Source organism: Diadema setosum, chromosome 22 (assembly GCF_964275005.1).
Source record: "Diadema setosum chromosome 22, eeDiaSeto1, whole genome shotgun sequence".
In the NCBI taxonomy this organism is placed as follows: domain Eukaryota; kingdom Metazoa; phylum Echinodermata; class Echinoidea; order Diadematoida; family Diadematidae; genus Diadema; species Diadema setosum.
In genome coordinates this window covers 2,973,215-3,117,393 of record NC_092706.1, presented here as the reverse complement: position 1 = coordinate 3,117,393, position 144,179 = coordinate 2,973,215, and the positions used below count along the sequence as shown (strand labels likewise).

At 38.4% G+C, this 144,179-nt stretch overlaps 5 protein-coding genes across 5 annotated transcripts in view; 2 read left to right on the top strand and 3 right to left on the bottom strand.

The window, feature by feature from the left end:
- LOC140244997 (profilin) overlaps nt 1-3,172 on the bottom strand; it is a 19,983-nt gene extending 16,811 nt beyond the window's left edge. The window contains exon 1 of the mRNA XM_072324589.1: nt 2,847-3,172. Coding sequence (XP_072180690.1) covers nt 2,847-2,987 — 141 coding nt within the window. The 5' untranslated portion in view covers nt 2,988-3,172. The remainder of the gene's footprint in view (nt 1-2,846) is intronic.
- A 14,922-nt stretch (nt 3,173-18,094) lies between these two features.
- On the bottom strand, nt 18,095-26,502 carry LOC140244996 (profilin-like). The gene is made up of 3 exons (XM_072324588.1): nt 26,263-26,502; nt 22,209-22,389; nt 18,095-18,228 (listed from the first exon to the last, which is right to left on the bottom strand). The coding sequence occupies exons 1-3, from the start codon at nt 26,401-26,403 to the stop codon at nt 18,131-18,133; spliced, it is 420 nt and encodes a 139-aa protein (XP_072180689.1). The 5' UTR covers nt 26,404-26,502; the 3' UTR covers nt 18,095-18,130.
- Nucleotides 26,503-31,415: 4,913 nt separating this feature from the next.
- Nucleotides 31,416-43,842, top strand: LOC140245439 (uncharacterized). Its single transcript, XM_072325019.1, has 8 exons — nt 31,416-31,988; nt 32,471-32,876; nt 34,103-34,425; nt 35,147-35,327; nt 37,643-37,808; nt 39,045-39,229; nt 40,275-40,452; nt 42,809-43,842. Exons 1-8 carry the CDS (start codon nt 31,416-31,418, stop codon nt 43,494-43,496), a joined length of 2,700 nt encoding a protein of 899 aa, XP_072181120.1. The 3' UTR covers nt 43,497-43,842.
- Nucleotides 43,843-55,257: 11,415 nt separating this feature from the next.
- On the bottom strand, nt 55,258-64,790 carry LOC140245418 (large ribosomal subunit protein uL10m-like). The gene is made up of 5 exons (XM_072324996.1): nt 64,760-64,790; nt 62,640-62,830; nt 60,585-60,734; nt 59,068-59,227; nt 55,258-55,553 (listed from the first exon to the last, which is right to left on the bottom strand). Exons 1-5 carry the CDS (start codon nt 64,788-64,790, stop codon nt 55,327-55,329), a joined length of 759 nt encoding a protein of 252 aa, XP_072181097.1. The 3' UTR covers nt 55,258-55,326.
- A 203-nt stretch (nt 64,791-64,993) lies between these two features.
- Nucleotides 64,994-143,533, top strand: LOC140245421 (hyccin-like). Its single transcript, XM_072324998.1, has 12 exons — nt 64,994-65,059; nt 67,154-67,221; nt 69,372-69,473; nt 101,071-101,199; nt 105,607-105,651; nt 133,989-134,069; nt 134,583-134,695; nt 138,567-138,662; nt 139,164-139,319; nt 140,608-140,695; nt 141,206-141,359; nt 142,236-143,533. Exons 2-12 carry the CDS (start codon nt 67,159-67,161, stop codon nt 142,781-142,783), a joined length of 1,575 nt encoding a protein of 524 aa, XP_072181099.1. The 5' UTR covers nt 64,994-65,059; nt 67,154-67,158; the 3' UTR covers nt 142,784-143,533.
- The last annotated feature ends 646 nt before the right edge of the window (nt 143,534-144,179 follow it).

The window sequence follows — 144,179 nt, the reverse complement described above, 5'->3', positions numbered from 1 at the left end:
CAAAATTTGAATCTGTACAGTCGATGTTAAGTGTTGTTAAATACACGAAATGTGAACAATAGTTATAATAAAAATGTTTCCAGACTAAACTGTATACAGTTACAGTTTATTGAGAAAAAACGTGATATCTCCTTATATTTTACGTTTTATTGCAAATATTTCATATGGTAGGATGTTTAAATGCAATAGACCTACCGGTACACATATGCATGCATCAAATGTGATATCTTGAACATTTTTGAAATCACTGCTCCCACAGGCAAACTGAACCTTTACGGTAAGTTTAATATTAGTGATCATGGTGATCCCCTGCTTTATAGCAAGTCATATAGAGCACGTTGTCACCCGGTTAAATCCGCGCGCAAAATCGCGTCGCGGTTAATTTTGCTGCACGATAAATTTTATTGGTAACGTACTGTACAACTGTATCTGACATGTTTGACGGTAACGTATGTGCCATTACTGTTCTCACACTATTATCTTCAAAAATACTGTATTAATAATTTTCTCCAAAAATTTCTGTTGTGTGATTAATTATTACCTTAAGTATTCAAAAGTATTCAAAATGTGTCAGACACCACAACTTATATTTAGCCCTTCACATCGTTCTTATGGATCTAGGCCCTAAATATCAATTTTCCTTACTTTTTGATTGAATATTAACCCCAAAATTATGCACCAGATCGTTGAATTCCAGTTCTAAAAATGCAAAAGCTCCCTTTGTGGGAGGGGGACACTCCTTCCCACACGTGCACCCTCCCCTTCTGTCCATCTCCCTAGCTACACGCAGCCGCTGTCGCGAAAGACAGCGGCTGCACCTCTATTCCTTCGCAGACGTCATTTTTCAGTGTGGTTGTGCGACTCCTTCATGAATATCTTTATTAATCGTGGAAAACTAAAATACAAGGAATTATCGTAATCTATGATAATCATTCAATAATCGGTATGCGATTTTTTGTTTAATTACGTCAAAAACTCACCGAAATCTGTGGCTGAAATCAGGTCTGTAAACGTCCTTATTGCTTCACTCCTCATCTGCATGTTATTTGAATGGCATTCACTCTCGTATACTACAACGTACAACGTAGGTAGTCGGAGAGCTAGAGGGCGCCTCTCCGACTACCTACGTTGTAGTATACGAGAGTGAATGCCATTCAAATAACACGCAGATGAGGAGTGAAGCAATAAGGACGTTTACAGACCTGATTTCAGCCACAGATTTCGGTGAGTTTTTGAAGTAATTAAACAAAAAATCGAATACCGATTATTGAATGATTATCATAGATTACGATAATTCCTTGTAGGGTAACATCCCCAGTATTCGGTCACTTAAGCTTTTTTACAATATTTTTCAAACTAAAATAATACATACATACATCATATCTACAGCAATGTATGTGAAATATATCAAATTTCTTTAATCTCAACTTTCATTTTGTTAAATATCTCACAGAATTGCACAAAATCCCGAAATATTTCACCTTGAAAATTCCCCAGTATACGGTCAGCGGCACCAGTATTCGGTCACGCGATGTGCGCGTTCAAAGTCAATGCGTGTTCAAAGCAGCTGAAAAATGCGCGCGCGCGCTACCTTGTTGGCGCAAAATTGCATCGGGGACGTTGCGGCGACTGTTGGTGACCGAATACTGGGGCCTCGGCACTTGCATTCAACCCTTGTACATTGGGACACTGTATCGGCACATACGGAAATTTTGTTTTTCTTTTGCGTTTTTGAGGATACCATTACACTCCAAGCTTGCGATAGGCGAAAAATCCCGCGAGAGAACGGCGTATTTCTCGATTTTTAGCGCTTTTTCGGCGACCCGTACTCTTAAAACTGGGCCTTATCCGCGCGCGCTTTTGGAAAGTAGCGCCGATTCTGCACTTTTGACGGTAAAATTTGGGATTTTGGATGGATTTTTGGAGGGGGCTAAGGGAGTTTCCTGTTGTGAATGAGTGTGCAAGTGTGTGAATTAATGTGATTTGCGTGTGTTGTGACAGTTGAACTTACTGGCTGGTGACTAGTGATAAGTGACCGAATACCGGGGGCTGACCGAATACTGGTGCCCTTACCCTATTTTAGTTTTCCACGATTAATAAAGATATTCATGAAGGAGTCGCACAACCACACTGAAAAATGACAACGTCTGCATGTAGTTATCCATCTCCCCAGCTGACTTAATTTTACAGCTGTAGGCCTATTCTAGATTCTAGATCTAGTATTAGCACACAGAGAATACGCAAGCAGATGGGAAAAAATTGGTGACATGACGACAGACCCCTAAATTTACCCATTCTGATTATCCTTAAATATCTCCCATCTAACTGTTAAAGTTTATATTTCTTGCTTTTTGATTAACAATTTTCCAAATAATTCCCCCCAAAAAGAGCACCAGATTGTTGAATTCAGTTCTAATGTTAAAAATGAACCAAAATATCTGGCTTCGTGTGGCGTGGGCCCAGCCCACAATCTCATCCTGTTCATCTGCTCCCCCGTTTCAGTGTTTTCCATAAATAATTTATCGAACATAATAGGCCCTACTAGAGTCCAAGTACTATAACTGTTAGGTCTAACATTAGATCTAACGTTAGAAATGTCTAGGGTTCTATTAAACTACTAAATATCAATCAAGTAGGCCTAACGTTACATTCGAATGCGCGCGCATGCGCCTTAACCGAGTTACCGTATTTTCTTCGAATAAATTTAACTAGACATATCTTTCATTGCAAAAAAGGTCCAAAAAGTTATGATCACGACCCCTCCCCCCCGAAAAAAATCCTGGATACACCCCTGAAATTATACTAGATTCTAGGGCTAACTACAATGTAAGAATAGAGTTCCCCACCTTCAATGCACATGCATGACCAGCCGTTGTCCAGGGAGCTCCACCATCTAAACCGATAATACACGCCCTGTCGGCATGTGCAGTTCCTGAGGCATCCTTCGTTTGGGCAACTAAATTATCGATGTATGAATCCCACGACATGATTTTGTATGAGATGAGGTACTCAGTTAACTTTAGGAGAACAGTCTAATACGGAAGACACAGTTATAAATTACTGTGGTAAATTGCTGTAGCAGTCCAAATATTCTTCCAAGCTAGCTGGACGAGTGCTAGTGTAGTGTAATGCTGCAGTTACTGATGGTGAACACAATTTCGACTTGCTGTCTTTGGCGGATCATGCGCACCATTCGTTCGCAGCCAAGCTAGCTGCACTGCATGGAAGATTCTGCGCGTGGTAGAAAGTCGTACCGTTATACGCATGTGTTATCGGATGGGATGGTTAGCCCGTACGTGTGCGGCGTTCGTTCAACCGCGTCCATAGGCGTCTTGTCTGTACAACTGTGTCTACGGATGGATGTAGAGCTCCAGTGCGGGCCTTGGCCGCAAGCGCCGTTTTTCTATGTCAGTGGTATGTATCAAACCCGTGTTGTTTGTCATGTTCGCGAGCGCAAGCATGCGCGCGCTCCTGCCTGTCAAACTAACTCGGCCGTCTGGAATGGACAACTCGCCAACGGAATCGTGCCTGTCATTTTTTTTTCTCAATTATTCATCCGGAAAGTGTATTTTCTCTCTTCAAATCCATCTTCTAAAATCTTATCTAATATCTGAATGTGGATGTGATTTCCTTTTCCCCACTCTTATGTATCAAAAATAATGGTTCAGCAAATCAATAAATGTCTCACAATTTACCCAATTACTAGTAATCTTTAGAGTTCCCCAAATTCACAATCGATCACATTTCTACAGTTTTCATATTGTTTTCGCTCGTTAGGAGTCTTCCCGACGTATTAAATATAACAATTGTTCCTCTCATTTCCTGAAAAGGGGAACTGAATAATCCTTGATAAATTTGCATAGTAGTAGCTGCTGATTTGCATGCTTAATTACGTGTAACTGATTGCACCACTCGTGATCGATTATTCAAAATAAATCGATAGCGTCTATATCTTCATCGCAAAAATACATTTCCAAACTATTCGCTGTAAAAACTATACAATCTTCTTTAAGTCGATCTATTGTTGACCTATTTTTTTTTTCCATATTCAGAAATTGTGAATAAATCTGTTTACAACTAATATCATTCAGTTCAATTGCCCCCCTCCAAGATTGAATTTGTGTCATTACGATGTATTTCCTCTTTCATTTTTTTTTCGACGTATCTCTTCTCAAAGCAACTTTAAGTATAGGCCTAATGAACATTTACTCAAAACATGAATAGCTGTATATATTAAAAAAGAAAATCTCGTAGGCCTGCAATTCTTCAACTTCATAACGTGTGTTGAAAATATGAGTCGAATGTAATGTGATAAGGACTCAAACTTTCGTAACGTCAGATAAGTATGTAAGACCTATAGGCCTAAACTTCATTTGAGGCAAGGTCGGCTCTATGTGATTTCCAGAGTTTCATATCAACATGAAAGAAAGAAAATAGAATGATAGAGTTGCTTTTCTGCATAATTTTTTTCATTTCCTTTTGTTTGAGGGAAATGAGTATCAGCATAAGTAACTCTGAAAGGGATATTCAATCCTAATATTCTTTGCTCGTTACGAAAACAGTAGGACTGTAGAATAAGAGAAGTAAATCAGTGAAAAGCTGGGGAAGGGGAAATTGGACACACACACGCACGCACGCACGCGCACACACACACACACACACACACACACACACTCAAACACACACACACGTTATTTTGAATGTTTAAATCTGATGATGACAAACTGGCAACAAGTGTAGGTGTTGCCCAGCTCTGTTTCAGTTCGCAGGCCCGTACACAAAATTCTTTTTTTTTTTCCCTCCCGACAAAGATTTTCTTCAGACTTGTTCTTGGCGTGTACGTTTCTACATGTCTTTCTAGGCGGATGGATTCTGCATGCGCTCAAATATTTGACTATGTGAAAATGTTGTGTGCTAAACATCGAAGAGCTTCTCAATACTTTTGTCAAACATAGTTGCCATTTTTTTTTTACTTCCTAAATTTTAAGTTCATGACTTTGTGTCTGTCTCATTTTCCTCTGAAATGTCTATATAAGTTGAAAATTTTGCGCACAAATGTTTACTATTTTTAGTATCACATGAAAGCGAAAAAAAAAAACCAGCCCTCGAATGATTCGCATCAATTCAATTCAATTCAATTCAATTCAATTCAATCATAGTTTATTTCCAATCAACGAAAATCAAAACATAGTACAAAGTACAAAGTATACATGTCATGAAATAATATTGTTCAAACATTTGCAAAAGATTTATGTAGTATCCGAGATAAATTATATAACAAGATATATATATATATATATATATATATATATATATATATATATATATACAATAATTAGGAAGAACAATGCATATAATATACTTCGTGGGCGTGCGGAAAATAGATTCGTTTATGGAAAATAGTGATCCACTAAAAAGCAAATCTTGTGGGACGTGGATCGCTAGATAAATAATGAGTAAATGATATATTATTCGACAGTTATTTTTATAGCTATTGTATTTGATATAGATTATTTAAGTCATTTGTAAAGATATGTACTTATATTGAGATATGCAGGTCGGGAAAAAAAAAATAGAATATCAATGCTAGTGCCCGGACACTGTTCACTGAACCACGTGTACCGGGAAAATTATGACTGTTCTGTATTATGCCTTCAGCTGAATCACTTTAAAAGGAAGGGCTATAGAGTCCCAAAATTCAATCTGTAATGATTTCAGTACATACAACGGGAATGAAAATGATGGTACTGTTCACCTGATAAGCATATAATGCTTGTGACTGTAACTATAATTGCATCACTATTTCATATATAAACACGTGCAAATGGAAAAGTAATTTTCTATGATCACTATGTCTGGGTGCTGTTCGTTATTCTGAAGGTTCGTTAATCCAAAACACATAAATTCCCTATACCTTTATATAGAGGTTCGTTAATCCGAAAATGAAAAGGGGTTCGTTAATCTGATCATTTGTGGCGAAATTCCGAAGGTTCGTTCCATTCCGAAGATTCGTTAATCCGAAAATGAAAAAGGGTTTGTTATTCCAAAGGTTCATTAATCCGAAAATGAAATAGGGTTCGTTATTCCGAAGGTTCGTTGATCCGAAAATGAAATAGGGTCCCTAACGAATTTTCGGAGTAACGAGCTTTGTTTCATTTTCGGATTAACGAACCTTCGGATAACGAACCTTATTTCATTTTTTATTTCGTGTGGAACTTTTAAGTGCCTTTCACGGCGACGTATAGATTATATCGCCAAGTCAATTCTCAAAAAGAATAACAAAATATAATTATGTCGACATGGCATAATGGATTATCTTGCCAAATCGACTTCAAATAATATGTCGCCATACTGACATATACTTTTTGTGAAGTCGACTTGGTAAGATAATTCATGTGGTCATGTCGACATACACTTTTTGGGAAGTCGACTTATTGGCGTGATTATTATGTCGCCATCTCGACTTATTAAAGTTGATAAGTCGACATGGTAAGTTCACTATCTAATTGATCTGTCAACATAAGTTGACTTGACAAGATGAAGTATTTCGTCATGTCGTCATGTAAAAGGGCACTTAAAGGACAAGTTCACCTTCATTAATATAAGGATTGAGAGAATGTAGCAATATTAGTAGAACACATTGAAAGTTTGAGGAAAATCGGACAATCCGTTCAAAAGTTATGAATTTTTGACGTTTTTGTGCAGTCACCGCTGGATGAGAAGACTACTGCAGTGTGTGATGTCACATGCGTACAACAATATAAGGAAAATATAAAGAGAATTTCACAAAATTTCATCTTTTGAAAAAAGTACACATTCCCTTGACTCGTTACTGACATAATATGTTATGGGTAATATTATTCCCATTGCCTTTAGAAAGAGGCAAGTCAAGTGCTCTTTTATTATGCGAAAAAAAGTGAAAATATGTTGAATTTTCTTTACATTTTCTTTATACTGTTGTACTCATATGACATCACTCGGACTGTAAGACTGCCTACACCCCATCTACGGCGAGTCAACGTCAGTCTGATGAAGCCTACAGACAGTCACTGATCTCCCCTGAGATCAGTGACAGACAGTAGGCGAAAGCTAACGCAAGGTAAATAGTTTTCTTTGGTTGTGTACAAAAGAAATTTCGCCTTAATTAGAGAATCACCAATCAGATGAACCTCTTCCAAAAGCCTTAGTAGTCTCCTCATCCAGCGGTTCCAACACAAAAGTTTTAAAAATTCATAACTTTTGCATCGATTGTCCAATTTTCCTCAAACTTTCACTGATGTATTCTACTAATATTGCTGCATTCTCTTAATCCTTATGTTAATGAAGGTGAACTTGTCCTTTAAAATCTCCCGTAATTACATATTGAAAGAATAAAAAATTTCAAGCCACTTCTGTTCAGATTCCTTGACGCAGACAGGTATGCCAATTTCAACCAAAGCAGGTGATGGGGGTATGGCAGCGGACGCCCCCATTTTGTTTATTTAAAGAGGAAATCTAGTCCAAATGTAAGTTAGTTTGATAAAAAAAGGTAAAATCAACAATAAAGATTTGACTGAAATTGGATGAAAAATAAGGAAGTTATGACATTTTGAAGTTTTGCTAATTTCTGCAAAACAGTTCTTGTACAGTAGATATGAATATGCAAATGAGTGAGCTAACCATGTCATACCCTCACAAGTTTATTTTCTATTGATCGTGTACAAAAAAAAAATTATAAAAATTCAATGTTTTTGTCCTTGAAGTCTGAAACATGATGTTATTCCTAGTTGAACAAATTCAGAATAGTGCCAGGATTGGAGCCTCGGGCATAATTGCGTTTGAATGAAAAACTGGAAATTTGTATATCTTATGTACATATGGCAAGTTGTGATGGAACGACATGCTCACTTTCCATTTGCATATTCATATTGACCGTTCAAGAACTGTTTCCTGAAAAATTAGTGAAACATCAAAATGTCATAACTTCCTTATTTTTCACCCAAATTCGATCAAAATTCTTCCATTGAACTCGTAATATTTTACGCTTTCTTATCAGGCTAACTTATATTTGGACTGAATTTCCCCTTTTAGTCTGATACTTCGTAAGAGTGAGCAATACTTTTATGTATTTCCTCTCACGATCGTTGAAATTCATACTTCAGTAATATGTATACACGAGCTAACACAGTTAAATTAGGTTTTGTTGGACAATATTTTCTGTGCATGGGGCCTACTGTAATACTGTATTTGAATTGAACAATGATCAAATTTGAGTGGATCGGATGAACATAGCCGTCTGTATTACGTTTTCGCTCATAAAGTATTAGGCTTATATTCATTCAAAATATGCGTAGTACAAGCATATGAAACTCCAAATTTGCTAGAGTAAAAAGAAAATGACATAATTCTACCATGAACTGCTGACGGAGCTGACGCAGAATAAGGGAGAGCGGGAAAATTCCTCTTATAGCTATCCACCTCCCTGCTATAGCTCAGTGCACGGACCTCTTAGCAGCCATGTTATCGATTCAAAACTTTTGTGCTGGATCCAACATGATCGATACCATTTTTTTAATCGTTCATTTAAAAGGGCGAATTGTACGAAGGACGAGTTGTCACGGATGCACGTTTACTGTATGCTACGCCCACTTCCTGTGTGCACCGCAGTACTCGGTAGTGGGCAAAGAGTACGTGTACTAACAGCTGCGTGCGCTTCTATCAGGGAGGTAGGTGGAAGACTCTTCCACCTCACTGCTTCTATGCTCTTTGGTGGTGGGCTATGCATGGGGTACTAGTATCTCATACTCTTTGGTATCTATCATTTGAGTATACTATAGAAGCGAAGACCCTGTTCCTACGTAGAAGCTACAAACTATTTGGTGTGGACTGCATGATTAATTAATTGATTGATTGAAAGATATTTCTTGAATATCCCTTGCAGTCCGCAGGCTGAACTGCGGACATTTCATTTCATTTTCATTTCATTTATTTCATTTCCAACAACATTTTGATACACAAAATAACACAATCATCAATGCAATGTATTAACAAAGAAAATACGTGAAGTTGACAATACTACGCATCACAAAAGCAAAGTAAACAATGAAAATTGAATTGAAACTAAAGTTGCAGGAAATGGACATCTTTTAATAAGGATGATCAGCATGAATACATTCAAATAATACAAATATACATTAAAAATTATTAACTATTGCACAATGCAGTTAAACTTTACCATTAACAATACAAAAAACAAATTATACAACAATTATTAACATCTCTGTTCTTATTTTCATAAATAATCTCTATTGTTTGTGCAAATAACCTTACAAAAAGTCAACTTTCTTTATTTTTCAATTTTCTTTTGCAGAGTACAGTTCTGGTCGAGGTGAGGATTTAGCTTTTATCGTTTTGCGAGATATTCAGAAACCACTCTGTGAGATGTCAAAGAGTATGCAGTTTTAAGGGGTATCCAAAGTTTATTCGATGAAAATCGGTTTTGAAATGGCTGAGAATATATCCAAAAACAAGGTGAAACAAAGACATCCTAATAAAGTTGTGGCATGTCGCCTTTTATTATTAACACTTTTTGGGATATATCGCGCGGTCATTTATGAAAACCAATTTTCATCAAATAAACGTTGAATCCTTCTTAAAATTACATGTTCTTTCATATTTCACAAGAGGCTTTTCATTATCTCACTTAGGAATGTTCAAAACATGAATCCCCACCTAAACCAGTACTGTACAGTCCCTTTAACCTCAGTATTATAAGCAAACATCCGTGTAGGATATTTGGTTTTAAAAGCATGAGAGGGTATAAGCAAAGATGATCGCTAGCTGTGCTGCGTCACGTCTAATGCTCTATCATCTTTCGTAAAATCAAGGTAGTACTTAGAAAGATCCGTCTGTCCGGAGGAGTTTTTCATTTTATTATTATTATTTTTTTTTATTTATTTTTTTTTTTTTGACGTTATCGCTCTTCTCCGCAGACAGGAGGGGATCCGTGAAGCCAGATACGGAACATATCCAAGACGACCAGATAATCACAGACCGATCTTTCGGTCAAGGAGGCACACTGCACTGCGCTCGCCAAACGGTGTACCTCATTGGTATACTCAATAGCTCCTTGGTATACTCTAGTAATCATGGACCCAAAGAGCTTATAACGAGAGGAGAAAAATCTCTTAATGCATGGACCTAGCTCGCTCTCACATTCACATTCACGTCATCATCCTTATTCCTGTCTCATGCATATCGAGATCCATTCGTATACACTCTCCGATAATGTTCAGTTCGGAATTTCGCGCTCCTAACTAGAACTGGCAAGCAGTGAATTGCAGTAGAGCGCCTAGTATGGAAGACTACTGCGCTGCCAATTTGAAGATGTTTAAGCAAGTTTAATGATTTAGTAAACCGTGGAAACCATCGGCATCGTACGTTAGTAGAGCGTACCGTCCGCGTACAGTCCAGTGGTACCTTCCCACTTCAGCTGATCATAGCGCATCGTCATAATTAGTCTTTTCTTCGACCCAGAAGTAGTTCATCATAATTACACCGTTTTCGAGATGGAGGGGGGGGGGGGGGGGGCGCAAAACTTGGAGGATACATGTAAACGTGTATAAAGACGGGCCAGGGTCAGAGATACGAACTGAGCGAATGAGCGGGGGGGGGGGGGGGGGTGGGGGTGGGGATGGGGACGTTGTGGGGCAGGATGTGAGAGAGAGGTATCCCCCTCCAACATGACAAAGATAGATTTGGTCAAATATAATAATAATACATATAATACCGGTAATCATCAGAGCTACCAAGTCTCACGCAGCATGGCCGGCGAAACCGTGGGGGCCGTGGGGGCTCGGGTCCTCACATTTTTTGTGCACCATACAACCATACAAAGGAATACATAAGGTGTCATCACTTTGGGCCCCCACACTTTTTTAACTCGGAAGTACGTAGGTGAGGGATAGAGATCTCGAAGTGTGAGCGCGGTAAGGTTATGTTTTTCCGGTGAAAACCTTTTTGTTTGTTTGTTTGTTTGTTTGGTTTTTTTTTTTTTTTTGCTTGTTAGCTCATGAAACCCGGAAGTGGGCCCCCACGCTTTTGAAAACGCTCCGCCGGCCCTGCGCAATGTATACAGAGACTCCAAAACCCCACCTTCTGGGGCATGAAATAAAGACTTGTGATAGACAATCAATCACAAGTTTTTTGTGTGCTGCAATGCAAGTTGCGATTGATTTGGGGACTTGTGATTGATTTGAAGGCTTTATTAGACGGGGCACTGATCGGGAGATTCTCCCGCCTGAAACCCCTAGCAAACGGGAGCTTGTGCGCGAAGCGCACATTACGAGCGCAAAGCGCGAAGCTCCTTGCGGCCGGGGTCTAGGGCCCGCTTAAGGGCCTTGGAAGCTCGGTTCTAGATGCTCTCTCGTGCTATCTAAGGCTTATTTTTCAACATACAATGATATTACAGTACCGGTAAGAAATCAGTTCAAGCGGGAGACACAGGCCAGGGCGGGAGAAATGAAATCTCAAGCGGGAGAACGGGAAATTTTGCAGAAATGGGCTTTCGCATAGATACCAAGTTCAAAATTTTTTATGAGTGAGATTTTCATAGCTCAGCATCTCGGCACGCGCGTATGTGCGTGAGCGAAGGAGCGAAGCAACTGAGCGAGAGGAGAGTGTGGGAAGGGGGTGTCCGCCCTCCCACGGTAGCGAGCTTTTTCAATTTTTAGGTCGTAATGGTGTACTTTAAGCTATGCTCCCAATGCGTGAGAAAAATGAGTGTCATGCGTTAGATCGTGAGACAGACCCTAAATGCTTGAGTCTCACTCACAATGCATGAGACTTGGTAGCTCTGCTTTCGGCGGGAGATCTCCCGTCGAAAACAGGAGAGCTGGAGTCTCTGTGTACAAAATGTATTAGGGGGTATCAGCGTGTGGTCGGTCGGGCGGTCCGTTGCAATTAAATCTTGCGTCGCGAACTCCTTTAGAAGCAATTTTGATGAAACTTGGGTACATGATGACACTGAGGTGTAGGTGTGCAAGACATTTTTTTTTCGTGTTTGTCGGAAAAAGCATTGCAATTGTAACCAAAATTTTCCAAAAAACCTTGTGAAATACCACAGCATTTAAGCAATTTATTTCAAATATGATATGAATGTATGATCTATAGAGGTGTACGTGTAGTTATGTAGGACACACTTTGTGTATGTACCCGAAAAGGCATTGCCATGGTAACGACATATTTTCTTGAAAAACTTTTGAGCCACTTCCACAATTTTGAAGCAATTGCACTCAAATTTGGTGTACATAATGACATTTAGGTGTAGATGTGCAAAACATGATATTTATGTTTGTTGGAGGAAGCGTTGTCATGGTAATCACAATTTTCCCCAAACCTTGAGGAGTGAACTTCTTCCACAGTATTTAAGCAATTTATTTCAAATTTAGTATATGTATAATGATCTATAGATGTAGTCATGCAAGACATACTTTGTGTTTGTACCCGACAAGGCGTTACCATGGTAACGGCATACTTTCTTGAAAATCTTGTGGAGTGAACTACTTCCACAAGTTTGAAGCAATTGAACTCAAATTTGGTGTTCATGTGCAGGACACGATTTTGTGTGTTTGTCGCAGAAAGTGTTGCCTATATAGGGGTAGTTATGCAAGACAATGTGTTTGTACCCGACAAGGTGTTGCCATGGTAACGGCATATTTTCTTGAAAATCTTGTGGAGTGAACTACTTCCTCAATGCTGAAGCAGTCAAACTCACAAGGTACTCACAAGGTACTACATATACACACGCACACACACACACACACACACACACACACACACACACAGACAGACACTTGACCTTCAAACCCTGGTTCAATTCTTGTTTAGAGGTATCTGGGCTGCAGGAGTGGGGGTATCAATCACCTTTAAGTAAGTGATACTGAATATTTTCTAGCACAAGTATTAAGACAAATAGATATTCAGGAAAACGTGAATGACGAAATTGCGGTGTCTCTCTTATTGTTCTGCGTGTGCGTCGTCAGTGTGTACCACATCTATGGAGGTAGACAAGGGGTGGGGGTGGGGGGGGGGGGGAGAGCCGGATTGCCTCACCCCCTCCCCACACAAACACACAACAAAGCTTTTGTCTTTTGGGGGAGGGGTTAGAATTGAAATATAATGATCTAATGTTCATAAAAAGTTGATTTGATAAAAATCATTGCTGGAATGGCAATTGCCATGGTTCATGTAGCGACAAGAATCCAGGAAGTTCCTGATTGGCTGTTGTTGTGGTAAGTTGCCATTTTAGCTGGAAAAGTTGCTACCCAACATCTTTTATAAAATGGCGACCCAATGCACCCCTTTTGTGGAATATTTGGAAAAGCGTCAATCCCCAAATTGTACTGCAGTCTGCGGGGGGGGGGGGGGGGGGGGGGAGGGGGTAACCGAGTTAGAGGAGTGTGTGTGTGTTGGGGGGGGGGGGTTGAGGCATGGAACTATAGGTCCTATTTGGGGGGGGGGGTAGAAACTGTACACCAGATCTGTCATTTAAACTCCAAAAATGAAGGGGTATTTGCATACAGCTGTATTTGAAATTGAAATTCAACAATCTGACCAGTGATCTGACGTTTGGTGACCCATTTTGAAATTTGTCAATCAGAGAAGTGTAGTAAGTCTGCGGAGCTACAGAGACCAAGCAGGGGAAGGATGTGTGTGTGTGTTGGGGGGGGGGGGATGTTTCCCCAACACATCACGAAGCTTTTGCATTTCTAAAAGTGAAATTCAAAGATTTGGTGCACACTTTTGGTGGAACATTTGACCAATTTTAAATCCCCAAGTATAACCATAGGTCTAGTCTATGCATGAAGGGGAACTGTGTGAATTGCAATTAAAATACAAGTGTATCTCATATGTATATTTTTGACCACATATTTGGGAAATCACAGATCAAAAAAAAAAAAACAAAAAACAACACAACTAAATCTATGAAGGGAAACCAAGTGAGGGAGGGTGAATCAGAAGGAGATATCTCCCATCCATATAAAAACCTGTTTCATTTTGGAATTTAAATGACAGATCTGGTGCACAGTTTCTAAGACATAATAGGCATTTTGTCCAAGTCTATGTTGTACTGTACGTGTACTACTCTATGGAAAGGGACCAAGCCTCATTGTGTAGTAATGTATGTACATGTACAGACAATGGTACCTAGTTTAAGTGTATGCATCGAGTATTCTCCAAGGCATTGCTAACGGATGGACGGACGGACGGACCGAAGGACACTCCAATGACACTTCGTGGCAGAGCATCATGCAGGCAGGGACACACCGACAGACAACTTTTGGTGATCATACAATGGCAGACATATCACAAAATACACACACACACACACACACAAATCACAAATATCTTGCTGATTATCCAGCAATATGATTGCTGGTGTTTATTGACTTCTTTAAAGGTAATGAAAACATAGAGATACACAGAAGAAATCTCTTGCTGCTCAACACGCTTCAATCTTCAGACTTTCATGTACCTCCAACTTGCTCAATGCAAAAAGCATCAGAACTGGTCAACAACATCTCAACAGTTTAGGTTTTGATCTGTATTGCCGACTTCCCCCCGCTTCTGAATTTCCCTACTTTTTCTTAACAGTTTATAACAATTATAAACATGCAGGGTTAGACTATAGCGTAAATACACAGCAGTTAAATGCCACATCACATGCTCGCTGGCTTCAATATATTGATAAAATCTAGCACACAGATGGGTAGAGGCCTTGCAGCAAGAAAGGTCCTAAAGTTGCTGCAACATACAAGATTTTACGTATATCGCAACATTTGTATTCTTACGTCAAACTGGATGACACTTCCCACAAATCTGTTTCTCACTTTACTCTGTTAGGCCATCTTTAATATGGTCAACGATGGCAATCTATAGACATATACAGCATTGCATAAACCTACAGGGCAGCTTTGAGTACAAGTTCGGACCAGCAATGGCAAAAACAGTTATAGAAAGAAGTTTAATGGATACCACATTCATTGCCAAAGGAGCGCCGAGATGAAACTAAAAAGTATCATAATACTCTCCTCCTCAGATATCATTCTCATTCATGCTTTTGTGGCACAGGCCAGTTACATGTCTTTGGTGACAAAAGTGATACATGTAGGACCTTTATACTTGGCTGACACAATAATGTGTCGCATGAATACTAGTTGATTACTGAAACAGCATGACAGAAAAGAAAGGCCAAGATGCATTGATGATGCAAGTACAGATAAACCTTGTTAGAACAAGAACCTAGAAACTGTGACAGTTACCCTGCCACATCAGGTTTCTCACTATATCAGGGTATAAAAACAAAAACAAAAATGTGAAGAGCTGGGACATACAAAATCACCTTGTTATAAGGGGGTTTTGTTATATCCAACCTCTTCACGAAAAGGTTCAACTGCATTTGTAGTCAATAGTCATTTCTTGCCTCACAAGTACGAGTGAAACGTGGGGCATTCTCTTTGTGTGAAAAGGGGGATGTATTCAATGAATGATAATCTACATACCTCCTGAATGCAAGAGTAACTATTGCATGATATATGAAGACATATTACAGAGAAAAAGCAATATTGTCAATGTTCTAATGCACGGCATGCCAGTGTCTGCATGCTAGCTAAGGAGTTATGTGGGATTCAGTAGATAAATGCTATTTATTCACACACACACACACACAGCAATCACACTAACATGGAACAATCAATGAGTGGTTCCCTAATGCACAAAACCCATTCAGCATTCCTACTTTTTTTTTTTTTTGGGGGGGGGGGGTTGAGCATTTTTGCTTTATGAGAATAGAGAGTCAAGTTTTCTGTGCTTTTGTATAGATATAGCAAGATCTTAAGGCATTATGATATCAAGCCATGTAATGTTTCCTCGACAAGGAGTATGGTATCACATATTCCATACCTTTTCACGTTTTTCCAATAATTTCCCATTCACTTGTGAAATTCTCAGAGCCAAAGTGGGGTCAGTGATCGATGCAGCATAACATAGCAATATGAGAAGTCTGGCGCATTCATCAAAGGCATATTTCGGTCGCTTCATTGCGTAACTTTCTATTTGTAATCTCACTCAATGGCGCAGGTTCAGATGCGTATCCACGTTTATTTTGTCTATATGGCTTGGTCCATGGCACCAAAGACACTGGTCAACAGCCAGTGTTCGGTAACCCCCGATAGTCTTGTTGACATACAAAAAAGTGGTAGAGTCTGTCTTAGACTACAATACAGGTTTAGACTACACTAAAGGTTTAAACTACACTTAAGGCCCAAAAGAGCATGAAAAGAGAGAAAACGAGACCAAACCTTGCTGGCTATCTGTAAAAATAAACAAAACAAACCCCACCATTGCAGCAGACAACTCTGTAATCTTGACAATCGCAGAATTGGCAACGCAGTATCATCAGAGTGTTTAAAATGCCATTTCCTGTGCACCAGACATCACATCACTGGGCTCTCATTCTCCCCAGTTGTGTAAAAGCTATTCTCTCCCCCATCAATCAGAACGTGTGTGCATTTTTGAACCATAGAGATACATACTAAAGTGTTAGAAGTATGACTGTACACCAGAAATTTCCGCGTGCCTGAAACTTTTGTGAATTTTGCGAGCCAAGATTTGCAAAAATTTCATGCCGCAAAAAAGTTTGTCGGATCCAATATGCGAAAGTTTCATGCTGCGAAAATTTCTGACTTTACAGTATATCTCTGTGGTGTGAATACACAAACTCACACACAGACATGTATAAACATACACTAAAAAATTGGGCAGCGTCAGTAGATGTCACTATACATGTGATCTTAGCTTTGTAATATGCCTTGTTTTTTATTGCGCAATCTAATGAAGTTTTGCTTTGTTGTTTTCATCATCGCATGGTGCTGGATATATGAAAAAGGTGAGCACCAGCTACACAATAAACTTAATCATGATTATTTAATTGCTTTGATACTTCTGTCACAGCATTCATATTGACAGTACAGGCTACTTTTTCTTTGCAGCAGTTTACGTGGGAGTATAACAGTTATAAAATGTCCACTTTACATATCCAATGGACAACTTCATATGAGGACATGCGTAAGCCTTTCGCTTTCCCCTAGATTATGGCACGTTTTCACATAATGCACTTCAAATACATTGTAATAATTCCTGCTAAGGATTGGTTATAATATGATGGATTCAGAACTCAAGACATGCATGATAGGCTGGGGTGATAAATTTGCATGGCCAAAATCATATAAGCATGCATTAATACAAAGGCCACTATTTCTATGACTTATTAAATGTCATGGTACAACTTGAAATAAATTCTCGGAAGTCAAAACATGGGACACAGAGGTGTGGAAACATGGCAGCTTTTGTTTGTTTAGGCTGGTTTAGTTTTTAAACTTTACTTTTAAGCATATAATCTTCACTTCCATCATCCAGTCATTCCAATGTTGTCCCACTAATGCATGTCCAGGTGTCCATAATGTCCATGGCTCTCACTTTTTAGAAGAACTGTAATGCTTTACAAAAAGATCAGGAGAGTGAGCTTTAACTTCATTTATAGAGCTTTCAATGTATGACTGTGTAGTCTGTGCAAGATACATGAAAGATGGTATATGATGCAACTGAATGATTGGAACTAGGTGAAGTTTTGGGGTACAGATAAGAGTTCCTGAACGATGCATTATCTACTCTGACCCAAATCAGCTCATAGCTAGCAATGCATTGAGTTTTGAATCCATCCACATACACAATAAAAATAAAATAAATTATCACACAGGAGCGGAAGCATGTTCATCAGTCATTTTCCATGACCATCTCATCATTTAAAAAAAAAAGAGAGACAGAAAAGAAAAAGGAAGTGGCTACATGAATTGTATGTGCGTGTGTGAGATCCCATACAACAGGTCATCCTCAAAACGGACACGTCAATTCGAAACAAAGTCCCCTTCAACAACTAAGTTGCCTCAGTTGCTTTCTGCGATGCTCCTGTGTCTTCTCAAGACTCCTCCTTCTCCTCCCAAACCTTCTCCTCCCCATGCCCAGTGCTGCCTAGACATCTTTAAAAAAAAAAAAAAAAAAAAAAAGCACTCCGCCCATCTCCGGGTCAAATTTACATGTTCATGCTGGACAGATACTCGGCTACGACTCCTACACCTTTGTTGGCATTCCCCTGTTGGCCTCCCTCAGGACAATGGGCTGCAACTATGGCTGGTGAGAAAACAAACATATACGAGTGACACAAAAAAATTAGAAAGAGCACTTTCATTGAATAAATGAGGAGAATCATACAAAGCAAAGGTGTTGATAGAGTGCACTCCCATTACAATGAAGTCCTCAGGACCAGCGGCTTTCTTTCATTATATCAGAATTGTGTTGTAGCCGAACAGTACAATTGGGACCTCAATTTCGATTTCGTTGTGATGAGAATGTAATTACAACCATTTTCGTTTCAACAGGAATGCTCTGTATGAGCAAGAATCAAAATTGAGAAGGGTTCAAACAGTATACTACCGTTATGATGAACATGGTTATAACGAAATTCCGGTTACAATGAAGTGATAATTAGGGCCGTAACGTTATCCACTCTATGTTTTTTTTTATTGTACTATTTGTTCGGTTACAACAAAATTTTGAAATAACAAAAAAAAAAATACTGCTGGTCCCGAGGAATTTGTTATAATATGGAGTCCACTGTAAAAATTGAAACCTGGTTTCTCTGCCATTGTTACTACTCATGCATAGGTACAGTTGAACCTCTCGTATCCGGACAAGTCGGGACCGGGGCTCATGCGGATAAGGGATTTGGCCGGATACGGGAGACCTCAATGCTTCATACATGTACATCTCATACACATGTACTGATGTAGCCCATTGTAGTACCACATGTAGTAATGTGTATACTGCAACCTTTTCATTGTTACACTCGGTAACAGACCCCAAAATAGAGGTTCGTGTTTGCAAGAATGAAATCATTTTCTTTTATAAATTCTTGGAATGATTTACCTAAATAATTATTAAGAAATGTATCAAGTAGATCTTGAAAATAAACCGTACTCGGCAAAGTCGACTGTAGGTCGCCATTGTTTAAGATTGAGTTGGGAATCCCCCTTTCCTCCCGTAATTATTTTAAAAAATCACGGCGAGATTGCGTCCGTATAATAGAGAGATCCGGATAAAGGGAGGCCGGATAAGAGAGGTTCAACTGTATTCTATCCATTGCATACTTTGGAAAATAAGGAAATAAGGATGTACAGAAGTTACACAAGATTTGAGGTCGAGGATTTCCTGTTTACCTTGGTGTACATCCAGAGCCTTACCAACCACATCACTGTTCTCAAAGAACTATTAAGGCCAAAAAAAAAAAAACTAGAAATGTCGCTATGGCGACTGATGCCTCCGCCATAATGCATGATTCTCCCAATAGGTGTATAGTACAATGTCTTCACAATGTGTGATGACAGTTTCACATAACTGGCAAAATATCGAAATGACAGGTTTGTCAAAATATCTTGAATGTTCACTTTCCATGATCTGGGTTTGCTATAATTGTCACATATTTGGGGAATTGAACATTTTTACTTGACTTCTGACCGACCTTATTATAAGTTTATGCATTGAGTATAATTTCCAAGGTATGAAGAAAGAGTGTAATTACAGTACAAAATAAATCTTTTTTTTTTCAATTTAAACCTGACCTTTGACCCTTAACCTTTGACCTTTGACCTTCAGGCTGAAAATTTCCATGAGAATCTCCATTAAGTAATACATGTACATATATTGAATTTTAAAACTAATAATGCAATCATTGCATAAACTAGTATATGAGGGAAATAGTAACATTTTGAGGAGTTGACCTTGACCTTTGACCCCCCTGACTTTTGACCCATAACCCCTAAATTCCCTAGATAATCCCTGCCAGTCAGTACATGCATATGTACCAAGTTCCATGAAGATACATTGAACCACTTGCGAGAAAAGTGATATTGCAACATTTTCAACTAACCTTTGACCTTTTGACCTTTGACCTTAAATGACATGAAACTCTCTCGGGAGAATCTTTATGCAGTAGTACATGTCTACACTAAGTTTCAAGAAAATAACTGCGGGCATTGCATAGATATGGGGGAAATAGCAACATTTTTAGCATTTGACCTTGACCTTTTGACCTTTGACCTCTTGCCAATGTCACTACAATCTACTCAACTAATTGTACCATCATACATCATCCTTGGACCAAGTTTGGTGAAAGCTGCTTCATCCAGTTTTGAGTTATCACGTAAACAGATAAATTTTAGGATTTGACCTTGATCTTTGACCTTTGACCTCCGTCCGATTTCACTGAAAAACTAATCAAGTAATTGTCCTATCATACATCATCCTCCACCAAAGTTTGGTGAAATTTGCTCCATCCAGTCTTGAGTTATCGCGTAAACGGATGCAATTTCATGATTTGACCTTGACCTTTGACCTTTGACCTTTAGCCGATTTCACCCAAAATCTGATCAAATCATTGCCCCATCATACATCATACTTAGACCAAGTTTGGTAAAATTTCAGTAAATATTACTCAAGTTATCGCGTAAACGAAAGCGGACGGACGTACGTACGGACGTACGTACGGACGTACGGACGTACGGACATACGGACGGACGGACGGACAACCCGAAAACATAATGCCTCCGGCACCACTTCGTGGCGGAGGCATAAAAAGTTGGATTGGTGTAACGGGCCACATGAAAATAGGGTTTGAACGGCAATATATCTATATATATATATATATATATATATTTTTTTTTTTTTTACTGCCGTACTTTGCTGTGAGGCAAACACTGGATTCCACATGGTAAAGCACAAAAAAAAAAAAATGAGAACAACTGAATGTTCTTTAAAAAATAAATAAATAATGCTACTACACACACGCACTAATACACAAAAGCAAGCAGATAATTTTTTTTAAAAAGATGAAAGTTGTGAAACTCAGTGAGAAAAGATGGCGACTGCGCCGAAGCGATAACGATTGGACTGATCGATATCGTAATATTGTACTTTCACACTATCGTGATCGCGATAGTGAAGAGTTTTTTTGGGGGGAAATCTCGAGGGTCGCGGACATTTGTAGGGTCAGTCACTTTACACCAATACAACTTTTTTTTTTCCCCCTTGGCCTTATATCTTAACCTTATCAGTGCCAGGTTCTTTACACAGTGTGTAAAAAGCTACAGGTTTTCCATGCCAATTAGCACTCAAAGCGCACAAAGGGTTAAAGGACAAGTTCACCTTCATAAGGATTGAGAGAATGCAGCAATATTAGTAGAACACATCAGTGAAAGTTTGAGGAAAATTGGACAATCGATGAAAAAGTTAAGAATTTTTAATTTTTTTGTGTTGGAACCGCTGGATGAGGAGACTACTAAGGCTCATGATGTCATATGAGTACAACAGTAAAAAGAAAATGTAAAGAAAATTCAACATATTTTCACTTTTTTTTGCATAATAAAAGAGCACTTGACTTGCCTCTTTCTAAAGGCAATGGGAATAATATTACCCATAACATACAATTTGTATGCCAGTATTAAACGGGTCAAGGGAATGTGTACTTCTTTCAAAAGATGAAATTTTGTGAAATTCTCTTTATATTTTCCTTATATTGTTGTACGCATGTGACATCATACACTGCAGTAGTCTTCTCATCCAGCGGTGGCCTTTGACCCTTGACCTTTATGTGCACCTAAAAGTTGATAGACACAACTTCGCCCACTCATACATATGCATGACAAGTTTCATTAGGATACTCTACGAGCTGAAATTTTCGCGGTGGTTTTATTTTCACGAATTTCGCGAATCGCCTTTGAACCGCGAAAATAACAACACGCGAAAATAACAACGTGCGAATAGATAAGTACAGTTAGACCTCGCAACCGCAAAATTAACAACACGTGAAAATGTCCTCCTAGTAGCAATTCGCGAAAATATCTGTACACGAAAATTTCAGCTCGTACAGTACCTTGAACCATTTTTTAGTTACACTGTCCACAAAATTGATTTATGGGCGGAAGGACGGACTAGACAAACGGACAACCCGAAAACAAAATGCCTCCGGCACCACTTAGTAGCGGAGGCATAAAAAAACAAACAAATGAATGAATAACTACCTGAACATCACGAGGATGACATCAGAGTGTACTTACCTGTTTTGCTAGCTTGTAGTGATATTGCTCCGTTTCCCTTTTTCTTGGCTAATACTGTGTCCCCCTCCGCCCTGAGGAACTGGTATTTCTCGCCCTCAAGCCAAACACCGCCAGCCTGCAGTGATGTGTAGTCAGAGGATTTGAAACATCTGGCAAGGTTGGCCAGTTCCTGACCCTGGGGCTGAACAAACGACATCAGAAACATGTGACAGGAAGATACGCACGCTGCGACATTCAAATATCTCAGTGTCAGAAATTTGTGTCTAAAAAAACTTGCTGATTCCAATATACACGTTTGTGCAGTATTTACTACCGGCATCATCAGTGTACTGTCCGTGACAAGGTCACAATCTACATGTTAAAGGCACATGGTCCTGGTGGTTTGCTCTGCGATAACTGCGTTGCACAGGAGCAGACAGCGCAACACGATCACAGAAGCACGGCAGCGAGCACCTCGATTGGTCTGAATGTACATGTAGCTATCTCAGAGTGACCTGGGGGGCATTTCATGAAGCATTTCGTCCGACAAACTTGTCAGACAAATTTATTCTCCGCCAATCAGATGCAAGGGTTTCAGTAGCTTGTAACAGTTTGTCAGAAAAATATCCAACCAAAATGCTTCACGAAATGAACCCAACCAGCCCCCCCCCCCCCCCCCTGGCAAGTTCTTCTATGGTGTCTCTAAAAAGATAATACTTTTTCTACCTTTCTCTCAGCTTGTACCGAGTCGCAGTAGCTAGCGATTTAAGATTGGGGTTGTTCATATTGTATGTGTGTGTGTGAGGGTGTGTGTGTGTTTTGTTTTGCATACAAAATTCTCGATGATGTTGAATCAAGATAAATCGAGAATTTTGTATTTGATATTAACAATGTGGAATTTATGTTGTCATAATGAAATGTGCATTATTTTGCAATTAAATAATTTGTTATTATTGCTTATCTTGAAAAGAAAGAAAAAAAAAAAGAAAGAACTTGGCTTACATGGGTGAATGGCTGTATATTGTCTAAGAGTACAGCTGTATTTGGGGATTTGAGGATTTTTACTTAACTTTTGTCCCTTTTATAAAGTTTATGCATTGAGTAATTGTCAAGGTATGGAGAAAAAGTGCAATTTCAGTATTAAATAGTAAATTTTTAGTATCTTAACCTGGCCTTTGACCCTATGACCCTAAACTTCCCAAGAGTATCAATGTCAGGTAGAACATGCATGTGTTCAAAGTTTCATGAACAATGATACCTTGAATTACTTTCGTGATATATGAAGAAGTAAAATTTGGCACTTTCACTTGACCTTTGACTAATGTATAAGTTTCATAAAGACAACTATAACCGTTTGCGAGATATGGAGTTAAGAAGCGAGATCTTAACATTGGATTGACCTCATGATGCAAACTCTCTCTGGAGAATCTTTATTTGGTAGTACATATACTAAGTTTCAAGAAAGTACCTTCAGGCATTGCATAGTTATGGGGGGAAAAAGTGAAATTCTGATCATATCACTTTGACCTTTTGACCTTTGACCTTGAGTATGTGCACCTTAAAGTTGATAGGCACAACTCTGCCCACTCATAATAGACATGCCAAGTTTCATTGGGATACCTCGAACGGTTTTTTAGTTACCCTGTCCACAAAATTGATTACGGAAGGACAGACAGAAAGACGGACGGACAGAAAGACGGACGGACGGACAGATGGAAGGATGGACAACCTGAAAAGATAATGCCTTGCATGACACTTCGTGGCAGGTGCATAAAAAAAAGATGAATCAAAACTGGATGAAAGCAAAAATGAATAGGAAGGAAGAATGAATTATACAGGTTGAAAAAGGAAATAAAAAAAAAAAAGGATTCATTAGATTGACACATAAGAAAAAGATATTGGAGAGGATAGAAAGGAAAGACCCTTGTAGTTGGAGGGGAAAACAACCCATGAAGGAAACAAAGAACAATTACGCAAAAAGTAGTTAAATTTATAGGAAATTGGGAAAATTAGACAAGACTCGGAGGAAAATCACGAAGAAATGATTGATAGGAAAGAATAGGAAATTTAGAATATAGATTCTACCTGAAACAAAAGAAGACAGAAAAGAAAGAGAAAGATATAAGTGGCAGCATACACTCGCAAACGCGCTCAACTGCTATGAAGCTACAACCGCTCATGGAAGACTTGGCTGAGGAACAGGGAAAAACAAATTTTAGCTTTTCAACGACACTATACAGTGTAGATAAAGGCGTGTGTTGCTACATTCAGACCAAAATTGACCCTGTAGTAGTGCATGCGCTGCGCTGAACATATCTGCGCATATGTACAAAGCAGCAATTCCAGCGATTGAGATTTTCTAACACTTGTAGAATCTGAACACTAAAAGTACATTGTATGAAAACTTAACTTCTACTCGACTTTGGAGACTCAGATGCATACATGTATTTTAGGTTACTGAAAAACTGGAAGTTGAAAGTCTAGCAACTAGAAGATAGGGCGAATTTGTGCACGTTTGGTCATTTGGCAAACAGGTGCGAAAGTACACCAGCGCCGACAATCTGTCCACTACGTCAACTTGAACGAGTTAAAAATTGTTAACATAACATTCCATACCGAGTGAAAGACCTGGTGTGACCTAGAAGACGGAAGCTCTGACACTGTTCATGTTACGTAGGTTATGCTCTGGAATGTTCCGTATGTACTGGGGGGTGTTTCATAAAGCTGTTGTTAACTTTTACGAAGGACTTAAGAACGACTGGTGATCAGATGTGCTATACTTATCAGAATCTCAATAATTCAGCGTAAGAACTGATCACCAGTCGTTCATAAGTCCTTTGTAACTTTAAGAACAGCTTTGTGACCCCCCCTCCCCCGTTTATAACTCAACTGTCTAGATCTACAAGTACTACAGAGCTACCAAGTCTCACTCATTCTGTGTGAGACTCAAGCATTCAGGGCCTGTCTCACGATCTCACGCAGGGCACCCATTTTTCTCACGCATCGGGTGAAGTCTGCAATTTGTGCCCAAAATAAAGAGCATAGCTCAAAGGATTCAAGTGATAGTTGCAATTGAAGGTATATTTCCCTTTTGTCTTTCAAAATTAGTAAAAAATAGTCACTTAAGTATGTACCAGATCGCATCATTAAGAGCTAATAATTCAAAAAAGCTCCCTACCATGGGAGGGGTGACACCCTCCTCATTCGCGTGCGCATGCGCGCGAGCGCCGAAACGCCGAGTCATTAAAATCTCACTCATAAAAGTTTTTTGAACTTGGCATCTCTGCTACTAAACGTCGACGTAAGGCTGCGTTCACATAGAAGTAGACAGTCTATACTATTCGGGTATTCGGGCTCGTTTTTCGAGGGCACGCGAATAGCTTGAATCGAACGATAGGATTTCCTCACACCGGTTCACATAGGACTCTAGGAGGGCACTATTCGAAAGTACCGAATAGCTGTGAAAAGTATAGCAAAGTGGGAATCGAACTTGTTCGATTTTCTTGCAGCGTATACCGTCTCTCGTTTATGAAATAATGACAATTTTGGTCTGGATTTGCCCTTTAGGCCTAGCAAAAATAAGCATGTAGACTGACATTCTGATGCACTTTAGAAATTGTTAATAAGATTTGCTAGGATGAAGACATTGTAGGACGTGTATAGATAGGAGGAAGAAATCCTCACTGCATGGGATGGTGAGTTGACGGTGCGGGTGATGGTGTATTCGGGGCCCGAATAGCGAATACCGAATAGCGAATAGCGAATACCGAATACTTCTAGAATCTATGTGAACGCAGCCTACAGCGACGGCGGTAGGCCTACTTGATACTTGTGCAGTCATGCGAAGCTATAGTATAAGCATTACCGGTGCGTATCATGACTTATAAGGAGGTGCCATTTGGTCTGTAGACGTCCCGACAGTCTCTAAATTTCTACAAAATGCCGGAAATCATATCGCATCTCACGTGGCCTGTTATGGTGGCTGTGGACAGGCAAAGCGCATGCGATCTAACTACACATCTCAGCTCACTTCACTATACACCGACGACTGCATGTAACCCGCCCATCATCTCACCTTCATTGATTTGCAGTGGGCCGGTGTTGTCCACATCGCTCCTCCATCTAAACCGAAGATACAAGCCCTATCGATGTGCTCCGTCCCCGAAGCATCCTTGCTCTGACTAACAAGGTTATCAATATACGGATCCCAAGACATTTTGATAATTTTCGGCGAAGAAAAGCACGATGTTCGTCGTGAGTGGAGGTTCAAGTTCCAGGGTGCGGGACTGTACGGAGAAAGGGCAAGAGGCAGAGGTCAGTTGAGGATGCGCAGCAGCGCGGATACATACGGAGGAGCATTCCAGACGTGACTCGACAGCGGATCGCGGAGACAGGATGCGTGCAGGCAGGCGCGACCATGAAGGCATGCGCCCGCATGCACGTACCAAGTTCAATGTGAGAGGTTGAGGAGAACATACTGGCGATGAGCGGCAATGTAGGACAAAGCAGCACGCGCGAGTTGAGAAAAGTTTGCGCAATCTTGCACTCCGATCTTCTTTGGTACACCTATACCCACAAGCAAGAGAGAAAGAAAGAAAGAAAGAAAGAAAGAAGAAGAAGAAGAAGAAGAAGAAGAAGAAGAAGAAGAAGAAGAAGAAGAAGAAGAAGAAGAAGAAGAAGAAGAAGAAGAAGAAGAAGAAGAAGAAGAAGAAGAAGAAGAAGAAAAAAAACGAAGAAGAAGAAGAAGAAGAAGAAGAAGAGAAGGAGAAGAAGACCCCCCCCCCAAAAAAAAAAAAAACAGATGCAAGATATGGTGTCACTCAGTGTATCATGTAAAAGTGCTCACCATGGTCCCATTTTGCAATAATTATGATGGCAACTCTTGTTGGAAAGGTAAGTGTCATTAATTGTTTCGACAAGAATCTTTCTTCTGAGGAGTCTGACAGACTGTCGCTGCGGGAAGTTGCCATTTAGCAAGAGACTTTGCTATCATTACATCTTCAAGTAAAATGAGACCGTAGTATATAGTGGTAAATGGTGGTCTTTCCTCTCTCCCGCCGTCGATCCGTCCGTCTTTAAAGTCAGAAAACGACATGGCATCACTTTTCTTTCACTCACGAAAAGGTATCAGCACGAATAGCAGACAATGGATAGGCTTACAGTAATATGCAAGTGGACCCACAAACAACGCCATCCAGACTATTAAAATAGTGAGAGGACACTAATCACTCAAAATTCAGAAACAACAGAAAGTAGTGTATTCATACCAAAGGGTTACTCTCCATCAGCAGTATAATATGCAACGTCACTCACTCTTGTCGCACTATATACAATCTACTGAGTAAGTTGGTTCATCAATTACCAACATGACCAAGATAGATGGAATCGCAGAGCTTTTCGCAGTCTGGCGTCAAAAGTGGCAGCCAACGCTTCTATTGTATATAGTTTGGCATATAAGTTGACTGTCTCCAGATGAAATCACATTATCGAGCAGAATTAGAAAAAAAAATCATCTTCAATCAATTGTCATTTTCATGTACTTTATATTTATTTCAGTACGGCACATGATTCGGCCAACACAAAACTAGGCCTATAGTTTTGACTGAAACTGAGGGGCACAAAATAGTTTGAGAGTGTGAGGTTATACTGCATCGCGCATTTATTGCAAAAAATAGTAGGCCTATCTATGTAAACAAGGTGTAACATGTTTGTGGTGTAATTCGTATTCTCACATCTTACAAATACTTATTAGAACTTTGGTGTACTTGCCATGTGTTCCTTTGAAATGTTTTGAAGAAATATTCTCGTCCCGTTAAAGTTGTTAATCCATATCGTGGATGAAATTTCGTTGTAAAGTTATAATGATTAATATATTGGAGAAAGTGGAAATATAAAAGAAAGCTCTTCTTATAATGTCAAAAACGAAAACAATGTATGGAAACATGAGCCCTGGAATACAGACCTTGTGTTTATTGCGCTTATTGGCAACATTGGCAAGGATGACGTCATACTTTGCAACCAAATCATGTCTGCATGCCTTGGTCAGTGACAGTGTTCACATTTATTCATGGAAGCTGTTCATTGTTCTTTTTTTTTTTCCAATCTGAGAAGATGGCTGGATAGCCCCATATTCAGCTATAAAATGCTAAGCTGGTCTTCCATGGGATCAGGTGGACGTGATGAGGCGGGGACCACTTTCTCTTTGCGATGAATGAATGAAGCGGGATCTTTTACGTGCATGAGTTGTGACTCGATCCCACACACGGGACCTCCATTTTATGTCCTATCCGAGGGACAGAGTGTTTTGCCTTTTGCTAGAGGGGACGGTATATGAATGATTACACACAACATTGCTCAGTCCAGACTCGTGTTCGAACCCGGGTCGGAGGCATGCAGACAAGCTACCGACTGAGCCAACTCGCCGCCCTGATGAGCCAACTCACCGTCAATGATTGTTGACGGTCTATTACAAATACACGTACAGCAATGGGGACTCTCATATTTTTTTTTTTTCGATTCAAGGAAGGACACCCATGTTCAGGTTGAATGAGCAATGAGTGGATTAAAAAAAGTTCACTGTAAATGAAGATGAATATGATTATGTTTCAAATCCATTGGCTTTTGTTTCTCATCAGTCAAACAATACTGGGGGTGCTGACATCGATCGAGTCGTCAGATTTGTGTATCATAATTCTACTCACGTGGTTGTGACCATGATAACCCTATTCAGTGCATGAAAAACTTACACATTATTTAGTCATAACTTTTGTTGTTTTGGTTTTTATTCCCACAAATGAAACCTGCACCATTTGGAATGCACTTCAGCCCATTAACAGATCAAGCCTCGAAGTAACTCCGCTGCTTATTTACGTCGTATATAGGGCAATTTGTCAATCAGTTACAACAAAATGATTCCCAAATTGATCTTATTAACCTGGAAAGTCCGAATTCTACTGCGTATCTTATGATATATTGAACAAAGAATGGACCTCGTTCATTCATTGTATAAACCGCAAAATATCAGAGAGAAATGTACCAAAATGTTCCATATTGAGGCAGATACACCTGTATAAGGACTTTGATTTTCTATCATCCTTTGCCAATTTAGGACTGAATTGATGAATGAATTAAATAATAGTGCATTAATGAGTTAAGGATATCTAAGAATTTTGCAACTAAGATTATCAAACTATTGCTTCTACTTGTATTTCTTAAAACACTGCGTGTGAATCCCACAGCGACAGTATAAAGTTTGTACCTCACACAAGGACTTGATTTGATTGGCTAAGCTGGTCCAGTCGGAAATTTGCATATTGAATACATATTGCACAGAAAATACCCGTACGCCTAGCGCCTAGCCTACGCACCAAATGGGGGGATTTCCCTGGGTTGAACTGTGTTTTCGTTATCTGCAGCATACACAGCCATGGCCGATATGGACAGCTACGCGAGGAAAAATCTACGAAAAACAGGCAACGTAGTTCACCGTAATCTTTCAAACAGGTAAGAGTCACATTAATGAAAATTTCATTTCTTCAAAACTAAAGTAATCTGGCAGGAACAATCAATCACCATCAGAAGCTCAAGCTATAACTTGTAACGTTATTATTACTATTTTAGTTGTAAGTTGAACCGACTGACATTGCATGCTAGCCACTACTACTACCACTAGGCACTCCCGATGAATAGGGCCTTCACTATAAAGTCTACAGTAAACAATGTCAGTCACCACCATGTCAGTGCCAACTACTATTGTAGTGGGCTTATACTGCACTGTAAACCCAGTGCAGCAGTGGTGGCAGAATGCTAAACCAACATCTTCGTGCGTGTGTTGTGGATCACATGAGTTTATAACAAAATTTAGTCATCCTGAGCCCAAACACCGTAAGGGTAGAGGATAGGCCTATTATAGGGTTACAATAGGATGTCTTGGCGTTTTTGTTTTTGTTTTGTTTTGTTTTGTTTTGTTTTGTTTTGTGTTTTTAAAGGGATAAAATATGCCTACATGTATTCCAGAGCAGAGCTAGAGTCCTCCCTCCAGCCCTATCTATGCATATGAATGACTGGCCCGGCTACAAAGCAGAAAAACATGCTGAATTATCGGCTCGGCTATGGCTCCATGTGGGTCTGTCGCCACTATAGACAGGTTAGAATCTACCGCGGGAAACAAATTTTGTCGCCACTGGCAGCATTAGACAGTTGGTCACTATACACAGGGTCTTTAACCAGGCTTTTCTCTCGGGGGGGGGGGGGGGGGGATTTTTCAGTGGCCACATGTACGGCAGGTGGCTGCTATAGACAGGTGGCCGCTTAGGCAGGTTTGACTATGTCGTGAGAAGATCAACTTGAGTAGGAACTGTTTCCAGCTATATAGCAAGTCAACCATTTAGATTGTTTCAGCAAAATGGGTATTGAGATTGAGCTTTTTGATTGAAGCCAGTAATAGTAGTAGTAGTTGACTGAAAGATCAGTACTTCTGTATCTTGTCATCGGGGATATGTTCCATGGAGACTATTTGTTCGTCTACCTTCATGGAATCCCCTCCTATACAGTATTTGCTAGGAGATTTAGACACGTCGGGTGTGTACTATGGGAACTTTTTTAGTCTTTCAGTCAAGTTTTATGTGCATTTTGCAACAATACTCATACATATATTACTGGTAATAATTGAAATAAATCATCGGCTTGTGTGTTGAATCTAATCATACTGTAATGATCATACTTTTGAGTGCTATATCATGATGTTGAATGCTTGCTCTGCTCCAAGTGGAAGGGAAAGTCCCAAAGGACCACCATTAGTAATTTGTCATACTACCTCCTCCCCATATAGCGCCATTCATATGAAGTCATGAAAAGAATTATGATAATGACGTGATAGAGCTCTACAACTTCTACAACTCTATACTACCGTACTACTTTTACTTCTTTTACTACAGAGACTTCTAATGATGATAGATGAGTGAGTAGATAAAAGAATATCCCTGAAAGGCTGGATGAATGTGCAAGGGCGATTCAATATTAAAAAAAAAAAAAATCCATCAAGTGATATCTAAATGGCAATTCAATAAGGATTTTGCCATTTTTTCCCCAATCTCTCTGATGATATCTTCCTTTCAGGTCCAATACCAGAGAGCGCGGAACCTGCTTTGCTGAAAATATAAACGAACAATAGAAGCTGTGCAAAGTAGACTGCTGAAGAACAAGTTAACTTCTAAGCACAAGTGGGACATGGCAAAGTCTGACAACTCAGAGTCTTCCGCTTCAGTGGCTGAATCGCTCGTGTCAGAAAAAGAGTTGACACCTTTTGTGGGCAGAGAGATAGAGCAGACCAAGCTGTTGGATGCCTTTATCAATACAGTAAAGAAAGATGGAGGAGACAGCAGAGGTCAAAGGTCAGATTGTTCCACCAGGATGGCCATCATTACTGGATGTCCACTGGTTGGTAAGTCACGCTTTGCCGTGGAAACAGCCAAGAAGCTCCGGACCAACCAGCAGCTCGAAGTTGAGATGTTTGTTCACTCTGTTGAGCTCCGCGGTCTGGGTGAATCAGCACTTGTGCGGGCAAAGATGGCTTCGGAGCTGCTCCTGTGGAAACCAGACGCTTTGCAGCAGTTTCACAAGAGACTGGGGTCTCTCCAGGAGTGGCATGTGTTCATCTTGGATGGAGCAGAGGAGTTCGCCAACAACGAGCACACTGCAAAGTTTATGGACCTCTGCCAGGAAGTCATCGCAGGGTCATCAAAAGTCCTCATCATGATCCTTTCCAGAGTCACTTTTAATTTCATCAGGATGATGAATCAGGTGAGATCCATAGCAGCATTATGACAATAATGTAATATCATGGACTTATCAGATACTGGTCAGTCATGACATGATAAAGACAATCTTTTGGAATAGCTCTTTATAGAGATTTTCCACACAAGCCTCATCTATGGAATAGATCGAGGCTTGTGAGGAAAGTCTCCACCCATTTAACCGAAATGCCTACCCGACTGGAACTGTCTGTTCAGTAGGTATTGCAAGGACCTGATTAAGCAGTACCCAGTCAAATAAATGAAAACTTCTGCATCGAGAATATAATTTATCATGATATTCAAATGATGATTGTTACAGTCACACTTTGAAGACCTCAAAAATGCTTATAATTGTAATGCCTTTTTATGTAGAATGTCGTGCAAAAGAAGAATATCTTCTTGTGCATTTAATGTTAGAACGTTCACATTACGTAGTGCAGAAAGTCTTTGAAAATGTTCTCAATACGTTCCATTGTTTTAATCAAACAGGTGCTGAAAATAAGGTTGGACCCACTTTCACCTTGTGCCTCCAGACAGCTCCTTGTTTCCATGGCCCCAAATGTCATCCCAGAGTCAGAGGAAGGAGATGCAAACCATCGCGACGTCGTGAAGATCATCCGGTGTTGCGGGGGAATCCCCTTCGCCTTGGAGCTGGCAGGAGCAGAGATGAGAGACGGGAGGAAGAATGTGGCGGAGATTGCCGCTGATCTGAGCCACAAGCACGATGTCAAGGCGGAAGGGTGCCCGCGATGCGAGGCGGCCAATGAAGCCGATGTCTGCTCCGGGCGGGCCCGGAGGGTCCTCGAACCACTGATTGGTGGAGCCTTGAAGAGTCTTAGACCCAACCTCAGGAAGCATTTGGCTGAGCTAGCAATCATCCCTTCCTCATTCACAGGTTCAGAGATTCTTCTGCATAATATGTAGCCCCTGTTTTACTCATATTTCATACCCCACCCTGTGCTATCTTTCTATTGACCGATTCTGTGACGCGCTATGTGTATTTTTGGCATGGGCAGCGCCATTACGCGGTGTCTCAGCCGACCCCCCCTTCCCACTCCCTCACCCCTCTCCCTACATTATCACGCGCGCAGAATGAAAAACTGATGTAGCCAATGGGCGTCTCGTACTGAGTGCGCGAATGCTTGCTTAGTGCGCGAACCTTTGTTACAAGTGCGCGATAAACATGTTACCCGTGGGGTGGGGGAGAGCAGGGGGGGTCGGCTGAGACACCGCAATTTGAGCTCATGGCTGCGCCCAGTGCCATAAAATGTCTGCTGCCCTCAACGAACCCGAATCGGTCAATAGGCCTGGATTTTCCTCAACCCCTTTTCTCCCTGGTATTTGTTATTGTACATGAAAAGTGAAATAGGGTTGAGAAGTGCATGTATTGTCGCTAATTTCAATTGCAAATTCTAAAACCTGTTCTATGCAATGTGTAATGAATGTTCATGAGACAAGCATTATGCACAGCAAAGGTGGCATGGAGGTTTTTAGAACATAACTATGTGCTCCTCGATGCAAAGACACATTCAATGTACTGTAAAAGTGGATATTTTTGTGGTGTGGAAATTTTTGTGCGTTTCGCGCCACCAGAAACCAGCGTGAAAATAAAAACATGGGAATAGTTTTGCATGGTCCATTAATAAATGTCTTGATTCCGCTGAATTAAAAATGTGAAATTCATCTTACCCAGCCGAGTGAGAAAAATCACTTGCACAAAAATTACCACTTCTACAGTACTTTGAAATTTGATCACTGTAAGAGTCAATATTTTTGTGCGAGTGATTTATCGAGCTCAGCCGGGTAAGATGAGTTTCACGCGTTTCTAATTCCATGGTATCAAAACACCCACTACTGGAACATATGGCAAGCAAAAATGTTCACATGCTTTTATTTTTGTGCTAGTTTCTGGTTTGCGCAAAATGTGCAAAAACTTTCATCACTGGGAAAATTTCTATTTTAGAATAGATATATTTTAATCAGGATCCAAGGTGGTCATTGTTGCATAACAAAGGAATCAGTTCTCTAACAAAATCAACTTGTGATAATTTTGTATTAGCACCTACAGCTCTGTTTTCCATCTGTTTTAACTGTCTCAAATCTTTTTTACCTGATTCCCAGATGATGCTGCAGCTCACATCACCAACATCCACCCAACATCATTCACCAAGAGGGATCTCCTCCTCCCGCTGCACTCCCGCTCCCTTGTCGCCGTGGAGACGCTCACCAACCGCTTCAGCCTGAACTCCTTCCTCCGACGCTTTATCGAGGAGCGCTACAGCCTGCTCCTCACCCCGCAGGACGCGCGGCTTGTGCGAGGGCGCTATTGTGGGTTCTACGCCCGCCTCCTGCAGCGCACGGCGGAACTTCTGGAGCAGGAAGGAGCCTGCAAGTCAATCCCCATCTTTATCACTGAGCTTCAGAACATGCAGAAGCTTTTGCAGGTTTGCATTTCACCAGTGGCAACCTTTACACTAATCTGCTAATGCCCTTTGTCAGACTGACTGATTAATGGTAAAATAATTATTCGATACATTGAATTATGTCTGAGGAATAATCAAGACCAGGGCCTACTTTTCATTGTTTTTTTTATTATCATTATCACAATAATCTTTGTAATTATCATCTTAATTATTATTGTTATTATCATTACTGTTGTTATTATTCATTATTATTACTATTATTATCATTATTATTATTATTATCATTATTATTATTATTATTATTATTATTATTATTATCATTATTATTATTATTACTGGTATTATTATTATCATTTTAGTAACTATATTATATTGTCACGATTTAATATATCAAGATTTCCATCATAGAGTAAACATGCAGTGAAGAGATCAAAACCTCCCAAAAGATCATGACATATGCGGTCAATTTCACATCTCCTACTACTGAGAACTTAGAAATCAACAATCAAAAGTTACTTGACATACTGTTACCATTATGCAAATTGCTAAGTTAGTCATCTTTTTTTTTTGACCTGTGCATAAGTCAACATTTGCACGAGTTGATGCACTTTCTCCATTCCCATATATATTGATTCATGTTGGGCTTAGGTAGTTCGTATGTGCAGCTTTGTAAAAAAATGTCAGTGGAATGACGTTTCATTAGTCTGGATTTGTTCTCCACATGGGCATTCACCATTGGCAGGAGGCCTTACACTGCCCCGAGGAGAGTTACACCCTCTTCATCGAAGTTGCCTACCAGGCTCGCCAACTCATTCTCCAGTTCATCCCCAACCACGATGCCATCAAATTCTATGAGGTCTGCCTTGAGGCAGCCAAGCTGAGGAAGGACAAACTCCGCCAAGCGAGAATCCTCATTTCATTGGGTAAGGGAGCTAGTGTCCCAGGCTGAGGTGAAACTCCATTCTGTTGTTGTGTTGACTTTCTTAACCCTATTCTAACTGGGCTATTTGAGATCAAGTTTTTACTGGGGGGGGGGGTCAATTTGACCCCCCCTTCAGCGATCGCGCGATCGCCGCAAAATTTTGCCTAAACATAGAGCCGGATGTCAACTACAAGATTACATGGTCATACAAAAGAAAACTTTTGATTTTCTATTTTTAGTAAATTAATTATGCAAATTTACGCATGAAATAATATTTTCACCTATAACTCCATTAAAACGACTGAATGATTGCTAAATTTTTGTTTAAGAGTTCCTCAAGACACATTGAACAATTTTCTTGTAAAAAAATAGCACAATCAAAATCGGTTTCTTTTGTTTTTTATTGTTTTGTTAATTTCTTATGTATTTCATTGTTTTTGACCTTTTGTTTTCTATTGTTTTTTGGCTAAAATTTGTTGCAGGCACTTTTTCAAGCTTATCTACATTAAAATTGATTAATTTCAATCGTTAAAAGTTGAAATAATCTAATTTATATCAATTTAACCAAAAAACACAATTTGCATTGGATTTGCACATGATATCATGAATTTGAGCCATTTTCGGGTTGACATGCATACGCAAAACATTACGTAACTTCAGAACGGTGTACCCGGACATCGCAAATTTGGTCTCAAAATATGCGGGAGACTTCAAAGAAAAAAGTCATGAAACGACGCGGCAAAATCTTTACGCGTTGCGGAATCGCGGCGCAATACCCCCCCCCCCCCCCAGTTAGAATAGGGTTAACCCTATGGCCCGAATTCACGAAGGTGGTATAATCTTTGTCCAGGCGGGTTTAAACCATGGACAAAGACCATAGTATTGTAAGGGGCGGCAAGTGTCGCATGGCCTATTTTGTTACGAAATCAGGCATTTGACGAAAATGACTATTTTGTTGACGAAATGTTAACGAAATGGTAATTTCGTCAACGAAATCAGTCATTTGACAAAATGACTGATTTCGTAACAAAATAGGCCATGTGACACTTGGCGCCCCATACAAAACTATGCGGTAAATCATGGACAAAGATTGTACATGTACCACCTTTGTGAATTTGGGCCTATGTGTGTCTGGAAACTTGCCCAGTTTTTTTTTTTTTTTTTTCCAGTAGCTTTACGATAGTACCCCTGATATTGACCTTATTGCAAATTGAGTGATATAAATGAATTCAATTCAATGTTGATAAGGGGGTAAATACTGCCACAAAATCCTCCCCAATCACTTAATGGGTTAAATTTTCCCAGTGCTCAGGGATTGCCCAGAAATGACTTCCTTACCTTACCATGATAATATGCGCTTTAAGTTGGAGTGTGAATAGTTAGTCACACATATCTTTAAGTTGTCATTCTTGATTTTGAAAATGATAAGTTTTAGTAATAGAAATGATAATAACAGGACAGTATAATGATGATATGGTGATAGTTAAAGGACAAGTTCACCTTCATTAACATAAGGATTGAGAGAATGTAGCAATATTAGTAGAACACATCATTGAAAGTTTGAGGAAAATCGGACAATCCGTTCAAACGTTATGAATTTTTGAAGTTTTTGTGCAGTCACCGCTGGATGAGAAGACTACTGCAGTGTATGATGTCACATGCGTACAACAATATAAGGAAAATATTAAAAAAATTTCACAAAATTTCATCTTTTGAAAAAAGTACACATTCCTATGACTCGTTACTGACATATGGTATGGGTAATATTATTCCCATTGCCTTTAGAAAGAGGCAAGTCAAGTGCTCTTTTGTTATGCGAAAAAAGTGAAAATATGTTGAATTTTCTTTACATTTTCTTTATACTGTTGTGCTCGTATGACATCATGAGCCTTAGTAGTCTCCTCATTTAGCGGTTCCAACACAAAAATTTTAAAAATTCATAACTTTTGCATCGATTGTCCAATTTTCCTCAAACTTTCACTGATGTGTTCTACTAATATTGCTGCATTCTCTCAATCCTTATGTTTATGAAGGTGAACTTGTCCTTTAATTGTCATGTATCATACCAATGTTGAATGATTATAATTTTTATCATGTCTACTTGTAAAAGCAATGCCTATGTCATCACGTCTTGATGCTCAAAGTGTCTGAAAACCAACCTCTTGTATTAGAAATGTTGCGTGTATTTGCCGTGTGCAAAAGTTTAAAGACAGCTAGACAACTGGGAGCTCTCATGTAGTGTATGTACACATGTATGTGAGTACATTCAGACTTGCGTCAACCCAGCTGAAATATGTTATCTAAATATCTGTGCAGGTCGCTTGGTGCGCTATGTTGATGGCGACATGCAGTATGCAGAAAATGTGTACCGTGAGGCCCTCGGCCTGCTAGAGCCCTCTGGTGACAGCTTGGACCATGCCGCCACTCTCTCTGTCCTTGGATTCCACTTCTTCGACAGTGCGAAACCCAAACTTGCCATAAGGTAAACGTGTTTGTGGTAGCTATTATCAGCTTGTTTCCTGAGTATAGTAGTAAGTAAATTATGGAACAGAATCCTTAAACAAAATTAGAGAAGCAATCTGAGAGCGCAGACCTCAGGCAAGCAGCTGATTTCCACCAACGATCTTCTTCTTCCATAGAGATCACAGTGATTTCCACCCATGTATGTATGCATGTTGAAAATCGCCCGAATTCCAAATATACAAGCCTTCTGTGATGTCATAAACCCTCAGCTGCACGGCGCGCTTTGCCCTTGCAGAAACTAGAGCACGCACTTTTAATAGTGCGCGTATATGAAACCTCAAGATGCGCAGCTTGAACTCCCAAGTTCATTGACCCTACCTGCCAAAATATTGAAAATCCTTCATAAAAGCCATTAAAGATTTCCGGATCACTACCCAAATTTAATTATCTGTTCATTGTGTCATTCTCAAGCTTTCATAAAAGTTTCATCCAAATCCCTTCACAACTTTTTAAGTTATTTTGCACATGGACAAACAAACAAACGGTAATGAAAACATAATCTCCCTTGGCGGAGGTAACTAGGAGAGTGCATGCAAGACTGACTGCCATTACATGTACACAGGGTCGTTAATCTCACTGCCACAGAAATACCAAAGGTCGTGTTCAGCTATCTAATCAAATTGACAAAAAGGGACATTGCTTCTAATTTGCAATTACGTTATCAATTAAATGTCCTATTTGCAAATCATTGCAGACGTGATCGAGAGTAGTTTCTCTAAAAAGAACTTGCATTGTGTGATCTACATGTAATAATAATGATAACAATGATGATTCTAATGATGTTAATGATAATGTTGTTGAAAACGTTGATGATTCTAATGTTCAAATTTATGAAATGAATTCGATATAGGGCAATTTGTCTAATCAGTTGCAATGATTCTAATATTGTTGAAAATGTTGATGATTCTAATGTTGTTGAACATGTTGATGATTCTAATGTTGATAATGTTGTTGATAACCAAAGACACATATGTATTTTGTGCATATGAATATTTACATTTTTCAACATTATCTAGCCTTTTGAAAGTTGTGCCAGAGTAAGGCCTTTGTTTTTTTTTTGTTTTTTTTTGCTTGTTAACTGATGAGACCCGGAAATGGCACCAGAAATATAAACTGGCCCCAATTCTAAAAGTGTGGTGCCGGCCATCTATCTCTGGCTCTCACAATCTCTATCTATCTCTCTTTTCCTCTCAAGTTACCAGCTAGAGAGTTTGACAATGATCCAGAGACTGGAGAAAAGTATGTCATCTGGGATGAATGCATCTGGTGACTATGGCAACGGGGTGCTGCCTGATGTGGATGCCTGCCAGAAGAAAAAGTTGCTCAGAGTGAAGGCGCAGACATTGGAAGAGCTGGCGTGTGTTCACGCCAGACTTGATGGTGAGATATTTACACGTTTTCACTTTTTTTTCTCGTTTTAGCGATTTGCAGCAATAATGAAACAATGGTTTGAAAGGATGTTTTGAAAGCATCTGAAGCAACTTGGGCAAACGATGTCACTTCTGTAAATGGCCATGCGCTATTCAAGACTTTGAATGTGGAGTGAAACCAGTGAGTCAAGTTTTTCTCCTAGTGTTTACTTATAATGGGACATTCTACTTTTTAGGAAATGGAATGCTCGTTTCTGGTGAGTGTGTTTTGTACTTACATAGTAGTTAAATAATTAAGTAGGGTTTACGAATAATAACTTCTAGCCTTTTGGTTTGACATTAATTAACCTGTTGTATGTAGTGACACAACATTTGCTCCTGCGACAATCACAGTCTTATTTTCTCTAAGGACTTGGGTTAGGGTTGTTTTTGTGGGTAAAATTTATGTTTGGCTTACCATGCAGATATTGGAGCAATTGTCACAGGAGCAAATGTCATGGAACCATGTATGTTGATATACTGTATAAGCTGTTATTTTCACGAGGGTTTAATTTTTGTGAATTTTGCAAATCATAGTTGGATCGCGAATTCAACAACACGTGAAAATATCGCCATGTGCAAGGGTAATAATGCATTTACGTTGGCGTTGGCGTCAATTCACGAAAACAACATCTCACGAACATGTATGTGACCTCATCATTCGCGAAAATATCTGTATGCGAAAATAACACATTGGCATGCAGTAATCAATCTGTATGCTTAAATATCAAGGTATGACTGAGAATATATCTAATGCATGTAAATTATGATAAGATATTTTGATCATCCTGCTTTCTTCCAGAAGGATATCGGACATCATTGGAAGACTATCATTATTTTAAAGTATTATCTACAGTACATCAAGAGAGACTGACAATTAGAGACTGAAAAATCACAAGATTGCAGTTACATATTTTATGTTGCCCCATATACCCCTGTCTGTGTTAGAGGCATCATGCGTCTCTACATGCAATCAGATATTGAAAACTGAATTTCACTGGGGTTTGAACTCACAGGGAATTTGAAGGAAGGCATAGCATGCCATGAGGAGAGTATTCACACACAGCGGCAGCTCTGGGACGACCACCTTAACATCGGGCAGAACCTCTACTGCCTGGCCATTGTCTACCAGCAGCTTGGCAGGAAAGAAGACGCTATGCGGTGCGCCTTCCAGAGTCTGAAGATCATGGAAAGGTGCGAGCCTGTAGATAATCAGAGGGAGGGGTGTGGGAGGGGGTGTTCCCCCAAACTCCCAATGGTAAGGAACTTTACCATTTGTAAACTCTCATTCACGCAATCTGGCACATACTAAAATCTAGTGCATTCTAAATATCACATTTTGACTTATTCCGATTTTGAAAAATTCATAAAATGCAAGTTTTCGGTTATTTGGAAAATCTTTGTTTTGGGAGGCTTGGGCTCTTCTTTTAGGGAAGCATGAGAAAAAGCTTCGTTGTCAGGATTGTGAGGAGAACCCCCATAAGGCATGGCTAACACCTAATGCATGAGACTTGGCAGTGGCAGATCCGGGCTGGGGCACACTGGACGCACCCCGCCCCCATATTTTTTTAAACGAAAGAAATTAAAATAAAAACAAATGGAGGGGGTCCATGCACCCCCTTTTAATTTTGTAAAGGCGCCCTTGCTTGGTACATATCGGTCTGGATAAACCATTCTCTACAAAACATGAATCTTGACGTCCGATCTGTTAACTACCCATCTTATATGACATTCACTGACAAGTACCATGTGACCACGGTCCGCTATCGAGAGTGCAAATGCCTTTGAGCAGTTTTGGAAAGCACACCATGACATCACCATATCCATGAACATTTCTCCCTTCAGGGTCTACATCAATATTGCAGTACCCCATCACTTTGCACTGAAAACTGGTTGTTGTTAGTTTCAGGCACTGATAACACTTAAGATGTATAAAACAAATAATGCATGGTCTTTGTTGATGCAATGAAACAACATTTGGATTGGTGAAAGGTGTGCAAAACAAATAATGCATGGTCTTTGTTGATGCAATGGAACAATATTTGGATTGGTGAAAGATGTGCAAATTTTTTGCTTGTGATATGTGTAATATAACCTCTTTAATTTCAAGGTAGGTTTGTTTTAGGTGTGAAACTACTATGGTTTTTGTAGTTTTCTGCACGTTCGCTAGTCCAGAGAATTGTCACAGTGTGCGTGAATTGATGTTGAAATATGGACCAGTTTACTACCTTTTACTGGTAGTATGTGCTGCCAAAACCCTTAGCCACCTTAAAGCAGTGGTGAGCTTTTTGAAGTGCTTGCTCAATTAATTATCTTGACTGTAAAATCAACAAGGCAAGTACCGAAATGTTTCTCACCCACAAATGTACCACAACACATTTGTAAAAAGCCAACTTTAGCTTTGTAACTTAGCAATGGCCCTTAAAAGTTCGTTTGACCCTGTTTGTGACCTTTGACCTTGTGGTGATCTTCAACTCCCCAAGAGACATCTCCCACCAAAGTTTGGTCGCAAACAGTCCTAACGAGCAAGTTATAAGCCATAATCGAAACACGCCGTAAAAACTTGACATTGGCCCCTAAAAGTTTGTTGATCCCCGTTTGTGACCTTTGACCTTGTCATGACCTTCAACTACCCAAGGGACTCCTACCATTTAAGTTTGCTCACAAACGGACATACCAATCAAAAGTTATGAGCCATAATCGAAATGTGCCATAAAAGTTTGTTGACCCAATACTGTGACCTTTGACCTTGTGGTGAGCTTCAACTCCTCAAGGGACACGTACCACCCAAGTTTGGTCACAAATGTACATACGTACATACCAATCAAAAGTTATGAGCCATATAATTGAAACACGCCGTAAAAACTTAACATTGGCTCCTTAAAGTTCGTTGACCCCTGCCTATGACCTTTGACCTTAAGGTGACCTCCCTGTTTGGTAACATGTGTAACTTTGCATAAACACTCTTCACTCCAAGTTTGATTGACATTGAAGCACTCAGTACAAAGTAATTTAAGTTTTTACAGCGTGATGGACAGACGACGGATGAACAGACGCCGCAGGCAATCCCTTAATTAGTCTCCCCTCACCTCCGGTGGGCTTGACAAAAACATGAAAATTCCTGGCGTCGCATGGAAAATCACCTGTGCAAAAATGTCCACTTTTACAGTGCTTGGAAGAGATCGTATGGAAGGAGAAATGTGTGGTCTTTCAAATTCCAGTATGACGGCATAGTGATGCTTTGAGGAACTGTTGTCACTTATTGGCTAAGACCATTGACTCTTGATCAGTAGGTCCTTGGTTCAAGTCTGCCAGCAGCAGCTGTTGTGTCCCTGACTGGCAAGGCACTGAGTCTAGCTAAATTATAGTCCTTTGGAGTGGATGTAAAGCCAGTACTGTCATGCTAGCTTGCACGAAAGCATTAAGTGCTTCCATATATAGCGGCCAAAAAACAACAACAAAAAAAAAAAAAACACACCCAAACTCACACTTTGGAAAGTAGGCCTTCCGTGTAATAATCCTCCTTATGTCTACTCATATCTCTACACAGACTCTGCACCCAGCCCTGTCCCACTCTCATCGTGTGCTACACCATTGTTGCAGAGGTCATCTGCAGCTGCCAGGGAGACATAGAGGGCGCCCTAAAGTACATCAATAAGGCCTGGCGCGTGCAGGAGCATATTCAGACTCGCAGCATCCTCCGTTACTGCCTCCTGTATGCTCACGCCAAGATTCTGGTCCTGAAAGGTGACGTGGCCAAGGCACTGCAGATGTACCGAGACGGATACAAGATTGCGATCAAGATTCTCGGGCGGCATCTGAACACCGCCCGGGCCTTGCAATCTGAAGGCTGGGCCGCATTGCAGACCGGGGATCTCTCGGGGGCTATGGATGCACTCCTGAAGTGCCTGGAGATGCGGGAGTCTGAGCTGAAGACGATGAAGTGGAACGTGGAGATTGCAGAGACTCTGGAGACGCTTGGTGATGTTTGCCTGGCTGGGGGCGACATTCCATCGGCCGTTGACTACTACCGTCGCTGTGGTGACGCACTTGCCATCCCCATCAAGCGCTACACAAAGTTAAAGGCCGCTGCTGCGCAGGAAGTGAGGAAGCTACAGGAGACGGTGTCCAAGAAATGTGACATCGCTTCCGTGGCAACGAGAGATTGGGATGAGGAACAGCGGGATTTGATGACAAAAACTGTCATTTATGAATACAACTACTGGCCAATGACATAAGGGCTGGAGTGCAGTGTGAGTGCGCAAGACTGCGCAAAGCTTTCAAATATGAGAGGGTATACATTCTAAGTTTGAGAAAAAGAAAATAAGGAAAAAAAACAACATGTAGGCATGACCACACAAAGAGAAAGAGAGAGGGAGGGAAGGAGAATGAGCCCTTAAAACAACAGTACCAGCCTCAAATTAAGAAAAAAAAAAAGTGTGAATTTCAGTTCATTCCATTATTGGAGATTATTAAGAGAACATACAATTAGGCGAAGACTTGAATAATCACAAATTCTGCAGACTGTGTTGTAATATCCTCTTTTGTTTTCACTCTTAACAAAATATTCTTGATGAATTCTTATTCCATGCCACATACATATATACCAATATAACTGGCCTTTTGGATGCTTTCATGCTTTTTTTTTTGCTTTGTTTTGTATTTTTTGAAGAATGAAATGTAAAGTAATTGTTATGCACTGTGCATGCCTGTCTTTTGCAAAGTGTTTTTATAATCTATTTGGTGTCTCATCTTTGCTGTATTCTCTTGAGCAGCAGAGAACCTCCCTTCTTATTTTCTGTTTTTTGATGACCATGGAAACCGTCCTCATAGGCAAAACTGAATTGGCAATTATTCACACTAATTATGCAGAAAAAGGGTCACAAAGGTCAGTGATTCTTGTGCAAGATCTTCAAAAGGTATGGACTGAATTTATATGACAACAAATGTGACGCATGTGCCTGATCACAAAATTCTGTTTATGGTTGTAATGATAGCAATATTGATAACAATACCCCGGGGTACCACGTTGTGTAGCGCCACCTCATGTCCACTTGAGGACAGGCGCAGAGAAATGCATGCACTGTGTGTGCGTGTGATTCTTGAGCAAGATCTTCAAAAGGTATGGACTGAATTTAGATGACAACAAATGTGACGCATATGCCTGATCACAAAATTCTGTTTATGGTTGTAATGATAACAATATTGATAACAATACCCTGGGGTACCACATTGTGTAGCGCCACCTCGTGTCCACTCGAGGACAGGTGCAGAGAAATTCATGCACTGTGTGTGCGTGTACATAGTCGTTTCCATGCCACTGCATGTTATACCATGCATGCGTGGTACGCTGTGCTAGCAATAGCGTGTACTTCAGTGCAGTGCGCAGTGCAGTGGCTAGCACATAGTAGCTCCAGCACCAAAATACGCGGTGTAATTTCCACTTTTTGGCAACCCAGGGTACCACCTTTTAAAAAAAATAATTCAACAAAATGGCTGATTTTTATTTGGTACCCCGGGATACCATTTATGTCATCATATGATATGGAATAATAATAGCAATAATTAAAGCAATAGTAATAATGAAAACAGTAACATAAAATCCAAGGTAACCTAATGATGATGATAACGGTATGTTCTTATTCAGCTCCATGTTTACAAGGTTCTACATGAGCTGCTCTGCAGTTATCCATGTCCTGTCATACACTTAGGACAAAAGGAAAATTGGGTGGGTATCTCATCCAATGATGAATGTGCCCACTAGGTTGGGTTCAAGCAAACCTATGACTTTAGCCAATGACTTATTCCCATGCCACATTAGATTTCTATTCCTTTTAGTAATATGAAATTTGGTGGATAGATTGGACTCTTTAGTAACTTTTTTTTTTAGGAGTTGAAATCTTTTATGTTGTGATGATAGGAAGAGAGGCAATTAAAGGTGATGAAAAGGGAAAGAATGATTTTTGGTATCTAAGATTAAAGCTAGGAGAAATTCAAATTAAATACATTCAGGGTTTGTTTGTTTGTTAGTTTGTTTGTTTGTTGTTTTCTTTTTTTTTTGGGGGGGGGGGACCAAATGCTGTTATGTGTGTGTGTGTGTGTGGACATGTGTGTGTTTGTATAATACGGAAATCTAGCAAAGCGTTTAACAGACCATTCCATCATTCAATGTATGTGGAGATGGATATTCTGGTACTACCACAATTAATGTGTATTAGTCTCCACCTGCAATATTTGTGAATTTCACTCTGAAATAAAACTTTGAGGAATTTTTAATCCATTTTCAGGTCACAGATAATTCTCCTGCAGGAGTAGATAACAGAACAGAAGGTGCTACTAATATCTGTCCAGTTTTTATAGTGTGTTCCCAGCAGCTATTTGAAGAGGAAGCATCATTACCTATCCCATCCCCCTCCCAAGAAAATGAAACATTTCATATATCATCATTGTGCTCCTGCAACAGTATTAAAGTTGTGACTTGCAGTATTGGGTAGACCAAGTTGGGAATTCTCCTTGTATATGATAGAATTGAAATATGCATTCAAGATACCTATATGCAATGGTGCTTTTAAAAGAAAACCACTTTAGTTTCATTATCACGTTATCATAATTTGCTCATCTCATTTATTTATTTATTTACTTTTTTTTTTGCAATAATTGACCCAATGAAATAAGCTGTAGATGAACCAAGAGCTACTGAAATATATTGACCATGAAAAATGTAAATTATTTGTTATCTTCACAAGAGCAAAATAATTGTCTTTTGCTGTTGCACATTGTTGATGCAAAGGGTATTTAGGGGAAGTATGTATGCAAGATGGATTTGGTCCACACTTGAAACGGTCAGCAGTATTTTTTTTTTTTTAATGCCTCCGCCAACGAAGTGGCCGGAGGCATTATGTTTTCGGGTCGTCTGTCCGTCCCGTTCTGTTTTTGTCGATATCTCAAGAACCGTGTGGTGGTTTTGCATCAAACTTGGTATGAGGGTATATCCTTGGGGGATGATACTTTGTGTGGATTTTAGGGTCACAGGGTCAAAGGTCAAAGGTCACAGGTTATTTTGTGAAAAAAAATTTGAAATTTCATGTTTTTCTCCATATCTCGCAAATGGTTCAAGGTATCTTCATGGAACTTAGTATATATGCTTGTACCGATGAGCAGTGATTATCTAGGGAAGTTGGGGGTCATGGGTCAAAGGTCAAGGTCAACTCCTCAAAATATAACTACTTTCCTTATATTCATGCAATGCCTGACGGATCTTTTTAAAACTTGATGTATGCATGTATAACCCAATATACATTGTATATTCTGTGGGAAGTTTCTTGCCAAAAGGTCAAAGGTCAAAAGGTCAAAGGTCAAGTGAAAGTGCTAAATTGCACTTTTTCCTCCATATCTCAAAAATAACTCAAGGTATTGTCATGAAACTTACATATTTATGCATGTTCTACCTAACAGTGATTCTCTTTGGAACTGTGGGGTCAAAGGTCAAAGGCCAGGTTTCGATAATACTATTTTACCATTTGATACTGAAATTATACTTTTTCTCAATACCTTGAAAATTACTCAATGCATAAACTTGTAAAAGAGTCAAAAGTCAAGTGAAAATCATCAGTTCCCCCAAATACCTGCACTCTGACGTTTTAATCATTCATCCAATTGAACCTAGTTCTAGGAAAGTGAACATTCAGCACATTTGTGTGCAAACCTGTCATTTTAATATTTTGCCAATTGTGTGAAACTGTCATCACACATTGTCAAGACATTGTACTATATACCTATTAGGAGAACCATGTATTATGGCGGAGGCATACACCAGTCGCCGTAGCGACATTTCTAGTTTGTCATATTCTTTGCCTCTTTGCTAAAAAGATGACCCTTAAAGTGGGCATGAAAGCAAAGTAAAGTTCACAGAGTAATCACTGTTCTATCTTGCACAGATTTTTTTTTTTTTTAAACAGTGTTTTACTTTTTTAATGAAATTTCTGCCAAAGAATAGAAAAAGGATAGTACATCTAACAAGAGTAAATTTGAGCTATTGAGTATTCAGCTGAAAGTGTCACTTTTTTGTGCATTTGAAGGTACTGATGTTGAGGAAAGATTTGGAAAATACTTCATGGCCTTAAGTTATCAACAGCCTTGTTCAGCCAGTGCATATGATATCATTTATTTTTTTAAAACCTATTTATTGATGTATTTATTTACTATCTATTTATTCATTTTCCATTGGGCTGTAATACCCGGCCAGTAGTATTAACAAAGTTGTTATATTGAGCTGAGTGTCTAGTTATCTATCCGAGTTGCATATTGATGGGGAAAAAAACATGACAAACAATATACCACCAAATTAGGGACCTACTGAATATTTTGTTGTTCCTTTGTAACCAGTATTATGAATACTCTGGTATGTTTGAAATAAATGTTGCAAATTTATAAACAGTGTAACATTGACTAAGGCAGAAGGAAGTAAAGATTACTGACATAATATGGCAGCAAGCCAAAAACTCTGTGCATTAAAATATCCACAGCATTTTGGCCACTTAATTAGCCACTGTCGTTACAATTGGTCACAACTTTCTTGAGCTTCACATGGTATTTTAGTCTTTTAACTTTGTTCCTGCCATTTTCTCCATGTCCTTCATGTTTTCCAGAAACACGGTTGTGCACTTTGTCTTAAAAACTCAAAGTGTGCATACATGTTTTTGTTTTTGTTTTTTCCTGTTCTTTAGAGCATGGTGCAGTCTAACTGCTGTAATGGTGGAAACTTTTCATGCTGGGGTAATTTCAATGAACTTTGCTTGTAAATAATTTTGCAGCTGATTTTTTATTTAAAAAAAAAACATTGTAAAAAATCTTGTTTAAGATATTTGAGCGCTGTTATATTTCATGTAGTTTAGTCTTGATTTAAACTCAGCAAAGGTATTTAATGCTTACAGTGCTATATAAGTGTGTGTTTGTATATTTATGTGCTATTATGTCATTTTGCCTTTGCTGAGAAGTGGGTACCAGGGTGTCTTTCCATTTTCCTTTTGCTGAAAATACAATGTATTGTGGCTGAAAATTAAAAGTACTTCATGCATAGTGTTGGTTGTTGTTGTCACATTTTTCTAGGGTGGCATACAGTCTTTCTATTTCATAAAGTCAGTGCTACATTTTTGCTGCAGACCTGCATTTTTGCTGCAAGCTGCATTATAGTGAATTTATGTTTGCATACAGATAATTGTTAGATACAATGTATTGCCCTTCTGAAGGATGTATTTTAACTTACTATATATCATATTTTCTTATTTACAAGGTAAATAGAGATATACATATATTCTTTTTTTCCCTACATGGCATTGAATTTGATGGAGATTTGATAGAGAAATATTGAATCAAAAAGCTTTAAGAAGCCATTTGTGCAAAAAATTGAGATTATTTTTCTCTAATGAGGAAAAAAATATCAGCGAATTACTAGGATTTGGGTCTTTCAGCAGTGTGTAGATGAGATCCTGCATTTTTGACTAGTTGAAGTATTTCAAGCACGTATCATATAATGTTTCTTTTTTTTCACAAAGATCACATGTAATGTTCTAGTAGTAGGCAATCTGCATTGTTTCTGGAGACAGTATTCTTCAAATATGGAGCTGGTGTAACTACAACTGTAAGAATGAAAAGGAGAATAAGTGTTTTACCTGCCTGGTGCCAGTTGGCAGAATGGATTTTGCATGTTTTATTTCTTTAGTTTTGTAGTGTACAGTAGAGCAAACTTGTATGTATGGCTCTACTAGTCACTGTATTTGAGAAACTGCTCATGTTTTTAAGTGTACAAAGACAATTCTTACATGTATCACTGAAAATATCATATCCCCATATAATGTGTATGTTTGCTCACAGCTCTCAACTCTATCGTATAATATAATGCATTTTGATTGAAGTATACAATTATTTACCGTAAAAGTGGAAATTTTTGTGATGTTGAAATTTTCGCGCATTTTGCGCAACCAGACGCTAGCGCAAAAATAAAAGTGTATGAATATTTTTGCATGCCATATATTCCAATAGTTGATGTCTTGATTCCGCGGAATTAAAAACATACAAAACTCTTCTTACCCCGCCGAGCGCAAAAATATCTACTTTTACAGTATATCTTTGTTGCAAGGGCACAAAGAAGTTCATCTCATTAGACTATAGATGCATATGAACTTAATGACAATCATTATCTGACTGACGAAATCATGCTTTATAGAGTGCAGTCAGCTGACTTTGGGACATTCTTCATTCAACATAAAACATCTCTGAAAGCACAAATGCAGTCAAAGTACCTGTCAGAAGCACATACTTGTATTTCAAAACAGAGTCACCTAAGAAGAAAAAAAATCTGAGGTTACTTTTAACAAATGATGCACTGACTATGGTGGTTTGACTTTAGTTCAGTACAGTAATATTGCATGCTATGTACTACTTTTCAGTCTGAGTTGTAGTGTATATCTAATCACCAAATTTCGAACTCTGTTGTAAAACTACAGCCAAGTGGTCCATAGAGGTTGATGCAAAGATCAGAATCCTTTTGTAAAGTGGAACCTTCTTATAACAAGGACCTAAAAGCCATGACAACTACCGTATACGCTGTTATTTTTTTGAATTTTGCAAATTACTGTTGGACCGCGAATTTAAGAACACGCAAAAATGTCACCATGCACTAATGTAATAGTGCACTTACAATGGCCTCAGCGTCAATTTGCAAAAACAACATCTCGCAAAAATGTCCATGACCTCCTCATTCAAGAAAATATCTGTACGTGAAAATAACAGCTTATACAGTATCTTACTGTGTTTCAGATTTCTCAGTTTATCAGAGTACAAAAGAAAAGAAATATAAAGATTTGGGACCTGCAAAAATCACCTTGTTACAAGAGGGTTTCGTTTTATCTGACCTTTTCATAAATTAGGTTCCACTGCACACAACCCGTCGAAATACAGCAGTTGTGTTAGGTCAGCGCAAATGTTTATATAGCCCTAATCATGAATGAAAAAAGATGAAATAAAAACTTCAGTTATACTTCTTATCCTGTTTGACAAGTGTCTTGGATTTATCTATTTTTTCTCAGTGTGTACATACAGTCAACCTTGCTAAGTTGACCTCCCATAAGTTGAATTTTCTCAGTTGAAGCTATTTCTTCAGTCCAAATAGATTCGACTTAAATAGGCAAGGTGTGTGCATTATTAATTTTAAAGGTCCTGTTTACCTTTGAGAGCAGTGATTTTAAAAAATGTTCAAGATATCACATTTGATGCCTATATACACATGTACATTGTAGCTGTACATGTATGTGTAGGTCAGTTGTATCACAAAACATCGTACCGTAACTGTCTACCATTTGGTCTGGAAACATTTTTATCATAACTATTGTTCACATTTTGTATATTTAACAATACTTAACAAAAAAATACTGGTTCAAATTTTTGCATTGGTTGTTTCTATCTCTAACTCACATTTTAGAACTATTTTGAGGCACTAATGCTGGGTTTTTGTTTTATTTACAAATGGTAAATTATGCCTTTACGTACTACTGGGTACTGTATTTAATATTCTGATGAGTTCGATTATGGAAGTCAGACAATCCTTTCCATCAAATCAAAGCGAGAAATTTACCCAAGAATAAGGCATAAAGCACATATATGTTTTCATTTGTGTGTGTGTGTGTGTGTGTGTGTGTGTGTGTGGTATATGTGTATATCTGTCTGTCTGTAAGTGTGTGTGTATACGGGTATTAATACATTAAAGGACAAGTCCACCTTCATATACATAAGTATTGAGAGAATGGAGCAATATTAGTAGAACACATCAGTGAAAGAGGAAAATCAGACAATCTATTCAAAAGTTATGAATTTTTGAAGTATTTGCGCAGTCACTGCTGGATGAGAAGACTCCTACAGTGTATGATGTCACATGCGTACAATGATATAAGGAAAATAAAAAGAGAAGTTCACAAAACTTTACTTTTTGAATAAAGTGCACATTTCTTCGACTTGTTACTGACGTATATTAAGGGTAATATTATTCCCCCTGCCTTCTGAAAGAGAGAAGTTGAGTGTTCTTTCATTATGCGAGGAAAATGGAAATATGTTGAATTTTCTTTATTCTTTCTTTATATCGTTGTACTCATGTGACATCACAAGCCATAGTAGTCTTCTCATCCAGTTGTGACCGAGCAGAAACTTGTCCAATTTTCCTCAAACTCTCACTGATGTGTTTTACTAATATTGCTGCATTCACTAAACCCACATGTCTATGAAGGTGAACTTGTCCTTTAAGTACATGTATGTACAGTGTAATATGAACAGTAAACTAGACAGGAAGCTATGTATGTTGACTTCACATGGTTAACTTGTATGAAGCTGCCCAACTCCTAATGTATCTAACGGCATAACTGTTTAATTGAGAATTCCATGAAGAAAATTTAGCAAAGTTTACCAAAACATCACATTAGATGGACACAAGGAGAGACAGGTATTGTATACGCCAAATATTTCGTGAGGTTTTTATTTTTGCGAATTTCGCGAGTCAGGTGCTATTCGCGAAATTAAAGACACATGAAAATATTGACTCTGATCCCGATGTGAATGTGACATACGCATGTACACTTCTTTGTTAAGTCCAGGACTCCACGATCGCAAATTTAACCACTCGCGAAATCGTCGGGAATTCCAGATTCGCGAAAATTTAGACTTGTGAAATATATGGCGTATACAGTATGATGCATAATGAAACAAAGAATGCATTTTCTGCATATTGTCATTTATTCCAAGTAATTTTTTTTTTCTCTCTCATGAGGTAATATGAAACAAAATGTACAAGGAGCAGTGTGCTGGCATTTCATGTCTTTCACATGACATAAGACCATGACCCAAAATGGGGTAAATTATTGAACATCAATTACAGTCAGCCTTACTCAAGTTGACCTCGCATAAGTTGGTAATTGCCTAAGACAAAGGGCTTTTCAAATCATCTTCTCTTTATATTCTATTGATTTCAATCCCTCATTTTAAGTCAATAAGTTGAAGCTATTTCTTCAGTACAAATAGATCTGAGTTAGTTAAGGTTGACCGAAGTACACTGTCAGAGTGCACACACACACACTGCCAAACTAATGAAAGTTATCGTTTTTTTGTTTGTTTGTTTTTTTCGGAAATACTTGTTTTTGTCAGGGGTGACAGAGCTTGTGATATCTAGTGTAGTGCACACAATTAAAGGGATTGTGTAATAATGACAGGTGAAAGAGCTGCAAGAACTTTGATTGAGCAGCTGGGAAGCTTTTTATGTCAGAGTGCAGAAAATCGTAGACGTTCATCTTTTAACAGGTGAACCATGGGTACAAACTACACATGTTCCTACTTATCTCACTCTGCATACCCCTTTACAGAATGTGGGAACTCAATTGGATTCTAGAGTCACTGCAACTTTAAAAACACAGGCTGCTTTTATTTCATAATGATGAAAGATGTGATTGAAAAATGTGTGGTCTGGATATTATCTAAAGGATATTATCATGATTCTTGTACATGTACTTTGCCAGGGCGCTATGGGAAGAAGGCTATCGCTACAATCACACCCAATTCTTTCACAATAGAGGCTAAAATGATTTTGAACACTCATTCAGAATATTCTTGTTCAAAACTGTTTCTTGATGAGGCATAAGATATTCAAAAGCCGTTATTAGCTTTGACAATCTGCTGCACTTTTGTAAGGAAAATCATCCCGACTGGTTGATCAAAAAGTCCTTTGACTTAATCCCTGCATTTCTCATTGTACCTACTATCACGGTATAGTCATACATAGACCTAATGCTACAGCCTCCACAAGTGGGCGTATGCGTAAAGATGGCCCTTGCTGACATGTTTGGTGATGGTGTTCAAATCACTAACCTGCATCATTTGAACTCACACTTTGATATCTGTGGCTATCATAGCCAGCATGCGGGGGGAAACACATTTTATGGCTTTCTTGCATACTAGTCCCTAAAAGCACCTGAACTAGACTTGCCAATGGAGTGCCATCCACATTACTACCTTTACAGTGGCTGCCCTCCATTGTTGTACAATCAGCAATATATCCGGTACCCCTTGATAATCAGTAATTTGGCTGTACCTAGTTGGGGTCAGCCCCGGCGATGCTGTGCAATTAACTCACTGATAAGAGGCCAAAAGCTTTTGAATTCGTAATGGTCATCGAAGCACTGTGCGGAGGGAAGGACAAAAAAATCTCGAAAGTTCACCTCCTCGTATCTCCCTTATTTTACCACCAAATCCCTTGAAACTTCACACATATATCTTATATGGATATATCATCCTTCATATGATTTTTTGGCAACAATGCTTATGCATCTTTCAAGACATTTGTGTTTTTCTGTTTGAGTCCACCGTGGGAAAGGGTTACAATTTTTTCCGGACATAAGTCTGCGCCTGCATGAATATGCATTTGATCAACATATTGCGAGTCTCGTGTTTCGTGTTTGTGCAATTAGTAGTTAGGTGAAAATAAGAGCGAAAAGACAACCCAATTTAAGAGAAAATACTGGACATGAACAACTAGATCATCCTCCTGTGCATGCGTTCTCTACTGGTCAGTGCACGCTTAGCCAATCAGCGGTGTCAGGTTCGGCGCAATGCGACAGGGTTCGGTTTTTGGTCCACAGGGTGGTGAGTGGGCAAGAGAGGAACCCTGCAATGTGGTTTCAACTGTTTCATGCAGCACAAAACCGATACATCGGATTGTGTACTGCTTAAGCTATGGATTTTACATGGGTCAAAAGTGACAGCGATCTCAATTTTTTTCCGGACATAACCGTGCGCCAAATGATACAGAAAAGATTCTTGGAACACAGTATGGATATACTACCATAGGTCATATGCCGAAGTTTCATTTTTGGGCAATGAAGGAAAATGTGAAAAAAAATAACACTTAAGCTACGTCTTGATGTTATTTTCACAGGTTTATCCTCAATAAAACCCAAAATAACAAACATTGCTAGTTAGAGAATAGTTTCTTATTCAATTCGCTGTAAAGATTTAATCATTTGATGGCTTCTGAGGTGAGATATTGCGATTGTCCTGCAACACTTCCCCAGCAGTTTTGCATATACACAAGCTGTCTACTTATGCAAATGAGGCTACGAGGTCATATGCTTTTGGCGAGTTAATTGCACTGTATCGCCGCGCCTAGGGTAAGGTCAAAGTACTAGGACACTGGAAAATACTGTATGCGTACATGACCTTAGAATTACCAGTGCAGGTCTGCATTAGCAAATTTTTGGCGATCTTGATGACAACAAATAATCACTAGCTACTGGTCCATTTTGATAAGAAACCTTTACCTGGATGAAACATACCAAAATATTCCCCTTCACATGGATGCTATTGCATTCACCTGTGACTTGTGCAGAAGTTTCCTCTTGCATAAAATCTCTAAATCATATGATTTTAATTCAAACAACAGCACATTTTGCATCGCCTCCTTTGAGCAGTGTTCTCTTTCTCACTGGTGAATTCTTGTCTCAATTACTCACAAAATGTGCTTCAAGAAGAGCAAATACCAGTATATGGAGTACACTTTGAATCTGAAGAGCTTCAAGTTCTCTATAAGACATTACAAAGATTTTCTTTTTTCATACACTGGTGCTTGGACCAGACTGTAGTTACCAGAATGTATATTGTTACCAAAGTGTATATTGCTACACAATACCCTAAAACACTGCTTATTTTGCATTTTTTTTCTTTACTGATGAAAGAGGGACATGTAAATTATTTTCACCGCAAGATGCAAGAGCAAGACGAAGACAGCATGCATTTCATGTTTGCGTCTTACAACTTTTGAGCAAGACTGACAGGGGAATCAGGAACTACAGCGTTGAATCTCTGTCTTACAAATGCATGTCATCTATTGTGTTAAACACAGGTACATCACACAGAGACATGACACATTCAGATAAATGCCAGGCAGGCCACCCGTTGAACCTACAATGCACGAATAATCCTCACGGTTGTCTGCCTGCTACTACGTAAGCCCACCCCATCCCCTCTCTGTAATCATCACCTCCCTTCCTCGGCACTTCCCTCCTCTGACTCCCCTCCCCGCTGGGCTAGCTGGTCCAGGCTGGCTGCAAGCTGCTGCTGGTTGGTCTGCAGGAGGGAGTAGGTGCGGCTGACGGAGGAAGTGAGCAGCCCCGCCAGCTGCCCCCGGAGTACATCCAGGGAGGGGAGCTTGGCATACTCCTCCATCCCTTGGGGTGAGAGCAGTTGGTCCTCCACTAGACCCCCTGAAGATGAGGCAAAGGTAAAATACAAATCTTTGCATTACTTATTGCTGAAACTGACAGATATCTTGTATGTTAATAAGTACCAAGCAGATAGCTAGCTAGCTAGCTAGATAAGTAGAGGGAGATTGTTATTGTTTTTCGTTTTTGTTTTTTTTTAACGGAAGGATAGGAGGAAAGGGGTATATGAATTGCTGAGATAAATTTGAAGTGTTTATTTCTTTACAATTATGCTGCTTATTTATCTATTTGATTTTTTTTTTTCCTGGTGTGGGGTGGTGGAGTGGGGAAGGGGAAATAAACTTTGCATCAAGGTGATGAATTCAAAAAGGAAAACTATCAGGGTCAATCCATGTCAAATCATCCAGCGCTTGTCACCCGACCCCCTCCGATTTTCTTTAAAATCGCACCAAATGTTCCCCAAAGTGTCTGACGGAAAATCCCAAAATATTTTGCCCCAAGGTCAATTGGTTGCTAAGATACAGCCTCACATAGCAACCGGTGCGCATTCCAAAATATTAGTTAAAAGAAAATAAGGCATTTTTGATTGACTGTTATAGCATGGATATTTACGCAAAAATGTTCATTATCTGGAAATTGAGAGAACTTTATAGTCTTTGCAAAAAAAACTTACTGTGACGCGAAATTGACTTTTCGTTAACGTGCACGAGGTCACCGAAAATGGTATTAAATGTTAATTTTGAAAATTTTAATGCTTATTTAGAGGCTAATATCTTCCACATTTCATCACCTTATGTTCTAGAATATTATGCTGTAGAAGGCTTTGACTTGCTCAGTAATTTTGAAAAAAATCAGCGCATTCATGCGCACCGTTTTTACGGAGAGCGCCCTCAAAGTTGACAAAAATGAAAAATGTGCCAAATTCAAGGTCACGGATCACCCTTCGTCCCACCTAGGAATGGCATCAATTTTTGTGTATTGATAGACATTTACCTATATTATCTTGGGTTACCAAAGAAATTTTGCTACCGAAATGTTCAGTGGCAAATTTACCCCACCGAAAATGGTCGTAAATGGCCAAATCTCCATGTAATATCACATATTGGGTTTAGAGGACATTTCAAATGTCCACACTTTCAAGATGAAAAGCACTAGCCCTGTGATATTTGCAGTAGGCATAGTCTATTATACATATTTCAGTAATATATACCACAAAATACTTTTATTACTTAATAATGACCTTGAAATTTAATCCAAAATTTGATAAAAACAATAAATTGCTCTATTTTCCTCATTGCACTGCATATAAATACGTGTTTTGAAAGACATTTCACAGAGCAATATTTCAAGAATTATGAAAGCTGAAAGCCTACCTTATTAAGGCTCTAAAGTATTTGTGCTCTTCTTTCAGATTTAGTGTCAATTTGACCACGAATGTTTTACCCTTGACCTTGAAGCCCTTCTAAAAATAGCTGTAAACTTGTTTAACTACAAATTACAAACACGACAGGTGTATTTAATATGGCATGATATACTTGTGATTCTTTCACAAACACAAAAGCTTTTTATGGTGTAAATGTATATACTGGAATTAATCTACACATGCTTGCAAGATATGTTACAATTAATAACTTTGTTCTGACAATGACCCTCAATTTCAATCAAAAAAGGGGACTGTAATATTTTGTGATTTTGTGTGCATTTCCTATGGAAAACAGTGCTTTGTTTGGAAACTCATAAAAACTTGACCATTTTTACATCTATCACTTTGATTGATTAATTTTATTCTAGTTATGGTAGAAAAGTGGCCTGTGACAATTTCCAATAAAAGAAAACAAAGTTATGCTTTAGAAAATGAAAAACAAAGAAATACATAAGAAATTCCAAAAACAAGAAAATACATAAGAATTGAAATGATATTGGAAGTTTTCATAAGGTACAGAACAAATCCCCCGAAAAAGAATACTCTCAGTCCTTTTAATGTGCATTTCACAGGCTAGAATAAGAATCTTATAATGCATTATGTTGGGCGCAACGTCCATTATTATCAACTAGCTATTATTCAGTACATAAATACAGGTCTTTATGGAGAGGAATACATGTAGGCATTTCTCATGATTTTGAAGGTCATAAATTGAGGGTCATTGTCAGAACAAAGTAATTGATTGTAACATATCTTGCAAGCATGTATAGATTAATTCCAGTATAATACATTTACACCATAAAAAGCTTTTGTGTTTGTGAAAGAATCACAAGTATATCATGCCATAATACACCTGTCGTGTGTGTAATTTGTAGTTAACAAATTTACAGCTATTTTTAGAAGGGCTTCAAGGTCAAGGGTATAACATTCACGATCAAATTGACACTAAATCTGAAAGAAGAGCACAAATACTTTAGAACCTTAATAAGGTGGGCTTTTAGCTTTCATAATTCTTGAAATATTGCTCTGTGAAATGTCTTTCAAAACACGTATTTATATGCAGTGCAATGAGGAAAATGGAGCAATTTATTGTTTTTATCAAATTTTGGATTAAATTTCAAGGTCATTATTAAGTAATAAAAGTGTTTTGTGGTATATATTACTGAAATATGTATAACAGATTATGCCTACTGCAAATATCACAGGGCTAGTGCTCTTCATCTTGAAAGTGTGGACATTTGAAATGTCCTCTAAACCCAATATGTGATATTACATGGAAATTTGGCCGTTTACGACCATTTTTGGTGGGGTAAATTTGCCATTGAACATTTCGGTAGCAAAATTTCTTTGGTAACCCAAGATAATATAGGTAGATGTCTATCAATACACAAAAATTGATGCCATTCCTAGGTGGGACGAAGGGTGATCCGTGACCTTGAATTTGGCACATTTTTCATTTTTGTCAACTTTGAGGGCGCTCTCCGTAAAAACGGTGCGCATGAATGCGCTGATTTTTTTCAAAATTACTGAGCAAGTCAAAGCCTTCAACAGCATAATATTTTAGAACCTAAGGTGATGAAATGTGGAAGATATTAGCCTCTAAATATGCATTAAAATTTTCGAAATTGACATTTAACACCATTTTCGGTGACCTCGTGCACGTTAACAAAAAGTCAATTTCGCGTCACAGTAAGTTTTTCTTGCAAAGACTGTAAAGTTCTCTCAATTTCCAGATAATGAACATTTTTGCATTAATATCCATACTAAAACAGTCAATCAAAAATGCCTAATTTTCTTTTAACTAATATTTTGGAATGCGCACCGGTTGCTATGTGAGGCTGTATCTTAGCAACCTATTGACCTTGGGGCAAAATATTTTGGGTTCTTCCGTCAGACACTTTGGGGAACATATGGTGCGATTTTTAAGAAAATCGGAGGGGGTCGGGTGACAACTTTTCTGAAAATTGGATGATTTGACGTGGATTGACCCACCAACAATCCTAACATTTCACATTTTCTTTGGCCCAGACAGACAGAAAGTCTGACAGTTTTGAGGACAAAGTTAAACAATGCACAGTAAAAAACTATAGTACGTCAAAACTATTGAGAAAAAAAAAGGAAGCAGTCCCTTACCCAGCAAATGAATCTGAGGGAATCTCTTCGTGGCCTTGAGGAGTTCCTTGACAGTTGGCTCCTCTGACACAGCAACGATGCAAGAGCCAACAAAGAGGGGGTGCATGTTTTCCAGTCTCGTCCCAGAGATAGCCTGGCAGGCTATTTTATTGTTGTACAACTGTGACATATTGAGTGCACAATGGAAGAATATTATTCTCAAACATAAAAAGAAGAGACATCAAAGAAATCTGAGGATCATAATCATAGCGGTAACTTTTTTTTCCATAATGTGTAATGAAACAATAGCAGCACAACTAATCATAAAAGTAATGATACTCCTGTACAATGGCAGTAACACTTTTCATGTTCATAACTATACTCCTCTATCTCATTTTCATGATGATAATGAAGATGATGATGATGATAATCATCATCATCAATATCAGTATTACAGTATCTTCATCTATTATCATTATTTATTATTATCAATTACAAAAGCACTATCATCATTACTATCATCATAATTATCATTATTTTATATCTCTGAATGTTATCATAACAATCATATTCACATGAAAAGGTATACGATGGTATTATTTTTCAACATCACACAATGTCTTGGGGTAACAATACAACATATTTACCAGATTAATCACGCAACAAAATATAAAACAACTAAACAAAACCCTCCATTCACAAGTTTGTAACAGCTTCTACACTTCAATTAAACGTTTAACCCTATTCTAACTAGGGTCAAATTGACCCCCCCCCTCGACGTTTCGCGCCACAATTCCGCAACGCGCAAAGATTTTGCCGCGTCATTTCATGACTTTTTTCATTGAAGTCTCCCGCATATTTCGAGACCAAATTTGCAACATCACCGGGTACACCATTCTGAAGTTACGTAATGTTTTGCATATGCATGTCAACCCGAAACGGCTCAAATTCATGATATCGTGTGCAAATCCAATGCAAATTGTGTTTGTTTTTTTTGTTAAATTGACATAAATTAGATTTTTTCAACCTTAAATCATTGAAGTTAATAAATTCTGATGTAGATAAACTTGAAAGAGTGCCTGCAACAAATTTCAGAAAAAAAAAACAATAGAAAACAAAAGGTCGAAAAAAGACAAAGAAATTAACAAAACAATAACAAAAGAAATTTAGTCTTTTTAATGGAGTTACAGGTGAAAATAGGATTTCATGCATAAATTTGTATAATTAATTGACTAAAAATAGAAAATCAATATTTTTGTATTGTACGACCATGTAATCTTGTACATTGTACCGGTAGTTGACATCCAGCTCTATGTTCAGGCAAAATTTTGCAGCAATCGCGCTATCAGCGGAAAAGATCTGAAGGGTGGGTGGGGGGGGGGGGGGGTCAAATTGACCCCCCCCCTCAGTAAAAACTTGGTCTTAAATAGCCGAGTTAAAATAGGGTTAAGATTTTGGTTCATCAGGAAACAACAGGCATTTCATTTCAGGCATACCAGCAATAACAGAAAACTTTGGAATATCAAGATTTGTCAGACCTTGTACGAAATGTTATGCTTCCTCAGTCTGCGTTTGATATCATTCTGCTGTTCTGTGCTTATGCCATCATTCTGGAAAACAGCGATGAGTTTACTGGACTCAAAGACGCGACGTACCAGCCGAGCGTAGAACTCCTCCATCAGATGGGGCTACACAGGAAAATGGATCAATGGAAACGGATATTTAGACTTTGTAAACCAATGGAGTGTCTCTTCTTTTTCCTTTAAAGGGATGGTACAGTTTTGGTTGAGATGGGGCTTCAGGATTCCAATGTTTTTTGATGATGAGTTTTCAAGATAACTGAGAAACCTTTTTATGAAATATGGAAGAGGATATAGTTCTAAGAGAAATTCAAAGTTTATTTGATGAAAATTGGTTTTGAAATGGCTGAGATATCCAAACCAAAGCAATCCTACTAAAAGGTGGGACCCATGCCTTATTATGATTGCTTTGTTTTAGTAAAACTTTGTTTTTGGATATCTCAGCCATTTCAAAAACGATTTTCATCAAAGAAACTTTGAATTCCTCTTAGAATTGTGTGCTTTTTAACATTTCATACAGTGGTTTCTAGGTATCTTGCCAAAAGTTAAAAGCTGAAACCTCACATCAACCAATACTTTACCATCCCTTTAAGAGGTGCAGAGGGAGATCATATTCAAAGAAAACTAAGGGTGGGATTTCACGGAGCACGCGAACGATTTGCGAAGGACGCGAATGACAAAATCCAACATTCGGAAAAGTTTTTCTCCGAATGTTTTCCGACAATGAAGCCGAAAACTATTCTTGCGCAATTTGTGCGAAGTTTCCACGACGTATGTGCGAATGTCGTGTGTATCATTGCTAAAGTACAGCATGTTACGTACACGAAGAACACGCGACGGAAATGCGAACAACAAAAAATTGTCAATAATGACAGGAGAAAATGTACCCAAGGAGAGGTGGAAGCTGTCTTGAGTTGAATTTTTTTCTTTCCTCTATTTCTCCTTTCTTTTTCTCTCATTTTTCTATCGTGTGCTTGCCTACATTTTTTTTCCTAGGACATATCTCCACTAGTAAAGCCTTTGATCTTCTTTTCTTTTTTGCAGTTCCTCCAACACATAATCTCTATAGTTCAAATGAAATTTTACATACCTTAGATTAATCTTAAGCGTATTCTACGATTTTTTTTTTTTTGTATATCAAACATTTATTTCTCCTTGCTAGTCTTTAATTTCTGTTGTTACTGTAGTTGTTAATAATTGTTTGATGTTTAAATGTATGCTAAGATTTTTATTTGTAGAAAACGTATAGGTCATTCATCCCCCAAACATGCACTAAACGTTCGCGAGAATGTCTCAAACGGTACGCGAACAGTTTGCGGTTACGTCGTAAAATGATCGGAAAAACTTCGCAGATTTCACGTAACATACGCAAGACATTCTCCAAAGTTTTGGAGTCTGTTTGGGGTTTCACTAACATTTTGCGAACATCGCGCGTGTCTTGCGAAGTTCTTGTGCATATGACGAGGCTTTAAAGACACTTTCAAGAACAATTCACGAGCAAATCACGACCAAGTGTGCGGAAAAGGTTCGCAAAAAATTTCAAACTTTTTTGAAATTCTCACCGAAGTAAAAACGACATTCGCGAACAATTGACGACGCTTCCGAACCCTCACGTTCGCTTGGCAATCTTTTGCAGACTAAAATACGAATGCTGGATATTGCCATTCGCGTCCTTCGCAAATCGTTCGCGTGCTCTGTGAAATCCCACCCTAAGGAGTGGTGCTATGGTACACTGGACAGGCTCTGGACTCATAACCAAGGGATCAAACCATGCCTGATGCAGATATCTTTGGAAGAGTTGTTATGCCCAACATGCCCCTCTTTAAAGGTTCTGTATCATTATTGCAAATGTCACAAATTTTTGCATGATTGAAGAATAACAATGATAAACAGGAAAAAGTAGACAGGAAAGTAGAAAGGAAAAGAAAACATTGCCATTATTATCACTGTCATCAACATCATCATCATCATCATCATCATCATCACTTTTGTAGCTGGATAGTGGAAAGTAACCTGTTCAACAGCTGCTGGCTTTATTCTAGAGGTCATGCCACACTGCTCCGCTACAGACCGTGGATCTTTCTTTGCTCTGTGCTCCGTGAGGGCCATTAGTTTGGCACGCATGATGTGCATGGGTTTCTTTTTTCGCGTGTTTACAGACTTCATGGTCCTGACGCACACTGTCGATGGGGTCCAGACATAGGCTGAAAAGAAAAGAAAAGAAAAGAAAAGAAAAGAAAAACAGTAAAAGATATCATGTTCAGGCATTGGCCTAAACTGCCAATACTCAAACTGAGTTGTAAAATATGACCACTTAATATCAATCTTGTTAATATCTAACGGCAAAACAGAAAAAAAAAAAACTTGCTCAAGTCAACATCGCATTATTACTCCATACAATCATATAAGTTGAAAAGTCCTGTTTTTCTTTCCTTTCTTGTTATTTTGTTGATTTCCATGTACCGGTACTAATGCAAGTAACATGCATAAATTCCAATAATGCATGATCATGTATGCGCTATGTATATGTAAGCTGTAGGCCTGTACAACAATGTTCAGCGACTTGGCGTCTAAATTAAATGCACAGCAAGGCCTAAAGGCCTAGACAAAATCTTTCCTAGTTGAACTCATATGGGCAGATTATATTTTAGATCAATTTCTCTGTTGATAATTGGAAGTATCTCATCTAACAGATCAGCTTTCCGGCTGTGAATGCTGGCACAAAATCCTGTATTTTGGTCTCTAGCTGGTCTCCTTGTTTCTAAGCAATAACATATCAAGAGATACATCATACCATTGTAATCAGGTGGGACTGGGTCACCAGTGTGGTTAGGTTCAGGACGGGATTCTGATACCTGCTATTGCGCATGGTTTGTATTAGAAGATCTGAATTGTGAAGTCAAAGACTCACTGCAAATAAATTCTATTGAATATGAATGCGCATTCATGTGCCGCTAAGAAAGGCATTGACGGAAAGATCGGTCTGTATATTGTCAGGGACATGTGCCGCGGAGACTGTGGTTGGCTTCACAGAATCACCTTAAGTGTACGGAGGAGAGCCGTAAAAGTAAAAAAAAAAATGATAAAAAACTCCTACGCTACGGACAGATGGATTTTTCTGTCTAAAAAAGGCAATGAAAATTATTACTTTTTATTCAAAGTGCAGTGTGGCCAAAACACCACACTGTTGTCGGTTAGTGTTGTCTTATATAATTAATATTACTAGCGTTCTATCAGAAGCGGATCTAGGGGGAGGGGGGGGGGGGTTGGGGGGTTGCAACCCCCCCCCCAAAAAAAAAAAAAAAAAAATCTGGGGACCATTTTTTTTTATCTTATCTTTTTTTTTAAAACTTGTACTTTTATTTTTTTCTATTTATGGCAATGACCTCTATACCAAAAATAGTGGTGTTTTAGATGCAAGAAAACGCCATTTTCACACACAGATTTTCAAAAATTCTCCCTACTGTGGGAGGGGGGACACCCCCCTCCCATCCCCCCCCCCCCTCGCTCGCTCCGCTTGCTCGGGCTCGGTCGCTACAAGTAGTACGCTCCCTCGCATACCGCCCCGACCCCCCCCCCCCCTTTAAAAAAAGCTAGATCCGCCCCTGTCTATAGATAATAGAGTCTAATCTTTTAATACACAGGGTCACACATCGTAAAACAGCCCAGTCGGTGAGCTGGTGGGGATGCGGGGGTACAGCACGGCGTCTGGTCTGGCTAACTATTATTACGAGTACGATACCGTGATAACAACCTCACATGGACATCTAACGGTTACAGTATCAAATAAGGCTCTGCTTCTCACAATGCCAAAACCACAGCATCCAGCACTAATACACATGCTTTCTCAATCATCATTGTATCACTCACGACAGTCACGTCATCATGGTCATGAACGTTTAGCAGTGCACAACTTCATTTTTAATGTATGGGACTATTCCAAACTAATTATATTTACCGACCCCTCGTCACCCTATATTACTTCTAATTCTTTCTTTACGTTTCTCTAACACTTTTCGTTCACATAACGTTATGAGGGATTACTACAGTATTGAAAATACATGCACTTGTGATCTTTGGCTAGTACGCATGGACAAAATAATCGGTAAATCTACAACGAGTTTGGTAATCACCTGTCACGGCTCTCCTCAAGAAAGTCGCCATGTTGAACTATCCATCAACTCGCTCTGGCGCTACGTGAATAGCGCCAGCTATTTTGCAGTCCAAACACAACCGATCGCACACATTGATTCAATGGCCACTTCTGTGCGACATGTACAGTGCATGAGTGCAGCAACTTGTGTATGCTAGATTTTTGCGGCGGATACTGTGAGCCGACTTTTCCATCTTTAGAGGCGTTCGCATACGTATGTGATGTGAGTCGATCAACATTTTCTCTCGTTGCTATCACTTACTCTGAAATACGTGATAAGGTGAGTTATTAAATGTGCAGTATGTGCAGTGGGTTTAGTATCGCTTAGATGTTCATTCTGGTGTTTCTCATAATATTTTGTTGTGACATCCGGTGCTAGAGTCTCTACGCAACATTCTGTAAAATACACTACCGTAATCAAGCCGGCTAGCTCCGGGTACGCACGGCACAGTACCCGCCCCGCGCCTGCCCCGTAGTCGGTACGCCCGATCGTGGGCCAGGGGCGGCCCGAGCCGAGCGGTCAATAGGGCCTGGGTACTAAAGTACTGTATAGGGCGGCATACTGTAGGCCCTACAGTCTTTTTATTGACATTGTCATTGAAGAATGTGTTTTCCTCGCCTCATCACACTTGTGAGTGACTTTTATAGGGCGTCTTGCACTGATATGCCTTAGACGTCTACGTGAATACCACGACAAGTCCAAATCTGTGACGTACGTACCTTGCTAATTGTGTCATTGTTAGTTAGACTAGACAAGAGTATTAAGACAGATGACTGATCTGAAATATTATTACAAAGTCAAAGAGAAATTGTGAAGGGTGGGTCAACATCAACTGGGCCTGGGTGTCTGTATAACATGAAAGAGATTGAGTTACAAATTTACGTGAATTGGATCTAGTCTAGGTGCCTAGCAAGGTGCTACATAGTACAGAGTACTTGTTACTGCATTTGTAAGTTCATATCATATAGAACTACAAACTCAAAATATAAAAGGCAGTAGCTCTACATCTGACCGTATATTTGTTTTATATTTTGGATAAAAGAATTCAAGCAAGGAAGGGAAAATGTGAGACGAGAAGTTGTGTGGTACATGTGATGTTTTTGTTGTACTTTTAGAGGGATCCGTACTGACCGAACGAAGCAGCACATGCTATCAGAATTGCTTTGTGATACGTCATAATTGCTTTGTGACAATTTTGCAAAAAGTAGGCCATTTACAGAAATATGTCATCATAAAAGTTACATTTTGCAAATTGTACGCCATTCCATGCAGTGTCAAACATGCCAACACTGACATACCTGAAAATACTAATAATCACTTGAAGGGGAATTCTGTGATTAGTAACATTAGATCTACATTTAAGTAATTTTACATATTTAATCACCATTTATTCATTTCAAGTCAAAATCATGTTAAAAACATGTTCATCCTTCCCAGGTTTTATATGACATAGAAATGAATAGATTCAATTCAACAAATATTAGAGTTGCCATAGCAACTTAAAGGATCTGTTAGTAACGTTGCAAATAAAGATCATGACAAAAAAAAAAATCATTGTCTTACAGTATATATCACAAAAAGTGTGCAAAATTGTAAGTTACTACAAACAAAGTGTTGCTTTGATTTCAATTATTGTATCATGACAAATGTTCCTGCAAATATTTTTAGCAGTTTGACTGATAATTTTTTTTTTTTAGCTAGACCCCCAAAAGCATGGTTAGTAATGTTATGGTGTAACGTTACTAATGTTATGGTTTGTAGTGTTACATTTGTCTGGAGTAATTCTGCAGGTCTATTTACCCCTTTGTTTTGATGAAATATGACCTAGACTGGGATATTTGAATATAGGGTCTATCAATCTTTTTCCCTTTATAGCAAAACTTGGAGGAAACAACATATCAAAGGAACCCACTGTAATTTGCATTTATGTGAATTTAAGTGTCCCCAGTTCCATATGTACATTTTAAATGATTGTTTTAGATCTTGCAAAATCAATGAATAGGAAAAAAGAAATCTACTATAGGATTTGAAAGATCTTTATGATGTCTTGTGAACATCCACGGCATTAGTTGATACATAAATCAAAGGTTAAGATAAAGAGGCACATTTCTGTTTTTGGTGTCATGTCCTTCTACATTTGTAATTGCGGAATTGCCCTGAAGCTCTTTCAACCAATCACTAGATGATAACTTTTTGATCCAAAACACATCTATAGGCCCTACAGTATAATGCCATATTGTATACTAGAGGGGTTCTAGTACATGTAGATGGTATTTCATTGGGCATCAGAATCATCCACTCAGCTTTGTGTTGATATTTCATTCTTTGTTATTTTTTTTTAAATCTTATTGGTCTGTTTTTCCTTCTTTGTAGTCCTCATGATAACTGACAAGCTAAAGATGGACCAAAAGCTGGTTAGAGAATGGCTGACGGAATATAAGGTGAGTCAGGTTTGATATCACTCTTTAACATGTTCAGCCATTTGATACCACATCAGAGACACTTTGATTGCATTAAGAATTTACTTTGAATAAAAGTTGCTGCATTCTTGGACGATGTAACCAAACCTCGACCTTCTGTGGATAAACCAATCTTGCAATCTTCTGAGGCCAGAAATGAGAAAAATCATTTTGTAAGCACACAAATTACAAATGTATTAATCCTTTATGGCAATCTTTACCTTTGCTGACTCATTAAAGCCCAAACAAAGTTCTGGTACGCCTGCAAAAGTTGTCAAATTTTGCTCCAAAATGTGAACGTATGCCTAGGAAATGTGCGGAATAACGCTGTAATAACAAGATATTCGATGGGTAACGACGAAAATGGGAAATATTAACCATAAACGTTCAGTCTCAGAACTTACCCTAACGGGGTCAGGCTAGACTCGGACTCGGGGATAACTCGGCCTCGCTTTGCTTGACGGCGGGATGAGTTGTATTGATTGTCCCTCTGGATTGTACAGTGTTGTACTATGCATATGGGAGCGGCCTGTATAAACTACATTGTAGCGTTCTCTGGCTACTCGCAGTAATGGTCCGAGTTGTTACAACGTGCGCATCAAAAACCTCTTTGGCGCGCATGCAAAATTAGTGTCCGCCTCTCAAGGACCTCTAAAAACAATCGAAAAGACACTTGATAAACAACAACAAAAACTTCAAAGACCGCACGTCTCAGCAACTGAGGTGATGTGCGTATAGGCTTGAGGACCGCGCTCTGTCCATTTGTTTTGTACAGGATTAGCACGCACTTTCCTGTCTGCTCATCAAGGCCTCGTTTGGTACCCGTGGTATTATAGAGTACTGATGAACATGGCGATCACGAACTGTGTATAAATTGTCTGAAATAGGGTCGAGTTTTCCCTGAGACCGAGTTAGTCTGGAGCCTTCTGGAATAAAAGTCGGTCTACCGACTTTTATTATTTTTCTCAAAATACTCCAAAACGACTCATCATTCCGGCAAACCGCGTCAGCCAGGTAAGTTTCTTTGTAGACTCTTTCGATATATTGCAAGCAAATATGAAATGGTGCCAGACGGGTTCTCAGGCCCTTACCAGAACTTTGTTTTCACTTTAAGATAAATTGCTTGTTCCTTTCCCCCAATTTTTCCCTTTGAAGTTCTTCCTTTTCTTTCATTTTGCTTGCTTCATTTCTTTTCTCTTTCTCTTTCAAGCCTTCTTCTGTCTGTTGCCTTCTTCATTTCCATTTCTGAATTGCTAACTTGAAGCTTGTAACCACTTACTACCGGTATGTTGCTGGCCTCATTCTGCATGCCATCCACTGTGCACGAAACTTGGCACTAGAAAAGAATTGACTGTTTAAAAAATTGTTTTGATCCCCTTGGTACAGTGTAATTTCCCGAGCACTGTCTTTTCTTTAGACATGATCTTTAATAAAGTGTTTTTAAATCATTCTTATAAATAATATGATTTTTATGATAGCCAGTAAGTAAATGGTGGAATCCTCATGAGATTTCATTTTACATTTATTCACTTATGATATCTTTAGAGCAATGCTTTAAATACAAAATTGTGCATCTACTTGTAAAGTGCCTTGGAAGTTTTTGGTTGAATAATAAATATGAATGAATGAATGAATATGAAAATATAAGTGTAAACACATCATTTATCTTTCTCCTGGTTTTTCTTCATTTCATTATCTTGTTCACTGAGTACCTGTTTTTTTTTCTCTCTCGTTCGTTTTTGTTCTATTTGTCAAAATATGAATGTTAATACCAGGTACCCTAGTGGAACTTGATAACCCTTTTTATTTATAATCTTAATATGGGTACTCATTTCTGTGCTCTTAGTTTTGTAAAGTGTTATTGTTATGATTTTTATTGTTCATAATTTGCACATGAAAAGGATTTTGAAATGCTACACTGTCAAATGCAGGTGAGTTGTAATTCATTAGGTTTTTTTTTTAATATTTTCTTGTTATTATTTTTTCAGGCCAAGTACTGTATGTGAAAGGTTATGTAGAGGCAGATCCTGCAGGAAAATGTATTGTAAATATATGAATGTGTTGTATACCACATAACCATCATGGCAATCATGGAAACTATAATTTCACTGGAATTGCTCTCTTTCTGACAGTCGTTACCGGGATCAGAAATGCCTAGATTCGCTCGGCAGATCAGTGCGAATGTGGATCTTTTGAAGGCTTTGTTCCATGTGCTAAATTCGAGCTCATCAGTGGTGAGTATTTATGGCTTTTGATTTTCTGTAAAATGCTCAGTTTGGTACTAAAATGTAGACTAATACAATGTCATTTCCATATATTCTAATTGATATCAACACTTGGAATCTACATGTACACATATATACCTGACAAAGTTTTTTCTTTGTTTAAATTTGCATGACATTTTTCTTGCCTGTTTTTTCAATTTACATAACATGTTTTTAACCAATTAAGGATGGGCTGATTTTGCTACAACATGCATTTCCCGTAGACCCTTGCCTGAGTCTATACTCGGGATTTGTCTTCAACAGGTTAATGTAGGTCCATGTTCTCATATAATCATGCCTTTTATATTGTTTATGTTGACTATTGTAATGTTTCCAAGGAAGATGCCACTGACCTATATACTTTTCTCCAATACCATACAAATAAGATTTGAAAGAATATGGGATGGCATGTCATGTCGGTTTTTTTCTCTGATTCTCTCCCACTCATGCCTGTAACTTTATTGAATGTTGTTTTAGATCTTGAAAGGATGTTCTTGTACCTTCGTGATTCCCATGACTGAACTTTTGTCAGTCTCTGGGAATTAAAGAATGATTTAGTGCCACTTTGAAAGCTTTGTCATTAAAATGCCACCATTTGATAATACTTAGCAAGATTTCAGCAGTGTAGCAATGTTGACTCTCTCCCACTCATGCCCCTAACTTTATTGAATGACGTTTTAGATCATGGATGGATGTTTTTGTACCTTCATGATTCCCATGACTAACCTTTTGTCTGTCTCTGGGAATTATACAGGCCCGAATTATAGAATGATTTACAGTGACACTTTGAAAGCTTTGTCATTAAAATGCCACCATTTGATAATACACTGTACTTAGCAAGATTTCAGTAGTGTAGCAATGTTGACTTTGTAAGATGCATACATTTTGTGAAATATTCCTTCAATTATTGTACATTATACACAGTCACTGATTTGAGGAATTTTTGTTCTAAAAAGTGGAAAAAATATACCCTAACCCACATATACTCAGCTGTGAATCTATGCGACTATCTGCAGAATCCTTCATGATAAAGAATAGAGGAATAAAAACAAATTACATGAGTAAGTTTTTCTGCTTGTGATATCAGGGAAGTACAAATTTGTATCACACACTAGTATGTTGTGGTTGTGAGTATGATACTGTAAAGCAAGATATTTCGCAGTATGAAACTTCCACAAATTGGAGCTGACTATATTCTACGTGGCATGAAATTTTTACAAATTGTCATTGGCATTCAATCAATGCATTAAGTGTGGACAAAAACTTTCACATCCATTTTAACTTTGTGAATCTTGGCTCTCTCGAAATTCATGAAACTAAGATGCACATGAACATTCCTCATTTTCCAGTAATCTCCTTAATCAGTGACTATTCATATGACCAATATATAGTCTGATGGCTGCCTTATTCTAGAAATTTACCAATCCATTTGATCAGTGTTGTGGAACACATATTCTGTCCATTGGTCATTGGCACTTATGATGATTTAAGTCTTCATCCTTGCACATAAAACAAAAATAACACCCAAACCCCATTTGTGCAGTTGATTAGACTAGTAATCTCCAATCAGCAATAGAAAGTTCTGGCACCCTGCCCGTCACAATAGCCCATCTAATACATTGTAGCTGCATAGTGCCTTCCATTCTCAACAGAACTCAAGATAAGGTGTTACTTAATTGCTTAACCAGGCTGCTAAAACTTTTTAAACATTCAGATTTAATTGAGTATTGATTTTACTCAACTCAAGAAATATAAGGGGGGGGGGTTGGGAGATAAGGAATACTTTAACTTGTGCTGGTGGTTGTATAGTTACTGTTTTTGCTGTTCAGTATGTTCATACACATATAGTTTGTGTTTGGTAATGCATAGGGTATATATTTGATCATTATATGCAAGAATATTATACAGTAATTTATTACATTGCATCAACAGCAAAATTTTGGGAAAAATGCTGGATTTACCGGTCAGTTTCAGTTGCTAAAATTGTAAAGCAGTGAAGGTACGATGTAGTAATTATGATGAAGGATGATCTTGGCAATTTTTTCCCTTTTAATAATGTTGAAGTTCTTTCTCTGGTGTTTGTTGTGTTTGTTTCCTTGTTACTAATCATTGCTGTTGTTATTGTTGTTGCTGCTTTCATTATTGTTTTGGGAGTGGTAATGTCCACAGTATGTTTTCATAGCAAGTTTGAATCATTTATTTCCTGATTGGGAAGCTTTACTATCACAACTTTATAAGCCTCTTCATCATGTTTTGCTTTTCACCCATTCTAAAAGTCTGGACAACTTTCAATTTTTTGCCCTTTCTGTTAAAGGTGTCAAATTCTTGAATTCGCTGTACATATAATTTAACCCTTGTATGTCTACCACTTTGAAATGCCACAAGCATTATGTGAAAGCGTGTTGCTGATGGCAGTAACAGTGTTGATCAAGAGATACTTGGATCGAACTGAGCTATTGTGAAGGCTGCAAAACCTGCCAGCAACATGCATGATGGATTTTGTTTTGCCAAGTGTCTGAAGCCAAAATTCTCAGTCGCCAGCAAACCCCATTTGAATATCGTGGTGATTTGCAATGTTTATGTTTCTGGATGAAAACTCACATGGGTAAAAAAAAAAAAGTAATCAAAATGAGGAAGGAAAAGTTAGGAAAGGGAGATTTATGTTTATGTGAAAACAAGGAAGAAGAGCAAGAGAGGGAGAGAGAGAGGGAGAGAGAGAGATGAAGTGTGAGAGAGGGAGATGCAAAAAGCTGTAAGTACATTGTAAACAAATACATGTACAATTTGTAGATTGTAACATAGTGCAACACTCTCTGATATGGTTTTACCAAAGAAAGAATATGGAAGGAAAGAATGAAAGAAGATGAACAGAATGAAGAAGAGTTAGGTAGACAGGCGAGAAGAAGATAGGGAGGGAAGGGAGGGAGAGTGGGTGGGTGGGGGGGGGGAGATAGAGTGGGATAGTTTGCTTGTTTGTGTATGAAGTGAAACATTATAGAGATGATGACTGGCGGGGGAAGGGAACATACCGAATGTTCCACCCGAAGGGTTTGAAATGCTATTGAGGGAGGTTATAAGTCCCTCGACTTCGTCTCGGGACTTATAGCCTCCCGAAATAGTATTTCAAACCCTGAGGGTCGAACGTTTGGTATGTTCCCGACAACAAAAGTCATCATCTGTTATATTATATGGGTTAGTCAAATACCATCATTATCAATTGATTTCACGCTCTGAAAGTGGCGCATCAAACCGTACTGTACCTTATTGATATCATGGTATGCTTAGCGTAAAAGGTCCAGCACGCGCACAACACACTCGATCGCGCTAGCTCGCGCAGAGCCAAATTCACTGTGCGTGCGGGTATTTGTTACAGGGAAATGTTTTCCCATGGGAGAACATAACAAGAATGCTCTCCCATGGGAGAACATAACGAATGTACCTCCATCACGTGACTGTGTTTAGCCAATCACTAACCGGTATTTGACTAACCCATTTAATATAATGATTTGAGCTTCCTATTAGAAATAGAATTGTAGGTCAACAAAATTGATCATGCCAGTAGATTTGCATATCTCAATGCAGTGTACAGGGCAGAGTATTCAAATGCAAAGTGAATTAAAAAAAAAAAATTATATGTTTCCCCCCTTTTAATTGCTGTTTAGCACCAATTCAACTTTAAGGAATCAGCAACCGGTTCTCCTTGTGTCTTACAAGTGGTTTTTGACATTTGTATGCTGAAGCTATATATTTCTTTATATTGCAACTAAAACCAGTGTGTAGTAGTGTAGTGATATCCTGTATTTGTGGAGTGCAGAATATCTAGTAGGTTTACAAGAATAAACAGAACATGAATGCAGAAAGGTCTGAAAAATTCCAAGCAAGGTACAGCTGTACTTGCTATTCTAAACTCAGTAGCTACACGGTTGTAACATGACTTCAGACTTCAGTGCCATGAAATTCTGATAATTGATCGCTAGATAGAGTTCTCTGAAAAACTGACCCTAGAAATCAATAATGGTGGTTTTAATACAAAGTAGCTCAAAGCAGCCTGGTATTGTATACATGCAGCCTACCATACTGTACATTCAACACTATGCAAGAACAATGCCCCCAAGAAAACACATAGACTCAACACTAACAGTGGAAGTGATACGGACACTGTCCTTATAAATTGTACTTTATACTCTGTGATTTATATTGTTCCATTTCCACTGTTTGACCCAGGGTAGCTTGTTACCATTAAAAGCAAGGCTTTGCATACTAAATGACAACTTAAATGACCAAATTTAAACAACTCCTACACAAAATAGTTTGCTGTCTCCGTTCTGATGAAATGTATTTTTTGTTTCATTTATTTCTCTTTTTTGTTATCAAATGCGAAATTATCCATTATTTCTTGTCTTCAAAGGTTTGCAATTTTTTCACGGTACAGTAATTTGTAGTTGCCATGACAGCCATTTCAAATGCTCTCTGATGATTTTTGGCTGCCAATGTGCAATCTATCACAAATCTTTTTTTGTTGTTGATGTTGTTGAAATGCTTTATGAGACAGCCCCTAGCCGAGGGATCTAAGTAACATACTCCACATGCAATACCAGGTATTTGCAGATGATCTATCATTCCTTCTGGAGTGTGATTGAGGTGGGGGGGGGGGGGGGGGAGATCAACCAAAACAACAAAAAGACAGTAGCCTGAACATCATACTGTTCTATACTGATTGCAGGATATGTATGGTTTACTAGTCTGTAATGTCAGCTCTGCATCGTATATTCAGACGAACGTAGTAGCATACCTGAGCCAATGTGAGGGGGGTATAGCAAGGAAATCACTCCTGATGTATTTGGCCTGCAAGATAACGTATCACATAGTGAGGTCCTATTTAGTTGTACTTCGACTTTAGGGGAAAGGGAGATGTGATTAGTAAGATAGGCTGCTTGTGAGCGCTCTGAAGGAGCACAAATGTCTCAAATTTATTTGCGAAAATGTCACAGGGAGGCGAGAAGCCAAGAAAACAGCCTCGTATAGGAAAAGAGGTTTGTATTAACGACTGCAGAGAGGAATATAACAGGCTGGCCATTCTCTGTCCCTTTTCGATTTGCCCTGAAGTGACTTCGGCGAAATCGTGCACCTGCCATGAAGTGAAATTTATCCGTTTTGAGCAGTCTGATCTGAAATATTCATAATAAGTAGGACAAAATTACTCTTTTTTGTCCTCTCTGGAAGATGCAAGACTTACAGTGTAGATTCTGCCTTTACATACAGGACAGATTTTTGATGTTATCCAGGGAGTTGGGTGATGTTTCTGTTTTGTGAGATTATGCATCTGTGTGTTATTTTGCGTGACTTCCTGTAATCATATTAATACTGATTTATTGGTCATTGCAGTTAAAGGAAACCAAAACCCAAAGAGCAATGTGGATTGAGTGAAAGCAGCAATATTACAAGAACACATCAGTGAAAGTTTGAGGAAAATTGGACAATGGATGCAAAAGTTAAATGAATTTTTATAGTTTTTGTGTTGTAATGACTGGATAAGGAGACTACTCCAGTTTATGACATAATGTGTGGACAACAATATAAAGAAAATATAAAAAGAAAATTCAACTTACTTTCACTTTTCTAGCTTAATGAAAGAGCTCTTGACTAGCCTCTCTCAGAAAGCAGGGGGAATGATATTACCCTTAACAGTGGATGCAAAAGTTATGAATTTTTAAAGTTTTTTGTTGTTGTAATGACTGGATAAGGAGACTACTCCGGATTATGACATTATGTGTGGACAACAATGTAAAGAAAATATAAAAAGAAAATTCAACATACACCATGTACTTTCACTTTTCTGGCTTAATGAAAGAGCACTTGACTAACCACTTTCAGAAAGCAGGAGGAATGATATTACCTTTAAAGGGATGGTACAGTTTTGGTTGATACCTAATTTCAGGTTTTTAACATTTTTTGGTGAGATAATGAGAAACCTCTTATGAAATATGAAAGAACATGTAATTCTATGAGGAATTCAACATTTATTTGATGAAAATTGGTGTTGAAATGGCTGAGATATCAAAAAAAGAGCAATTCTAATGAAGTGTGGGACCCACACTTTATTACAATCACTTTGTTTTACATTGTTTTTGGATGTTTCAGTCATTCCAAACCCGATTTTCATCAAATAAACTTTGAATTCATCTTAAAATGGTATGCTCTGTACGATATCATAACTTTCTTGGTATCTCACAAAAAGTTGAAAGCCCAATTCCCATCTCCACCAATACTGTACCATCTGTCAGTAACAAGTTGATTGAATGCATAATTATCGTAAAAGATGAATTTTTGTGGAATTCTTCTGTTATTTACTTTAATATATTGTTGTCTACACATGTCATAAATTCTAGTAGTCACCTTGTATATCCAGTCATTACAAGACCAAAACTGTAAAAATTCATAACTTTTGCACCGATTGTCTAATTTTCCTCAAACTTTCACTGATATGTTCTACTAATGTTGCTGCTTTCACTCAGTTCACATTGCTCTTTGGGTTTTGGTTTCCTTTGCACAATAACTCTATGCTAGACTGATTCAGTCAAAGTACAGGATTGATAATAAGTTTAATAAAAAAACAAAAACAAAACTGGAATTAAACTCACTTGCTGCGACATTTCACCAATTTTCAATTGGCTTCTTCACACTGTATACTTAACTGTACATGTAAGGCCGTTCCATCGATGGGAGCGTCATTCACCCGAATAAAAATCAGCAGAATTTTATGAGCTGCATTTTCTATGGATTCTATTCATTACTGTTGGTAATGTTCATGGTATGATGTGGAATGCAGATGCCTTAGTTCCTGTACAGGTGCTGTACATGATATGGCAATTTTTGATGTGCACATACATGTGTACTTCGGAGTGATTCCATTCTGTAGAAGGACATTGATTCTGCATCAAATGTTCACTTTTTAATACACAGGGAAAATACTTTTTTTTTGGTCTGTTCATGTGACAACTGTTGAGTTCTGACATTTAATGATTAAAGAACTCTTTCTGTTTTAATGAATACATATCTGATATATATATTTGTTGTTTCTTTGTTATTTTTATTTCTTTTTTATTTTTTTGCATAGCATGTACATCCAACTTGGGGTAGTCTGCACACTGGCACCATTGATATTGGTGGTCATATTTCATGATTCGGTATGGAAATGATATATCTAAGTATTGTCATAAAAATAAAATGCAAATGATATTGTGTATGGATTGACAGCTCATTTTTATTACTATTTTCTTAGAACATGTGATGGAAATTTTGCATCTATTTGCGAGCCTGAGAGTGCTTTTTTAAATGATGTTTGCAAGTACACTGTATTAGCCAATGGACAGTTGTAGGGTTCTGTTCATGTTAGTTTTTTTTTTCTTCTTCTTCTTTTCGAGGGGGGGGGGGGGGGTGGGGAGCAAGGTGGGGAGTTCATGGGGAGATTACTGAATTGCTCTATTACCCAGCTCTTGAACACTGCTGTGGTATGCTAATTCAGTATTATTTTGAATAATTAAACATTATTCATGTTATCAACACACTTTTGTTGGATCATGAATTAGGTGAAAGTTCAAGTTTATAAATACATCACATTTACATTGTAATAATGATAATGATAATAATAATAATTTAATAATAATGATAATAATAATAACAAGGAACACCTATATACAATGCTTAATACTGATGTTTCTAAGCGCATTAATCTGGAAAAATATTTAATAAAAATATAGCATTATGATATAACAATAACAGCAAAAGTTATGATTGAGTAAATTATAGATAAGTTTTCAGCAATGGTTGTATGTGCTGTAAGCAGCGCTCGCATCTTGGTATTGCAATAGCAGACATTTACCAGACACTTTACATCTCTTGGATGACATCACTCCCTTATGCATTATTATACACTTGTCACGTTTTAATTGGGTGAAATACTCCAGCAGTAATTAGAGGATCGCTATATTAGAATGAACGCAGGGTAGTGACAGCCACTCATTGAGTCAGAACACGGGTGGGAAGATATTGATGGGCCTTTCACGGTGTTATTACGACCGTAGCTGATGAGGGAAGCTGCTTGGTTGTCGAAAGCGGCCATCAGCCAGGGTTTTTTTCTTCGAGGAACATGTGACGTACTGGGTATTGATTGTGTACATCACAAACACATCACAGTGTGTCAAATTGAGCTCACTTTTCTTTGTAGTGCTCAGGGCAGCCCAACAGCCACTGACACTAATAACTCACCAACGTTGCAATTCTTCCATATTGTTAATGAGGGTTTTTGGAAAAACAAGTATACAAAAAAGCGAGAAAAAAATACAAGAGAGAAAAACAGCAGCAGCAACAGCAGCAGGAAACAAGAGTAACAATAACAACAACAACAACAGCAGCAGCAGTAAAAAGAAAGGCTAGTGCCAACTAAGGTAGCATTGGTTGATATGACTATGTACTTCATACTTGTGGAAGAATAGGGGGGGGGGGGGTCACAGTGACAGGAGAATTAAGAGAAAAAAAAAAATCTTTTTCCAGCTACAGTCAACCTTGTCAAGGTCAATTCTAAAGGAAAGGATCTGGCAAAAATCCTCTGACATGAATATCAACTTTACACAGCAGAATTATGAACACATATTACCATTTGTTCATATCTATGCATGGTATAATTTCTCTTTGACTTTATAGCCAATTTGTGTACCTATGCGAGGTAGATTTAGGTGAGGTTTACATGAATATTAAAGAGAAGAAAAAAGGGAGGAGAGATGGCTTCTTTCCTGAAGTTATTTTGCCCAGACTACTGTTTTAATGAAAAAAAAAAAGAACAACTGTGTGATGAGAATGTTGTTATACAGCGGGGAAGAGTGCTTTTTTTTTGTCCAGAATTACTCGTAATATTTTACGAATTTCAGGGAAAAAAATCAAACAAGACACCGAAACATCCAATTAATATCAGACATACCTTGTAAAAGGAAACTTATTAGAAATTTCCACTTATTTTAAAAAACAGTGATACTGCATGGACTCTGTTGCATGAAGAGATGGAATCAAAGATAAGTTAGAAAAATAAAATGTAAGTTTGGTATCAGCCAATCAGAATTGAACATTCAGAGACTTATGTTTGATTTTCTGACTTATGCTTGATTGTATCTTTTTTATGCAACAGGACCCAGGTTACATTTGCACACAGACATAATTATTATGCAGAGCAGACAAGGTTATATTGCCATATTAAACTTCACAAGACTCCCTCCGTTGTGAAAGTCATTACTGTATGTCTATCTGTGGGGATTAGATAAAGGAAATAAATACTATGCACTATAATTATTTATTGGGGAGGGGGCTTAATTATTTGGTGCCTAATTTACTTCAGCGACTACATTAAGTATGAATGTCAAAACTCAGTGTATTTCTTTGTTTAGAAGCCTTGATAGAAGACTAATGAGGCAGTGACATCAAAGCACTCAGTGTACTTGACTCGCTCATGACCTTTGGTTGAATAAATCCTCAACCTTCAAGTTTCATGCCTGTCTCATTTCATATTGATCTTTCTTCAACTATTATCCTACTTCATGTGTATTCCGCTTGTTTGATTTTACTCTGTAAATTGATTGTCGCAAGTCAGCTTGAAGATAGAGAGACATCGTATGAGATTCTTGATTGAGTATGACACCCAAATCCGAGCTCACCATCTATTTCCATACAGCTGTACCATCATTCTGATAGGATTATCAACAACCAAGAAGGTTCAAATTCATGAAATTCTTCCGTCGAGATGTTTTCATTGCAACTGATTGACAAATTGCCCTACATCGACATAAATTATTTACGTCGATGTAGGGCAATTTGTCAATCAGTTGAAACCAAGAAGGTTTTATACATGGAGTTCCTACTGGCTGTAATTATTCAAACAGTTGTCAGATTTCTATTGATGTACAAAAGAATTCCACAGGTGCACTTATGCCTTTGATGATCGATGTTCCAAGCCGCCGTCTTGCTGAGCAATCTGAAGATTCATTTTGAACGTTATCATAATGTTGGCCATATTTTGCTTATTTATTTATTAAATGAAATGAAATTTCACTTAATAATAAAGCATGTTAAACTAAAGTCAATTCCGTTCAGAAATTTGCGCAAAAGTGTAAATCAGAGCTATATTATATGAAAATGTTTAAAACTGTACCATCCTGAAAAGCTGGTTTTATCACTTTTTGACTTAATTTCCCCAAATGAACATAATCTTCAAGTATAATTCTTTATTGATAGATATATCAGATTAGTGCCCGCGTATGCCCAGTCGAGTAATTTTCATCTTCATTTCAGCATTTTTTCCTCAATTTCTGTTCGCGCATCCTCGTGTCTGTACCACCTAGCTTTTATAAGAAGGGATAGCGAAAAGTAATTACTCCGGTACCATCACAAAGACATATCTTCCTTTGAAAGTGGCTGGTGATTATGCAATGAGACACGAGTCAATTGTCTTCGTATCTGCGCGGCAGATCCTATTTGGCACATGCTTCAAATATTTTTGAGCGGCGGCTTCGAACATAGATCAAAGGGAATAACTCTGTTGTTACTCCATCTCTTCAACCTCCTTGCTACAACCAGCCAGAGTACCGGTACTGCATTTTCTCATGTGTAGGTGATCTTAACCTATTGTCTCCCTGACGTGCTGGTTCTCATAGTCTTTATACACCAGACACCCACTTTTCATGGACAATAACTCTACCACTCTGTGGGTATTCCACTCAAGACAGGAATAATAATCAGGGGAATAGGATACTTTTATTGCGTTAGCGGATCATCGAAAATCTGATCGAGTTTTGCGGGAGATCCATGAAAGATGTATACCGTCTGTACACGCAGGCACATTACACACATCCATGCTTTGATGCATAATTTTGTGCACCGTGTCCATGATGTTCACAAGAATTTCTATTCTCATTGCCCTGCATAATTTTTCAGTATTCAGGACTAAATCAGGCTGAGCTATTTTGGTAGTGAGCTAGAGATCTGTGATTAATAACATCCTGACCTATTTTTACCTTGCCCATGAGTATACCATTGGGGTCTTTAACCTTTAAAAAGTAGTCAAATGCTTTGTGATAATCCTCCATGGGCATTTTTCCATTGATTATTTGGCGACTTAGCATAACATTGCTCCAAGTGTATACTGGAAACTTCTTTTGAGGTACAATGTAGGAGACATGCAGGCACACAGTGCAGTATGTAGCTACTGCAGCATCAGCAGGCAGAAATGTGGACCATTACAACTGAGTATCAGCTTTTATTCAGACTACTTCTGTTATTATGTACACATAGAAAGTACAATAATGAAATCCTCATACAACTGTTTGTACATACACTTCATATTGATCATTATGATATAACACACGTAGGTGTCTGTGTAAACACCTTCCAGTGCGGTATTAAAAGCCAATGATCAATGCATACACTGTAGAAGGTGTTAAGAGCAATATTGACATTATCACATTTGTACTTTTGAAGGAAGTAGATATGAACTTTTTACCATAAAGCAAAATATACTGTAGAATGCTGCCTCTTGTACACTTTTGATATTGCATGCAGTTTTGTACATCTGACGAAAAGGACATCGTAAAGTCTTCATTAGTTATACCATTTTGGGTCTATCAAGCAAAAATGGAAGCAGTGTACAACACAAATTTGTTGGACATCAATATATGGCTTTTTTTAGAGAGCTAGGAAATGATTAAGAAATACGAATGAACATAAAAAGAAAGGTGCTTGGGTCTGTCAAACAAAAATGGAAGCAGTGTGCAACACAAATTTGTTGGACATCAATATACATGGCTTGTTTTAGAGAGCTAGGAAATTATTAAGAAATACGAATGAACATAGACAGACAGGAAAGGTGCTAGGGTGTTGCGTATCGAGGGGGTTGATGAATTACCGATCTCACCAGGGTTGACAAATGATGGATGCAGTGGATTTCCCTCATCCCCCCCCCCCCCACACACACACACCCTCTCTTATACTGACCATCTCACTTTGCATTTATACCCTGAAGATTGCATGAAAGTCACTTTGACTTTGGAGTGGTCCAGAGTTCCAGCTCATATGTACCGTGCCATACCAAGACAGTACTGAAGACTGTTATTTTGTTTGTTTGTCTGGTTTTGAGGGGGTGGAGACTTGAGTTGAACTTGAAGGACCTTCTGTGGTGTGTATCGACCTGGCTCTCCAACCTGTACATTCACCATCACAGGAGAAACATGTTTTTGTTTGTGTTTGTTTGTTTGTTTGTTTGTTTTTGCAGCACAAAGAACTTTAAAGGACTTGATGCGTGTGCTTTGTCTGATGTCAGCTCTAGCCTCTTGGTATACTCTTGGGGCTGGGGAAGGTGGGGGTTCATTTTGCACAATGCTACTTTGATATTAAAAAACTATTATTCTATCAAAAACTGGGAATTTCAAAGATTTAGTAAACTTGAACCCTCTTGAACACAAACCATTCTGGCCAAGGACACCAAACTTGTACAGTAATCAAATTGTTCTCTTGCCAGGATTTCAAGTTGACAGCAAAATGTGAAAAACCATTGTTTTCAGTAAATTTAAATTATCGCAAATTCATTCTTTTTTTAAGCACTATGTCTTTGATCTTGTTTGTGAAATGTACTCCCTTAATATTTCATGGCATTTCATGTTATTTGAACTTTCCCCTCAATAATCAGATGCTAACTTCTCCACGTAGGGCTGAACTGAATTTATCCTTGTAGGATGTAAAGATACGGCTGGTAAGTGGTATTAAAGGGATGCAGCTATCTTACCAGCCCCCCAAAATACTTTGAGGGTTGTCTCCATTTCTCCATGTATACACCATGTTCAAAAATTTCATATTTTAAATTGTGTTGAGCTTCAGAAATGCACGACGTAGAGCATCAAAGTGATGATCATGGATATTTTCTCAAGGAGTGAAGACCCCTTCAACTACCCCTGGTTAATGTACCATGGTGCCCTCGCCTTATTGACACAGGATGGCTCTTGCCTCTGGTTAGGAATCCCAGTGAGGGGACCTAGTCTTGCTTCAAGGGTGTTAACTGCACACCCATCATAAAGTATAGGGAGTATACTGAAAAACACGATATTTTCGCGGCATGAAAATTTTGTGAGTTGCCACTAACATTCAATGCGTATAGTGTAGACAAGAACTTCCGTGTGCATTTTTAATATCGCGAATCTTGGCTCTCACGAAATTTGCAAAAATTGAAATGCATGCGAACATTCCTCGTTTTACAATAGTATAGGGACTGGTGCCCTTCTGGCTAGGGGAGATTACATTGTATGTTCAAGCACATTTAGTAATTGTACACAAGGAATTATCAATTTACTGTTCAATCTGAATATGATACATGATTTGGGTATTTCAAATTTCAAATAATGAGGAAGTGAAATTGAATATGAATGGATCTATCCACCTTCCTTGTGGTCTTTTATTCCTTCTATCAACAATATTTTGCGCTGTAAACTCAAAGGCAATCATGTGCCAGTCCATGTCCAGATGACAGCTCTGAAAATCTGGAAAAGTAATGGCCATATAACTGAGGTCAAACTGTATGATGTTGTAGTATGCATTCATGGTATATACCTTCTGATTATTGCCATACATGTAGGTAGTGTTGTTGCCATTCATGTTTCTTCTACTACTTCTTACACTACCCTACTGCCACTGCTACTACAGTATTCATCGCATAATCGGGACAGGTTGGGAGTAGCAAACATGGCCCCTTTAAGCGGGGTGCCCGATTTCGCGATGAGCACTCACTATACACTAACGGCATACGACATGTACATTGTACATGTGCACACACACACACACACATGCATACTGACGTACTGTACATGTACATGAATACACAACCACGCTACCCCTCGGCGCAACCCTCTAGCTCTCCCTGCATTCTCGCATTGATGTAGAGTAATCGCAACCGGGTTCTTCTTCTGTCACCTCTCTTCGAACACAAAATAGTGTGGATTAAAAGCTAGCACTTTCTTAAACATTCGTAGAATTCTTGGACACGTAGGGCGTTCTGTATCCACATATCCACAACCATGGGAAATGATTAACCCAGAACTGATGTGGGAACGTCGATGAAAAGTCCTTCAATCATTCAATCATCACGGCTTGATTGTTTACCGGTACTTGCCGCGATCACTGCACTGTACATGTGTTGTCAGTATGTAGCGATCTAGCTCGCCATATATATACACACATGTACAGAAAAGCGAAGGCGGGCAGCGAGCTGAAATGTACGTGTACTGGATGGACGGAGGTCAAAACACACCAGTCCGAAGCTTGCTTTGTAAGTTCGATGTAAACGACAACTGATAGGGAATCTTTGAAATATTGTTGTGGTATTTTGGTAGATTTTTTTGTGTAAAATATCAACAAAATCAAAGATCGCTTGAAGAAAAATTGTCCCGTTTATCAGAGGTCCCCGCCCGATTATCCAGTGAAAATAACGTGCATTGGAAATGTTTCTGGGAAGCGTATGTCATTTAAGCGAGGTTCCCGATTATCAGATGCCCGATTATGCGATGAATACTGTACTATATATTTCCTCGGCTAAGAGCGAGAAAGGTCATTAAATCCTGACACTGTGAATTGCATGTACACTGTACATGTATCTAGAATATTGTTTTAAGTCTTTTTTTTTCATGGATTTAAATTGCATTGAGTGTACTTTACTTTTTGCTGTCATCACACAAGAAAAGTTTGCATCACCACACTACTACAGCTCAAAATTACAGGGTTCCAATCAGGAACAGTGCTCGAACGTTATTGCCTATATGGGTTAATATAGAAATTCTATTTCTAATTTGGGATGAAATTAGCAAACGTTCCCGAGTGATTATCATAGTGTGGCAGGTAATGAGCTTGAGGTGAAGTGCCTAATTTGGCATTCCTCGAAATATAGGTCACCGCACTCTCTCAAACGGTGATAAAGCAGAACGTGGGAAGATAATGATGATGTATCATGGCAGCTCAAAGGCTAATACATGTACTGTATAGCCAAGTAATTTAAACAAAGGAAACATACTACACAAGGCATGCCCATTTAACATTATATTGAAGATTTCCCCTAGTTCCTTTTTTTTTTTTTGGGGGGGGGGGGGGAGATCAGAGTTTTGTTCATGAGATCTATCTGTAGGTAAATCTGAAGCTGAATTTCTTTATCATTCGAGGTCACACTCATTGAATTGTGTGTAAGTAGCATGATTTTCAGGCTCTCTTGATAGTATGCAAGCTTCTTGTAATATCAGAAGTACTACAATGTTGTAAGGACTACTGTTTTCCATTAGATATCCATGTATCAAAAGGGTAACATTAAGGATCAGGACATTTTACCTGTGAGAATTAGTCAAATGTGGAACCATGCCATGCCAGGTAGGTTTTACCAGGTTTTCCCTTGCTCACGCATGCCCAAAATTAACAGCTTTTAAAAATCTATTTTTACAACTCGATGTGAAAACCTTAATTCGTGTATAAATTTGCGAATGAAAAAGTTAATTCTTGCAATATACAGCTGTACATCTTGATGTGACATTGGGTTCGAGCTTGAATTCTTCTATATTTTTTCACCGCTCACAATAATTTACCTCAGGTGTCTGTAGTCATGCTCTGGTCTTTGTTAAGGCATGCATAATCTGGAGATTTAAAGTGCTTTTGCATCCAGATGATTTGTTTGCTTGTTGATTTTTTGATAGTCTTCTTATTCAGTGATGAAAATGGCAAATGGATTCAACCAAAACTTTAAAGGGATGGTATAGTTTTAGTAGATATGTGGATTGAGCTTTTAACTTTTTGTGAGATACCAAGGACCCACCAGATGAAATAGTACAGAGCATACCATTCTAAGAGGAATTCAAAGTTTATTTGATGAAAATCGTTTTTGGAATGGCTGAGACATCCATAAACAGAGTAGAACAAAGCCAAATAAAAGATAGGTCCCACCTTTTATTAGGATTGAGCACTCTCTTTTGGATATATATATCTCAGCTATTTTAAAACCAATTTTCATCAAATATACATTGAAAGCCTCTTGGAATAACATGCTCTTTCACATTTCATAAGAGGCTATTCATTATCTCACAGAAAAAATGTTAGAAACCTGAAGTTATGCCCCAACCAAAACTATACAATCCCATTAAAGATTCATAAGTTTTGGAGGGATGGGCATGAAATATCATTTCAAACTTCAGTGACGAGGTCTTCTAATACCTGAATTCACCGAATCCCCGTGAATGTGAATTTACTGCAAATTCCCTCTATATACAGTGTAGGTTTTTGTTGTTGTCTACCAGGGTGATTTGTAAACTGGTTCTATCAAAGGGTTGCCTCCTTTTACATGTAGGTGCACAGGAAATACACCACAATTGCAAAGGATATCACTCTCCTATCTTTGTAAGCCCAAAGCATAGTTGTTGCTAAAATTTGACTCATTTTGCTGTTTTCATGAAACCCCCCCCCCACCTCACAAAACCATTTAACAAAACAAAAAACAAAACCAAACAAAACGCACAGACACAAACATGGAAAGAATGTCCACACACACACACACACAACATTATATGGCTTGTGGCAAAAATTGGAAGACTCGATGGTGGTAGTGGACTGCTTATGCATTGTGACTGCACACAGAAATTGATTTTGAGCGAAGCACCATTTAAATGTTCACCTGGTCAAGTGTGTTTTAAGAGCCAGGAAGTGAAGGAGAACATCATGAAGCACGACGAGCAGAAAATTGGAGCGAGAAAGATTTTGTTTCACTCATTATGCTGTCTATTATATCACCTTTTTTGTTTTTTTCTGCCTCAGTGTCTTTACTGTTTTGCAGCCTTTCTTTTTGATGGGGTGGGGGAGGACTTTTTTCTTTGACTGTCAAAAACTGGTTTACCATTGAAATGCTTCGGAACGTAAGAAAGTGTGGTTTTGAACAGTTACATTTGGTAATATACTTCTCTTTGTAGGAATTTCCGAAGTGTGTGTCATGATTGCAATTATAATCATGTTGTCATATTTGATTCAGATAAATGAACTTCAATGATGTATGTTGGAAATCACGCATTTTCTGTACATGTTTGTAGATCTTCATTCTGACCATACATCTTGTGCATTACTTTCTGTTCTTTTTTTTTCTTTTTCTTTTTTAAGCCAGATGCCTTGTTGGCGGGACATTAAGTGTTTTTTTTTTTTGTCTGTTTAAAGGCGCATAGTCCCGGTAGTGTAGAGGGTGCTGTTGATGATACTGCCGATCACCGTTAGCATTAATACGAAGATTGGTGAAGTTGAGCTGTCGTCAAGAGTAAAGTGTGTAGGTGTTGCTAAGTAATGTTGCCTTCGTTGTCTTTTCTGCGCATCGCGCAGTCTGTAGTAATGCCAGGGTGCGTGCATATTATTGTGCTTCTTATTACGACATCACAAAAGAAGTTTGCTAAAGCTGTCATCCCCCTCAGCCGAATCATGAGCCGAACTGTGATCGGACCACTGACTACAGTGGATCAGACTTGTTTGGACTCGGGGGAAGTGGGTCACAGCGTAAGTGCTAATGCCCCAGTCACATAGACATCCCGGATCACCCTGGACCACCCCGCCTCTGATGCGGGGAGAGATCCGTGTTGCATACACCCTCATTCATGAAAATTCATTGGTAGAGAAAGCTTAGAAACTGCAAACCTTCCAATTATCTTAAAAATGGAGATTCGGCCTGAAGAAGCGAGAAGAAGCACTTTGAAAATCAGTTTATCAAATTGTAAGCACTCAGCATAATGTGGTATAGTAGATTCTATTTTAATTGAAACAGATGGAACTAGATCAATATTCTAGTTCTAGTTAGTATAGATTTGGGGTCTTCCAGCAAAACTTTGCCAGTTGTTTGTTTGGTTGTTGTTGTTGTTGTTGTTGTTGTTGTTGTTGTTTGTGGGGTTTTTTTTTGCTTATAATGACATTGACCATCTAGATTAGATGTGGATGAATATTTTGACTGACACTGGTCCAGGCAGTTTGCAATTCCTTCCTTGTGTAGGTTATCAAACCATGCTCATGGTGGCAGTGTTTATTTATTTATTTATTTTTCAAACATAATGAGGAGATGATCTGATATTTTCATTTTTTTTAAACGTCAGCTTTAAAACTGTTCTGTCCCTTTAAGACTTATCTGGAAGCAGAATGCACATATGCTAAAATGATTGGTGTTTACCTTGTTAATGCCATCAGGAGCAGTTTTTCAGAGGATGCCACCACCAACTCCTGGATATTCTCTTGAGTGGTGGCAAAGTGATGTGTATGGTACCTATCCAATCTTCAAATGGAGTTTGGGGCAAACACGAATCATATCAATTGGAATCTGGCGTTTATAAAAAAAAAAAAAAAAAAAGAATGGCAAAGGAAGGCTACACCTTGTACAATGTACATGCCCAACGTGGTAGAAACAAGAAATAACCGTATGGAAAAAAAATAATAAAATGCTGCTTTGCTTTGCATGCATGATTCATATTAAAAGCTTGTGAACTCTTCACTTTTGAGATGAAGTATACAAATTGTATTCATATTGACACAATGAGCTAGATTATACTGCAGAGACATGCCATTTAATGACAGTGTATTTGAAAGGACCATCAATGGGAAGCGAATTTTGACAAATCATGTCATTATTTGTGTGTCTGTACTCCAAATCTATCTCTTTCTGCCTGCCTGTGCACATTTGAAATTTCAAGAAAAAAAAAATGAATTTGTGACTTAAGTATTTTATCATTCTCAGAATGGTTACAATTCAAAACCTTAGCTGTGTGTATGAAATATGGATGGTGCAGGAGAAGAGTTATGTGTGTTTATTCCATTATGTGCCACAAATTACATGGCTGCACACCCTCTAGAGTGAGCTAGTCTTTCTTCCAGAGGTGTAAAGCAATTATATCAGAATCATAATGACTCAACTGCAATTCATTGTTTGGTAACAATTAGCACTAAGGTTGCATATATTTCACAATTGTTTCAATTGAGATATCTTTTAAAAAAGTTGAATAGATAGGTCAGAATTAAAATCTTATCAGACACATTTGTTATGGGATACTTGCTTTGGCAGAAAAAAAAAAGAAGTTTCACACTCATCGCAGTATCAAGGGAGAAGAAAATAGTAAAGGGATGCAGCCTTTAGCCCAGACTAGAGAGAGTCAGGTGGTATTTGGCTGATTTCCCACAGCTTCATGCTCCACTCCCACTGTAGATCTCATCTCCTGAAAGATGACGTTTCTGGAGAATAGATCACTGAAACTCATTGAGGTCGTTATTTCCTACCAACCTTTTGCACACAAACATACACACACACCCACAGAATGAAAATGTGAAAGCCCCAGAGAGGGCAGTATACTCCAGTACATGTACTTGGAACAGACAAACTTTAGGGTGAGTTTATGCTCAGTTTTCAAAGCGAAGGCAGAATCAATGTTTTGAAACACTGCAACAATTCTAAACGCTGATCCAAAATGCCATTCGCAGGGGTACTGTTTCTGCTCATTTTTTAAAAATTATTATTATTATTTTTTTTTTTTAAATTCAAGAAAGAGCATTTGCAGCTGCTATGTTGCCCTTAGCAGGCAGGTCAAACTGGGGCGTGCACTTTCTCAGAAGTTCTGAATTGAGTGTGTGCATTGTTCACACTTCAAATGGCTATTTAAAGTGTTTAGCATGTCTACGGTAGTTTGATATCACAAACATACGTACATGTGTGCTTATGGCAATCATAGGAATTTTTATATAAGTGTTTATTTTGTCAACAATCATACATTTGAAAGCAGCATTTTGAAATGCTTTTTATAACAAGGTTTGATTGTTGGGAGGCAACCATGTTTTACACTAGTCATATTTCAAAATGCTGATTATGGCCTTGAAAAGTTGAGCATAAATGCACCCTTCGTGCATTCATGGAGCTATTAAAAGACATGTAGCTCCATGCTGCATTCTGCAAACAGTGAAATGATGGCTTCCGTTGAACAGTATACACTATAGATTTCTCACGCATGATAATTTGTGAATTGGGACATTAAGTTTCATGAGTGGTTACATGTGTAATCAGGAACAAGAAGGATGAAATAAAAAGTGAATATTATCTCTTTTCCAAAATGAAGTCAGTGACTTAGACATTTAAACTCATTTAGACTAATATCAGTCTAATCATGTTTTAGGATGCAGCAATTTTGTGAGTGGTACATTTTGTGAATATCAGTCAGCTCTACATATAGGCAAAAAGTAAAATCCCTAATTAATGAATTCATGATGTATGTAGTAATTCTTGTTTGACGATTTTAAATGGTGATCAATCCTTCCAATTTTTTTTTCTCATGCCTATATAGATTCTGTACAATTCCTTGTCATTTTCATGGGATGAGAAATAATATTTCTTTTGAATAGTTCCTGGTGAGCATCCTATGTATTTGATATCTTCAGTGGTCTACGACTACACATTATGCAATGTGCATACCAGCTTGACATGCTTCATTTTTGCACCAAGGTATCTTATAACACAGCTGCCCTGATTCAACCCAAGACTGATAAAATTATGAATTCCCTTTCTGCCTCTGTTTCTTTCTGTTTTCATCCTGACATCTCCATAAAGTGGCAGTAACTCAATCGGGTGAGAGAGTGCAGTTTGAGCTCCACAGTGGGCGGGTTAGGTTTAGCCGGTTGACGATGCGAATCGTTGATGCGTCTCCATGGAAACGTGCGTCAGCGGTGTAGGAAGTTTACGCAGTCGACGTCTCATGGGATGGTATTTGGTGAAAAGCGAGCAGTGGCGCAACTCGTCTCTCGGGAGGAGAAAATGAATCTTGACTTCCTGAAAGTAGTAAAATGGCCCCACTTTTGGAATTCTTACAAACTTATGCTGATTTGTGAAGGCAGACCTATGGTTTTAAAGTGCAGATTCACTCCTTGCCTGCCTTGATTTTGATACTGATAGATTCTGTAGATAAAATCAAAACAAACTTGAGAGATCAGTTGGTGGAAGGGTCAGTAGGTGTGTCTTCATCAGCCCGAAGTTCAAACTAGCGGGATATTTTGCGGTTTGGGAAAATAGCCTGATATTGCAAATGTGCGCCTTCATCAGCTCGAAACAGCCCACTTGGGGAAATAAGCCCGAAATTTCAAAAGTGGATTTCCCTGTGCAAATCTCCCGAATCACCGTATGTACAATACATAACAGATGGGTATGGACAAGTGTTTTGGTATAGTTTAGCAACATTCGAACTCGATCTGGATCATGTACACAATACATGTAATGAGCTTTCTATTTTCTGCCATTCTGTTGGCACATTAATGTGCAAATTGTATCAACATTGACAGTTTACAGGACACCGTATCCATCTGATAATTAGATGGCCTTTGCTGGGAAGCAAAATGAAGGGAATAGTTCGTAGCATCTATTGCTTGCACCAGCCAGTGCTACCTGGAATGTATGGTGAGATCGAGAAATTTTTGGGCTGATGGAGACACTCAAATTAGCGCGCTAGTTCACGAACTAGCACAAGATTTTTGGGGAAATTTTCCTGATCAAATAGCATGCTGTTTGCATCTTCACCACATAAATAGTGCGCTATTTTGACGTAGGGCCAGTTTCGTAACCAAAAAAAAAAAAAAAAAAAATAGCGCGCTATTTTGAAACTTTGGGCTGATGAAGACACGCCTATTAACAGGAAAAAAAAAAAAATCAGTAAAAATTTTTTAAAAGGATCACATGTTGCGGGGGGACTGTAAGTTTTACAGCTTTCCAAGAAACTGTATATGTAGTATTGCTCAGCACATGCAAATAACATACTGTAAAACATTTCGCGAATTTTGGCGCTCGCGAAATTTGCGAAATTAAAATGCACGCGAAAATTCCTCGTTTTACAGTACATGAGCGTATCTTGTGGTTGCCAAACATAGTCTCCTTCTCTCTAGCCTTTTGTCAAGGCCCTCTCGTTGTATGATGGCTCTAACGAGCGAGTGAAGCAAGCCCAGCCATTAGCAGTAGTTGGCATGGACAGGTCCAAGCTATAAATGCCTTTCAAAACAGCTTTGCATTGTCAACTCTACTGAAACGCTTTTTGCGTTTGCGATCTCACTTTTTGTGTGTGTTTCAGAAATGTGAATTTAACCACAAAATCAAGACAGCTTTCCGTTTATCTGCTGCCCAAAATTCCCTAAAACTTGCTTGGAAACCTTGATTCTGTGCCGGAAGTGAATTGATAAGTGTACCCTAAGATTCAAAATGAATTGTTATATTTGCTTTGATTTTGGGCCACAACATAATTATCATTTTTGGGCCACCAAAATTTTGAGATTTAAAGGTTTTAGTGACCTGAAGGGGCCACCAGAGAGCAAAAAAAAAAAAAAAAAAAAAAAAAAAAGGTTAGTTTGAGCCCTGCATTCTTTTCCCCATTTATAGCTATGATTCATTGATTGATTTCAAAACAGTATTTCTTATTTTTCCATTTGAAAACCAAAGCAAAGCCCAAAATCATCCATGTGACTGATGTGATTCAAAATACCATGAGCTGGTTGATGCATGGTATTGATATTTACTATGCGTAATAGATGATAGTGCAGGGAGAATTTTCTTTGATTGCCTTATGTCCCTTGGTTCTGTAGTGAGATATATATAAAACTGATTGATATGTATTGTTATGCATCAATATTTAATACTTATTATCCCAGAGTTTTATTTATATGCAGTGACATTTCAGATAATCTTTTTTTTTTTTTTTTTTGGTAAAATCTTGAATGAATATCAAATTGAGCTGTCGCTGGCTTTTGCAAGTGTAGGAAATATAAAAAAAAAAGAGCACCTGTTACTTTAGTATAGAGTATTGAATAAATTGGATACCTTTACTGTCTTCAGGGTTTGCTCATTTCCTATGAGCTTGTAGTACATAATATCTATTCTTAAGATGGTGTATGGATACAGAATACAGAAGTATTTTTTTTTTCGCTTGTCTTTTTTGGATGTCATAAATCTATGATGGAACTGCTAACAGATGGAATCATTTGATGGTTGATTGACGTTACTACTGCTTTTGCAACTGCAAAGAGAAGATATAACCAATACATAATTGAGCATAGGAAACTTTTAAGAACACGATTTCTGAGATATTCAGCTCAGTGACTCCAAAAGGCTTCATTGCTGAAGGACTTTCATGGTTAAACAGTGAAAAATCTAAGACTAGATGTGAATTGTGCAATATCTATTGAAGAGATTGTTTCAGAAAATATAGACTACAAAATGTACAGATCTTGTAAAAGCTAGTGTTAAGCAGAAATGATAGAAAATCATATTGATGAGTTTTCTCTTTAAGCGAAGTCAGTGCAGAAAAAGTATGAACCTGTTTTGATTTTTTTTCCCCATTGACATCTCATGTCTGCATATTTAACCAAGTAAAAGTTTCTTGTTTATACCTAAAATATACAATGTAAGGACTATGATTGAAGTATATGGACACAAGAATTTGCATTGTAGTTTAGCTCAGACTGATATGAAATGCAACCGACAGACATGGTAGTGTATTTTTATGTAATATTGTAATATATGGGTGTGGTGTTCACCGCTGATGTATTGTGATGATGCAGTGATCTGGCTGAATAGTGACTTTCACAATGATGGAAAGGTTAGAGGTAAGGTTTAGCATTTCTCGTGTCCTTGAAGCAGTTTTGAATCCATCATGATCTCCTCCGCTTTCCGTTTTCCTCATAGGTCAACAACCACTTGTAAGTGAGGTAGGGGAAAGGAAAGTGCCATGAATTGTTAAGAAAAGAGTCAGAATCTTATCCAAAAAAAAAGGAAGATTTTTTGCATCGAGTATGTTTCCCGCGTAGGTCAACAACCAGTTGTAAGTGAGGTAGGGAAATGGAAAGTGCCGTAAATTGTTGAGCAGAGTTGGAATCTTATTGAAAATTATGATTCTTGCATTAAGTATGTGTTCCTCGCAAGTCAACAACCAGATGTAGGTGAGGTAGGGGAAAGGAAAATGTCATTAGTTGTTGAGAAAGAGTTAGAATTCTTATTCAAAATAATGATTCTTACATCAAGCACATTTTCCTCGTAGGTCAACAACCAAATGTAGGCGACGTTGGGGAAAAGAAAATGCCATTAGTTGTTGAGAAAAAAATCAGACTCTTGTTCAAAATAATGATTCTTACATCAAGCACGTTTTCCTTGTAGGTCAACAACCAGATGTAGATGAGATAGGGAAAAAGAAAGTGCCATGAATTGTTGGGAAGTGTCAGAATCTTATTCACTTCTTTTATTGAGTTGTTTTTCTATCACAACTAACTGACCAAATGCCCTTCATCAATGTAAGTTCGCACTAATTATTCAGTGTTTAAGTAATAGCAGTGATAAAACCACACAATCATGGACCTGCATGAGTATTTAAAGTATACCAATTATTTTTATGCCTCCGCCACGAAGTGGTGCCGGAGGCATTATGTTTTCGGGTTGTCCGTCCGTCCGTACGTACGTCCGTATGTCCGTACGTCCGTACGTCCGTACGTCCGTCCGCTTTCGTTTACGCGATAACTTGAGTAATATTTACTGGAATTTTACCAAACTTGGTCCAAGTATGAAGTATGATGGGGCAATTATTTGATTAGATTTTGGGTGAAATCGGCTAAAGGTCAAAGGTCAAGGTCAAATCATGAAATTGTATCCGTTTACACGATAACTCAAGACTGGATGGAGCAAATTTCACCAAACTTTGTTGGAGGATGATGTATGATGGGACAATTACTTGATTAGTTTTTAAGTGAAATCGGACAGAGGTCAAAGATCAAGGTCAAATCCTAAAATTTATCTGTTTACGTGATAACTCAAAACTGGATGAAGTAGCATTCACCAAACTTGGTCCAAGGATGATGTATGATGGGACAATTAGTTGAGTAGATTTTAGTGACATTGGCAAGAGGTCAAAGGTCAAAAGGTCAAGGTCAAATGCTACAAATGTTGCAATTTCCCCCATATCTATGCAATGCCCAAAGGTATTTTCTTGAAACTTGGTGTGGACATGTACTACTGTGTAAAGATTCTCCAGAGAGAGTTTCATGTCATAAGGTCAAAGATCAAAAGGTCAAAGGTTAGGTGAAAATGTTGCAATATCACTTTTCTTGCAAATGGTTCAATGTATCTTCGTGGAATTTGGTACATATGAATGTACTGTCTGGCAGGGATTATCTAGGGAATTTAGGGGTCATGGGTCAATAGTCAGGGGTCAAAGGTCAAGGTCAACTCCTCAAAATTTTACTATTTCCCTCTAGTATATGCAATGCTTGTATTATTAGTTTCAAAACTTAATACATGCATTACCTAATGGAGATTCTCCGGGAAATTTCCAGCCAGAAGGTCAAAGGTTAAGGGTCAAAGGCCAGGTTTCAATGCCCCCCCCACCCCCCCCCAAAAAAAAAAAATCTATTTTGTACCATCATCACACTCTTTCTTCATACCTTGGAAATTACTCAATGCATAAACTTCCCCAAAATTCCCCAAATATGTGTACCTGCACTCTTAGAAAATTATAGCAAACCCAGTTCAAGACATTTCTGACAAACATGTCATTTCAATGTTTGGCAATTATGTGAAACTGTCATGGATCACACATTGTGAAGACATTGTACTATACGCCTATTGGGAGAATCATGCATTATGGCGGAGGCATCAGTCGCCATAGCGACATTTCTAGTTTTAATATCACTACTACTAAAAAGCACTGAAATCATGTGTGCTTTTTTTTTATTAAATCAAAAGGCTATTTACCAATTGCTTCCAATAAAAAAATCAGAATCTTATCATTTTCTGTTCAAGAGATTTTCTTTTTCTCACAAATGAGTATATAGTTTTTTTTTTTTTGTTGTTGCCTTTGATTATATTTCATGATTTTGCAGGTGTGGTTAGAAAGGCTTCTGCGTTCTATTGAAAACAAAAGCAACTGTTATTTTGTGCACTTGTTTTAAAGATACTGCTTTGATGATTCGGTAGATCAATTTCAGATACATGTATTATCAAACTTTTTCTGAGACTGAGCTGAATAGTGATTTTCAAATGTATGAAAAAAAAAAACCCTGCAATTCAGGGTTGTTAGAATCACAAAAAATATGAATTGTTAAAGTTTAGGGAGCAAGACAAATTTGCAAAGCTACAAGTATGTGTGTCATAGATGTTGAGCAGCTCTTCATTCCATTTGTACACGGAAAGTACCTTTTTAACAAAATTTCTTTTTTTTTTGCTTATCATGAGAAAATAAATTTCTACAGATCTGTTTTTGGTATATGATGGGAGTAATTATACATTTTTGCATGTCTTCTTCAGCCAATAAGTAAGAACTGTCTGTTCCAGAATATTTTAGAAAAAATTAAAATTCATGAAATCTTGTGTATACAAAATGAATGGAGAGCTGCCTAACACCTGCATCACAGAGGGTTGTCAATTTGTTGGTACTCTCTTAACTGTATTAGTTCATAACTGTGTGTGTGTGTGTCGGATCTTTTCCCCAATATTTTTCACTGATCTACTTCTGTGATTTTTCTGTTTTCATGCAAAGTGAAATATGATGGACTGCCCCCTTTAAAGAGGGTGAGAGTGTGAGAAAGATGATTTGATGAAGTAATCAGAGAGAGAAAGAAAAGAAGAAAGAGAGAGAAGAGAGAGAGGGAGGGAGTGAGGTGTTCATCAGGCAGATGCCTCTCACGCTCGTGTCCTTAAATATCCTGAGGACAGCTCACAGAGAGATGGGAGTTTCAGGTTTCACCACAGAGGTGATTTTATGAAGCAATTACAGAATGTGAAGGTGACAAGACAGAAGGAAAAAGATAGAAAGATAGAACGAGAGATAGATGGAGAAAGAGATGGAGAGGATGGGCGGGAACAGAGCGGGAATATGACAGACTGGTACGATGAGATGCATTAATGATCGTCGTCTGCCTATGAATCCAGATGATTAATGCAGATTGCTAATCGTGGTTGCAAAGTGCAATTACTGCCAACTTCCGAGGGCTCACCTCAAGTTATCTCCGTCAGCGAGCCCCATGGTTGGCTGGTCGACATCATCATTTCGTGACTAGCGAGGTGATAGATGTTTATGTGGTGAACCTCATTTGTCTTCATTGACACACCAAATTACCCCATGTGATGTTTCGCCATGAGGAGAATGTCTTTTTTCCTCATTTTTCTTTATCATGATTTATGCTTGTGTGAACTGTTCCAATGAAAGCCTGAAAAAGCTGCCAAGGTTTAATTTTCTGGTTTTGGTTCCATAACACAATTCTTTTTTTTTTTCTTTGGTGTAAGTTACTGTAAAACATGATATATTCGCGGCGTGAATTTTTCGCGAATTGGATCCGACGGTCGTTTTTGCGGCATGAAATTTTCACGAACTGCCACTGGCATTCATTGCATATACAATGTAGTGTAGACAAGAACTTTCGCGTGCATTTTAATTTGGGGAATCTTTGCGCTCGCGAAATTCGCGAAATTAAAATGCACGCGAACATTCCTTGTTTTACAGTGTACACCTGATAATACATAATTTTTTTCTCACTATCTTAAAGGGGATGGCTAGTAACTGATCAGTGGGAATCAGTGGGAATGCTGGAGGATGATTGTTCCAATCCTTGTGGGATTCATTTAAGAGTACATTATATATCTATTGCTGTGTGAAAGTTATTTGCTTCAGAATGGTCTCATATTCAAGTAATGTGCAGTTTAATGTTTCCAGGTTAGCGTACCTGGTCAGTGAAGGGGCATTAATCTGCACATTACTTGAATATGAGACCGTTCTGAAACAAATAATTTTCACACAACAGTAGATATATAATGTACTCATAAATGAATCCCACAGGGATTGGAACAATCATCCGTCAGCATTCCCACTGATTCCCACTGATCGGTTACTAGCCATCCCCTTTAAGAAATCCACCTACAATGTAAAGTATTGAAAAGATGATTATGAGATAAACAGTGCAGAGAAAGTGGGTTTTGAATTCGAGGTAAAATCAAGTGTGTAGGTAGGCATTTTGACACATTTTAGATCAATTCCAATACCAAAACAATTATCCATCATTTATAGCGACCTAAAGGCCCGAATTCAAGAAGATGGTACAATTGAAACCATGGTTTAAACCATGGACAGATTGTATGAAGCGCCAAGTGTCGCATGGCCAATTTTGTTACGAAATCAGTCATTTCGTCGATGAAATAACTGATTTCGTTATGAAATAGGCCATGCAACACTTGGCGCTCCATACAAATTGTTCTTGGTTTAAACCATGGTTTCAGTTGTTGCACCTTCATGAATTTGGGCCCGAGTGTCTAAATTTTGAATTGCCCAAGTTGATATCTAAATTCATTGGAGGTGGTAGATTTGTATAATTTCAAACACTTGGATTTGGATTTTCGAACAAATGTCCATTTAAAAAAAATATTTTCAGCCGATTTTTCTGAGATAGAAGATGATTATGATCTGAACAAAGACAACAACAAGAAGTAAGGTTGATTTATCAATACTGCGCTCCAAAAATTATTCATCAATCCAGTAGTTACGGAATGTGATGTGCTTCTCTTTAGCAGTCACGGCGATGCTGCCCATGTGTTGGATGAGTTATGTGTGGTCATACATAATGCATCAGCCATGTTTCGTGGACTGATAACGGCGGAAGAGACCTTGCCGAAGCTGATTGCCCAGCAAGATTGGTGTTAATAGGAGCTTCACTGATGGCAAAAAAGGGTCAGGTTTTTTTTTTTTTTTTTTATGTTATATATTAGGTTGAGATGGATAGTCTCCTGGCCTAGAATACCGGTATCTGCCTCCGGAGATTTCATATATCAAGATTCGTTTCAGTGTTGAAATCATTGTACGAAGCATGCAGGTAAATAACTGCATATTATGTACAAGATTATTTAGAATATACCACATTCCTTTGTGTAGTCTGTATAGAATATAGAAAGGATGTCATACTTTTGTCAGCATTTGATACACACACACACACACACACACACACACACACACACACACACACACACACACACACACACACATTTATATGTGTATGTGGTATTCATACTTCATATCCAATTTTTGGTGTATTCATTTTTCACCTTAAGGGAATTCATGGAAGTTTGATTTTGAATTCTATTTCTTTCTTGCATCTGCCGTGAGCTCCTGCGTGGCCGGCAATACTATCTCCTTTCCCTCTGGGGAAAAAGTCTGCGTGACCTGTCGTTGCTGCGATCCGTCCCGGATCAATCTTTGTCGGGAATAAACTCGTAGCTAGTTGTCAGACTGTGTGGACTCGGCTGACATTTTAATTAAGTCCCCACCTCTCCAATGTATGTAACCCATCCCCTTCGAGTTCCCAACATTTGATGGAGGGCTTGATATTCCACCCCCCCCCCATACAACTTGTACCCCTACACTCCACTAGACCCCTAGGTACCAGTACTTATTTTGCCTGTTGACCTCAGTGAAATTCAGACCTTTTTTGAGATGTTAATTTTGCAATGGTGTGCACTGAAGTACACACTATGCAGATCAGCTCGATTTGTTTTGGTGAAAGTAAACAAGCTTAATCAAAAGCCTGGCATGAAGTCTAAAGATTGTGTTGTAATGAGGACAAGAGTACCGTAACACCAGGAATGTTTGCATGCGTTTTAATTTCGCAAATTTCATGAGAGCCAAGATTCGCAAAATTAAAATGTGTGCAAAAATGCATATGCCTATACTATTGAATGCCATTGGTAATTTGTGAAAACTTCTTCCTGTGAAAAAGGCCATCGGCTCCAATTACCGTGAAAATTTCATGCCTCGAAAATACCTTGCTTTATGGTGTACACTTCTTTAAAATATAATGAAGACGGTTTGATTTTGCTACAACACGCATCCCATAGACACCTGCCTGAGTATACTCGGGACTCATCCTCAATTGGTTAAGAGACAATGTCTTGATAACTGTCAAATTGGGTTTCAAAGTAAAATAGTTCACTAAAATTTAAACTTGCTCAAACAACCAGCACGTTTAGGACTTGAAATTATTATGATGTGCATTCCCTTGTTGAGGATATGCTTTATATCACATTTGAGTTTCTTGTTCCAAATGAATTGGATTGATATGTTCTGCCAACAGCAGATATTGCTGAATCCGGTTTTATTCTGGCACACCAAAATGGTTTGCAAATAAGTTGTCTTTTTTTCCCCTGATCACCTTTTGTTGTTGTAAATGGTTGAATATGAAGTCATTATTTTAACTGCCTGCAATATTTGTGTTGCCTGATTAGGATCCTCATGCTGCATAACTCTGATGGCAGGACCTAAGGTTGAATGCCACGTTCATATAAGATTAAGAAGATTCTTTTATTGCAATCAAGTTTATAGTTGCCTTTCTTCATGTCAGGAAATACATTTCATTTTTCATTATTGACATTTTTCTTTCATTGTGAGAGAGGTGTATAGACTCGGAAGCTGTGTGGAATCTGTTTGTGCAGACTACATGTACACAGTTGCTCTGCAACTTTATTGTATGAGACACAGTGTTTGAACCATAAACAAATATGAGATACAGTATTTGGACCATGAGCAGATATAATTTTTCATACCAAAGAGAATCTAATCACCAGGAATGCACCGGTAATACCATGAATACGCTATCAATTAATCAGCCTCATCCAATCTTCTCATTAGCGAATTATGTTTTGAGTAGGGAGTATAGGAGTGGAAGGTGATGTGAAAGGTACGTGCATCCTGGAATGTGATGGACTGTGCCGGGGAAATGCTCCGCCACAAAGATGAGACCACTTTCTGTTCATTTACATATTGCTTAAAGCGACCATAGATCACTGTCTGGTGGCGCATTACATTGTACTATTCTTTTGTGTCTGTTCAGAGCTTTAGGCATAATGCTGGCTCACTAAAATATCTTTCCCCTCCAGATTCATGTCAAAAAAAAAAAGAATATGGAAGAGTCAGTGCAAAATATGTCTTTGCAAAGTACAAGGAAGCTCCAGACACATTTAACATACAGTTTTACAAATTAGCTCACCTCTGTATTCAGTATGTACAAAATATACATGATATTTTTGTTGCAGTAGATGAATTTCAGTTAAATTATTGTGTACATACTGCAATATCATGGATGACAGTACATCTGTATACTGTAAAATGAGGAATGTTCGCGTGCATTTTATTTTTGCGAGAGCCAAGATTTGCAAAATTAAAATGCATGTGAAAGTTCTTTTATATATGCATGGAATGTTAGAGACAACTCACGAAAATTTCATGCTGCGAAAATATCATGTTTTACAGTAGTTTGTAGATATACATTTTGATATACCCCTAAATATATGCATGTTCTTACTTTCGAGCTACATGTGTACTTCAGGAGAAAGCATCATTTGGGAAAGTATCCATACCATGAAATATACCCTGTGTTTATAGTGTGATACATATGTTTCAAATATTTTGTTCTCTTTTTTGTTCTCATTTTCTTTGTCTCACTTCAGTACCAGGACTCTGTATGTAGCCAGCTGTACGAGTTCTATCGATCTGGACACCTTGAACTTAAGAGGTTCTGCATCCAATTTGTTCCTCTCCTCATTTGGCAATACCTCCGCTCCATCGCCATGCAAGAGGTAAACGTACATTGTTAAAGGGATCGTATAGTTTTGGTTGAGTCTTAACTCCAGGTTTTTATCATTTTTTGGTGAGATAGTGAGAAACCTCTTATGAAATATGAAAGAGCATGTAATTCCATGAGGATTTCAATGTTTATTTGATGAAAATTGCTTTTGAAATGGCTGAGATATCGCAAACAGAGTGATCCTAATAAAGTGTGGGACCCACGTTTTATTAGGATCATTTTGTTTTACAATGTTTTTTGATGTTTCAGCTATTCCAAACCCGATTTTCATCAAATAAACTTTGAATTCCTCTTAAAATGGTATGCTCTGTACTAATTCATAAGTGTTTTCTTGGTATCTCAAGAAAAAAAAGTTAAAGCCCAATTTTCATCTCCACCAATACTGTACTATCCCTTTAACCCAAACCAGCTCTTACAAGTATCCCCTATCCTCTTTTTTTTTCTTTTTTCCTGCTTCCCATCCCAGCTCCTTGCCCTCTCTGCTCTCCTTTTCATGGCTCTCCCTTCTTTCTCCCCAGGGCTTTACCTTCTCCTGTTGTCTTCCCCGTGACCCGTTCCCCCTTCCACCTCCTTCCCTCCCCACCTCATCCCCCATTCTACTTTCCTTTATACCCCCCTTCCCTTTCTCCCTTTTCTATTCCCTCTTCCAGTTTCTCGAACTTCTGCTTTCCTCATCTTTTCCTCCCTTCTTTTCTCCTCTTTTCTAGCTCCCTGTCCTCCTTATTCCTCTTCCACTTACTCCTCCATCTCCCCCTTTTCTTTCCCTTCTCTTCATTCTTTCCTCACCCCTTCATCTTTCCCTCTTCTTCCCCTTCCCCCTTCCTCTTCCGCTCAGACCATTTCCTTCTCCTTTCCTTTTTACCTTCCCCCTTCTTTTTTCTTGAATCTTTTTGCCCTTCCCTCTCTCCTCTGCTTCCTCTCTCTTTTCCTCCCCATACTCTTTCCATCCCCCTTCCATCCATTCTTCCTTCTCCCCTTCATCCTCCATTCCCTTTTTTCCTCTCCCATCCCTTCTCCAATTTTCCTCCCCTCCTCCCCTCCACCTTCTTCTCCCCTTCCCTCTCATTGTGAAAGTCAGAAATGTTCGCGTGCATTTTAAAGTGATTGTACAGTTATGGTTGAGACATAATTTCAGGTTTCTAACATTTTTTGGTGAGATAATGAGAAACCTCTTATAATATGTGAAAGAGCATGTAATTCTATGAGGAATTCAACGTTTATTTGATGAAAATTGGTTTTGAAATGGCTGAGATATCAAAAAAGAGCGATTCTAATAAAGTGTGGGACCCACACTTTATTACGATCGCTTTATTTTACTTTGTTTTTTATGTTTCAGTCATTCCAAACCCGATTTTCGTCAAATAAACTTTGAATTCCTCTTAAAATGGTATGTTCTGTACTATATCATAAGTGTTTTCTTGGTATCTCGCAAAAAGTTAAATACTCAATTCTCATCTCCACCAAAACTGTACTATCCCTTTAATTTCACAAATTTAGTGAGAGCCAAGATTTGTGAAATTAAAATGCATACCAATACATGTGAAAGGTCTTGTCTACACTATGATACATTGGATGCCAGGTGTGATTTGCGAAAATTTCATGCTGCAAACGAGGCCGTCGGCTCCAATTCGCGAAAATTTCATGCCACATATTATTTTGATTTGATTTGCATTCTATGTATTAGCAGACATGCAAGTTTAGATGATTGTGATAGTAATGTCGATATCACAAGACTAATCTCACATCCATCGAAGGAAGTAGGGCAGGAAACCAAAAGAAGGTAGAAAAAACCCCAAACAGATCATGTTTCTTTCTGAATATACATGGTATGAAATTGGACACAGTCAAATTGCCCTACAGTTACTAGTATTCGCTCAAGATCGGCTCTCTCTGATGATGCTGTTGGACTACGGGGGGAGCAAAGTGTGAAAATTTAGATTTGGATCTTGCAATAAATTTCTGGTTGGAAATGAAAATGGTGGCGTGACATTACCACAGTGGATACACCTTAAATGACAGTATCATTATTTTCCTCCCATTTATCGACATCCAATGTTCACCTAGAATTGAAGGTTCTGCATTCCCAATGTTGAATCATTGCAGCATGCTGATGACTGTACAGATGAAAAATTATAAAATGGTGTGTGTATGGTGTATAGCAATTTACTGCTGCACCATACACACAGATGCATGTAAAAAGACACGCATTTATGAGATGCATCATATTGTATACACTCTCTAATACCAGATTTACACTCTAGATTGCAATGTAGATCTGTTGAAGGATTGTGACGTAGGGAACGGCAGAAGCGTTTTGACCGACAAAGGTCACACGACAAGACAGAAACTGACCAAACAAAGAAGAAAAAGATGAAGAAAGGATTTCATGTATATCGACAGAAATTTTCGTGCTGTCTCCTTCAGGCAGAAACACTCACACGCTCTTGCAAAATCTCACCCAACAGTCGTGTCTTGCAGAGAATCTTAATCTAGCTTTTTCACTCACTTATCAGCATTCCCAGGTGCAAGAATGTGTGTGAATTATTAAATAAGCCTGTCCTTTGTGTACGGCTCAAACTGACACGCTCTCTCGCTGACTGCCTCATTTCTCAAGCAAAAAGGCCGAAATTTTTCCGTTCATCACATTAAAACATGAACATTTCTTTTATATGCAGTAAAGCTACGATTGTATGTTAGTCTCCTGAAATACACTGAAGCTGAATTATGCTCTACAAATTGTTTATTTTACCATGATTTACAAAAGCTCAAGATCTCTCTTATTCAATTCTTAAGTATCCCATTAGATAATATATTGTCAGCTCAGAATCAGAAGGGCGCTATCGTATTCTAAGCTTTTGGGCTTAGATAAAAGCACAACAGTCCATTTTCATGAAATAAAAAGCTTATTCAGTCAAAAGTAGGTAAATTTGTAAGTATTGCTCCAAATATAGGGTAAAATAATGCCCTTGTGGTTTTAATTTCTTACATTTTACTGAAAATGAAAATAATCTAAAATTGACACCATAAGGAAGAGGAGATCAAGATCTACAACATGGTACCAGTAGTTAACTCAATATCACCCAAAATTGTCATAAAGCCCTTCTGGCTCTCAGCTGACAATATATCCCATTGCTGGATACAATCAAGTTGTATGACACTGCAAAATAAAATCATCAAAGCAATTGGAATTTGAAGTCAGTGTGTTCTGTGATTTTTAGGTTTAATCAAACATCTTGACAGCTAAATAAGGGGTTACTGGAAGTGGAGCTGTAGCAGCTGTTGCACCCTATTCTAGTCAACTTTCACCATTTTGGCAGTCATTTCTGCTACCATTACACCCTATACCATCCTTCCATCTGCTCCTGCAATTCTCATAGATTACCATGACATTTGACCTATGCATATTATAGCAAACTGGACTGAGGAGAGGTTTGATTCTCTTTCTAATACTGATGTGAAACTCCTCTGACCATAAGGTTGTTCCTACAATTTGTACATGTAAGTCCTAGCGGTTTTCTGATTAAAAAAAAAGAAAATCTGCAATGCTCAATAGGCCCAACCTGCACCCATGTATTTTGTATTTGACGTAATTGATGTTTTTCAAGAAAATACCCAACCACTGTTGCACCTGTAACACACTTCCATCCATTACCTTACTCAGTGTAAAGTTACCATGACGTTACCCTGCACCTGATCTAAAACTAGACCACAAGTGTACACTTTGATCTCCTCTTCTCCAGAGATTTCCCAGTTTTCTGAGACAGTGTGTGTAGGTTGTTTTCCCAGCTTTCATCTGTATCCAACTGAAAAACCCTATCAGCAACGGAAACATACAATTCACAATGAACCTACATATACTGTATGAGCTGAAATTTTCGCGTACAGATATTTTCGCGAATTGCTACTTGGAGGACATTTTCGCGTGTTTTTAATTTCGCGGTTGCGAGGGTCTAACTGTACTTAGTTATTTGCGCGTTGTTATTTTCGCGTGTTGTTATTTTCGCAGTTCAAAGGCGATTCGCGAAATTCGCGAAAATAAAACCACCGCGAAAATTTCAGCTCGTACAGTACATGTATCAAATACCATCCTGCAATTTTGTTTAAATGAGTTTGATGAATTTGGAGCAATTTTTGCTCTCAATGAACTGAATCTATTGTGGTTCTTTCAAAGATACATGTGTAATTAGAAAAAAAGTATGATTATTATTAATGAATAAGTGATAAGTAATGATTGTAATATTACCTTGATGAAGCAGCTGAAGGAAGAATCAATTTGCTGCATAGAAGAAATGCTTTTATCATTTAATTTTGACTCAAATCAACATGTAATCAACAGTCAAAGCTGACTAGTATGAGGACATTTAATTAAATCCAGTCTCCTTTCCCTTGTGCATCACAGAACATTGGTCGTGTGGAGAGTCTGTTGCTGGGAATCTACAACCTGGTAAGTCACCACGAGTGCCATCTGAAGAGCTTTGTCTGCTTTCGTATCATCGTGAAATCATTTTTTTTTTTTTTTTTTTGAAATGGGAAACATCAGTCAATATTTGTGTTCACACTGTGTCTTATCATCCATGATGACAGATTCATACATTAATTATCATCAAATTGCCTTACAATCAAATGGCTCAGGTTCGATTTCCATTGAGTCTAGCTGATCCATGTGCGTGTGTGATCATGCTGTCCCCTCTAGTAAGAGGCAAAACGCTCTGTCCCTCAGATAGGACGTTAAATGAAGGACTCGTGTGTAAGTTAGTCACGTCTCATACACGTGAAAGAACCCACTTTAATTCATTCACAGCAAAGAGCACGATGCTAACCAGGTGAAGTGGTCGACCCCATTTATCCACACCAGAATGCGGGTGAATGGTGTCAGTGGCTTTTGGTTTGATCCAGTTGACTGGCAATAGTCGGCAAATGGTATCAACAAGGCACATTGTGCCATATGAAGAAGAAGAATATCAGTATGGGGAAACTTGCTTGGACTGTAACCCTTTCATTACTATTTCAACCAGTTCATGTGCCATTTCATTTACAATTTTCTGTCATGTTCTTGGGAGGGTTAAAGGACCTACATGTATGCAATGCAAAATTATGCATACATGTTGATTTGTCTTGATTAATAATACTGCAAATGTCACTTCTGTAACCAAAAGAATATCTAACTACATGGCATATTTTTCATTATATTTTTTTTCTATTTTTCTTCAGATTATATGGATATGCGCATCAAAACTTTCCAAACCAAGATTCTGTCAATCACTGCTAATATACTAATACGAGTAAACTAAAGGCATGGGAATGCACCTTCCCCTAGACTGAGCATGACTAGCATGTTTCCATGCAATTTCTTTTGTTAATCACAATGGTAACATGCAAGTTCCTGTCCCATCTTGGTTTGGAAGGTTTTTGTTGGCATATCCAAGGAATCTGGTGAGAAATAGTAGAAAAATTACTATAAACTATATAGTGAATATTTAGATTCTTTTGGCCGGGTAAGTGGTGATCAGGGTATCATGAATCTACACAAGCAACGGGCATATTGCATTGGACAGGTTCTTTGACCCTTTTAAATTTGCCCATTCACCTACAGCTTTGTAGCTTTACTTGCCACGCTTTTTCATCGGCATTCAGTAGAACTTCATCCAAACTTGACCTCATGTTAGAATAGCAAGCATAATCAAGTGTAGCAGTGTGACTCAATCCTTTAGGAAGGGGCATGGTGGCACTCTAGCCATGATCAAACTGGCAAAAGATGGAGAAGTTATACTGATGTCTTGCATAGTTTTAGGCATAACAAGAATGCATGACCACTGCAGAAGTCCAGAGTTTAATTTCATTGCTAAGTCGCTCTCCACTGTGGTGAAGTCATGTGGAATATCAGCAATGACTCATTTCTTTTGTGTGTGTTCTTTTGCTTCCAAGCTGAAAGTAATGGCCCTACACAAATATTCATAGACGGGACTGTATCAATCAATGCAGAATGAACTTTAGCATTATATTGAAATGCGTATTACTGATCTTCTGCAGAGCTGGATAGCAGGTAATGCTCAAGATGGTCTTAACGAAGTGTTGGATTTGGTTCAGATAGTAAGTTATATGGCTTCGCAGTGAACATGGGAAATGGAGTAGAAAGGAAGAAACTGAACAATCACAGAACAAAAACTAGATCCTGCAGAAATTTAGTGCATTTAAATTCCAGTTTTGTCCTTTGTGAAATATCACACAGTTAGCTGCCAACATGCAAGGTTTCCTTCAGATATTCTGAAGTGTAGTGGGAATTTGAGCTAATGTGTTGATGTGAAACGTATACCGATCACGATATTATATATCAGTGGCATAGCTTTCACTTGAGCGTGAGAAATAAACAGATGGTCAAGGCTTGGATGTGTGATCATGAAATGTGTTTAGCAGAAACTAGACTGAAGAATTGTGTACAGATAATGGACTTGGTCTTCATTCTTTTTTTTTTTTCTTTTTTTTTAGCCAGAGGCTGTCATATTTGCCGTGATTTGGGAGATGACAGATTTTCTTGTGTATGTGTGTGTGTGTGTGTGTGTGTGTGTGTGTGTCATGTCGATTAGCTGAAATTACGTGTTGTCTGAGCAAGTATTAAAGGACAGGCTCACCTTCAAATACATGTACTGATTGACTGAATGCACCAATATTATTAGAACACATCTGTGAAAGTTTGAGGAAAATCAGATAATCCATTCAAAAGTTATGAACATTAAAAATTCATAACTTTTGAATGGATTGTCCAATTTTCCTCAAACTTTCACTGATGTGTTCTACTAATGTTGCTGCATTCACTCAATCCACATGTATGAAGGTAAACTGGTCCTTTCACCGTTGTGCTTACACTCTCGAGGAGTCTAGTCATTTGTCTAAAATACAGTCCCTAACAATTGTATGAATAAGTATGGAATTCATCTCTGACTGATGATAGTGGTGAGAAACTGATAAAAATAGTAATTATGATGTGAGGATAAATCTGTAGCAACAATAATAAAAACTCGGGATTCTAAATGTTATTATACCAATTGTCATCAATGAAATGTTACCAAAGATGCAGAGTGCATTTTTCCTACTAATTGTATAATTTGCAGATATGTTATATTATCAGAATGCTCTAGAACCTGCATTATGTCAAATATCATACAAGAAAGAAGCGGCATGCCATTGATATAATTCTGTCGAATTGAGGGTACAATATACTGTAAATTGGCCATGATGTTTTTAAAAAAGATATTAAAAAAAAAGAAAGAAAGAGATACCAGCAAATTTATGGCGGGTTGTAGGGGAAAAAAAAGCATGTGCAAAAAGACTACATATAGAGCTCTGATTGGAGTTAAAGGGGGTGGGGCTCTGTTGATATGGGGGTGCACCTGTGTGCTAAGTGCTCTTGGCTCCTATCCACTCCGCCCCATTACACTGGCAGCTGCATGCGGAACTCAGTCCGCCAGTCAGATGCGATCCACTTCTCCTATTACGCTTGGCCTTGAGGCAGCTCCGCAGATGCTGGATGCGGGGAGGGATGCCCTTTGATATCACATGAATGCTCATGGAATCAAGAATGATTTTTCTCTTGCTCTCTTTGCTCTCGACTATAGATAGATAGGAGTGACTGATTTTATTCAGAGTTAGTTTGCCCTAATGCATGTAAGAATAAAGAAACACACAGAATTTCACTCCACGGTTATCATTCTTATGTGGAAGAAATCCTGTTCTGTGATGACTGTGCAGGATACTGCTCATTCTTGCTATCTGTGCAAGATGTGTACATAGTAAGCTCCCAGTGTATTGAAGGATGTCCATTGTGCTGTAGACACCAAGAGCTAATCTTGAAATGGACACCCATAACTGGTACCACAGTGAGTTTACTTTGATGAAAATTCATGATATTCTTTTTATTACATGCACATCAAAAATTGTTTAGAAATCCTCACTTAAAGAAATATAATAAATTTATTCATATGTTTTACATACACCAAACAGATTTTGTGGTCTTCTTTCTTCATCATTCAGTAAATCCATGTAGACTTTGTGTCTCGATACATATATGTTTATTTTTCAAAGCTAGCAAGCCCACTCAAGTGTAGCATTGTGCCCTATTCTAACAGGAAGGCCATGGTAATGCAGGAGGGATTGGGGGATTAGGTAATCTCTTTTCATTGACCATTAATTTCCTAATATCTGTGGCAGTTGGTAGAGAAAGCTCACTCCAGTGTGTATGCCAATTAGTGAACAAAGCACATTAAAGGTGAAGAGGGTGATAGAAGTATTTTAGTAATTTGTTGATTACAGGTACTACATGTAGATGAGTCACATTAAAGTTGAATCAGAACTTATGAGAGCTGTAGGAACATGCTGTTAAAAGACTAATTTCATTGTCATACGAATGAGACTGTGCTGACACAGTAGCTATATTGTAATTGATACCAGCATGAAATTTCCACTTTCTTGAAAGGAGACTGAACGAATAGTACTCAATCTGTGTAGAAATCACACAGTTTGCAACATATTGTATGCGAACACCACTATGATGCTGTAAACTAGAACAAAGGATTTTAGGGGCTATTCCACACCATATGCAATTCAGTTTCTGTAAATCAGGTTAGAAGCAGATGGATGTAATTGTGAAGGCTTTGTGGAAATCAAAACCCTGAAAGAAGCAAATTGTAGAATAAAAGATTATATTTGAAGCAACTACTTTGCTAAATGCTGTCTTCAGTTTCATCAAGTGAACTTTTAATTCCTCTTAGATTTGTATGCTCTTTGATATTCCTTATTGGTTTGTTAACTTATCTGGCAAAAGTTAAAACCTGATTCCCCATCTGAACCAAAATTATATGATCCCCTTCATATTTGTGTGCAGTAATACAGCCAAAATTACTATTTGATGAAAATGTGTGAAGCTTTGAAATGCCGTAACCTCCTTTTTATATTGAAAAAAACAAAAACAAAAAAATAGTTCTGATGAACTCGTCACCATAGAGACTTGCGGTGCTCTGTGCAGGTTGACGATGATGGAAACAGATGATGAAATAGATGCATGCAGTGAATTGCGTCTTTTCGGATCTAAAGTTATTCATCAATATACCTCATTACAGTTGGGATATGCTCTGTTCATCAATGTATGTGAATGTATGTTTATATTATCCCTATCTTGGAAAGATTACCTTTTCATCCATTCTCTGACCAGATAGTATCAACAAAAGTGTTTGGTTAACACTGAAAAGTGTCTTTGCATTGCATCTCAGCTTCTAGGTTAATTTATCGAGAGGACATGAACAAGGAGCTTCCATCCCGGAGGTACACCACTCCACTCCCCCACCCCCACCCCTACTCCCACTTTATAATTTGTGCTGTGTTCTATTTTCAGTGAAGCAGGGTATAGATAGGTCTTCTTCACTCCTCTTTGGCACCGTAGTGGGATAATCAAGTGCAGAAAAAATATATCAAAGTGCCAGAATAAGGGTCATTTTGTTCTCTCGAGTGTTTGAATTCATAGCAATCCTCCATCTTGTCTGGGAAAAGCCTCCTACCATGTACCTGCCCCCTCCTTCACTTCAGGATCTGTTGTTTTTGTATCTTGAAGGTGTCCGGTCACTTTCCCCGTTCCCTTTTTTTCTTTTTCTTTTTTTGTACTGAGGGTGGAAGATGGATGAGAAAGAGGGGGCGAGGTGAAGAGAAACTACTTGTGGAGGAAAATGGAGAGAAACTAAAGAAAGATTTGGTAATCTTGAAGGGATCTTTAAATAACTCTTAACTTCAAATCAAGGTGACTGTGCACTGTGCATAACTCATCCACATAATGTTATGGAGAAGGAATGAAAGAAGGCTAAAAACTGAGAATTCTATTTATCATCTCTTGCTCACAGTGGCATTTGAGCAGACTTGGAAGAGAAGGGATAAACTGACGATAACAACAAAACTAACCCGAATATATAGTCCGGGAGCCAGCGGGGGTCAGCCTAGCTGAAAAGGTTACCAATTTTTATGTATATAGCAATTTAGTACATACGCCCCTAAGTATGGAAATGCACGTCTGGCTGGTCATCGGTGGTGGGTGTGGCCAGGAGGGCCAAAAAAAGGACCCCTCAAAATTAGGCTAGCCTAGCTGGAAAAGTAACCCCATGAAAACAACTGGAACTTGTTCGTTACACTTACAGGATAAATGAATGACCATTGCCAGACGTTTTAAATGGTGGGGGGTAGCCGCCAGACGCTCTTAAAGGCCCAACTCCAGCTAGGCTAGCCTAGCTGAAAAAGTAACCTCATGAAAACCACTGGAACTTGTTCGTTACACTTACAGGATAAATGAATGACCATTGCCAGACGTTTTAAGTGGTGGGGGGTAGCCGCCAGACGCCCTTAAAGACCCAAATTTTTCCAGCTAGGCTAGCCTAGCTGGAAAAGTAACCCCATGAAAACAACTGGAACTTGTTCGTTACACTTACAGGATAAATGAATGACCATTGCCAGACGTTTTAAGTGGTGGGGGGTAGCCGCCAGACGCCCTTAAAGACCCAACTTTTTCCAGCTAGGCTAGCCTTGCTGAAAATATAACCTAATGAAACCCACTGGAACTTGTTATTTACACTTACAGGATATATGCATGGCCGTTGCCAGACGTTTTAAGAAGTGGGGGGGGGGGGGGTAGCCGCCAGATGCCCTCAAAGACCCAATTTTACCAGCTAGACTATAGCCCTGATGGCTGGAAAAGTAACCTCCTGAAACCGACTGCTTGTTCTATGTTTGTATCTCACCTGATAAACACTGACGACATAGTATTCTGGTGTTCTTTCAATAACTTTCCACACTTTTGAGCTATATGACCACCAAATTCACTCCTCAGATCATCTAATGATTGCTGTCAAGTGTTAATATTGGTGAAGTCCGACTACGTCAACAGTCAAAAAGTCAATGAACTAGGCCTATGCCATTTGAAAATCTCTGTAATCACAAAGTCGATACGTGGACGAGACATCACTTCGCTTTTGCCTTGTTAGATGGTGAATATTTGTAAGCTTCCGTTTCTAATTCATACAGCACCAACATACATGTCTGGGAATAGCGGTAAAGAAGATTAGAGTCTTTGGCAACAAGTGCAAAATTAAATTCTGTGCCTTATTTGCTAAACAAACGTGGTATAGTGACAGGAGGACAACGACCTGTTAGGCAATATGGCGGACCAATAGCTCTATATTATTAGTGTTATAGAATAAATGACAATGATGTAGTTCTGAAACATACTTTTCATTAGATGCTTTTGCAATGACTCAATGTATACTTTTAATCGAACTAAGTATATATCCATGACTTGCTCATGAATTACGGCAGAACGATTCGGTGAGGAAAGTTTTCTGTCATGTCATTACGGAAGAAGTGAACGTGTCAATATTTTGCTATTTGTTCCATAATTATTTCTGAAGTGAATGTATTTTCCTAAAACATTTTTTCTTTTATATATTACCTACGTTGCATCCAAATGCCTATTCGTTGAAAAAATGCGGGCCATGTATTCAAAGGTCAAAGATCATAGGTTAATGGAAGTAGGGCGTACATTGTACAACATTTCACTAAGTTGTTGGTTTGTTTTTTGTTTGTTTGTTGTTGTTGTTGTTGTTTTTTTTTTTGGGGGGGGGGGCATGATTCAAAGTGTCCTAAAACCTTGTATAATACATGTATTTAGTTTTGTAGTCACGACTCTTGCTATGTATGATGCCAAACTCTTCCCTCTCATACAAATGCAGCCGTTTCAGGGAAATAATTATGATAATGATTGTTAATGCTGAAGTGGTTCATAACATTCCATTGATACTATTTATAGAATTAAAGTGAATTTGACAATGGTATATGATATCCGCAATTTACTCTTTGACAGGTTCTATCATCCGATTAATAATGTATAAATTGAATATACAGTAGTCCCCTATTCAGTAACTACAGGTTAAGTTAGATAAGCTGCATTCATTTTGCACGCGACCATGGCGTTATAGCCAAAGATGATTGAATTCTGTAAAATCTGTGTGCCTGCACAGGATTGGAAAACGAAACAACTTTCTGTGTATAGAACAACGAAACAGAAACTGGTGCATGCATTATTCTCAGTCACTTTGTTATGCATAATGATGGTTTGCTCATTGCAGTTCCGGAATCTCAGCTCGAGGGACTCCAATTGATCCCAAATCAGTCGGCATGCGTGTATCACCCAAAACAATATCTGAACACAATTATAACTGCAGTCCTCCATAGTCTCTATTGGTTGCCGATAAGGGCTGGTATCAAGTTTGATTTTCATATTATTTACAGTGCCTTGTATTTAAATGTTTTCATCGAAATGCCCTAATACGGTATGCGTATCTCAGTTAACTCTTTAAACCATAGTTGTAATCTACGTGCCAAGAATCTCATGTTTTCAATAAGCGTGAACTCCAAGACATGTCGTGATAAGGACTTTCAGACAATTGGCATCGTCATTATAAAACGAATTCCCCTTTTACAAGACACGTTTTAGATTTTAGATAGAAATATGGATTCGTTTGAATGCATACAAACAGCTTCTTAAATCCTCTTACATTTTGTTTTTAAGATATGGTGTATACTTTAGAAGTGTAAGAAGCATGCTCTTGTTTTAGAGGCTTTGAGTACTGGTAAGAAGTATAATATGTTATTCTTATAGATTATGTGAATAAGTACGCATTCAAACGTTTTGAATAAAACGTATCCAGACAACTGCATATCATATTTTCACCTCTTCCGTCATGCAGATGTATACTCTTGCCGAGAAGGTTAACTGTTTGATAGATATAGTGCTCACCTTTTTTTAATATTGAAAAGGTAATTGGGTAAATTTTTGGTTTCAGTATATTATTCAAACACAACTAAGTTAACTTTTACATTAACATTTTCACAACTCACAAATTCACATGATTCACAAGATCCAAGTTACACTAATCCTATTTACTTTGCAGAGTGCAACAACATATTAAGTTATATTCTGAGCAAATAGGCTTACATCAGTTCGCACTATTCAAGGTTTAGAGTAGTTAAGGAACTAAATCGTACCCGATTATGTGATGCTAAGTTGCACCTTGAGATGATGGGCAATATTGCCCCTATAAAGGAGCAGGCGGTGACACTGACTTGCTCCTTTGAAGGAGCAATTTTGCAGCAGTCATGGAGCAAATAAACACCACATAGGTGCAACATCATACCAATAAGGCACAAGATTGCACCCTCAAGAGAGGGTACATTCTTGCATCCTTCGGGCATAAAGTTGCACCTAAAGGAAAGAGGTTGCGCCTTTTTCAAGGGGGCAAAGTTGCTCCCGAGGGTGTAACTTTCACCCTTTCTTGAGGGTACAAAGTAGCAAAGTTCCAAGATTGCACCCTCAAAACAAGGCACAATCTTGGAACTTTGGGTGTTTCTTTGCACCCTCACGAAAGGATGTAAAGTTGCACCAAGATGTAAAGGCTACACGGGGTGCAAAGGTGCGCCGAAAGGTAAAGGGTGCAAGATCGCACCCTCAAGAAAGGTGCAACTTAGCACCCCTTAGTGTGAGTTGAAAGATGCACCCTCAAGAAGAGGTGCAACCTAGCACCACTTAGTGTGGGTGGAAAGATGTATCCAAGGGAACATTTTCGCACCCTCAATAAAGGGTTCAACTTTGCACCCTCTCTGCAGTATTATTTTATACACACGTGAATTCCTTGTTCCTGTGAGCTACGTTTAATATGAGCGTGACCCAGTATTAGACACGTGTCAAGCCTTTGCAGACACAGAATTTTTTTCTTCATATTGTTTAAAGGTCATTTAAAACAAATTTAAATATATATTTATTTCTTTTAAGTTAAGAGGAGCAAAAATGTGGAGATCATGACCTGTGATACATGTTACGGAAAGTCTATATTTTTATGTGTACTCGGGTTTTTTTTTTTCAACTACAAGGAATTACCTATGGGCTAATTGGATAAAGAAGCTAAGCATTACTTTTTTTCATCAGTTAATGTCAGTGCTGGTGTATTATTTTTGAAAAGTTGGCATCTAAATGTCCTCCAAACCAAGTACTTTTTACACTGTATAAAATTATATTCCTGTGAGTTACGTTTCTTATGAGCACGACAGATCTGTAGACACGTGTCATAGTGGTTACAAACACTAAGTTTCCTTTGCTTTCATCGTTATCAAGAAGCGATTTTGAACAATTTCAGATGTTCTGGTTTTTTTCTATTTCGTTACGAGAAGGCAATAATGATTTCATGTAAAACATGTTAAGGAAAGTTGATAGTTTGGTTATTTTATCATTACTCATCTTCGTCTTCTCAACAAGAAGATGATACACATGAGCTCATTTGCTAAAGAAGTTGAAGGATGTTTAATTGCTGGTAGCCACGTAGGGGCTTTTGTCATAACATTTTGCATCTAAATCCCTCGAAACTAAGTACATGCAGTATTAGTTTATAGATAACATAGTATTTTTGTTGTTGCTGTGAGCTTATTCATATGAATTTTAGACATGCTTCTCATATGTTTCTGTCATACGCTTTACTGAAGAACAGCAAATGTTGAGTTTGTTGCCAAGAGAGGTTGATCATTACTTTACAGTTAAGTTCATTGAAGTGCCGGAGCATAAACTTGTCTTGAAATATTAGCATCCTAAACCCTCCAAACCAAAATACGTGCAATACTAGACACGACAGGAATTCCTTGTTGTTGTGAGTTATGTTTCTTAAAAACACTGATTTTTTTCTGCTTTTGCAATGTACTATGTTCAAAAACACTCTTGAACAATTTTCAGATTTCGTTTCTTTCTTAAGAGAAGAAAACGGTGAGGTCATGTGAAGCATGTTCCTATAAGTTTTATTTCGTTAATAATTTTTCTTTACCCATCTCCGTTAATAATTTTTCTTTACCATCTCCTCAACCGTAAGGTGATACGGTACCTAAAAAATTCATAGGCCAAAGGTGTTGAGCTTTAATTCCCCTTCTTAAAGTAAATTTAAGAGCTGGGGCATTATTTTTAAAAAGTTGGCATTTTAAGCGATGTACACCGAGGACGAGTCTTACTGAATGGATTTCTTGTTGCAGTAGAATTGTATTTTCTATGAGCTTGATGGAGTATTAGACAATTGTATAAAGTGTTTGCAAAAACTGTTAATGTATTCCCTTTTGCTCATGTCCAAAGAGTTCATTTGCCAAGTTTTGATTGTCTTTTGTTTTAATCATCAGGGGTTTGTTTTATCATGGTCATAGAGGAAAGAAACTTAATTATAAAAAAAAGCCTTCATGATATAAGAAGAGATACTGTAGGAGACAATTTCATCAAAAGTTGTGATTTCCAACATTTCCAAAATGCAATTGATGAATATTTCTCCCCAGGGCACAGAAAGAAAGTAGTTCTTGGTCTTGGTTTTTTGTTTTTTTTTTTCACGTCAGTATGTTACAATACCCGCGGGTTTACGCCCATCCCACCAATTTCCATCCGGATACTGTATCCGGCCCTGCTTTTTTGTTTTTTATTTTTGTTTTACACTGCAAAGAAAATGAGAACACTGATGTTTGAGAAAAATCCCGACATGTTTGATTGGGCAATTCTTTTTTGATGTCTATCATTCTTTCCAAATAAGTTTTTTGGTTATCACTGAGGACAAATACAGATACCCTATTTCTTCTACCAAAACCACAGCACTGTATATTCTCATATTTCTACAGTATTTCGTCTCAACACTTGCCCTATTGATATTTCAAAGCATGTTTCCCTGTGCGCTCAAGAAACTCCCCCATTAAAGGAGACCTCCGGGTGATTCTCAGATTTTTACATAATAGTTATACTGAGGACAGAGTTTCAGAATTTGTGATAATTGGGATGAAGAATAAGAATATTTTCAAAAAATAGAACAAACTGCAATGAACAAGGATGATGACATGGGAGAGTCACCATAAGAATGCATGAGTTGGGGCTCAAGGAAGCAGAACAAAAGAATAAGGTATGCATAGACAGGTGAACTCGCAAGCAAGCGGTATAGTTATGGAATTACACTGCTATTATTTCTGAAATATGTGAACCTTATAGCTGGTAAAATTGGGTCTTTGAGAGCGTCTGGGGGCTACGCCCCACCACTGAAAGCGTCTGGCAACGGTCATGCATTTATTCTGTAAGTGTAAGAACAAGTTCCAGTGGGTTTCATGGGGTTACTTTCCTAATTTTCAGCTAGGCTAGCCTAGCTGGTAAGAGTTTGGTCTTTGGGGCGTCTGGCGGCTATTGTCTGGCAACAATCATTCAATTATCCTTTGAGTGTATCACAAGAACAAGTTCCAGTGGGTTTCAGGAGGTTATTTTTCCAGCTATATATAGGTTAGTCTAGCTGGTAAAATTGGGTCTTTGAGGGCGTCTGGCGGCTACCCCCCCCCCCCCCCCCCACCACCACCATTTAAAACGTCTGGCAACGGTCATGCATATATCCTGTAAGTGTAAAGAACAAGTTCCAGTGGGTTTCACAAGGTTACTTGTTCAGCTAGGCAAGCCTAGCTGGAAAAAGTTGGGTCTTTAAGGGCGTCTGGCGGCTACCCCCACCACTTAAAACGTATGGCAATGGTCATTCATTTATCCTGTAAGTGTAACGAACAAGTTCCAGTGGGTTTCACAAGGTTACTTTTTCAGCTAGGCTAGCCTAGCTGGAAAAATTTGGGTCTTTAAGGGCGTCTGGCGGCTACCCCGACCACTTAAAACGTATGGCAATGGTCATTCATTTATCCTGTAAGTGTAACGAACAAGTTCCAGTGGGTTACATTAGGTTACTTTTTCAGCTAGGCTATCCTAGCTGGAAAAAAATTGGGTCTTTAAGGGCGTCTGGCGGCTACCCCCCACCACTTAAAACGTCTGGCAATGGTCATTCATTTATCCTGTAAGTGTAACGAACAAGTTCCAGTGGGTTTCATGAGGTTACTTTTTCAGCTAGGCTAGCCTAGCTGGAAAAAATTGGGTCTTTAAGGGCGTCTGGCGGCTACCCCCCACCACTTAAAACGTCTGGCAATGGTCATTCATTTATCCTGTAAGTGTAACGAACAAGTTCCAGTGGGTTTCATGAGGTTACTTTTCCAGCTAGGCTAGCCTAGCTGGAGTTGGGCCTTTAAGAGCGTCTGGCGGCTACCCCCCACCACTTAAAACGTCTGGCAATGGTCATTCATTTATCCTGTAAGTGTAACGAACAAGTTCCAGTTGTTTTCATGGGGTTACTTTTCCAGCTAGGCTAGCCTAATTTTGGGGGGTCCTTTTTGTGGCCCTCTTGGCCACACCCACCACCTATGACCAGCCAGACGTGCATTTCCATACTCAGGGGCATATGTACTAAATTGCTATACACATAAAAATTGGTAACCTTTTCAGCTAGGCTGACCCCCGCTGGCTCCCGGACTAATATACTTGGCGGCATGAACTCTTGACGAAGAGCTTGCTGCACAACATCTGACAGACTGTTTACCTAGACATTGTCTGTGGTCATGTTCATTGTAGCGTACCCATGTCTCACACCTACTGAATGACAATTTGAAGCACACTCTCTTTGTGTATTAACCCACTGAAGACTTGGGCAGGTGTCTACTACTGTATGCGCCATATATTTCGCGAGTCTAAATTTTTGTGAATTGGGACTTCCTGACAGTTTCGCAAGTGGTTAAATTTGCGATCGTGGAGTCCTGTACTGAACGGAGAATATGTGTACGTTACATTCATATCGGCATTAGAGTCAATATTTTTGCATGTTTTTTATTTCACGAATAGCAGCTGACTCGCGAAATTCATGAAAATAAAAACCTTGTGCAATATTCGGCGTATATAGTATACCTCTATGGGAAATATGTGTTGTAGCAAAATCAGGCTGTCCTCAATGGGCTAAAGATGCGAGGGGTTGGCACATTGTATGGCTCTTTCATAGATATGAAGTCACTCAATAGCATGATGGTCTAGTGGATAAGGCTTGTGATTCTTGTACACAGGACTCTGAGTTCCATTCCCTGCCCAGTGCAGACAACCTCCGAAAAGACCGATTGAAACCATGCTGCCCCTCAGGACCCCAGTGTGTAGATTCATGAGTGATGTGCTTCTGGGTAAAGCTCACTGGTAATGATCATTGCAGGGCCCTGTGGGATAGCACCATTAGCACCGCAGAGGTTTGATGGGTGAAAACACAAACATCATTATCATATATCTTGATATGAAACAAGTGTGTCCCAGGGCTGAAGATGTGCGCTTTGGAGTTACTGTAAAAGGGGATATTTTCGTGCGACTGATTTTTCGCACTTGGCCGGGTAAGAAGAGTTTCGCGTGTTTTTAATTCAAGACATCACGCACAGGAACATGTGGCATGCAAAATTATTCGCCTGCTTTTATTTTCGCGCTAGTTTCTGGTTGCGCAAAATGCGTGAAAATTTCAACACCGCGAAAATTTCCACTTTTACAGTACTTTGGTCAGTGCACTGTACGTGGCAAGCTATTACTTAGCGTTGATCATTGCTACAAGATAATCATTGGTAATCCTCTGTTATTTGAAGTGATTGTGGAGTCTTATATTTGTTTAGGAAATAGTGCTCTTTAAGAAATAAAAAAATGAAAGCACCAAAGATCAGAAGTGCATCTTAACATGTATCTGTATCATCACTTCTTTGTCGACTACATGATGTTTTGTGTTTTGGTATAGGTTGATGATGTTCTATTAATACTGAGCACTGTATTTTCTCAATTTACATGCATATGAAGGTTAACTTGTCCTTTAATGTGAAGTACATGGACATGGTTTGGGGGTGGTTCCTTTGTAAATGATAATACCTTTCCCATCTTGTCATTGTCTTCATGTATCGACAAATGTAGGTGAAGACAAGCTGCTATTCTGGCCTTTAGCAATCCACCACGCAGACCTGGTAGAGAGAATGTCTTTCCAGGCTTTGCTGAGATTTGAATAACATCCAAGCCGTTTAATGTCAAGACGGAATTATACCTCAAGTCTGACATTTGCCTCAACCCTGCTTTTAGTTACTTGTCATTCCACCCTGCAGTGTTATGCATGGCAGTGGAATATAGTGCAAATGGATTACCTTAGATTTCGAACATTCCTTTTTTTTAAATGCTTTTTTTTCCCCCTGGTCTCTCTCCCGCCGGGGATACATCGCTTGAATATCCACTTTTTGGATTAAAGGGATGGTGATGGTATACTATTGGTGGAGATGAGGATTGGGCTTAAAGCTTTTTGCGAGATACTAAGAAACCACTTATGAAATAGTTCAGAGCATACCATTCTAAGAGGAATTCAAAGTTTATTGGATGAAAATCGATTTTTAAATGGCTGAGATATCCAAAAACAAAGTAAAACAAAGAGATCGTAATGAAAGATGGGTCCCACACTTTATTAGAATCACTCTGTTTTGGATATCTCGGCCATTTCAAAACCAATTTTCATCAAATAACTGTTGGATTCCTCTTAGAATTATATGCTCTTTCATATTTCATAAGAGGTTTCTCATTATCTCGCCCACCAAAAAAAAAAAAAAAAAAAAAAAAATGTTAGAAGCCTAAAGTTTGGTCTCAACAAAAACTATGCCATCCCTTTAAATGTTTCTGTGCATTAAATATGAGAGTAATATCAAGTGTGAGAGTAATTGATAAACTCAAAGATTTTTTTGAAGTCTTTTTTTTTATACCTTTACAAAGAGGAAGGGTTATTGATGCCTGCATTCACATTTACAATGAAATAGCTCAGTATTTTGCACTGTATTTTGCAATGTATGCAAATACTGTGCAAAATACATTGCGAAATGCAATGGTATGTATACATATGCCATGTAGGCTGGTAATTCAAACTGTGCACAAAATATGTATGCATGTCAGATATGAATGTGAATCTTGTCACGAAATACCTCGGATCATACAGTGGCATATTTCTCATGCGAAATGACACAGTTTGTGTCTTTTCCCAGTGGAAATGTGGGCATGTGCCAATGCTTACCAAAAATACCACATTACATTTGTCTTTCTTGAATGAGAATGGGACCAAGGGAATTACGGTGGTATCTATACTGTGGTACTTCACAAATTAGAACGGTGCCAACAAATCACTGTGGTATTTCATGACACAGCAATTCTAATGTGAATTCATCCATTGCGAAGCCAATTGATAATGAGAGTAAAATTAATGAAATTAAACGTGGTGACAGTGATAATGTTGAGGATGATGGTAATGATGATAATGGTGATGATAGGAGTCATAACAATTGTGTTGTTTTCATGCTGCAATAACTGAGCATGTCGGTTTCTGTCTGCAATTGTATATTATCCTAAAATAATGCCTTGTAGCTATCACTCAGACTATATGACATTGTAATATCTTCAAGATATTCGTAATTTGGGCAGTAGGTTGACACAATGATTGTGAAACTATCAACTTGTGAATCCTCTGAATCATTGGACTCAGTGGTACACAAGAATACACCTGCAAAACGAAGTCTATTGGGTGGTCATCAATCCTTTAAAAGCAGAAATGAGTGGATTTATCTTGGTATAATATTCATGGGAAGTAGGCAAATTGTCTATTTGTTCTTGTTTTTAAGAAGTACTCCTCCGAGTAATTATCCTTTGAGTTATCATGAAGTTTTGTCCCGAGGTGTTGCTTGCCAGCGAGATTTCCATTCCGTGTGCTATCTCTGTTTATTAGCCAGGGGATATTTTCTTTGAAGTGGTGCTTCAAAGAAAGAAAAAGGAAGCGACTTTATACTCCCATCGGCAGTGAAGTCTAGATCAAGAGGATTGTTGAATCGCTGCTCTTCCGTTTTGTGTCTAGGTTTGATACGGTAAAGACATACTTGGCTGCTGTTCCCAGTTTTTTCTCACAGACCCCCCCCCCCCATTTATGCTGCAATATTTTGTTTATGACAGCTTTTCAATGTGAACGAATGTAAATTTACATTTCAGAGCTAGACAGTCACATTTTTTGTATCAATGGCTTGATTCCTTGTGAAAGCACTTTACATTTTGTTGCAGCTGATTGACAACTTACCCTTTATCAACGTTAATAAACACTGATTATACAGTGTTTTAATAGTAGCCATGATAGACAAAAAATAATGGGCATACAACTTGGGTTTGACTCAAACCAATGATCTCCTCATTACTGGACAGGTGTCATACATATCACAGGACTACTAAGCTACTATCAAAACACTGAATAACTGGTACCAGTCTACATTGATGAAGGGCAATTTGTTTAAATCATTTGTAACAAGAACAACTTCACACTTTGCTGACAACTTGTAACTTGCATTGAGAATCTGTCTTGCCTTTGATTCCTCCTTTCCTGTTGGTATGGTACTGTATGCGCCGAATATTTTGCGAGGTTTTTATTTTCGCAAATCTCGCAATCAGGTACTCTTCATAAAGTTGAAAACACACGAAAATAGTAACTCTCATTCTGACATGAATGTGACATGCATCCATACATTTCTCCGTTCAGTTCTGTACTTCTCAATTGTGAATTTAACCACTCGTGAAATTGTTGGGAAGTCCCAATTCATGAAAAATTAGACTCGCTGAATATATTGTGTATACAGTATGCATTTCAATGAATGTGTAAGTTGTGCATTTCTTCTAGAGCAGACTTTGCTTGGAATTAAATTATCTTTTTTTTTTTTAAGCGCTAATGAATTTAATTGCTTTAAATACAAACCAGACAGGGGGAAAAGTCACTAGCTTAAATGTTTTAAAAATGTTGGAACTTTGGTATTGTGATTGAACAACTGTTTTAAAGTAAACTTGCTTTGTTTGCTTTTTTAAATGTGATATGACTTACATTTGATCAGGAGATACAGTTTGCTGAAACGTTTCCAGCCAAGCAGGTAAGTCATATGAACTTAAGGGATAGAAAGAGGTGCTCAGAATGGTTTATACTGGTGAAAATGGCAAGCACTAGCTTTTTATTGTAGTTGTTATGCCTTTTCTTCTAATGGCTTTGGATGTGAAGTTGGAAACTGTTCTTGGCGTCTTTGCTATAGCTATGGTGTATGTGTTAGGTTTTTTTTTGTGTGTGTGTGGGTGTCTGTGTGTGTGTGTGTGGGTGTCTGTGTGTGTGTGTGTGTGTGTGTGTGTGTGTGTGTACCAGAAGTTTTAGCACTGTCAAATGTCCTCTCTTTCATGTTAAATTGTGACTGTTTTTTCTCTGTTTAGTCAGATTTGATCTGGTGCCCTTTCTGTAGACAACTGTGAGCTTTCTGGAACTTTCGAGCCAAGGAGTAGATTCCCCTCTAAAGTACAATGAACGTCATGTGTGTTTAATCACCTTAACCCTTCCAGCGCCGCAAAGCAAAAATCAACAGCGACTCTGCATGATAGTCTTGCCTAGATGGGCATGCTGGAATTCAGCATTAATCAAACATATCCCGTTTGAAATGTGGCTTCTTCTTCATGTCTTCACGTCTCACGTCTCGTGATGTATTGAAGGTTGCTCGCACTTTTATCCCCGCCAGATGAAGACTGGTATGGATGATACTATATCATTTCACTTTACGAATCCATTACCTGTTGGAGCGCCATTGAGCCTCTGCAAAGCTCGTTTGGATTCCATGCACTGGAATCTTGGAGACAGCTGGTTAATGTTGCCCCTTGAGTCGGAAGACCATTATTATGGAGTTCATGCAAGAACTTGAGTAGGGCCTTGTCTTTGTTCCTACAAAAATACAGAAATTTAAGATTTTTATGGGAGCATAAGTTTCTGAAGTGATCAAAACTCCTAATAATGATTACAGTGATAATAATGATAATAATAATGATAATGATAATAATAGTAGTAATAATAATAATAATAATAATAATAATAATAATAATAATAATAATGATAATAATAATAATAATAATAATAATAATAATGATAATAATAATAATAATAATGATGATGATGATGATGATGATGATGATGATAATAATAATAATAATAATAATAATAATAATAATAATAACAATAATAATAATGATAATGATATTAATGATAATAATAATAATAGTATTAAGAAGAAGAAGAAGAATGGTAATAATAATAATAAAATCATAACTATTACTATCATTGTTATCATTATATGACAAATTCATATAGCGCTTTATGTATGCTGTATGCTGTAGTCTGTTGTATGATGTGCGTGAGTGTGTCTTACATGTGTGTATATATTGTATGTGTTGGTGTGGAAAGGGAACGGGAAAGGAACAACAGTTTTGTCAGTAAATAGAACTGTTACACAGTATTATCCATTAACTTTTATGTAAAAAAGGGGCATCGATGATGTTAACATCTTTATTAGATTTAGACGATAACCATGATTTTAAGGAAATAGGACGCAGCTTTAGTGATAAAATATTTTGGATAGTCAGGAATAGTCAAAATTATCATTAAATTAGAAATTTTATCAGTGAATTCATGCAAGAAACACATATTACTGATGATGATTCTGACACAACCCCCAAAATATAGATATGACAATAATTTGATAATGAAAGACACATCAGTTAAATTTGTGTCACAAAGCATCGGCATGGGACTGTGCTACATAATGTTTGCTGTTGTTGTGTATTACATTACTGTATAAGCTGTTATTTTCACGAGGGTTTAATTTTTGCGAATTTCATGAATCACAGATGGACAGTGAATTTAACAACATGCGAAAAGTTTGCCATGCGCTAGGGTACAATAATCTCGGTGTCAGTTCGTGAAAACAACAATTCGTGAAAATGTCTGTCACCTCCTCATTTGCAAAAATATCTGTACACGAAAAATAACAGCTAATATATTATTATTCTGCTTGAAGCAAGGCAGTGGTAAAAAGTTATGAAAGTCTTTACAGGAAAGAGAAATATTGCTGAAGAACAATAATGCTGACTGGTGTGTTTAATGCTAGAGATGATTATCTTTCTGTATGTATCTCTCTTAGCCCTGTGTCTGTAGAGGTATGGGCACATTTCATTCCCTGGCAGTGGAGTTTCAGCCCTGCAGACGATGTTTCATTATGTTTACACGTCTGTATTTACATTTTGGCCCAGCTGCAAGGCAGAGCAGGCACTCCTAATCATATGAGCCCCATTCTGTCTCTCTCTCTCTCCCTCTCTTTCTCTTTTTCTATCTCTCTCTCCCTCTGTATTTCTGTTTTGTCTCTGTCTCCCCTTATTATGGCTGTATGTCTTTCTGTACTTGTGTATCTATCTTGTCTGTGAGTCTATCTGTATGTTGATCTGTAATGTTGTCAGTCTCTCTCAGTCTTGCCTCTCCTATCCGTCCGTCTGTCTGTCTGTCTGTCATGTTTCTTTATTCCTTTTTCCACATGTCTGTTTGTCAATCAGTCTGTCATTCCGTATGTCTGCAGGGGCGTATCCAGGAATTCCATAAAGGGGGTGCAAAAAGGGAGCTCCCAAGCAATTCTTTTTTTCTTTCGTTTCTCTTGCCACTTCCGGGTCCCCCCCCCCCCAAAAAAAAAAAAAAAAAAAGAGAGCTTCAGTGCAAATTTTCTGGTGCCACGGCAATAAAAGATTAAAGAGGGGCGCAGGCACTCCCTTTGATTTTTTTAAATTTCATTTATTCTTACAAAATTAAAGGGTGGTGTGCGCGTGGTGCACCCCCCTGGATCTGCCAGTGGTGTGTTTGTCTCAGTCTCTGTATCAAAGTTGAAGGCAGTACCCTGTGCTGTCTCTTCCCCTCCTCCCACTATTTGTTTCTGTCCTTCAGATGCCTCCACTATCATGTCACAGTGAAGTCTGTGGTGCTGTGTAGCATTTAAGTGGGATTAATGGAAGTAAACCAGTCACTATGTGAAATATTCATACGTTGATTTGAATATATACTAGTATACTGTAAAACAAGAAAAATTTGTGGCTTAAGATTTTCGCGAATGGGAGCCAATCGCCTTTTGTGCTGCATGAAATTTTCGTGAATCGCCACTGGCATCCAATGTAGTATAGTGTACAATAGACAAGAACTTTTTCATGCATTTCAGTATTGCAAATCTTGGCTTGTGCAAAATTCAAGAAATTAAAATGTGAAGGGATATTTCTGGTTTTCCAGTACACACTCAAGAAGGTCAACGTCGGATGATATATTGGTTATGATAATGAGATGAATGAAGATGGTGTGTTTGTCGTGACGACTGCAGAGCTACCATGCCTCTAAAGTTGCGAGTTGGCACCACATGAAAGATTCTTCATGTTGCCTATTGACTATCTCTTTAGTTTTACGCTGTTCCCTGACAGCTGAAAGCCTCTTCCGAAATCACTGGAGTGTGTAGACAGAGATATGTGGCGTTGCCAAGCAACATTAACATCATTTCAAGCGTGGCTGAAAGCGAATGTGCAGATGGAAATGTTTAATGCTCTCTAGAGACAGTTTTGATGTATGGTAGTATAGTGATATTACCCTCATGTGCTGCATATATTTATATATTTCATTCCATCTATACCTTTTTATATTCCATTATCAAGTCACAGCTTTTAAAAGCGCTGTTGTAAAACTATGTTTTCAGCTTGAAACATTTGAGGTGCATGGTTCTACACATGCTCCCAGAACCATTGATATTGAATAAGATGAAGTTATTAAAAGTAAAAAAAAAAAGAATGGTTGAAACTCAATGCTTTTTGAAATATGAAAATCAGCAATTGACCTGATTTGCCATGCTAAATATTTCCTGTAGACCATAGTGTTAAAAAAAAGTTAGTTAATTGTTTCCTAGTATGGTGATTTGATATCAACATCATAAATTTCTTTGCAGAGACAGCAAAAGGTTCTCAAAACTTTTTTTTTTTAGTCATGTGTGTGTGTGTGTGTGTGTGTGTGTGTGTGTGTGTGTGTTTTGGTCATTTATGGATTTAAACATCATCATATGGCTCAATAAGCAAAGTTCTTAAATATCTTTAATTGAGCAACCCAAATGTTAAGCAGTGTCTTCAGGGTGCTAGTTTCCAAGTTCCCCCAAAGTGGGCTTTAAGTTCATCTTATTTGCATTGTCCATTTCCAAAAGCCTGATGTTATATCTAACTGCCTTGTCAGAGAAACCAATCTTGAGATCCCCTGCTGAGACTGTTTTGTGTATCTGTGTACATGTGTGTTTGTCTGTTTGCTGATATTACTTTCTTGCACTACCCAGTGTGCGGCTCAAAAGGTCAAGATGGATAGCATACAGGACATTAAATATTGCATCAACCTTGAAATAAGAATAAGAGCTGAGGCTATACATGCATTACAATTATATACAGATCGTTTGAACAACCGGTATTATGATGATTTTAGTTGGATTGAAATCGAGGCAGAGAATCTGGCATTTAGATCTGCAGAGAGACGTACCCTTGGTGCTGCCATTAGTGGTATTTTAGTGAGGCATTAAATAGCATTTGTGCTTCCATATGCTCTTTCAAGACAGTAGAAAGAGCAATTACTCCCTTGACTCTCTAAATTGATCACTCACACCAGCTATTAAAGTGTTTTGCTTGGCAGTCTAATGTGACTGTGCCTTCTGGAGTTTAAATTTTCTGTCTACATTAACGTGTGCAATTATCATGGGAGAGAAAGCTGATGTACATGTATATAGTAGCTGCGTAAATCAGACTATAAAATTCTCCTATTCCCCTTGGAATAAGCAATTGGATTTTTTTTTTTTCTAGGAATTATGATTCTGCTGCATTAGTATTTTTTTTCCCCTTAGGCCACATCTTCTTTCATGATCAACGCACAGATTATGGTATTAAGAATTTGATCACATTCAGTTTAGAATGAAATATGTGGTACTTCCTCATAGTTTTTTCCAATGGCTCTGCGTCCACTGATACTGTTGTACTGTGATGTTGGCCATTGTGCCACACAAAGCAGTTACGATATGTTATCGCTGGTGATGTGTTTGTGTGAGTTTCTTTCTAATTATGTTTCGATATGAAAAGATATGCAAGCAAACAAAAACAAATGTAAAAGTACATTTTGAAAGAGATCATTCAGTTTGTTGAAATACAAAAGTAGCACAGGTGACAGGTCAACATTTTCAAGGGTAAAGACAGAGCAAAGTCATTGGGGATCTGGAAAGAAAACCAAAAATGAGAGTCCAAGGCCTGGAAATAAGACTAGCACAAATACTGTACGGGCTGAAATTTTCGCGGTGGTTTTATTTTCGCGAATTTCGCGAATCGCCTTTGAATCGCGAAAATAACAACACGTGAAAATAACAACGCGTGAATAACTATGTTCAGTTAGACCTCGCAACCGCGAAATTAACAACACGCGAAAATGTCTGCCAAGTAGCAATTCGCAAAAATATCTGTACGCGAAAATTTCAGCTCATACAGTAGGGCATTCTCTTCTCTCTATCTCTCTGTCATTGGATGTCAATTACTTTGTATAACATACGTGCTATATATCAATTTAACAGTCAAATCCATGTTTACCCTTTAGTCTTAGTGCTATCCCACACAACTAAATGGAAACCATTTTTTAGGTCACACACACAATGTGAGTGATTGCTTGTGACTGGCCAAATTCCCTTTCGGAACTTTCCCCACTTTCTGCCCCAATCAAGTTATAATGCAGCAGAATTGTACGAGACAAGTTCACATACGGTCTCATCAGTGCTTGCCGCTCAAATTAATGGCCTTGTTTCAAAGAGCAGACATGTCTCATGAAAAAGATAAATAGACTGAGAATTGTCTCTAAATTTAACCATAGCCAATTTTGTCTGTTTTGTATTTGTTTGTCTGTTTTGTCTTGCCTACTTCAGTGGGTTTTAAAAAGTTGTAGAATTTTTTTTTTTTTTAAAGTGTAGAAATTTGATTCTCGATGCATGAACCTACATACCCTTTGACTTTTCTCAGAGTCTGTAACTCTAAAGCAGAGCAGAACGACTTCTTTTTTTGCCCCCAGTTCATGGCAGATAAGAAACTAGCGCAGTTCTCAGTGCGATGCCTGCAATTTTGCTCGGAAAATGCGAGTCACTGCATTTTCTTGCAATAAGCATGATATGATGCTGATGTTATCTTTTGCAAACTGCAGCTCCTGCTTCCCCCCCCCCCCCCCCATGATGGTACACTTGCAATGTGCATTGTATCTTGCCAAATGTGGCATCTGCAATATCTTTTACTCCATGTGATGTTGTCTTTTGCAAAATGTAGCTACTGCAATGCCATTTGCATGATATTGTAGGCTGTTACTTACAATATCTTTTGCAAACTGCAATATTTGTACCTCGATACTTTTTAGCTAAATTCTAAACTTCTATGTCTGTAGCACACTGAGGAAACACTGTCTTGTTTCCTATGGAATGTAGTACAACTACTTTACAGTGTATTTTGCATGATGCATTTGTTGCAATGTGTGTTGCCAAAGCATTGACACCTGCCTGTTCATTTTACTATAAAGTGTGACATCTGCATTGCAATTTGCAAAATGCAAGAGTTGCATTGTCATTTGCAAAATTATTTGTGCTTTCTTCACTGTGCTTTGACACCTGTGGAGTAGTACAGTGTCTTATATGCAAACTATGCTACTTGCAATGTCTTTTGCAAGATACTGTAAAAGTGGATATTTTCGCGCGACTAATTTTTCGCACTTGGCCAGACGAAAAGAGTTTCGCGTGTTTTTAATTCCGTGGAATCAAGACATCAACCACTGGAACATACAGCATGCATAAATATTCGCGTGCTTTTATTTTCGCGCTTGTTTCTGGTTGCGCGAAATGCGCGAAAATGTCCACTTTTACAGTATGATGCCTATTTGTTGTGCTCCGTCATCTCAAAATGTTGCAACCTCATATAGCTTGTGCTCAGTAGAGCTAGTGCATTGTGTTTAGCATGATGCAGAACCTATAGTTGTTCCTTTGAAAACTATGGTGATTGCAATATGTCCCTTGCATTCTGATTGAATATCTGCCCTTTCTTTGCAAACTAAATGATATGGGGATAATATAGGGCCTACTGTAGAACCAGAAATATTGGTGTGCATGATTTTTTTTTTTTTTTTTAAATTGCAAGGAGCCAAGATTAGCAAAATCAAAATACATGTGAAAGTTCTTGTTTGTACCATATGCACTGAATGCCAATGGCAATTTGCAAAATTTCATGCTGCAAATATTTCTGATGTTATAGTAATAAGAAAGCTGCGTTAATGATAAACCTGTCTGAAGTCATACGTGTAGGTGGGGTTGATATCCATTTCATTAATGTCATTCTAAGCATGGGAGAGTAACTGAATAACAGCCATCAATTTATGCCATTGATTCAAGTTGACATATGTCACTAATCATAATTTATTAAAATGTTCACCAAAGGGCAGGTTTGAAGTCAAACATCAAAATATTATTGACATTCTTCATTTTGGGAGAATGCATTGAAATTAACTGCCTTAATGGACAAGTTTCCCTTTTTTTATCACATAGATTGTCAAGTGACTTCAGGGGTTAATTTCCACTTTTGTTATTGAGGGAAAAAGAGCTGGAAAATGACAGTTTATTACAGATTCTGTCAAAGACAAGAAACCCTTGTCCAATTTTAGTTTCTTTTGTCTCCAATGAAAATAAAGAGTAGAGCGCTAAATTGCAATGATCTCTGATTGTTGGGCAAGTATTGAAATAATGTGTGAAAATTTGAGTAATTCTATCACAGTCTGTCAAGCTATATTCCTGGTTTGTTTGGCTGTAAACTTTTTCCTCAGATTACATTCATGATGGCATTTTTTTTTAATTTCCCCATTTCATCGCATAATATTATAACTCAGACAGCATGATGGACATGGTAGTAAGTACTAGAAATTGTCCATCTGAAAGATGATTTGATACAGCAAATGTGTCACCAAAAGTATACCACAGGTACTTAAGTTTGGTAACAACAGAGTTTTTCAGATCTGTACGACATGATGAAGTGGTGGACATACTTCGTTTCATGGCATGGCCAGTGTTGAACAACGGCACGATGCATCCGGCGTGCCGTGAATCAACGGTGTTAGCGTTGACATAGCCTTTTGTCAAGGCCCTCTCGCTGTATGGTGAAGAGAGCCCAGCTGACTGGGGTTGCGCGAGGGCCTTTTGAGATCTGCTTCGCATCCTTTTGTTAGCCCTTTGAATTACCGAGTTTTGCTCCCCGATTTCGGGAGCAAAAGTCGACCGACCAATCAGCATGTCTGTCTGCTCGAACCCGATTTGAATAGAGCGAATGCACGCCGCTGCCGCAGACCTCACAGAACTCTACACACAGAGTGTGTAGAGTTCCATGGCAGACCTCCTCGGGTGGTCAGCGATGCATGCGAACAGGCATGACAACACCAAGGCTGAGGATGCGGGGAGCGCGCCATTCCATTGGTTGACCGGAAGCCATTAAAATGAGTATTCAGAAGGGTTCACATGTCATGAATAATAATGTGTGAAGCAGATCTCAAAAGGCCCTCGCGCTGGCGCGCTCGGCTGGGCTCGCTTCGCTCGCCCATTACAGCGAGAGGGCCTTGACAAAAGGCTAGCGTTGACATGATTCTGGTAATGCAATTTCACCTCCTCCCTCCTGGAGGCTATTATGCTAGCCTTACTTACCCGAGATTGCTATCACCCCCTCTACCGATATCAGGTGGATTTTTTTTTTCTTGTGCCTCTTCATTTTTGCCAATTTGTTCTTTGTAACTGTGGTACACCCCTGAGGTGAATTATACTCTACTGCTTTTGCCATCTTGCAATTTCCAGGAAACGACATCATTGTGTGAGAGATGGCAGTGAAGTAGCGATATTTTGTGCCGATGTTTGCTGTGATTAAAGTGCCTCCCAGCTAGGCAGTTAGGAAATGGGAAATGTTCCTTGAATTTCCTCCTCGGCGTATTTCGGTGGTTTGCCAAACATCTGGCACTCCTTACACGATGGAAGAGTCTCGATTTCCTTCAAAGTGAGAATCACATTATTGAGAACAGATCATGTTGCCTTTGAGAGGGTTACTGTGGTAGAGTGAATGATGTATCTCGACTTTCGAAAGGAAGTCCGAAGTTCAAGCCCCACTGAGTACTTGCATCTTCTTTTTTTCTTTTTTTTTTTCTCTGTTATAGCAGTGGCAACACTGAAAAAGCTACCCTGGATTGATTTATAGACCATTGTTAACATTTTCAAGAGCATAGATATTTTCTGTAGGTGGTACTACCCTTCATCCACTAGGTAATCTGCAAAATGATATAATGTGTTTTGAAATCATTTTTCCACATTCTGTTTTTGGCCTTTTTTTGAGGTACGTATATGTAATGTGCTCAGAAAAAAAAAAAAAAACCACACATTATTTGTCCCTATATGTGTATAATAGCTAGGTGGTGAAGAAAATGAATATGAAAATATTTGTCATTTGAATCAACTGTTGTAATTAACCTATCACTACAATTGATATTGTTAAGCGATCTCAGTGACAAAATATAAGCACAATGTAAATAAAATGTCTTTCCTTTCAGTTTGATCAGTGAGATTTAAAGGGGACTCTTACTGATCAGAAATGAATGTTGTCATGAAATGGACTTGCCTCACACATTCAAGGATACATGTACGTTGTATGTTGTGTGATTCTTGACACAACTTGACATGTCCAAACATGACAGAGAAGTGGCAGCAAGATCTTGGAGCAAATAAAAGTTTGCATCTCATATTTCATCTACATGTCTGTGAGAACTGACTTGCTACAGCTTCAGTTTCATTGGAGCCCACTTGTTTAAACTTCTAGTGGATGTTAATATTGACAGGTGCAGGAAATTTGGACCATGACATGCTTTGTATTTGTTTGTTTTTCATTATGCCTGATATCCTCCTTTAATACTTTGATCATTTTCTGTTTACTGGTACTCCTATGCTCAATAAGATTCCGTAATAATTCCTTCACACACGCTTTTAATCTTGGTGTGTTTTCGATTCTCTTGAAATTGGTTCCATGACATTTGCTCCCAGGACAATATTGCTCCCATTTAATATCTGCATGCTGAATCAAACATGAATTCTATCCACAAGCATAACCCTAACCCTAATTCTGATCCTCACATCAAATTAAACTCAACCCACTGAGGACGGACTGATCTTACTACAACAGGCATTTCCCATAGATGCCTGCCCAAGTATACTCTGGACTCGTCCTCAATGGGTTAAAACCCTATCACAAAACCCAAAGTCCTCCAAGAAAATAAGACTAGAGCACTTGTCACAATAGCAAATGTTGTGTCACCTTTTAAATTGGCTTTAATACCCTATCTATCTGCTATCTCTTATTATCTGATATCATCTTTTATCTTCCAGTTAATATTTGCTTTGTATACCATTTTCCCATTTCCTTCGCTCTTCTCTCCTCACTTTTCATCTTAGAACCTCATTTTAGCTTGTAGGCGTAGCTGCCACAGGATGTGATAGAATTAGAGCAAAAGTGTAATTTCACGTAATTGCACTTCTTTCCATACCTCCCCTCTTCTGTGTTTGACATTTGATCTTACTTTGATGCCATGAGCTCTTTTCTGCAACCTTTTTGTTCGCAATATAGCAATGAAATATTATAGGGTGACGTTTACTCTCTTAGGTCAAATGTGAGTGAAGTAGAAGCAAAAGTGTCATTTGGCACATTTGCTCTGATTTTCCTACCTTTGCCTCACCTGTATGTGAAAAAGAAATTGGGGTTGATGCAATGAAGGCATTTGGATTTAGGGCAAAAGTTGTGATTTATAGTGGTTTGTGCTTTGTGCCTTGACTCATCTGTGTATGAAATTGAAATTTTGTTCTTTGTCATCACAGGAAGTGGTGGAGGCTGATGGGACAGCGAAAGCTGAAGTGTTCACCATCCCCACACTAGCCAGGCCCTCAATATACCACGAGGTAAGATCTCACAATTATTACATGTGCCCTAATATTAAATCAGTGGAGATCTGTGACACCTTGACCAGTATGGTATTAGTTTACACTGCAATGTGTACAAAATTTTAACTCATTTCATTCTTCCAATTTAGTCATTTTCTTGTTTTTCATTCTTATAATTCATACATAAGGCCAGATTATGTGCTAGACAAGCATTGTCATTTTCTGTTTTGTTTGAAAAAGAAAGGGATTTTTTTTTTTTTCTGCCAAGGATCAAAAACTGATGTAGAATGTAAGCGTTGTTGATGAATGTTATGCAGAATTTTTACTTGAAGTCTCACTGATTCATATATCTTTTGATTCATGCTTCTCTTTTAATAACAAAAACTTCTTTGACATTTGTCAACCGAGGGGCTTGTCCACTTTGTAAGTCAAGTGGCTTTATCATTTATTGTAGGTTATGGGTCAAAGTTCATTACCATGTGCATGAATATTCATGAGAGGCTATGTATATACTGTATGTTGTCATTACAGCCCATGAGCCCCCTTGCCCTCACCGACAACCTACTGCTGAGCCATCCGAATGACCACACAGCGCTCACTAGAGGGCCTCTTCCACAGATTAGTACTGTCAATGCGCAAAACAGGTGAGTGGTGATGACAGGCGTAGGCTGGAGTTCAAAGTATGTGTGTACCCCTACTGGGAGTGCATTGTATCGCTGTCACCTTCATTGTTAGCACTGACATGAAAATCTACGCATGGGACTGTGATGTGTTGTGTGATCCTAATGCACTGCTGCCATCATGATATATAAACCAGTGACCCAGATTTGCATTGCTTGGAGGGCACCTTGAGAACGAGTTTCATTCAGTGCTCAGTCCCTACACAGTGCTGCATGCTTTGTAATACTTGCCAGAATATGACTGTGAGGAAAGAGGTAGATTGTTTGAGAGATTGGAGTTGCAAGGGGAGTGGTGGTTGGGATTGATTACATTTGTAAGCTTTTTCATGTAATGTTTTACTTATTTGATCCATACTTTATAGGGAGTTTTATATGTCGAAGAAGACATATCATTTTGCACTGTTTGGTAGTAATCACCATGATTATAGAAGTCAATTATGCCCGTATCATATTTTATCCTTATTATTTTGGAGCTAATTCAAGGTGAAACACACGACAACACACACACTTACAGAGCAAAAGGTAACTGAAATCATACTTCCAATAATTTCTATGGTGGTTTGCCAAAAATCGATAGCTTAGGTGGTGTTGAAAAAAAAATATCAATAGCTGGTTCAAATCTCTGAAAAGTGGTATTCTACAACCCAAATCAGTAAAGTTGGCAAGTATGTTACATATTTGATTGTAAGTGCACAACACTGAGGGTTTTACATTTTACTTTTGAAGGCTGATCTCCTTTAGAAGTACAGTTTAGTTATCTATGAGGGAGGAATCATGAAGCAACGCTATAGTATGTTTGATGTTTGTTTGTTTTTTCATTCAAAAGGCAAAGCAAACCAGCTCTTTTCTCCCTGCTACATTCTCACAAGAAGGGAGAATGAAATATGATTTGGCCAAACAAATCAAAAGATGAGACCAACAAAGAAGTAAAGAAATATAAAAGACAAAAACAACTCCAAACTTTGCACAGGCAAGCCATAGTCATAAATACCTCTGGGTAGAACTTTGCCACACTCACATGTTTAGTACTTGCGTGCAGAGAATTTCTGAGTGATGCAGTATTGATTGGGTATAAAAATGATCAACAACACATTTCTTTATGGATATTCCTGGCATTGATTATGAGGGCTCTGCAGTCCCTGCTCTTTGATGATATTTCCGTTTCTCTTCCTTTTGCTTGAAATGTTCCGCATAATCAAGTTGTGTGCACATGACTACACGTTTTTCCTTTTTTTCTTATTGTCCTGTTCCTAACTGATCTGTTTACATGCAAGATATTCTCAAATTTCTATGAATACCTTCAAGATGAAATGCACTCGCTGACAGAGAAAGCAAGACAGCGAGAGAAATCTGCTCAGGAAATGCATTTGATGAGAGCTGTCGTGATGCATTCTTCATGGTTTTTGTCTGGATTACTGGATAAAGCCTAATGGATCGTACCTGTGTCTTGAATTTGAATGAAGAATGGAAGGCACGTGGGGGTACATTTGACATTTACAAATGTGCAGCCCTGTCAGAATGTGGTGATATATATTCATCGAGGTGAAAATGAATAGATGATGTATTTGTCTTTGCACAGGAGGGAAAATATAACGGATGGAAACCCTTTGCAGTGGAGACCTGTCTATTCTGAGCCAAAAGACAAGAATGTGTACAGCTTTTACTGTTGATAATTCACTGACAAGTGCTAACACACACACACACACACACACAAATGAAAAAAAAACACAAAACAAAACAAAACAAAACAATAACACACATTGTAAGGTTGTACACACAAACACACAGGCATGCACACTGGCATATAGATGCCACTCACTCATACACACGCAGTCACACATATATATATACACACACACACACACGCAAGTACACACTTACACACAAACACATTACGCAGTATATTGGCACCATGCTTCTTTGCAATCATGAAAATTGCTGCAGGCACATAAATCATCGCCGCAAGTTGTTCCTTTGTGTTTTTCTTAATACCTCTGCCCCAAAGATAATGCAGGTTTATTATGTTCATGGGTTGTCTGTCTCACCCAGATTCCCTTATCACGATTAAACTGTCTTCAAATGCATTTTCTTTGTACTGGACCCAGGCATGCAATATTAGGTATGGATGTCCTGCTTTAATAGATATTGGGTAGAATCCCATGAGGTCAAAGGTCACTGCACTATGCCTGTATAGATATGGCATTGCTCAGCTGTGACGTCATCTAGAAACATCCATGTTTGATATGATTTTGTAATAAGGGCAGAAATTAAAAGATTCATATGCCTGAATGTGATAGTATGCAAGGTCAGAAATTCATTTCAGAGGTCACAGTGAGAAATGTGTTTTCTAACCATATCTTAATCAGACATAAAGTAATACTAGGCAATATAATCATTAGGGCCTGAATGGTTTCTTTACATTGCAGCACATGGAAGGCATTTCTAAACCTCCCTTGTTCACATGTTGAAAAGCAAGTTGGATTTTGTATTAAGTGGAAGATATCGTCGCTGGGGTGACAAGACCTTGTATCTGCAATTTTGGCGAAAATGACTTTGTTGGATTAATGGTCAAATAATGGGTTAAGTGATGTCCTGTCCAAATCCCAACTGTCTTGCTCGAAAAATGAAGCCACCACGGCATGTCAAAGGAAAGGCTATCCCATTCGCCACAGTGCTTTGGCCGCCATTTTTTTTTTGGCTCTCCTTAACATTTGACATTTTGTAGATACGAGGTCTTATCGCCCCAGCGACGATATTGAGTTTTACAACTGCTTTGTTTCAGTGGTTGAAAATTTGTGGTTATTTGAAACATTGCTATTAAAGCGCAAACTAGTTTATATCAAGGTCACTATCAAGATATCTATGAACAAATGATGTTTTATGTGCAGAAGCATTTTCCGCACATCAACTGTACATTCATGCGTGAAATATGAACAAAATGCTCCTGTAATTTTACCACTTTTGAAGGCATTTCCCTGAAACGCTGCAGCTGCTGCTGATACAACCAAATTGCACCCATCTCTATTTCTTACTCTAAAACCAGAAATTTTCGTGTGCATTTTAATTTTGCAAATTTCATGAGAGCCGAGAGGAGGACAAGGTCTATGTGTGCCATTTGCCCATACATTCTGTGTGTCCTTTTTGCATTGATATGTACATTAGGAAATATGGGAACACTGGTAATGGCTTTTGATGTTGTCAGATATTATTATGAATTATTACCTCTGCCAAGGGAGGAGGTTATGTTTTCGTATACCGGTGGTTTGTGTGTTCGTTTGTTAGTTAGTTATTTATTTATGCAAAATAACTCAGAAAGGAGTTAACGGATTTGGATGAAACTTGCAGGAAAGGTTTAGAATGATACAAGTATTAACAGATGATTAAATTTTGATAGTGATCCAAAAATTTTGGGGGAATTTATGAAGGATTTTTGACATTTTGGCAGGTAGGGTCAATGAACCTGGGAGTTCAGGTTGTGTGTATTGAGGTCTGCCTGCGCACACTAAAGTGCATGCTCTAGTTTCTGCTAGGGCGAGGCGCGCCGTGCAGCTGAGGGTTTATGATGCAACAAAGGCTTCTATATTGGGAAATCGGGCGACTTTCAGCACACAATGCTATAAGTACGTATATGGGTGGAAATAACTGATACATGTATCTCTGTGGAAGAACAAGATCAGTGGTGGAAATGAGCTGCATGCTTGGCGGAGGTCTGCGCTCTCAGAGTGCTTCTCTAGTTACTTGTGCTTTGCTTGCAGCTATTACATTGTACTTCATTCTTGGAGCCTAATAGTCAGACTACATTTCTTGCTCTCTCTCTCCCATCTCTCCCCCTCAGGTTCGATGTCCTGTGCCACGTCGTGTCCCACTTCAACGCAGACATCGGTTTTCTCTCCTCCCTCGCGCTCCAGTCGATGTGCGTTGCATACTCAAGGTACAGTACTCAACCTCTCATGGGGTGCATCATCGTTGAATCCCAGATCTCAATAAAGTTGGCGAACATTACAATCCTGATTTTGGTATTGTTGAGTTTTCCAGACTGAGCTTGCCCAGATATGTGAAATTTATCCCATCTTATTTAAAAAAAAAAAAAAAAAAAAAAAAAAAAAAAAACCTTCCCCAGAAATGGAATGAAAGCCATCCGTAAGTGAAACATGCATGAAGTTTTAGAGAATATGGGGACTGATTATAGATACAGTCAAACACTCTATTGGATGAGGTAATCAAACACATTAGGACGAGAATTGACACACTGTGGCCACATGCTGCAGAAAAACTAAAAAGTTCCAGTTTTCAGATTGTGTAGACAAGATGTACTTTGGATTTAAGAGCAAGCAACTTCACATTTCATATTTTTTGCCAAGATCACCGTATCGAAAGTAGAATGCTTATTGTTATTTTCTGTTTTTGCTATCATTTCTTTCCCGCCTTCCAGACTGACCCGCACAGGCTTTAGCAGTGGCAGCAGCCGTTCATTTTCGGGTCAAAGTTCAAAGACCAGTGACCTCCATCTCAATCTTCACAACCATCCCAGGATTGCACTCACTCCAAACTTTCTCCTGGAACTGATGACTGGTGTATACTTCGCAATGTAAGTAAATATGACTAAGATATATCTCTTTCTTATGATCAAATCTACCAAGCTACAGTTAAACAAGATACATCCATAGTATGAAATTTTTCACGAATTAGAACGCGGCAACCTTTTTTTATGGCATGATATTTTTGTGAATTGCCAGTGGCATTCTATGCAGATAGTGTAGACAAGAATTAGTGTATGCATTTCAACTTTGTGATTTCTGGGCTCTTACGAAATTTGTGAAGTTTAAATGCATGCAAACATTCCTCGTTTTTCAGTCTATGCCATATTTTGTGTGTGTGTGTGTGTGTGTGTGTGTGTGTGTGTGTGTGTGATATTCATGATAAATGTTCTTTCTGCAAAAAGAGCACTGAAACATGTTCACATTTATTTTGGGATTGTATTAAAGGTAGGGAATCCCATTTGCATGCCTTAAATGAAGAGTTGTATAAATACAGTGGTATGTTGAAGAGAGTATTATATTAGAAACTCCCATAAAGTATTGAAAGTGGAAGGTAACATTTAGTACATTTTCATTGACCGTTAGATTTTGAATTGAATTTTTTTCGGGGCTCACCGTAAATTCCAGTACATTACTAGGCTACCTTTGCAGACCCATGCACTGCATGTGTGTCCATCATGTATATTTTGTGGAGAAAGTTCATCAAAACTTACAAACATTTCTATTATATTCTTGCCACACACTCTATATGTTATTACATCAGCTCTTATACTTTTAGATTTGTGTTTATAGATAAAAGATACAGAAGACTGCAACAAAAAGGCTTAAGTGTGGCTGACACACAAAACTACTGAGTAGTTGAGTTTTGTGCATTATTCAAATTGTAGATAACTGTTGACTTCCAAATTTCTCAGCAGTGGCCTAAACAAGTCCCCTGAGGTTCATATTTAATGTTTTGCTGCATTTTGGGAGCTCTGTAAAAGGTATCCCCTACCTTTAAGACATGATATGAAATGTTTTCGGACATCAACTGTCAATGCCTGTTGAACAATGTTGCAGCATACCTGTAGACTGTCAAATAAGACAAGCAAATGCACAGTTGCAATTCTCAGGTCCTTGTGGCAAGTGATCAGCCTTTGTTTGCTATGAAAAGTGATCGAGTCTGTCAAAATCTCTTTACTTGTCTGATATCTCTCTTCGTGCTTAGAACACAAAAAAAAAAACCAACCTTTTAGGATATTTTATACATTGCAAAGTTGTTTGGTCAGTGGCGATTAGATGTTACACAAATTCACAATGAAATTAATTCGTTGATTTGTTTTGATTTCTTGGTCCAAGGTTTAATGGCCATGCCACAGCTGCCACACAGGCACTTGAAGATATACACTTCAGAGCAAGCTACGAACTCTTTTCTGAGGTCTTATTGGTAAGTACATTGCAGTCAGCATGTGGTAGCACCATTTTAGTGGATAAGTCCAGGGACTTGCAAACAGAATGTCTTGGGTTCAAATCCTGCTTTGTATGATGTATTCAACAGCAAAAACATTTTGCAAAATGGGAACAAATTGTTCCTTTTTTTTTTATTAATATGAAACTTTACATGCATATGATAATGATGCATTTGGTACCAATTGGACATTGTAAATAAATGCATAATTATGCTTATGCAATGTTCATTTTAAGTACTTTTGTAGCTTATGCAATAATGATAAAACCCCAATGTTCGAGATTATTGAAAACAAACTGTGCACTAGATTCAAGTAAGTTACCATGAAAGGGAGATTTGAAACACTGCTTGGACTCAAAAGATTTCACAGAAAGTGTACAGGTGTATTTGAAGAGGGTGAGTGACTAATTGGTCACAGGGTGTTATAAGATCTCTACGGTCACTTGAAGTGGTCAAACATGAAATGGACATTTATCATGATCTCCCCAGGTGACCAATGCCATCCAGAACTCCCTTGAAACCAATCCCTCTGGCCGGCCTAGCGACGGTCCTGTGGGCATCAACATTGCGGTCACTCCGGCCTCACCAGCGGTCAAGAGGGCGGCCATCACCAATGCGTCTTTCAAGACGAGGAGAAACAAAGGTTTGTTCTTGATGGCACCTTTATGTCATTCTTCTCGTCTCCAACACCACCCCAAGCATCACAACTGAACCGAGAAAATATTATTACCTCCGCCAAGGAAGGCGGTTATGTTTTCATTGCCGTTGGTTTGTTTGTTTGTCTGTGTGCAGACAAACAAACAAAATGTTGTGAACTGATTTTAGTTGATAATGACACAAGGAAATTTTGGTAGTGATCCTGGAATTTTTATGGATCTTTGAAGGATTTTGTATCTTTTGGCAGATAAGGTCAATTAACTTGGGAGTTCAAGCTGTGCTTATTTGAGGTTTGCATACGCACTCTAAAGCGCGTGCTCTGCTCAGCTAAGTGTCATATAGCTGGAAGGTGATGACGTAAACAAAGGGCTTCTATATTGGGAAATTGGGCAATTTTCATCATGTGCATGTGAGTGGAGATGAGCTGCTTGGCAGAGGTCTGCACTCACAGTGCTTTTCTAGTTACAAATCAAATCCTATCAATATCCTATTTGTAATGTATAGCACGAACGTATGTGAATATTTCATAAGGTGACAACAAACTGAGATGTCTATTGTTGAATTTAAAAGGATTTATTGAATGTATGGATGGAGGTTTGTGGGGTTGAACATGTTGGATTATATTGCCCTTAAAGAATTAATCCGGCCTCTTGAGGATAATGCAAAAAAGGGTAGAATGGTTGATAAGAGATATATTCGAGATGCTTTGTATATACTATGTCACTCAACTTTTGCTCTGGATCTCGTCTTATCAGGTGAGGGAAATTGAAATTAAATATTAAAAATCCTATGAATGCAAGTGCATGTTTAGAATTGTAGTGTGTACACGTTGTTTGGATTTTCCTGTCATTTTCTGTTTCAGAATCTACCACAACAACAACAACAATAACTGTGATGATTGAGGGCGTAGAGAAGGGCGACCGGCACGTTCCCACCAACTCAGAGAAGATCATCGTGCGAAAGACCAACTCAGATCACCTGGTGGACGAGCAGCGGTCACGTCGCCACGGCAGCCACGAGCATCACCACAACGGGACGGGCAATGGCGAGGAATTCCCGCTGGTCAAGCAGCGCAGCAGCCGTAGCATGGAGGGTCTGGAGCTGCAAAACATGCCGCACTCGAGAGTGACGACAAACGGGAGTCGGGCCGATGGATTCTCGCAGGGCGTTAGCCAATCACAAAGGACTTCCAACCTGACGGACAATAAGTCGGTTGAGAGGTCGCGGTCAAAAGAAGATGTCCACAGGTCAGCAGAAAACCTGAGAATAGATGGCTTGTCCATCAGTGGGAAGGCTGGTATGTCCACTCCGGACGGTCTAACGGTCACTTATCAGGGCCTGAATGGGAATCAGAGCAACGGGAGTAACAGTGGCAGCCGAAATAGCGTGAGCTACGAGACAACGCTTTGATGATTCAACGGGACTGATTGGAATCGCGCCGTATCGACCTCCAATCTCACTCTTATTTTTTTTTTCCTCTTGTTTTGTCTTGTTTTGTATCATCCTGTTGCTTCCAGAACATTTGTATGCATTACTGACTTTTCCAAAGCAATTTCTTACGCTGTCGGTCTTCCTGACATACCCATTGTTGTCAATCGATGACCGAAGTGACAGGCCGCAAGAAATGTGCTCAGGGCACCAGAAATTTGTTGGCATGCAGTCATTGTTTCTTTTTCTTGGGTAATTTCACTTGCAGTCGTAGATTATCCTTGAAAAGAAAACTAATTACCGGTAGCTAAATGATGGCATGTCGCAAAATGAAATTGTGTAGTTTGTGGTGTTTGTGTGTATACGAGGCCAAGACATATATTTCTATCAACATGCGTAAGTCATTTCAGATGTCTATGCTCTTTCAAGATTTGCACTGGGCAGAAAAGCAAACTAAAGAAATAAGCAACCATACACAACTAGGTGTTTCAATTATATAGATATATATAAATTAGTCTTTCTACAGACAAAAGATTTTCAAGGCTTTATGGTCTGTCAAAATGGTACAAACTTTAAATGAGTTCATACATTTGCCAAATGTCTGCGTAAATGTTGAAGAAGATGTACAGACTCGATTGTAACCAGAGAAAGTGAAGATTATCATGGTGTCTTCATTTGTTTGTCTGTCTTTGGGCATAATCAATTGATCTTGCATGCTTAGGTCTGAGGCTCAAAGGAATTATTTCAGAGAAATGATCAGAAGTTTCAAATACTGATGCTATTTGAATGTCACACAACTGTTTTTCTTTGTATTCTTTAAAAGATACCTAAAACTTACACTAAACATACACTTCTGTTGATTCGTCAAAATGACTGCTTATGTTGTACTAGTAGGATATGAAATTGTTTGTAGAATGCCACCAAGGTCTTTATTACTAATTCATTTATGAGAAGAAGGATTATCAGACATAACTTCTGAAAATGTCTACAAACTCATGGATTTTAGTTGGCATCCGGCGTGAAAGTATGGACAAAACAGGAATGCAGTAACAGGCAAAGAAGTAATCTGTTATATCTTTCAGGTAATTTACAGTGCCAGGGCCCCGTTGCAAGAAAGTTGCAATCAATTGCAAATAATTGCTAATTTTGAAACAACCATTCTGATTGGCTCAGGGTCTGCCCTATTAAGAAGACATGCATGCAACAATGATTTTGATTGGCCAGTGACAATCAGTTGCAAGTTGCGTTTAAACGCAAAGTTTCTAGCAACGGGGCCCAGGTCTAGTAGCATAGAAAAGCAGGGAGGACCTAACTTTTTTTTGCCTTCATTTACAATACTGTAGCATGGTTGCAAAACCATTCCATTCGCCATATAAAG

Bases quoted from the DNA above. Each gene is read 5' to 3' on its own strand.
- LOC140244996 (XM_072324588.1), bottom strand. From the start codon at position 26,403: ATGTCTTGGGATCCGTATATTGATAACCTTGTTAGTCAGAGCAAGGAT. The intron at 22,390-26,262 runs GTGAGATGATGG...TCGTTTGTTCAG, and splicing joins CCCACTGCAAATCAATGAAG to CCCCAGGGTCAGGAACTGGC. The intron at 18,229-22,208 runs GTAAGTACACTC...TTTTCTCACCAG, and splicing joins ACTACAAGCTAGCAAAACAG to CCATAGTTGCAGCCCATTGT.
- LOC140245439 (XM_072325019.1), top strand. From the start codon at position 31,416: ATGGCAAAGTCTGACAACTCAGAGTCTTCCGCTTCAGTGGCTGAATCG. The intron at 34,426-35,146 runs GTTTGCATTTCA...CACCATTGGCAG, and splicing joins ACATGCAGAAGCTTTTGCAG to GAGGCCTTACACTGCCCCGA. The intron at 37,809-39,044 runs GTAAACGTGTTT...TTTCCTCTCAAG, and splicing joins AAACCCAAACTTGCCATAAG to TTACCAGCTAGAGAGTTTGA.
- LOC140245418 (XM_072324996.1), bottom strand. From the start codon at position 64,790: ATGGCGACTTTCTTGAGGAGAGCCGTGACAG. The intron at 59,228-60,584 runs GTCTGACAAATC...AATATGTCACAG, and splicing joins AGCATAACATTTCGTACAAG to TTGTACAACAATAAAATAGC. The intron at 55,554-59,067 runs GTAAGGGACTGC...CCTCATCTTCAG, and splicing joins CCCTCAGATTCATTTGCTGG to GGGGTCTAGTGGAGGACCAA.
- LOC140245421 (XM_072324998.1), top strand. From the start codon at position 67,159: ATGATAACTGACAAGCTAAAGATGGACCAAAAGCTGGTTAGAGAATGG. The intron at 134,070-134,582 runs GTAAGATCTCAC...TTGTCATTACAG, and splicing joins GGCCCTCAATATACCACGAG to CCCATGAGCCCCCTTGCCCT. The intron at 134,696-138,566 runs GTGAGTGGTGAT...TCTCCCCCTCAG, and splicing joins ACTGTCAATGCGCAAAACAG to GTTCGATGTCCTGTGCCACG.